General features: G+C 42.3%; 2 protein-coding genes across 2 annotated transcripts; one reads left to right on the top strand and one right to left on the bottom strand.

Annotated features, from left to right (window-relative positions):
• Positions 1-16,794: 16,794 nt before the first annotated feature.
• LOC126267993 (odorant receptor Or2-like) lies at positions 16,795-79,124 on the bottom strand. The gene is made up of 8 exons (XM_049973356.1): positions 79,074-79,124; positions 72,538-72,857; positions 69,280-69,513; positions 56,645-56,871; positions 38,202-38,304; positions 28,741-28,842; positions 26,580-26,735; positions 16,795-17,084 (listed from the first exon to the last, which is right to left on the bottom strand). The coding sequence occupies exons 1-8, from the start codon at positions 79,093-79,095 to the stop codon at positions 17,028-17,030; spliced, it is 1,221 nt and encodes a 406-aa protein (XP_049829313.1). The 5' UTR covers positions 79,096-79,124; the 3' UTR covers positions 16,795-17,027.
• A 560-nt stretch (positions 79,125-79,684) lies between these two features.
• Positions 79,685-98,535, top strand: LOC126267130 (uncharacterized). The gene is made up of 2 exons (XM_049972053.1): positions 79,685-79,718; positions 97,330-98,535. Exons 1-2 carry the CDS (start codon positions 79,707-79,709, stop codon positions 97,825-97,827), a joined length of 510 nt encoding a protein of 169 aa, XP_049828010.1. The 5' UTR covers positions 79,685-79,706; the 3' UTR covers positions 97,828-98,535.
• Positions 98,536-113,539: the final 15,004 nt, after the last annotated feature.

Genomic DNA, 113,539 nt, shown 5'->3' with positions numbered 1-113,539 from the left:
TACATTTCAGCAGGATAATGCACGACCGCATGTTGCAGGTCGTATACGGGTCTCTCTGGATACAGAAAATGTTCGACTGCTGCCCTAACCAGCACATTCTCCAGAACTCTCACCAACTGAAAACGTCTAGTCAATGGTGGCCGAGCAACTGGTTCGTCACAATACGCCAGTCACCTCGCTTGATGAACTGTGGTATCGTGTTGAAGCTGCATGGGCAACTGTACCTGTACACGTCATCGAAGCTCTGATTGACTCAATGCTCAGGCGTATCAAGGTCGTTATTGCGGCCAGAGGTAGTTGTTCTGGGTATTGATTGCTCATGATCCAGGCATCCAAACTGCGTGAAAATGTAATCACATGTCAGTTCTAGTATAATATATTTGTCCAATGAATAACCGTTTATCATCTGCATTTCTTCTTGGTGTAGCAATTTTAATGGCCAGTAGTGTAGAAGGATACTAAGGTTTGAATACAGTAAGGAATTTCAAACGGATGTAGGTTGAAGTAGTTATTCGGAGATGAAAAGGCTTGCACAGGAACGATTAGTGAAGTGAACTGCATCAAATCACTGTTCACACTGAATACCACAAAAACAACAACAACAATAACAAAAACACAAGAGAATCTCCACCTCAGTTTTTTGGTTTCATCTCTTGACTTCAGTTCTTGTTGCTCTTGCACTTCAAGCAAATGCACTTTCTCGTCGAGGAATAAACTAAACTAAAAGTAATTCCAAACAGGTTTCGAAGACCCAACGATTCTGACCGAGCGCGGTGTTATCCGCAGCCTTCAGGTGTCCCTGGATGCAGATATGGAAGGGTGTGTGGCCAGTACACCGCTCTCCCGGCCATTGTCAGTTTTCGTGTCCGGAGCCGCTGCTTGTCAATCAAGTGGTTCGTCAATTTTCCTTACAAGGGTTGAGTGCACCCTACTTGTCAACAGCGCTCGGCAGACTGCATGGTCGCCCATTCAACGTCTAGGAATAAAGTTTTCTAAATGTACGAGACACGCGACTTAAATAAAATTTTCTGTTTCGAACATGGCATCATAGATCAATCAGCAACATATCGAGTTACCGATACGTTGCCGACAACAGCAGAAAATTTCAACTACAGTAAATTTTGTAATTATTTACTTATTGCTTGTGTGCTGTAAAATACATTCAACACAACAAAAGTTCTTTATTTTTAGTAGCTTTGTGAAAATCTCAACTCTTTTACGCAATGCTAAACTGGTGTTAATACAATTTAGAGTAACAGGTAAGTTTCAGCTTGCACCTGGCTTTGTGTGTCTCGAGTTTTGCCTTACCTTAGTGTGACACATATCCATTTTCTACAAATTTTATCCCCAAATCACTATTTGTATTCTTCTAGTGTGAATAGCCGTTCAGGCGGTGCGTAACTCGTCAAGTCTCTAGCCAGCACGACTCTGTATGGGTTTCATACTTCATCTATTTGACATTGCTTTTCTGAGTGATGTCGATATTGTGTTTATAACTAATACAGAAGTTTTATTCTTATTAACACGGAGAGTGAAGAGAATTATTTTATGTGGTCCAGGAAATTCACATCATTTGGATTGCTATAACAATGATAAACTTTACAGTCTCTTTCTCAATTAGGCATGATAGGCTGAGACATTTTTCTCATTTCACGGTGCTAATGCCATTTTAGGTGCCACTAAGGGTCAGTGTGGATATTCCAACTTCTACAGTATATCCGTAGGATAAGTGGAAGAAACCCATCGTTTTTCACTCATTTCGTGATGGATCTCCACTACAGACATGGGGAGATGTACTAACAACTTGGTCGACACTGTTACAAGTTAACAATACGTTATTGCGAGAGAGAAACGTACAGCACATCTACTCGATAAAAAGCTCTGGACGGAACTGTCTTTGACTTACACACCGGGGCTGCTGGTCTCTGGTCTGCGATATCAGTAGCGCTGTCGTCCACGCAGTATCATTCTGCATGTACGAAGCGCTGAAATGGTGGGTGGGGAGGTTGGGGGGGGGGGAGGAGGAGAAAGTAAGATTGCCTATTAGTTACTGTTACATTTGGTTTCAAATTATTTTGATTTGGAGTGGTATGTTATGGTCTCTCCATCAATCTACAAAATTTTAAAATGTATTGGAATCATTGCTTCCCTCCTTCTTGTGGCGCAAAAGATGTCATCGGACTGGTACTGGTGGAACGTACTGCATTTGACCATATAGCTATCATTTCACCATTTACTGTAAGGAAATTTAAATGAATTTTTGGGGAGTCTCCTTAAACGTAAACTCTGCAATGCCATACTGTACATGGAAATAAGAAAACAGGTAGTTTTACGTATGGTGTGAATCAATGAGGAAATAAACTGGGTTCACGAAGACACCCACTTAATGGTCCAACTCCATCTCAATAAAATTAATGACTCCTATATCTTCAACGATGAAAAAGATCCAAATATGGACAGTGTTGTACCCACTGAAATCATATATTTAACATATGCTTCTTGTTAATTTGGGGAATACACATAAAGATGACCTCAAAATTTATAGCTTTACAATGTACACTCCTGGAAATTGAAAAAAGAACACCGTGAATTCATTGTCCCAGGAAGGGGAAACTTTATTGACACATTGCTGGGGTCAGATACATCACATGATCACACTGACAGAACCACAGGCACATAGACACAGGCAACAGAGCATGCACAATGTCGGCACTAGTACAGTGTATATCCAACTTTCGCAGTAATGCAGGCTGCTATTCTCCCACGGAGACGATCGTAGAGATGCTGGATGTAGTCCTGTGGAACGGCTTGCCATGCCATTTCCACCTCGCGCCTCAGTTGGACCAGCGTTCGTGCTGGACGTGCAGACCGCGTGAGACGACGCTTCATCCAGTCCCAAACATGCTCAATGCGGGACAGATCCGGAGATGTTGCTGGCCAGGGTAGTTGAGTTACACCTTCTAGAGCACGTTGGGTGGCACGGGATACATGCACACGTGCATTGTCCTGTTGGAACAGCAAGTTCCCTTGCCGGTCTAGGAATGGTAGAACGATGGGTTCGATGACGGTTTGGATGTACCGTGCACTATTCAGTGTCCCCTCGACGATCACCAGAGGTGTACGGCCAGTGTAGGAGATCGCTCCCCACACCATGATGCCGGGTGTTGGCCCTGTGTGCCTCGGTCGTATGCAGTCCTGATTGTGGCGCTCACCTGCACGGCGCCAAACACGCATACGACCATCATTGGCACCAAGGCAGGAGCGACTCTCATCGCTGAAGACGACACGTCTCCATTCGTCCCTCCATTCAAGCCTCTCGCGACACCACTGGAGGCGGGGTGCACGATGTTGGGGCGTGAGCGGAAGACGGCCTAACGGTGTGCGGGACCGTAGCCCAGCTTCATGGAGACGGTTGCGAATGGTCCTCGCCGATACCCCAGGAGCAACAGTGTCCCTAATTTGCTTGGAAGTGGCGGTGCGGTCCCCTACGGCACTGCGTAGGATCCTACGGTCTTGGCGTGCATCCGTGCGTCGCTGCGGTCCGGTCCCAGGTCGACGGGCACGTGCACCTTCCGCCACCACTGGCGACAACATCGATGTACTGTGGAGACCTCACGCCCCACGTGTTGAGCAATTCGGCGGTACGTCCACCCGGCCTCCCGCATGCCCACTATACGCCCTCGCTCAAAGTCCGTCAACTGCACATACGGTTCACGTCCACGCTGTCGCGGCATGCTACCAGTGTTAAAGACTGCGATGGAGCTCCGTATGCCACGGCAAACTGGCTGACACTGACGGCGGCGGTGCACAAATGCTGCGCAGCTAGCGCCATTCGACGGCCAACACCGCGGTTCCTGGTGTGTCCGCTGTGCCGTGAGTGTGATCATTGCTTGTACAGCCCTCTCGCAGTGTCCGGAGCAAGTATGGTGGGTCTGACACACCGGTGTCAATGTGTTCTTTTTTCCATTTCCAGGAGTGTATTTAGTTATCAGGTAATTAACTACCTAAAACATCTGACGTCATACGACAGTATCGTTGTTTTTTCATCGTACAGCTACCATTTATATGAATACATGCGTTGTTAGTTTGAAGAAAAACTTGAAATAATAAGGATAAAATTAACTGATAATTATCGATCCTTCTTCCCAAATAATTCTGTTCTCAAGGCAAATACGACGTTGCAAGTATCGATGTCAACCGTCAAAGCAGTATCTTTAAAATTTTAGGCTTTGAGCCGTGCGTGGCTCATGTTCGTGCCATCTTATTTAACATCTTGTTTTTACCCCACGGCCGCCTCATCATTGTAATTTCAAATTCTGGTGTCACGGAATTGCTGTCTTTTGTGCCCATGAGTGGCAGCAGCAGCGCGTATTGATAAGTGCACCGTCGTACTATATCTGAGCGACTGATAGTATTTCCGGGTTGTTCTGTCTCTGTCAGTCAGTTGGAGACGGAATGGGAGTGTGGTCGGTCGTCCCATCGGCGAAGATTATTTGTGTCGGTTCCTTACTGTGCAGAGATGTCAGTTGCGTTCCCTCTGCATGTTTGGGTCTGAGCCAGTGCCTTCGGGACGTCGTCCAACCGAAGGAAGTCAGTTCAGATGGAGACGGATCAGGAGGGCCGTTGGTTGTCCCATCGGCGACGATTATTTGGATCGGTTTCTTCCTGTGCAGCCGGCCGCTGTGGCCGAGCGGTTCTAGGCGCTTCAGTCTGGAACCATGCGACCGCTACGGCATGTTGTGTGTGATGTCCTTAGGATAGTTAGGTTTAAGTAGTTCTAAGTTTAACTGATATTAAAGTGCTCAGAGCCATTTGAAACTTCATGTGCAGAGATGTCTGTTGTGTTCCCTCTGCATGGTTGGGTCCAAGCCAGTGTCTCCGGGACGTCGTCAGACTGAACGATGTCAGTTCAGTTGGAGACGGACCAGCAGTGAAGTTGGAGAAGGACCAGGAGGGCGGTCGGGATGCAGCAGCGGTGCAGTCGGGCACGGAGTCCCAGTGAGGACCGCACAGCCAGTACCAGCGGGGACGACCGTCGGTTGGTCGTTCGTCAGTCGTATCATCGACGAGGTGTATTTGGGTCTGTTCCTTCCTGTGTAGAGATGTCGGTGGTGTTCCCTCTGCATGGTTGGGTTGGAGCCAGTGTCTCCAGGACGTCGCCTGGCTGAAGGAAGAAAGTGAGTGGGAGACGCACCAGCAGTACAGTCGCGACGGAGCAGCAGTCATGGGTGGACCAGCAGTCCAGTCGGTCGCTTGGTGCGGAGCAGCAAGCAAGCCCCCATGGTGCGTAGTCGGGCTGGAGCCGCTTGCGGCGTGCACGCGCGGTTGGAGTGTGAGGTGCTGCTTGCGAGTGCTACGAAGTTCGTTGCCCACCGGTACTGGACATGAAAGTTGAGTCCTCACTTAACTTACTGTCCAGCCTCTACTGTTTACATTTCTTCGTTTGATCCTGGTTGTCGCCTTCGGGACATATTCGCGAGTGACAACGTGTGTGTATTTGACTAAATTTATTCCCTGTTGTTTAAGGTCACCAGCGGTATCTCCTGCCTTGTGGCCGTTGACTTTCTGGTTACCTGCCCTGGTCGTTGACGTAATTTTCGGCGGTGTATTTTCCTCGTCGTGTTGTTGCTGTCCAGCGACTGCTTAGGTGTTGTTGGTCGTTGTGGGCTCCAATATTCTGTGTGTTGTTTTATCGAAATCTTGTGGTCGTTTTGCTGATTGCGTCGAGCGGAACTGATTTGGTTGATTAGTCGGTCAGCTGTCTGTCGGTTGGGTTGCCTTCCGATTAAGAGATTGTTGGTCAGGCTGCCTGCCTCGCCTAAACAGGTGTTAGTGTTACAATTCCAGGCCGACCCTTGGGACTTCCGTGCCGTCTTCAGTGTCTGTTACATAGTAACTTCCTTGTTTGAGTTTTAGTTATTTGGTTGATGTGTGGTCTTCAGTCGAGTTTTATGTATCCTGAATTAATGTTCTTGTCTTGCCCTTAAGGCATGAGATTGTTGTACATATAGGGGTCCTCAGCCAAATTTTACATCAAATCTTTTAAGACCTTAAGCCATTAAGTTATTTTGTTGATGTGTGGCCTTCAGCCGAGTTTTAATATTTCTTGAATTAATGTTCTTGTCTTGCCCTTAAGGCATGAGATGGTCGTTCTTATTGGGGCCTTCAGGCGAATTTTACATCAAATCGTTCAAGGCCTTAAGCCGTAAAATTATTATGCTGATGTGTGGCCTTCAGCCGTTCTTTAATATCTCTTAAATCATGTTCTTGTCTTGTCTTTAAGGCATACGGTTTGATGTTTTTGTATGGGACCTTCAGCCGAATTTGCTTCAACTGTTTTAAAATTGGACCTCCTGCCATTGGAGTAAAATACTTCTTATTGCTTAATATGGGGCCTCCAGTCGAGTTCCCTTAAAATTAAGGTGCTAAGGCCTTCAGCCTGTTTTGATTTAAGATTTAGAAAATATTTTTGGATGACACCTCCAAAAGAACCTTCTATGTCAATTTCTTGCTTAGGTCTTGCGTCTTGGATTTTGAGTGTGGCCTTCAGCCGATCTAAAGTTTATCAAAGAAAATCCATTACAACTCTGAGTGTTTTGCATTTTGTGTAATACTGTGTGTAGACAAATAAAGTTTATATGTTGGCTGCAATTGACAGCAACCTCATTTTGGCCCCTTTCCACAACCTAACCCGCTCTGGCGTGCTAGCCCAGGCAGGCATTTCAGGCGTATTCGTTACAGTTAATCAGTTTCATTGTATGAATATTGTGTATGCCTCCAATCAATGGCTTGAATTATGAGATAGGAGGGATTGGTGTAGTTCGCAACAAAAAAGGAGAGTGCACTGGATGAAAATTGATTTTAAAACACTATCATCGCTGAGAAACTTTCTCGTCTGTTTCTACAGTAAAAGGATGCGGGAAGTTTGTAATTGGTTCAAAACCACTCATCAACGCTTTCAGTCAATTTTGCAGTCTTCTGTTTCTCCAGGGCTACAGCCTCCACTGCATTACTCATCTTCTACACTGTGTCGTTGCAAAGTAACTGCTAATGTTCGAAAGGCTGTGGAAATCCTGCTAGGGTAGGTCAGCAAGTGTTTGCTTTTTTCTTGGGAAGCTTAGATCAATCTCCGTCCGCTTGACGGCATCTTCCCCTTCGTCAGTGATACAATTCTGCGTTACCACGTCAGTACGTTTTATGTTGTTTGTGGTGTGTACGCACACCAGGAACGGAAACCGTGTCCAATTAGCGGAGAGCACATTTACAATTGACTAAGAATCTGTGATAACCTACGGCAACGGAGAGACAACCCACACGAAATTTATTGAAGCATCTCGTCATTGGAGTTGAAATGTTCCCTACTGTAAACTGAAGAGCAAAAACCGAAGTTAAAATTACCTATAAAAGTGCTCAATAATTCTGAGCTTCCTCAACAGAATGTGTATATTGTAAGTTTAGCGCTCACCTGAGTCAGGGCGGAGAGCACTTGTTTCCGCCGTTGGTTCTCTTTGAAGTGCGACGCTCCTGGTGCCGCCGACAGGCAGTGAGTCAGTGTTTACTGTGTAGTCTGTCGAGTCTGGAGTCAGAGACTCGTGGTCACGTTGAAGGCGCGAAGGAGATGTAACACAGTTAATTAGCAGGGAAGGGACGAAGTGATGTCGCAAGTGATTTTCACACAACGTATTTTATATTGATTATTTAAAAAGAATGGAAGAATTATCGCTGGTAACGGACTTACGTATATGAAAGATTAGAACTGTGAATTCAACAGTGCGCGAGTAAGAGCTAGAAACCATAGTGACTGACATTTAATTATAAATCGAAAAGTGTCGGGAAACTTGAGCTACTATTATTATTTAATATTTTCCCAGCCACTAATAATATATTCTCATAATATAGACTTTAACTACAGTCATATTGCTTAGGGCATGCAGTCTTTTCTAGAAGGAAATATGATCAACAGGTATGAGATCTATCAATAATTAAATGGTCTGACTGCTGAAAATTGATTAAAGTGTAATGATCTACTGTACTACAGTAGAGAGCTTACAGTATATGATGAAGCTTAGGAGTGAAGTGATTTTATTCTGATTCTATACATTGATGCAGGCATTGCGTACAAAGGAGACAGGCAGTATGTAGAGAAAGAAGCTGGGGCACTGCGAAAAGTCTTACGGAAAACAGACCATTAGCTGTCAGTGAGCAGATGTCTTTGCAAACCTCTCTCAACTCTAGGCCATCTGAGTGGACACTGTCCTATGGAGACAGATAATAGTAGGGCGGAGCAGATGCACCAAAGGTGACACTGGAAAACAGTGAGTCGAAGCTTACTTGGCCATTCTAGAAAGAACTAGTCCAAGGTCAGAAGCGTAGGGCAGCTGAACACTTAACTTTATGATGGTAATATGTTTGGTGGTGCCTAGTTTGTGAATGAACGAAGGTGTTAAGAATAACAATAATGAGTTCTTAACACTCTGTTGGCGAAGAATGCACGACAGACAAAGAAATGCTAGTAAACTATGCGACAAAGAAGAGCAATGTCACAAGCAGAGATTGCCAAAGAGTTCTGTTGAAGTCTTGTAGAGTAGTTGCTGCTGCTTTGAGATGATAGCCTCAATAATTTCTGCTACTGCTGCCTTTTTCACACTCTGCTGTTGATGACGTCATGGGTTCTAGGTTCACCGAAGCCTGCAAAAGGTCGCGAGACACCTGGGCTTAACTGTTCGCCATTTCTGAGCTTTCTCTGGCCGTGTGATCTTGCCTTTAGCTATCTCTCCACAGTTCTCTATCGACGTATACTAGAGAAAGTAATCCAATGCATTTTCACAATCCTTGTCCGAATGTAGACTAACACTTGTAATCCTGTGTAACATGTGGCAGAAGTGGTACCGAGGCAACACATACTGCTCGAATTTTGCTCCTCTACCAACTGTTCAGTTTTTATTTGTTCCAAGTCAGTCGTTACTCATAGTTTTGACATGCTATTTAAGCTTGTTTCCAATTGTTCATGATGTGTATTTACCACTGTTTATGTTCAATTGTCTGATAGCCCCTGTTTCCTTATTACTTTTCTAACATGTTCTCTTTCAGCACTATATCCGCATCTCAGCATGTATTAATTGGCTTTTAGCAATCAGCCTGGTATGCAGAATTATTGAATCCCTTAAGCACAAATTAACCACTTACCTGTCTAATAAGGATTAAGAGGCCATCGACTTGCCTCTGATAAAGAAGTGATACAGGCCACGTGGTTATAGCTGAAGCGCAGGTACTCCGAGATGTCAGGTGTGGGCTGTAATTATCACACTGCAGTGAAGCTTCGTAGATATGCTGAGTCATTAATGTGCAACCAATCTACTCAGAAAAAAAATTACTTCCAAATTTGGCCACCAGCTGAAAAATCTGGTGCTGTACGCTGTTTATATGATGGGACGACATCCACGCCGTTATCTGACGAGCCATACTCTGAGAGAACAGTGTGTATATCAAGAAGAGAGAGAGTGCACTGTTAGTGAAACTGTTTTATGTGCTTGACAGCAATTACAGTGCTGCATTGAGAGAGTATTGCTGACTGAAAGATCTGAAGTAAGGCTCGATGTCGTTAAATAGTTTAATGAAGATAATAATAATAATACTCGAAAACACGAGTGAACTTGGTGTGGCACCCGGAAGAGGAAGGCGTCCTATCCAAGTGGAAGTTATTAACGAGGTTGTTGTTGCTGTAACCGACCATGCAGCACGTGAGGCATCTAGCGCTAGTGCTGGTGCAGTGTTATGATAATTGTCCATCCCATAGTCTGTTTTATGCTGGTACCCATACAAGATCCAGACAGGGCAGCAACAAAAATTCAAGATCCGTAGAAATGTGCTGTATTTGCACTTCTGCTCCTGACACGGATCGAAGTTGATGACATGCGGCCCGGCAGTATTTTGTGGAGTGGCGATGTACATTTTGACAGTGTAGTGTGCAGTGAGTTCCCAGAACTACCGAAAATGGGGTAGTGTTAAACCACACGCTGTTTCCGAAGAGCCATTGCTCTTGCCGTATGTGACCATGCGGTGAAAGTTCACAAGCATCTCTACTCTCGTCATGTTCTTCTTTGAAGAGAGTACAGCTTTTCAGGTGCACCGTCACGTCTGTGCGTTATCGAGACCTCCTTGTGTAGCACGTGCTTTTCTTCTTTAGAAGAGGACGACTGTGTGGAAACCACTGCTTTCGTGCACGTCGCTCGTCCAGTGAGAGATCTGCTTAAAGCAACCTCCCACAAACGTGTTATCTCCAGAGGTTTTCCAGATGCATGGCCTGAAAGTTCATCTGATCTGAATGCATGTGACTTTGGGCCCTAGGTGTTTCTAAAAGAACACATTTGGTCTCTACCTGATCTGAAGACCGGTATAAACGAAGAAATTGCTCCTACTACACAAGAACAGCTGCAAGCAAGTGATGATCAAATCGTTTGACGGATGGGGCATTTTGTCGACGCCTCTGGTGCTAGTATTGAACAAATTGTGTTAGCGCTGATTAACAATAAAATCAATATCATGCTTTTCTCACTTTTTTTTACCTTTTCTGCCAATCTCCCATTCCTAATCCCTATGTGACTGGCTGTACGTTAATTACAGCCACCCTTACATGTCCAGCAGGCACTTATGTGAAAGGAAGTCCGAGACTGCCTCCTGTAACGTCACAGTCTGAGTGTTACACACGAACAAAAGAGTGACGGAGCAGTTTAAAGGGCGAATTACAGTAAGAAATATGAGTCGAGCATGTAAACGGCCATATATTCTGCATTTCAAGCAGATTTCATCACGCTGAGGAGAAACTGAGAAGGAGAATAAAAACTAACAACGTTCTACAGTAACATTACCTAAAACCTAAAACAGAGCTTGCTTCCAAGGCAGTTACTTGCTTACCTTTCGGGCTTTTGTGGAATGTCAGCCGTCGTAAAAAAACCAAATATTCACGAAATTAGTAAGGAGCAGACTTTTTTCTTTGGCCATCAGTCTTCTGATTGGTCTGATGCGGCCCGCCACTAATACCTCTCCTGCGCCAACCTTTTCATCTCGGCCGGCCGCGGTGGCCGAGCTGTTCTAGGCCCTTCAGTCCGGAACCGCGCGACTGCTACGGTCGCAGGCTCGAATCCTGCTTCGGTCATGGATGTGTGTGATGTCCTTAGGTTAGTTAGGTTTAAGTAGCTCTAAGTTCTAGGGGCTGATGACCTCAGATGTTAAGTCCCATAGTGCTCACAGTCATTTGAACCATCTGAACCTTTTCATCTCAAAGTAGCAGTTCCAACCTACATTTTCAATTATTTGCCGGATGTACTCGTATTCCAATCTCTTGCTATCCTCTAAAGTTTTTGCTCTCAACCTCACCCTCTAGTGCCATGGAAGTCATTCCCTATATCTTAACAGATGTCCTGTTTCCTGTCCCTTCTCCTTGTCAGTGTTTCCACATATTCCTTTCCTCTTTAATTCTGCGCAGGACCTCCTTTTTCCTTACCTTATCAGTACACCTAATTTTCAACATTCGTCTGAAGCACCACATCTGAAACGCTTTTATTCTCTTCTGTTCCGGTTTTCCCACAGTGCATGACTGAACGAAGTGGCGCAGTGCTTAACACACTGGATTTGCATACGGGAGGACGACGGTTCAAACTCGCATCCTGTTTTAGGTTTTCCATGATTTCCCTAAATCGCTTTAGGAAAATGCCGGAATGCAAGGCCGACTTCCTTCCCTATCCTTGCCTAATCTGATAGCAACGTTGACCTCGCTTTTTGGTGTCCTGTGCTCCAAACGTACATTCTCAGAAATTTCTTGCTCAAATTAAGGCCTGTATTTGATACTAGAGACTTCTCTCGGCCACGAATGCCCTTTTTTCCTATGCTAGTCTGCTGTTGGTGTCCTTGTGTCCTTTTTGCGCAGCAAATAATAGTTAAGCAAGTACAAAGAAATTACATTCACTTTGAAAATTCAGGTAAGTATCGTCTGCTTTTGTTTACAAGGTGGTTGTTCCTTATTTTACAATAATTTTCTGTGAAAATATTTCTAAAACTTGACGTATTTCTGAAGTGAATTCTTTCATATCTTTACCACACTGTCTCAGAAAAGCGAAAATAGTTATCTGTCATTTCCAGAAACTTTTTACACACTTCTCTATGGCTTACACTGCTTAGGACGTCATCAAATATGTTTCAAAATTTGGGTATCCTTGTACTACAATTTGGAATATTCAACCATGTGGCTGCTTTAAAGCATTTCTGCACAAAGTTAGTAAATATGATTAAATGTCGCCGTTTTTTTACACTTGCAGTGAAGCCATCACCACTGGCAACAAGTATTTTACGCTTATAGCACTTATTCATGCATTTTAATAAACAATGTGACATGTAACTTCATATGCAGAACGGTATGTGTAAGTCATTCTAAGAGCTGTTCGTGAGGGTTCTCTAAACGCATAATACAGTTTTGTTCTACAGAGATCAACGTCAGTCCTTTCATATCTTATTTTTAACACACTCATTTCTTTTCAGAGTCTAACACTGCGAAATTGACACGTAGTAACATGAATCACACAACTGTCTATGGCAACCAAACCCACTGTCTAGAAGATCATTTTTGTCAAACTTACCCTGTAAGAAATATTTAGAACCTATAATACTACTAAAATATATACTGTTAAATGAGTAATTGTCGTTGTCGTACGCCACAAAGAAAAAAACAAATTGGGTATAAGTTTTCTAGTGTGTTTACAGGAATGTACAGGTGGTGGTAAACTTTTCCAGTGCTGTGGTAACATGTCAAAATTTTTCAAGTAAGGAATATTGGCATAATCTTCAGCACAGAGCTGAAAACCATGGGCTAAGCGATTAGAACTCTGCCGTTACCTGCGCCATTTCCAAGATTACAGTGGGATATCAGGTAGGACTCGTCATTTCGTGGCATAAACCATGTGACGTAACGCAGGCTACCTGTCAATTAAAACAGGCAACGGCGCTACATATCAATTAAAACAAGCTACCGTGCTCTCTGTCACGCAGTCTACGGTCCATTTGGCTCAACTGAAAGAGTCACAGAAAGTCAGAGAGCTTATGTTTGATTATCAAGGGTATTGAAAATCATTGTGACTATGACTATTGATGATATTTTGTGTTGTAATTGTGAGTTGAATGTGCTTAGTGATTTACCCTCATGTATTTCCTGTGTTGACAGTACGATGCACAGCAAGAGTTCTAATTATTGCAGTTTGATGGAGTCTGCTTTGTTGCTAAAATTGTGTGCTGAACCAGTAAATGAGCGAACTCTGAAGGCAGTCACAGTTATGCTGTTGAAAACAAGATGGTAACGAGTGTAATGGGCCTCAAACTGCTGTCACACCTCGCCACCTGGTTTCTGGACACAGAGACAAAATGGGTGACGTGCCGGTCCAAACGGTATCTTCAACGAAAGAAATCAGCTGAGTAGGAAATATTTCTTTTACAATTAATGCTTGCTGGAGATAAGTGTAGGCTGTAGCTGCATCGAGCTGAAAGCATACATTTCCCATTTAAGAGAGATATGACAGCAGTAAAAGCTCGGTCATTTGTCACACTATCGAGCCTACATGAGTTACTGACATACCTATTTCGAAAAGGCCGCACGGACATCTCGGGCTGCACGGCATATGCATGGAGACAGAAGTCATGGGGCGATATGCACATATACAGATGGCGGTAGTACCGCATACACAAGGTATGTAAGTGCAGTACGTTGGCGGAGCTGTCATTTCTAGTGAGGTGATACATGTGAAAAGGTTTGCGACGTGTTTACGACCGCACGAGGAATTAACAGACTTTGAAGGCGGAATGGTAATTAGAGCTAGACACGGAGGACAGTCCATTTCGTAAATAATTTGGAAATTCAGCATTCCGAGATCCACAGCGTTAAGTGTGTGCCGGGAATACCAAATTTCATACACTCCTGGAAATGGAAAAAAGAACACATTGACACCGGTGTGTCAGACCCACCATACTTGCTCCGGACACTGCGAGAGAGCTGTACAAGCAATGATCACACGCACGGCACAGCGGACACACCAGGAACCGCGGTGTTGGCCGTCGAATGGCGCTAGCTGCGCAGCATTTGTGCACAGCCGCCGTCAGTGTCAGCCAGTTTGCCGTGGCATACGGAGCTCCATCGCAGTCTTTAACACTGGTAGCATGCCGCGACAGCGTGGACGTGAACCGTATGTGCAGTTGACTGACTTTGAGCGAGGGCGTATAGTGGGCATGCGGGAGGCCGGGTGGACGTACCGCCGAATTGCTCAACACGTGGGGCGTGAGGTCTCCACAGTACATCGATGTTGTTGCCAGTGGTCGGCGGAAGGTGCATGTGCCCGTCGACCTGGGACCGGACCGCAGCGACGCACGGATGCACGCCAAGACCGTAGGATCCTACGCAGTGCCGTAGGGGACCGCACCGCCACTTCCCAGCAAATTAGGGACACTGTTGCTCCTGGGGTATCGGCGAGGACCATTCGCAACCGTCTCCATGAAGCTGGGCTACGGTCCCGCACACCGTTAGGCCGTCTTCCGCTCACGCCCCAACATCGTGCACCCCGCCTCCAGTGGTGTCGCGACAGGCGTGAATGGAGGGACGAATGGAGACGTGTCGTCTTCAGCGATGAGAGTCGCTTCTGCCTTGGTGCCAATGATGGTCGTATGCGTGTTTGGCGCCGTGCAGGTGAGCGCCACAATCAGGACTGCATACGACCGAGGCACACAGGGCCAACACCCGGCATCATGGTGTGGGGAGCGATCTCCTACACAGGCCGTACACCTCTGGTGATCGTCGAGGGGACACTGAATAGTGCACGGTACATCCAAACCGTCATCGAACCCATCGTTCTACCAATCAAGACCGGCAAGGGAACTTGCTGTTCCAACAGGACAATGCACGTCCGCATGTATCCCGTGCCACCCAACGTGCTCTAGAAGGTGTAAGTCAACTACCCTGGCCAGCAAGATCTCCGAATCTGTCCCCCATTGAGCATGTTTGGGACTGGATGAAGCGTCGTCTCACGCGGTCTGCACGTCCAGCACGAACGCTGGTCCAACTGAGGCGCCAGGTGGAAATGGCATGGCAAGCCGTTCCACAGGACTACATCCAGCATCTCTACGATCGTCTCCATGGGAGAATAGCAGCCTGCATTACTGCGAAAGGTGGATATACACTGTACTAGTGCCGACATTGTGCATGCTCTGTTGCCTGTGTCTATGTGCCTGTGGTTCTGTCAGTGTGATCATGTGATGTATCTGACCCCAGGAATGTGTCAATAAAGTTTCCCCTTCCTGGGCCAATGAATTCATGGTGTTCTTATTTCAATTTCCATGAGTGTATATTACCTCACACCATGGCAACGCAGTGGCCGACGCTCTGCATCTAACAACCAAAGCAGCGGCGTTTGTCAGTGCTAAAGCCAAGCAATACCGCTTAAAATAACCGCAGAAATCAATGTGGGACGTACGACGGACATATACGTTAGGACAGCACGCCGAAATTTGGCGTTTATGGGCTATGACAGCCGACGACCGACGCGAGTGTCTTTGCTACCTAGCATGACATCGCCTACAGCGTCTGTCCTGGGCTCGTTACTAGGTCAGTTGGATGCTAGATTAGTGTAAAACTTTGGCCTGGCCAGACAGTCCAGATTACAGTTGGTAAAACCTGATGGTAAAGTTCGAGTGTGGCGCAGACCCCACGAAGACAGGGGCCTAAGTTGTCAACAAGACACTGGGCAAGCTGGTGATGGCTCCATAATGGTGTGAGCTGTGCTTACATGGAATGGGATGAGTCCTCTTGTCCAGGTGGACCGATCATTGGCTGGAAATCATTGTGTTCGGCTACTTGGAGGCCTTTTGCACCCATTAGTGGACTTCACGTTCCCAGACAACGACGGAATATTTATGGCCGACGATGTGTCATGTTACCGGCCCACAATTGTTCGCCATTACTTTGAAGAACTTCCTGGACAGTACGAGCGAATGATCTGGCCACTCAGACCGCCTGATATGAACCACATCGAACAGTTATGGGATGTAATCGAGAGGTCAGTTCACATACCGGCTGCCAATTACGCACTTGTGGATTGCTATAGAGGCAGCAAGACTCAATACTCCTGCAGGGGGCATCCGATGACTTGGTGAGTCCATGCCACGTCGAGTTACTTCACAAGCCGGGCGAAAGGAGATCCGACACGATATTTGGAGGTATCCATGACTTTTCACATCTCAGTGTATTCTAATTGTTCCTAGCGATACCCAGACTGCCCAAATATTTTCAGGCGTTTTAATGCTCTAAGGTCGGGAATGTATTTTCCATTTTAAAATTCGCCCAGTAGCCAAAATCCGAAGTTCAAATCAGCATCGTTTGTCGATTAGGAACCGCTGCAAATCGTTGAATCCTCTAAAGTTCATACGAATAGATTGTTGACTTGCGGAAACAAAGCCATGTCTCAGCGATATGATGAGTTAACTGGAGGGTGCCACGGAGCTTAAACGATAAGATCCTCTGTATTTTTGGAAAATTTACGTTTTGTAGGATAATGGAAACAACTGTTTGTATGTCCATTCTGTTGTGGACAATTTATTGCCATAAAGAAAGGAAAACATAGAGAAGCACTTTCGCGGGAAATAAGCGTAATTTTAAAGATACCAGTGAACTCAGAGGGGTGCTGGCAAGCTGTAAAATGAGACCTGAAGCACAAGTGAATAATATTTTATGTTATATAGATAAGGAACGAAATGATCGAAACGTTTTTTGTATACATTGATACGTATCGTTATTCTGCATTGAAATTTCTAACGGAAAGACAAAACTAATTTATCATTTACGTTACAAACAGATTCTTGATCAGTTTTTGGGCTGCAGTATGCGTTATTCTGTGCCAGCAGTCACAGCAGGTACATAAAGGTGATGGTGGAGCCTCCGAGCGTCCCGTGCGTTGTCTGCTGCTGGTGTCGTCGTCCCAGGTCCGGCGCCCGCTTCATCAGTCTCCATTCAGCTGCCTCAGCACAGCGTAGTACGAAAAAGACGCGTTCATCAACTGCAACAGTCCACCGCAGCGGTGACTATTAGTCTGCAGTGCACGATAAACAGAGATTATCTTCTCTGAACGAGGTGTCGGAAACTTAAATCGATAACAAGAAGGACAAGAACCTAAAGGAATTTTGTGTGGGTTACTGTCTGCTTAAAATCTTCACTGCGCAAATTTACTTGCTCGTACGTGGATAACAAGAACGAAGCGTGGATAATGAAAGGTGGAAAGAAAGACCAGTTCAAGATTCGAGTGTTCATGACTTTTACAAACAAAAGAAAGGACAAGAACACAGATCATTTTACAGCTGCGATCTGAAACAAACTGATGTCCGGAAGTTTGCACTATAGGCACTGTAAAGATCGATTTATTATTTTTTCTGAACATCAACAGAACGTAGCGGTAGGCGACGTCAGTATAAAATAGTGCAGTCACTTTCCCTAGCACAGTACCGAACGCTAGAAGAGACCCTATTAGAATCCTTCAGGGATACAAAGTCCGAATATAGGTGTTACAAAAATCCATATTTTAAGATCAGAGCAAGGAAAAAATTTCCAGTAAACGTGGGGTCTGAAATGCATACCTCAAGAGCTATCAGGACGTATTCATCTTTACTACTGCGAAACATTTCTCCTACGAGTTCTTTGCTATTCATGCCACTTACAGAATGCAGTAAACAAATGACACATTCCTATGCCATTGTACATGCAGTAAACACCTGTTAGTGTTGTTACTGTAAACCATATTCACCTGCACTTGTCAAGAACTGTCATACAGTTTACAGTAACAACAGTAACAGACGTTTACTGCCTGCTGTGTCCAGTACAATACTAGAGCATTGTGTCCTTATTTATTTCATGGATTCTGTAGGTCGTTTGTAACAGCAAGTAGCTTCCAGTAGAAGATTTGTTTTTCACAGTAGTGATGTACTAGGTCTGCGCCTTAATGCCCATGTACACTGGAAATATTTTTTGTCTGTACTACCAACTCTTAAAATATCAAACAATTTTTTTTAACACCCAGCAGTATGGTAATTTAGGAACTAGGAATAATAAAGTTTATTAATGAGAAAAACACGCTCTTCATAAAGGCTTTCAAAAAATGGCTCTGAGCGCTATGGGACTTAACATCTGAGGTCATCAGTCCCCTAGAACGTAGAACTACTTAAACCTAACTAACCTATGGACATCACACACATCCATGCCCCAGTCAGGATTTGAACCTGCGATCGTAGCGGTCGCGCGGTTCCAGACTGAAGTGCCTAGAACCACTCGGCCACGCCGGCCGGCATAACGGCTTTATCACTGCCGTTCATAAACTATTGTGTGTTAAACTCCTGAGAACCGAAACAACAGGAAAAGTATCGTCCAGACTTTTTAAAACCTCCGCATTTATTTGATGGTGAAAATATACAGGGTGTGTCATATTCCAACGTGGTAGTGTTGCTCAAAACTAGAAGAAACAGTCCTGTACTCAGGTGGTCGGAAATCAATACCGGTGAGATGTGGATCAATCAGTTTTCTCGTCCCGATCTGTGTGTTAGGTAGAAGTAGACACAATATTATGCAGCGATGCTTGAGGTTACCATTCATTCTGATACATCCTCCATCCCTTTTTCGCAGTTAAGCACGTTCTATTTCAGATGTACCTGACTCCATTCGGATTGCGTGAAATGCTTAGGAGCGGAGTCTATGCCAACGCAGATCCTCGACAAATTCATACCCCACGAAACGTTGTGGTGAGGTGCTGTCGCACAATTCGTAGAAAACGGGGTGGTGTACCGTCATGCATAAACCATACTCGTAGTCTTTCTGCATGAGAATGCTCTCTAATAGCGCTGGTAATTCATCACGCAAAAAGCATTGATCCAAAGACCCTGTTAATCTATTTGGTAAAGTGTGTGACCTTAAGCGTCTCTCACTTGCCCCTACATTGATACCGTAGCGATCCTGGTGCCTCACTTCCACGTTTGCTCGAGGATCTGCATCTACCACCAAGTAACTATTGTGGTAATTTACTATGTCATCTCTTGTGAATCCTACGTCGTCCGTAAGTACTTCACATTACTCGTCGTAAAAAAAAGGTCCATAACTCAGCACGTATTGGTTCTCTGACATATAATTACGAAATTTCTGCAAGTTTTGTGCCTGTAGCAACATGTGACTTTTTTCTTGGACTCCGTGTGTACATACTAACACGTAGCTCCTGTTTACAATATCCACCGAGTTTTTTTCATAGTACCAAATAATCTGACAAACAAAAATTTTTTCTCCTTCAATAGAGCGCTCTGTTATGAAGAAGATTATTTAATGGAAACTGCTTCATCAGTTTACGTTCCTATTTGCAGCGTACAGTGTAGGCTTTTTCTCACTCCAAGTAATGTAAACCGAAAATCATATTTTGCTATCAGTTATACTGTAAGGTGACTAAATCTTAGGAAAAGTTCGATGTCACCTGACGTTATTTAAAAATAAAAACTTTTTTATAAGTAAGTGAATAGTTAAAGTTGTCCTCATATCAGTCTCAATTTTATATGGAACTCTGATAAGAAAAAAAAAAAAAAAAAAAAAACACCATTAAGGATCGGAAACTGTTTCGAAGAACTGTACTCTTCAGGTTACAATGTGAAGCCATGTGGTGCAGTTGGTGAAAAGCGTGGTGTGCGCTACAGATACACTGCGAGAGGACCCCAACGTAACATCACATCACAGACAGAGGAGCCTAGGATGTCAAGACAGATAGTAGTGAAATAGTGTGGTGTAATGGATTGCAATGATGTGCGATAACAGGGGACAGGTAAACAAATAGGATAAAACAAGTTGCAGCTCAAATGGAATATGGTAGGTCTATTATTTCATTTACTCACTTACCTACATCGACACTCAAGCAGAGCTCACATTCATCTTGAAGGTAAGAAAGAGCTGATTATACATATCTTTAGCATAATACTTCTTGAAAATATAAGGTACAGGAGAACACTGTGAAAGTACTCTGTTGTAATTTGCCAGCTTACATAAATTATTCTTTTACACTCGTGAACAATCTTTGCTGCCATATCTGCGCCCACTGATTTTCGGTAGTATCACTGCTACATTAGTTTGACTTGGCTAAAAACTTTGAGGTGAGAAGTGACTCAGCCATGAGGATTGAGGGCACTGTATCGGCCCACGTGGCTTACAAGTTAGAAGCGGAACACAACTCTTCACCTTCGTCTTACTCCCTTCGACTCTGTTCTGGAGTGAAGCTGTGCTTTTGCATGTGTGTGATATAGTGTGTTAATGAGTATGCTGAATTACTCTGAGAGAGATGGAGAGTGATGTATGAAAGCAACGTAGGTTATGTATTCATGAAGTTATGCTGAGAATTGTACATAAAACTTCTCCATCCGTCTACTTCCCAAGACAAGGTAATATTTTTCTGTAATTACTAACTTGGGTGGAATATTGGAAAAGTAATATTCCTTGGGTATGGAAGCAGAAAGAACAGCAAAGCGGTATTCATGCTTACGATTACTATAGAGCAGACTCGGTTTTTCTTTTTTTTTTTTACAGGCTGTGCTTGACCGCAATCTAGTTTAAACAAGTCGATACTTTATTCGCCAAAGGTTTATTGTATTTTGTATAAGTGATTTCACTGCTACGCTGAAGAGCAGGTCTTCGTCTGGAAGTAGCGTGTATACTATGTGATTTACGTTACATTGAACTTATTGTTCCATGTTAAACATTTGCATTATTTAGGATTTAATAACAACAAGTAAAAAGAGAATCTCTTCTCTTTCTTCACATTCCGTTCCCTCATCAGTTTAATTAAAAGAAATATTCTTTACCATGATGGTGACGGTTGAGAAACTATGAGTACTTACAGTATATAGCCTTGTACAGGAGTAATAAGAGAAATGATTTTGTTACTTCAGCTCAGTCATTAGTTTGATGAGAATTACTTCTCAATCCTTACGAACTGTACGGAAGGGCGAATTTGCGTCGAGAATTCCATATAAGTAGTACTGATGCAATATTTTGTAGGGTAGTAATATTACCAGATCATAACAGCAAAGTTTAATAAATTATAATTGAATCCACAATGACGTTTAGGTCTTACCTACAAAGGGGTGATCTAGGTTATGCTTGTGGGATCCAAGATTAGATTCAGTGATGATAAATTTGCTCAATTTACAACAGTAAAACATTTCAGATGCCAAAAATATCCGTCGTAATAAGTGTATATCGAATTGTACCTGAAGGGCAGTCAGACTGCGTAATAATATTATGTACTGGGGCTTTGGTCTCTTAGTAAAGGAAAGCATTGTCAGCCAGGGCAACTTTTTGTGGAAATAAGTTCTCACGACTACAAGCTACGTAATTTTTTACAGCCACCACACAACTGTTTCAAGATAAATAGAAATTAAAATTCATGTCTTCAGAGGGTATGTGACATTATTTCAGTGACTAAAAAATAGAGTCAAGTAACTTGGCACTATGAAGATGTTTGGTTTTTGGGGCGCTCAACTGCGCGGTCATCAGCGCCCTTACAATGTACCAATCTTCACACAGTCCAATTTTAGCCACGTTCACAAATGACGATGATGATATGATGAGGACAACATGGACACCTAGTACCCAGGCACAGAAAAGCCCCGACCCGGCCGGGATCCGAACCCGGGGCCTAGTGATCCTGAGGCAGCAACGCTAGCCACTAGACTGCGAGCTGCGGACCTTGGTACTTTGAGCTCGCACGTGAGTTTGACGTTCCATCCGCTCTGGCGTGGATGCGCGCACTAATGCGGCTGGAAAAGGTATCGTAAGTCTGCTGTAGCCTCTCCTGAGGAAAGCTGACTCACAACTGTTGCAACTGGTCCGTGATATCCCGGATATTGGCGCTGGGACACAGTTGACGTCCGGGCTGGTCACGCCTATCTTCTATCGGGGACCTTGTTGGCCACAGGAGTACCTAAACATCAGGCTGACAGTTCATAGACACAGTTGACGTTCGGGCTGGTGACGCCTATCTTCTATCGGGGACCTTGTTGGCCACAGGAGTACCTAAACATTAGGCTGACAGTTCATAGACACACTTGCTATACAGGGTGGTCGGAAATTCCCGTTACAAACTTCTAGGACATTTAGAGGGTAGTGAGTACAGAACATTTTGAATAGGAACCCATGTCCAGAATCGTATCGTTTCCGTTCTACAACAGACGATATGGTGAAAAATGAATAGGCCGTGGTGGTCCAACCGCATGGCCGCCACGATCGCCGGATTTAAGCCCTATGGACTAGTTCTTGTGGGGTCGTATGAAGAGCCTAATTTATGAGACTCCTGTAGAGACAGAGGAAGATGTGCTAGAACGAATTCTGGCCGCTGCACAAGACATTGAAGAGACACCATGTGGGATGGAGAGAGTGTACCAGAACATGCTTCGGAGGTACAATGTGTGTAACAGCGTTGGAGGTCGCCACATAGAGCCGCTGTTGTAATGCATCGGTAAGTTGCGGATGGTGCCGTAGATTCTGGGTCTTTGTTGTTGTCGACTAATGTAAACTATAAGGTGTAAGTTGTAATGCAAATGCATAAGTAATAACGTAACGAGTCAGTATTCTTTTCAAATGGATTGCAACATTTGTACTGGATCACGTGGATGTGGATGAAATAACCATCTGCATTGAAACTGTCGTAGAACGGAAACGATAGTTTCCGGACATGGGTTCCTCTTCAAAATGTTGTGTACTCACTACCCTCTACAAGTCCTAGAAGTTTGTAACGGGAATTTCCGACCACACTGAATGTGCACGAGCTGTTTCCTGTCAAAATTGGGGCCAGAATACTGTCATAAGAGAGGTAACACACGAGGACCAATATGTCTGTGACATACCATTGCGCTGTCAGATTTCTCTAATTCACTACCGGCCATGACCTGAAGTTATACTCTATGGCTCTCAAAACCACGACGCCAAGAGTAACGCCGCTGTGCATCTCTCAAACACTGGAAGGTTAGGACTTCTCTAAACGTCACCGGCTTACTCGCTGATGATGGTCATTCATAATACAGAACCACAAATCATCGGGATGCGATGCCATGCATCAGAATCTATGCTTCCTAGTCACGCACTACTTCAGATGCAGATCTTCATGTTGTGGTATTAATGGCAGCCTACACGTAGGGCAGCAATTCCCTAGTCGGGCTGCTGCTAGTCTCTGACGAATGGTAGGGGACGGGATAAAGTGTTGTATGGAGATGGCAAGTGGAGACCTGAAGGGATTCTCCTTTAACGCCGAGTTTGCCTGTCGATACGTCCCCCTGCAGTCCGACACACCTAAATGCCTCACAAATCTGGATATCGCACGATTCGATCAGCTGTCCACATAAAGACCGGCAATGAGCCCTTTTTCAAACAGTGTCAGTTGCTCACACGAGAACGCCAATATCTTCGTGTCCTTCACTGTGATCGCTCAGCATCTGACGTTTTTCATGCCCCTTGTAACAAAAATGTACGTAAAAAATCCCTCACATGTAAACTACGAAATTACGTTATGTGATATGGGTATGGAAACGATTCGTTTCCATGTTACAACCCAGCTCCGCCGACGAGTTTCAACGAGAACAGATTGTAAATTTGGACAGTCAGCATGTATGCCCAGACGTCAATCCTCAAGCAACTGTTGAAGCAAGTCATCAAACAAAATTTAATGTGAGTGTTGGTGACTGTTTAACAGGATTTCACTTTCTTCCACCCACGCTCAACGGACAAAGGTATCATAATGTCGTAGAGAATGTGTTACCTGACCTGTTAGCAGACGTGCTTTAGCTGTGCGACAAAACATGTACTTCATGCACGATGGAGCATCTCTTCATTTTTGTGTTAATATCCGTCGGCTTCTAATTAAGAGATTCAGTGACAGATGGATAGGTAGATATGGGCAAATTGCATATCCTCCACGCTCTCCGGAGCTAAACCCAATGGACATTTATTTGTGGGACATTTGAAAGCTCTTGTGCATGGAACCGCAGCACTACATGTCCGGAGTCTCCGTGGCCATATTATGGAAAGCTGCGAAACCGTACGCAATACTATAGGGATATATCAGCGCATCCGAGATTCACCACGACGGCGCGTTGATACATGCATCTATGCTCACGGAGGACATGTTTAACATCTCCTGTTAGCGAGAATTGCTTGTGTTATGCTGCTGCGTTCTGTTCTTGTGTGTTTCCCATGATCAATGAGTTAGAAAACATTGGTTGTAACATGGAAAAAAAGCGTTTCGAGACTCATGTCCATATAGGAACGTATCCTGCAATTTATACCATACATTTTTAATACACCCTGTATATCCCTAGCAGACCTGGTGAGAAAACTAGATAAGAAATAAGAATAATACACTCCAGCGGCTGTTCTACGTGTCACAGGGAATTGAAACTGTAACCATTTACATAACTGTCGAAATTATGCACGTGTGTGAAGTTACACTGACATGCTATCATGTCTTCTCAGAGGTAATTTTTTGTCAGGCAGTGAAGTATGGCCCCTTTTGTGGAAGAACACTCGGTGGAAAAACCATCCAAGTCGTCATGGAACATCTGCATTGTCGCGATTGTCGACAAACCAAATAATAAAGACTAGAGGATATGGGATAGCACTACAGTAACATGTGTGACTGTGGGGATACTATGTCCAGTTGCAGTGCTCACCACCAACGCCACCGTGCTTTCTTCCTGAGGTATCTTCACGCTGACATCGTGTACTACCCAGTCCCATCCCACTTATAGCCTGTGTGAATACCGTCATTTGAAACGCATTGGGGAATGTCGACACTTTTGAGCCATCAAGTGTGAATCCATCTTAAGTGGAGGTTTACTACCTTTTTGTGCATAAAATCGTTTTTTTATTTGCATTTTTGGATCCATAAAAGTGTTTACATTCCACCTCTGAAACGGTTTTTCCGAATACGGAACGGAAATGTTTGTTATTCGCAGTTGAACAAAAAAATGCACCTGCCTGAAATCGACCTTTTTCACGTGCCAGTTTTTTCGCGAATTTCGACTTCGTAGCCGCGGAAAATTATTCTATGTTCTTGCCCATGACTAAAACTGATAAAGTGATCAAGCAGCTTACGATGTACTACGGCTTGGCAATCCGACGGCATTCCAATTCGGTGGAACAAATAAAGAAGGAAATTTGGGCAACGTATTTCCAAAAGTGTTCGCCGGATGACCACCCACAACACCATATGACTAAAACTGATAAAGTGATCAAGCAGCTTACGACGTACTATGTCTTGGCAATCCTACGGCATTCCAGTTCGGTGGAATAAATAAAGAAGGAAATTTGGGCAACGTATTTCCACAAGTGTTCGACGGATGACCACCCACAACACCAAAATTATCTGGCTGGGGAAACTAGTTGATGCAAGTGGCACATTGTAGAAGCTACCGGACATCTAGACGAATATCAACAAGACCAGGCGCTCTCCAAAGAAGTTAAAAAAGTGATTCATCCGATCTACGAGGCTCTTTCGGAGGACGAGTTATTGCACCGGTGCTTGGGAGTAAACATACAAGATTCAAATGAAAGTTTGAACGGGTGTGTTTGGAAGTTTGCCCCCAAGCATTTGCATTCTCGTGCGAAGACTGTTGAGATTGCGACTTTCCTGGAAGTGAGCCTCTTTAATGAGGGGTATTCAGCAATTCTCAATACGATGACAGCGATGGACGTCATCTTGGGACTCTATTCAACGCAGTTCGCCAAAGATTCGGACGACCACCGGATTCAAGCGGCCGAAAACCGCTTGTCACCTGCCGTGACCAGCTCTGGAGCAGCGCAGGATCGCCCAGATCGAGCAGAACGCCCTCTATGGGAAAGAGGAAGATCTAGTTTATGGACACGGAATAGCAGATTGAACATAAGTTGCATAATATTGCATTTAATGCAGTCAAAACTTCAAAGGCGTTTTTCTCGAAAGACTTTTTTGTTTATTACGCGGTATGGTAACTTCAAATCTACTGAACCGATTGGCATGATTCGTGGTTTCCGACGAAGCTAACTAAATTTTCTACGAGTTTACCACTTTTATTGCGATCCATCAACTATAAATATTTTTACTTGGCCGAGGAAGGCAAAAAATCGATGAAAAAAAACCATTTTTTTCAAATGGCCGCCATTTTGTTTGCTATGGTCCAAATAACTTAAGTGAGGAGCAACTCCTAAAGAATCTTATATACTTCGCTAACGTAGACTCAATGTTGATTTCAGACGAGCCGGCTGACCTGTGACATACCGCGCGTGGAGGCCTACATCGAAATTTTGTTTCGTCCCGACTTCACTTCCGCCTTTGCTCTTCGACTTTGTAGAGGAAATATCAATAAACATATTGACCAAATTTGACATTGGAATCTATAACACACCCAGAGAAATAAATTCTGAAGAAACGTGCTGTTTTCGGGCCAAAGATAGTAAACCTCCCCTTAAGTGAGAGGTAGCGGACGAGCGGAAGAGGCGCACCACGCACCAGCAGAAAGGTGTCCCTGGAGATGGTGTAGAACTTGCTGGCGGTGAGCCGCAGCGGGCGGTGGGCGCGGCAGAGGAAGACGCGCAGCTGAGCGCGCAGGCGGCGCGGGGCGGCCGTCCAGTCGCTGCTGTACGCAGACATCTGCAGGCGCTCGCTCTGCAACACAGCACAGCACAGCACGGCCGCTGCTCAGTCCACACGTCACGCGCAGAGCACGCCACTGAGTAGCCTGCTTGCGTCACAAACGCAGGCTACCTAAGCTAATAAAGAACAATACACTACTGGCCATTAAAATTGCTACACCACGAAGATGACGTGCTACAGACGCGAAATTTAACCGACAGGAAGGAGATGCTGTGATATGCAAATGATTACCTTGTCAGAGCATTCACACAAGGTTGGCGCAGGTGGCAACACCTACAACGTGCTGACGTGAGGAAAGTTTCCAACCGATTTCTCATACACAAACAGCAGTTCACCGGTGTTGCCTGGTGAAACGTTGTTGTGAAGGCTCGTGTAAGGAGGAGAAATGCGTACCAACACGTCTGCGACTTTCATAAAGGTCGGTTTGTAGCCTATCACGATTGTGGTTTATCGTATCGCGACATTGCTGCTCGCATTGGTCGAGGTCCAATGACTGTTAGCAGAATATGGGATCGGTGGGTTGAGAAGGATAATACGGAACGCCGTGCTGGATCCCAACGGCTGTAACGGATCGTGCAGCCACGTCTCGATCCCTGAGTCAACAGATGGGGACGTTTACAAGATAACAATAATCTGCACGAACAGTTCGACGACGTTTGCGGCAGCATGGACTATCAGCTCGGAGACCGTGGCTGCGGTTACCCTTGACGCTGCATCACAGACGGGAGCGCCTGCGATGGAGTACTCAATGACGAATCTGGGTGCACGAATGGCAAAACGTCATTTCTTCGGATGAATCCAGGTTCTGTTTAAAGCATCATGATGGTCGCATCCCTGTTTGGCGACATCGCGGTGAACGCGAATTGGAAGCGTGTATTCGTCATCGCCATACTCTAATTTTTTGCAGGATAATGCACGACCGCATGTTGAAGGTCCTGTACGGGCCTTTCTGCATACAAAAAATGTTCGACTGCTGCCCTCGCCAGCACATTGTCTAGCTCTCTTACCAATTTAAAACGTCTGGTCAATGGTGGCCGAGCAACTGGCTCGTCACTTTACGCCAGTCACTACCCTTGATGAACTGTGGTATCGTGTTGAAGCTGCATGGGCAGCTGTACCTGTACACGCCATCCAAGCTCTAATTGACTCAATTCCCAGGCGTATCAAGGCCGTTATTAGGGCCAGAGGTGGTTGTTCTGTACTGATTTCTCAGGAGCTATTCACCCAAATTTGCGTGAAAATGTAATCACATGTCAGTTCTAGTATAATATATTTGCCCAGTGTATTACCTGTTCATCGTCTGTTCTTGGTGTAGCAATTTTAATGGCCAGTAGTGTACGTCATGGCTCAGAAGTTGCAATACGACTTTACCTTCGATTATACCATCGTGTTATTTTAGGCTTAAGTTGGTCAACCTGGGTTGCTGGAGGGAGCCACTGTCGTGTTATATCGAGAAGCATTAAGAATATATTACTGGACAAAACGAACTGCAGGCCCTCCAGAAGTGCTAGCTAATTATTTTTTTAAGGAATTGGAGCTTGCCATCACGAACCATAATGCACAGAGTGCAATAACTTGAAATGTGAGGTTATACAAACTAATACTTAGAACAAATTGTATAGGAGTTACATGTCACGTCAAGGCAACATGCCGACACTCTATAGGGCATGTTGGGTTATAAAAGCGGTATGTGAGCGAGCGTTATCCTGTTGGAAAATACGCCCTGAAATGCTGCTCATGAGAGGCACATGGAATCACTAGACTGGCGTACAATTTTAGAATAAAGGGTGCGTGGTATAGACACGAGAGTGCCGTCATACAAAATGTCACCCCTGCCCATAACTCGCAGATGCAGGTTCAGCGTGGCTAGCATGCAGACAGGTTAGGTGCAGGGCTCCACTGGTATAAGTTCCCAGAGAGATTTGTTACCTATGTTTACGATGAGTAGAGAGGCTTCTTTTTAAAAATGTGGTATTAGTAAAATTATAAAGCACTGTGGAGCAGTGTGCAGACTCACCTCTGTGAGGATATCGTGGCCCAGCCAGCAGTAGAGTAGCAGCTGCTCCGATATTGCGGACAGGTACGACCCGTACTTGAACAGCCACTCCGAATCCGTCTTCTGTGTACACAACAGTTTCCATTACACAGTGTTACAGAACAGCCACTATAATATTGCTCAACCTTTTGCTATATTAAGAGGCAATGTACTAGACATACCTCAGAAAATCCTTTTACTAAACCGCTGAAATGATGCCCGGCCATTAATCTCCGTTGCAGTTTGCCTATACAGCGACTTCCAGACACAGCAAAAATTTGTCAGTACTTCATATAATGACTGACTGAATTTAAAAATTTAAAATACTATCATGCTATACTCTTTAACAGGTATAATCTTAGGTTAATGATTTAACACAGTAAGTCAAGTATTAAATTAGAAACTGTTGCACCTATCTTGAAGCTGCTTAACTCACCGCGCGCAAATTACCCACATAATTTTCACCAAGTATTTTAGAATGAGATCATCTGGTGATTCACAAGAAATTTTGTATTTAATTGCAAACGTTTTGGGAACATTTTCTCGCTGACACCAACAAATGAAAGGAAAAAAAATTAATTTGCTACTAAATTCCTCTGTTCGTGCAGCAATAAGCACCGGGCTTGACGTTTGCATTTATTACTTCTTTACTACTAATTCTACTCGCAACCTATTTTGTAGATAGTATCCACAAACGTCCGTGAACGTACCTGCAAAATCATGTGACTGCAAGACACCATAGGTCAGGACATATGATGTCATGAACATTGAGATGCATGAAATACTAGACTTTTGCGTCTTCAGCCAAGAAGGTTTTATTGCTTAACGTCAGCTGTTTAAGACATTAACTCATCTGTAAACTAATCACATATCCATACAGTGGATATCGATTCTTTAAATAATCGAGGTTGTTGGTTAGTGGTACGTTATAAACGTAAACAATGTGTACTGATTATTTTGTCCAAATTTTTCTGTGACTTAGAGCATCGGCAGCTGGCATTCCGTGCTGGTTGCCTCATAGCTGGTGTACTTTGCTCGTCGTCATCGTGACATATAATAAAGATCATGTATAGTTTTAACGTGTTGACTTCCTACTTTCACGCCAATGTTATTTTCAAACACACTCGCTCTTATTGTATCATCATTTCGTTTTATGACATAGTATTTAGGATTTATTTGTATCTACCTGCTGTTTAGTCTGATTTCTCCGCTCTATGCTGGCTGCAACTCTTATTCCCCTTGTTCCTTATATTTATAACAGCGTTTTTTGCAGCGCCAGTGTGTCCTGAGCACTCCAACTGACAACAGGATTCCTTTGAGTAGGCTTTGTATGTATGTCGGCATACATTACACTTATGCCTAGTTGTTGTGTAAGATTATTCACGATTGCACTACACATAGCTGCCAGTTATTTATTTAAATCTATTTGGTGTCTGTCTTTCATACTCAGTTGTGAAACATTTATGGTAGCCAAAAGAGCGAAACTGATCGTGTGAAAAATATTTGTTGCAACTGACGCTGTCACTCAATAAAAATGTATGTTGACATGAATTTTATTTGGAATATGATCAGAATTGAATTTTATACATTCATTCGTTATCTAATTTTCCTTGCAAAAGTGTGCCCATAAAGCTCTTACGTACAGCTAAACTGGTTTACTTCATATTTTTCGTTACGATATGCCACTTGGTGATATGAAAATATTAAAGTTCTAAGTGACACATATTTTGACACTTGCAGATTCAGTCGTTGAAAGCTGTAGGGCACTTCCCCTTGACGTAGAATCATGAAATTTGGCAAGAAGGAAGGTTTTACATTATACGTTACGAGCAAAAACAGAAAATGTTTAGTTTATAATTGTTGTTGTTGTTGTTGCCTTCAGTCCTGAGACTGGTTTGATGCAGCTCTCCATGCTACTCTATCCTGTGCAAGCTTCTTCATCTCCCAGTACCTACTGCAACCTACATCCTTCTGAATCTGCTTAGTGTACTCATCTCTCGGTCTCCCTCTACGATTTTTACCCTCCACGCTGCCCTTCAATGCTAAATTTGTGATCCCTTGATGCCTCAAAACATGTCCTACCAACCGATCCCTTCTTCTAGTCAAGTTGTGCCACAAACTTCTCTTCTCCCCAATCCTATTCAGTACCTCCTCATTAGTTACGTGATCTATCCACCTTCAGTATTCTTCTGTAGCACCACATTTCGAAAGCTTCTATTCTCTTCTTGTCCAAACTAGTTATCGTCCATGTTTCACTTCCATACATGGCTACACTCCACACAAATACTTTCAGAAACGACTTCCTGATACATAAATCTATATTCGATGTAAACAAATTTCTCTTCTTCAGAAACGCTTTCCTTGCCATTGCCAGTCTACATTTTATATCCTCTCTACTTCGACCATCATCAGTTATTTTACTTCCTAAATAGCAAAACTCCATTACTACTTTAAGTGTCTCATATCCTAATCTAATTCCCTCAGCATCACCCGATTTAATTTGACTACATTCCATTATTCTCGTTTTGCTTTTGTTGATGTTCATCTGATATCCTCCTTTCAAGACACTGTCCATTCCGTTCAACTGCTCTTCCAAGTCCTTTGCCGTCTCTGACAGAATTACAATGTCATCGGCGAACCTCAAAGTTTTTACTTCTTCTCCACGAATTTTAATACCTACTCCAAATTTTTCTTTTGTTTCCTTTACTGCTTGCTCAATATACAGATTGAATAACATCGGGGAGAGGCTACAACCCTGTCTCACTCCTTTCCCAACCACTGCTTCCCTTTCATGCCCCTCGACTCTTATGACCGCCATCTAGTTTCTGTACAAATTGTAAATAGCCTTTCGCTCCCTGTGTTTTACCCCTGACACCTTTAGAATTTGAAAAAGAGTATTCCAGTCAACATTGTCAAAAACTTTCTCTAAGTCTACAAATGCTAGAAACGTAGGTTTGCCTTTTCTTAATAATTCTTCTAAGATAAGTCGTAAGGTCAGTATTGCCTCACGTTTTCCAACATTTGTACGGAATCCAAACTGATCCTCCCCGAGCTGCGCATCTACCAGTTTTTCCATTCGTCTGTAAGGAATTCGCGTTAGTATCTTGCAGCTGTGACTTATTAAACTGATAGTTCGGTAATTTTCACATCTGTCAGCACCTGCTTTCTTTGGGATTGGAATTATTATATTCTTGTTGAAGTCTGGGGGTATTTCGCCTGTCTCATACATCTTTCTCATCAGCTGGTAGAGTTTTGTCATGACTGGCTCTGCCAAGGCCATCAGTAGTTCTAATGGAATGTTGTCTACTCCAGGGGCCTTGTTTCGACTCAGGTCTTTCAGTGCTCTGTCAAACTCTTCACGCAGTATCGTACAGGTATCTCCCATTTCGTCTTCATCTACATCCTCTTCCATTTCCATAATATTCTCCTCAAGTACATCGCCCTTGTATAAACCTTCTATTAACTCCTTCCACCTTTCTGCCTTCCCTTCTTTGCTTAGAACTGGGTTGCCATCTGAGCTCTTGATATTCATACAAGTGGTTCTCTTCTCTCCAAAGGTCTCTTTAATTTTCCTGTGATCAGTATCTACACTCCTGGAAATTGAAATAAGAACACCGTGAATTCATTGTCCCAGGAAGGGGAAACTTTATTGACACATTCCTGGGGTCAGATACATCATATGATCACACTGACAGAACCACAGGCACATAGACACAGGCAACAGAGCATGCACAATGTCGGCACTAGTACAGTGTATATCCACCTTTCGCAGTAATGCAGGCTGCTATTCTCCCATGGAGACGATCGTAGAGATGCTGGATGTAGTCCTGTGGAACGGCTTGCCATGCCATTTCCACCTGGCGCCTCAGTTGGACCAGCGTTCGTGCTGGACGTGCAGACCGCGTGAGACGACGCTTCATCCAGTCCCAAACATGCTCAATGGGGGACAGATCCGGAGATCTTGCTGGCCAGGGTAGTTGACTTACACCTTCTAGAGCACATTGGGTGGCACGGGATACATGCGGACGTGCATTATCCTGTTGGAACAGCAAGTTCCCTTGCCGGTCTGGGAATGGTAGAAATATGAGTTCGATGACGGTTTGGATGTACCGTGCACTATTCAGTGTCCCCTCGACGATCACCAGATGTGTACGGCCAGTGTAGGAGATCGCTCCCCACACCATGATGCCGGCCGGGTGTTGGCCCTGTGTGCCTCGGTCGTATGCAGTCCTGATTGTGGCGCTCACCTGCACGGCGCCAAACACGCATACGACCATCATTGGCACCAAGGCAGAAGCGACTCTCATCGCTGAAGACGACACGTCTCCATTCGTCCCTCCATTCACGCCTGTCGCGACACCACTGGAGGCGGGCTGCACGATGTTGGGGCGTGAGCAGAAGACGGCCTAACGGTGTCCGGGACCGTAGCCCAGCTTCATGGAGACGGTTGCGAATGGTCCTCGCCGATACCCCAGGAGCAACAGTGTCCCTAATTTGCTGGGAAGTGGCGGTGCGGTCCCCTACGGCACTGTGTAAGATCCTACGGTCTTGGCGTGCATCCGTGCGTCGCTGCGGTCCGGTCCCAGGTCGACGGGCACGTGCACCTTCCGCCGACCACTGGCGACAACATCGATGTACTGTGGAGACCTCACGCCCCACGTGTTGAGCAATTCGGCGGTACGTCCACCCGGCCTCCCGCATGCCCACTATACGCCCTCGCTCAAAGTCCGTCAACTGCACATACGGTTCACGTCCACGCTGTCGCGGCATGCTACCAGTGTTAAAGACTGCGATGGAGCTCCGTATGCCACGGCAAACTGGCTGACACTGACGGCGGCGGTGCACAAATGCTGCGCAGCTAGCGCCATTAGACGGCCAACACCGCGGTTCCTGGTGTGTCCGCTGTGCCGTGCGTGTGATCATTGCTTGTACAGCCCTCTCGAAGTGTCCGGAGCAAGTATGGTGAGTCTGACACACCGGTGTCAATGTGTTCTTTTTTCCATTTCCAGGAGTGTATCTTACCCCTAGTGAGATAAGCTTCTACATCCTTACATTTGTCCTCTAGCCATCCCTGTTTAGCCATATTGCACTTCCTGTCGATCTCATTTTTGAGACTTTTGTATTCCTTTTTTCATTTACTGCATTTTTATATTTTCTCCTTTCATCAATTAAATTCAATATTTCTTCTGTTACCCAAGGATTTCTAGCAGCCCTCGTCTTTTTACCTACTGTATCCTCTGCTGCCTTCACTACTTCATCCCTCAGAGCTACCCATTCTTCTTCTACTGTATTTCTTTCCCCTATTCCTGTCAATTGTTCCATTATGACCTCCCTGAAACTCTGTACAACCTCCGGTTCTTTCAGTTTATAAAGGTCCCATCTACTTAATTTCCCACATTTTTGCAGTTTCTTCAGTTTTAATCTACAGGTCATAACCAATAGATTGTGGTCAGAGTGCACATCTGCCCCTGGAAATGTCTTACAACTTAAAACTTGGTTCCTAAATCTCTGTCTTTCCATTATATAATCTATCTGATCCCTTTTAGTATCTCTAGGGTTCTTCCATGTACACAACCTTCTTTCATGATTCTTAAATTATAATTATATCACACGAAAAGAGTATTTCTTTTGTCGATTGGTATCCGACTACAGACATGAAACTAAAACATTCACCTAAGTGTATGAAATCTATTCCCAGCTGCGAATACGATCAACTGTCAGCTGTATAAGGGAATGACGACAATGGAAATTTGTGCCGGACGAGGGGTCGAACTCGGTTTCCCGCTTAACAGCTTCGGCTATCAGTGCATGATTCACGACCAGACACGAACTTCCATGTTTCGTCGTTCCTGCGTCACAACCTGCACTCCCACACACATTATGTAATTCCCGTACAGAGGAGTGCATTTTAATTGAAAGTCGCTGCCTGGTATCGGCGGATAAATAGTCTTGGAATTTCTGGAACCGATGTCTTGTGAAAATCAGTGTCAATATCAGGCAAAAATCGCTGAAATCCTCGACTGCCTGAATTGATAAACTGTCTGCATACATATTTAGGTTCGTACGGATCCCTCAGTCCTCGAGTCCTGCGTGGAGGTCTCCTTTTTTCACATAACGCTGCCAGGTGTTTAGCTCTGGTAATATCGTAAGTAAAATATTTTACACAGATTGTCAGTTTCTTGAGCTGTTCTTGTGGGTTAAATTTGTCGAGACACTTGTTATGAACAGTATTACTTTTTTAACTACTACAAACACATTTCATATTATTCCACTGACGATAGAAGCTTGACGTTCACGTAGCTTTCGTGGGAAGAAAACCACCTTTCTTCAAAAGATTCTCCGAACTGTTTAGTTCAATCTCGAATGGGGTACATGAACCTCTTACGATTCTAGCAATGCGTCCTGGATTCATTCGATGTTTGCTGTTACGTGCACTCGCTAAGGACTCCAGATACTTTAGCATTGGTTGAGCGTTTAGCATGTGGTTTTGCTTGCAGACGATTTGCACTTTTCAGAATACTCCTAAAAAGCAGCTGTCTTTCATTCACCTTCGTCCCATTTTGCATCACTTTCTGATGTTACTTCTATATGTGTAAACAACGCAGCTTGCCACTGAGCCTATAATTACATAATAATGGTTTTCTGTCTTCTTATAAATATTATCTTGCAGTTTTTTTACATTTAAAGAGAGCTGGCATTCATCGCAGCAAGTCCGAAGTCATTCTGAATCTCTTTATGACCAAACAGTTACAATAAATGTAAAAGGAAGGAAGATCAGGCTTTAGCGTCTCGTTGATTTCAAAATCATAAGAGACCGAGGACTAACTCGGATTGCTTCAAGGATGGGGAAGGAAATAGGCCGTACCCTTTGAAAGGGATTTTCCTGGCATTTGACTGGAGTGATATAGGAAAGTCACTGAAAACCTAAATCAGGATGGCCAGACGCGGATTTCAACCGTCGTCCTCCGGAATGCGAGTTCAGTGTGCTAATCACTGCAGAGCCTCGTTCGGTACAGCAAATATAGACAACAGAACAAAAAAATGGTCAAACAGCTCTCAGCACTATGGGACTTCACTTCTGAGGTCATTAGTCCCCTAGAACGTAGAACTACTTAAACTTAAATAACCTAAGGTCATCACACACATCCATGCCCGAGGCAGGATTCGAACCTGCGACCTTAGCGGTCGCGCAGTTCCAGACTGTAGCGCCTAGAACCGCTAGGCCACCACGGCCGGCGACAACAGAACATTCGACGAGCAATCATCACGTGCTGTTGGCCGTATATGATAAATCGAGTGTGCTGTGAACATGGCTTCCATCTCTGCTGAAGATGTGGCATCCAGTATAATGTACTGGGTCTTGATGTTCCAGAAATCATCAGCTTAAACACATATTTGCGTTTGTAATCCATAACATCGTATCTTAGTTATCAGTTGAACCTCTTCCAGACAGGTCTACTGGTTCACAGTAGAAAGTCTGAATTTCGCTTTTCATCGACTTCTGCTGATTCCTGTCATACCTTTCTACGCCCGCGTCTCTTCATTGATCCAAAACTGGACCAAGCGTCCTTAAAGCTTTTGTTCACTAGATTTGTTTTCTGTTCGTACTTTCGTCCCCTGTTGTGACGGTCGACTGTACGGCTGCTCAGTTCGCCTACCTTTTTCTCACAAAGGAAGTGCATAATCTCGAACACACAGACCCACACGAAAATGTGCTTAGAATACATATCACTGGTCCCAAAGACAGTGGTATTAGCCACTCACATGTAAAACTACGCGTCTTACACGCGAGAGACATCACCTACCAAAGGTGTAAGAGGGTAACTTTGGTAACGTGAAGAAAAAAAAATACGGATAGAACATAACCTCTTCTTTTGCTAGTGACACAAATAGTGGAAGGTACCTATTTGTTCCAAAGAGCCACAAGCGAAAATCCAATGTTTCAGAGAGTCATATCTCGGGTTCTACTGATCGCAGACATGAGGGTTCAAGTGTTCTGGACAGTCCTTGCCCTAGTGACCATTTGTATAACTATACAAGGGACATTACACACTTCCTTGAGCGCATGCAAACTGAGCAAACCAGTTGGTTCTTTTGCATTAGGTGTGATCTAGAGTGGACCTTAGGCGCTTATAAGAGCGCCGGGAGTTTCTGAGGAAAAGCAGAAAAACCTTTATTTTCGGAACGAAAAGCACCAAATGTGGATACGGCCATTTCTACAATTTGTATACATGTCAAATCGTCGAAATTTTTACCGTATGGCCTTAATATAATACTCTCGGGGATGTTCGAAACATTTTTCGATTTCATTATTATTCACACAGCCAGGGTAACTACTTGTCACAGTGGACTCGCATTCGGGAGGACGACGGTTCAATCCCGCGTCCGGCCATCCTGATTTAGGTTTTTCGTGATTTCCCTAAATCACTCCAGGCAAATGCCGGGATGACTCCTTCCCCATCCTTCCCTACTCCGATGAGACCGATGACCTCGCTGTCTGGTCTTCTCCCCCAAAACAACCCAACCCAACCAACTACTCGCCAGTGAAAGTGCAACATGCCACCGTCTGAAGACACTAGCCGACAACAGCTGCGTTTTAAATGCGAATGTTTTTGGGGTGAGCCAATTGTATTTTAGACACAATTTCGTCCGGTTCTGAGTGTTGGAAGTCACGCACTTCGCCTTTGAGATATGGGCTAGAAGATTTTACCGAAATATCTGGGTAATGTTTGTCTCTCTGAACATGCCTCACGAAAGGTTTGCCACTATTGTTCTAGGGTGGCCCCATTGTGTAGCGATGCTTTCAGTTAATATTGTATGACATTATTGGTAGACAGATCCAATAGGGGTTGATTCCGCCATCTAATTAGAAAGATTTTATTCGAGCCCAATGACGTCATTTCTTGTCAAAGTAAGACATTTGTGAATACGATGTATCTCTTGAATGTGGTTGTTCGTAGCGAGAGAGCTTTTATAGTTTCGCTTCCTGTTTGCGTTGTTGACGACGAAGAGAGAGGGAAGGGAGTGGGTGGTACCTCGTGCTGGCATGTAGCATCCTCCCTTCGCATGACATCACGGGATTCGCCGAGATTAATGTACCCATACGGTGAACGGATCACCACGAATAGAGTCATATGCCATAACTCCTAAAGGAATTCACGAGAAGTCTGCGATTTAGGCATTAATTCGGGATATGGATGAGAGGTCTGATAATAAGGAACTGTGCGCCATCATCTATCCTCGCTGCTGGCCAAATACTCACGATCAAAATTTATTTCGTCTCTAGTATTCGAACCTGCTACCTCCATATCGAGGGTCATCACTCAAGTGTGCTTTAGAGAACTAGGATACTGCTTTTGTGAACGGGATTTGAAGGGGGGGGGGGGAGAGAGGTGTACAGAGTCACGTGTGCTGTGGACTGGTTGTAAATGAGTGCTACTAACCGCAGCTGTAACAACGAACGCGGTGATGCTGACTGTCAGGATGTCTGAAAGGAACTGCCCCAGCAGGATGGGACCGAGCAGGGTGCTCAGGCGCTGCACACACCTGGAACACACCAGCAGCTGACGTAAGTTACTGATGTGTAGCAGCTAACTCACGCACAATAGTGTTAGTAGTAAATTCATCCGTTCCAGCATAGCTTACACTTCAATGACTGCAAAAAGTGCAAATGTTAGTGCAGGTTGCCCACATGCATGGTCAGGTTCAATTTCATTGAGCATATGGTGTCAGGAAGACAAGCACCACACCACCCTCCCAACCCCTCTGCTATCTCCATCCAAATGAAATGGAAAATGGGAGAACCACCCCAACTGCATTACTGGGATAATTAAAAAACACAGAATGGTGGAAGTAGCACAGTTGTGGTTTGTAGCCCCATACGCAGTTCCATTCCTCTACAGCCAAGCAGAGCATAGTATTAAAATGATGAGTAAAATGGTGCAATGCTCAAAGATCTGCATTATTTCCACAACATTTAGTTACAATTTCACACACACACACATACCTCTGGTATCATATTAAAATTATGGATAGAAATGGTGCCAGGCTGCATTATTTGAGTTGAAAGTCAAGGATAATCACAAACACTTACTTACCTCTGCTGAAATATTAAAATTATACCTAAAATGGCGTCAAGTTGCATTATTTCTCCGAAACTCCCTTATAATTAACAGACTTCGATTGCACAATTGTAGTTGGAGCTAGACGCAAGAGACATTTAATTTCGGAAATCGTTACAGAATTCAATATTCAGAGATCCACAGTATCAAGAATGCCGAGAATATCAAATTTCAGGTATTATCTCTCACCATGGACAACGCTGTGGTCAACAGTCTTTACTTAATGACCAACAGCGGCAGTGTTTGCGTAGCGTTGTCAGTGAAAACAAACAAGCAACACTGTGTGAAATAACCACAGAAACATAGTAGGACGTACGAAAAACGTATCGGTTAGGACAGTATTAAGAAATTTGGCGTTAATGGGTTGTGGCAACAGACTACCGACGCCAGTGCCTTTGCTAACAGCACAACATCTCCTGCAACACCTCTCCAGGACTCGTGTCCCTATCGGTTGAACCCTGGACGTCTGGAAAACGGTGCAGTGGCTTGGCCAGGTAAGTCTCCATTTCAATTGGTAAGAGCCGATCGTAGGGTTCGCATGTGGCGCAGACCCCACGAAGCCATGGACTCGAGCTATCAATGAGGCACTGTACAAGCTGTTGGTGGTTCCATAATGGTGTGGATTGTATCTACACTGAATGGATTGGGCCCTCTAGTCCAACTAAACCGATCATTGAACAGAAATAGTTATGTTCGGATACCTTGAGAAGATTTGCAACCATTCATGGATTTCATGTTCCTAAACAACGATGACAAATGTACCATGCAACAGTTGTTCGCGACTGGTTTGAGGAACATTCTAGACAGTTAGAGCGAATGATTTGGCCACTCAGCTCGCCCGACATGACTTACATCTAACATTTATGGGACATAATCATAAGATCATGTCTCCATATCGATATGATTATTACCTTCATCATCATCATCACACATACATACAATCGTACACACTCACAAAGACACACACTCTCTCTCACTCACTCTCTCTCTCTCTCTCTCTCTCTCTCTCTCTCTCTCTCTCTCTCACACACACACACACACACACAAACACACACACACACTCACATACATTCGAACATACACACGAACACAAAATGGTAAACAGAAATGTTAAAGCGTAGATGGTGAATGTTAAAGGCTAAACGATAAGTGGCAAACGGTTAAACGGCAAAGAGTAAACTGAAACTTGCTGGCAGATTAAAACTGTGTGCCGGACAGACACTCGAGCTCGGGACCTTTGCCTTTCCCGGGCAAGTGATCGACCGTCTGAGCTACCCAAGCCCGACTCACGCCCGTCCTTACGGCATTACTTCTGCCAGTGCCTCGTCTTCTACTTTCCAAACTTTACAGAAGCTCTCCTGCTCTCCTTCTCCCCTCTCTCTGTCAATCTCTTCTTTACTGTTTTCTATGTCTGTTTCCCCCCACCCGTCTGTCCATCTCCTCTTCACCAGGTTCTCTGACCTTGAGCCTTGTTTATTGCTATTGGAAATTAAGATTCTGCAGTATACTGAAGCACCAAAGAAAGTGGTATAGGCACGCGTATTCAAATAGAGAAATATGTTATTCAAATACAGATATATGTAAACAGGCAAAATATGGCGCTGCAGTTGGCAACGCCTGTATAAGGCAACAAGTATCTGGCGCAGTTGTTAAATCGGTTACTGTCTGTAAAATGGGAGGTTATCAAGGTTTATGTGAGTTTGAACATGGTGTTATAGTTGTCGCACGAGCGATGGGACACAGCATCTCCGAGGTAGCGATGAAGTGGGGATTTTGCCGTATGACCATTTCACGAGTGTATTGTGAATATGAGAAATCTGGTAAAACATCAAATCTCCGACATTGCTGCGGCCGGAAAAAGATTCTGCAAGAACGACACCAAATACTAGTGTAGAGCATCGTCCAACCTAACAGAAGTGCAATCCTTCCACAAATTGTTGCAAATTTCAGTGCTGGGGCATCAACAAGTGTCAGCGTGTGAACCATTCAACGAAACATCATCGATACAAGATTTCACAGTTGAATGCCTACTCGTATACTCTAGATGACTGCACGACACTGGGCCTGTCAACACCAACATTGGACTGTTGATGACTGGAAACATGTTGCTTGATCGGACGAGTCTCGCTTCAAATTGTATCGAGCAGATGAACGTGTACGGGTATGGAGACAACCTCATGAAGCCATGGACCCTGCATGTCAGCAGGGGACTGTTCAAGTTGGTGGAGGCTCTGTAGTTGTGTGGGGCGTGTGCAGTTGGAGTATTATGGGACCCCTGATACTTCCAGATACATCTCTGACAGGACACACGTACGTAAGCATCCTGTCTGATCACCTGCATCCATTCATTTCCATTGTGGGTTCCGACGGACTCGGACAATTCCAGCAGGACAATGCGACACTCTACACATCCAAAGTGACCACAGAGTTGCTCCAGGAACACTCTTCTGAGTTTAAACACTTCCGCTAACCACAAGACTCCTCAGACATTAACATTATTGAACCTATCTGGGCTGCTTTAGAACGTGCTGTTCAGAAGAGATCTCCACCCCCTTCATACTCTTCCGTATTTACGGATAGCCCTGCAGGATTCATGGTGTCAGTTCCCTCCAGCACTACCTCAGACATTAGTCGAGTCCATGCCACGTCGTGTTGCGGCACTTCTGTGTGCTCGCGTGGACCCTACAGGACATTAGGTGGGTGTACCAGTTTCTTTGGCTCTTCAGTGTAGTATTCTAATCATAAAGTAATAAGTTATTAATACAATTTTCCTGTTTAGTAACAACGTTTCACTATTGTATATTTATATATATTAAAAAGTATATAATCCATTTGTGTGTAAACGTTAATTACAGAAACGTGTAAGAATTTGCAGTAAATCAGAAAGGTACATTTTAAGATTTTTGGTAACAACGTTTTCTAAGTTGTGTCAAAATCTCAAAGAAACTGGCCAAGAATTTTCGGAGATTAACGATTGTGAGCAAATCAACATTTACATTTTTATAACGTTTCCTCTTTTATTACATATATACCAGATGGCGTTCCAGTACGTATACAAGAACACTAGAGTATTCTAATGCAATGTTTATCAAACTTTCAAAGCAATCTATTAAGAACTTCCGTAGAGCTGAGATTCTGAAGTAACAAACATCTATGTTTGTACTAATATAGAAAATATAGATGTTCCTAATGCCAAATCTCAGAAAGTTTTTGACTGTTTGCGTTGAAATTTTAAAGCAAGTCGAGAACTCTTCTCTCAATCGCTGCACACCAGCTATTACTCCTATAGAAAAAAATGGACAGGACCTTTTTCTATGAATTTCAATGTAGTTAAATTTTTTACTGGTATGCATTTTCGCTAGGGGCCGTAGTTTCCGAACTATTCACGAGAAACGTACAAAAGTGGCCTCCAAACGCGTTATTCTTGAATAACTCTAAAACCATGGCCTCCACCGGAAATGACACAGCGCAGAATGTAACTACATTAAATTTCTTTCATTCTTTCTGTAAGATCAACAGTTTACACGTAGTGAGCGAGAGAATATGAAAATCTCGTGAATAGTTTTTGAAGGAGTTGTGCATTCATGAAACCCATAGCTAGGGGCAGCTGTGTATATACACTTAAAAAAAAGGGTTAGGATGCGCCATGAAGGAATTATCCGAATGGGACAAATTGGATGGTTTACTCTAGAGAAAGAGTTTCACAAACCGAGCAAGTCAATAACGCGGTTGTCAACCTCTGTCCGTTAAACAAGCAAATAATCGGCTTGGCATTGATTGGTAGAGACGTTGGATGTTCTGCTGAGGGATATAGTGCAAGATCATGTCTAATTGACGTGTTAGATCGTCAAAGTCCCGAGATCATTGCAGAGCCCTGCCCACAATGCTCCAAACGTTCTCAATTGGGGAGATATCTGGCGACCTCGTTGGAAAGGGTATTGTGTGGCAAGCACGAAAGCAAGCAGTAGAACCTCTCGCATGCGGGGCATCATTTTACTGAAATGAAAGCCCGAGTTAGCTGGCCACGAAGGGCAACAAAATCGGACGTACTGCTATGCTGTAAGGGGCCAGCGGGTGATAACCAGAAGGATCCTTCTATGAAAAGAAATGGTACCCACTCCTGGTTGTTGTGCGTATGGCGGGTGACAGTCAGGTTGGTGTCCCAACACTTACCTGGGGAGACTCCAGACACGTCTTCGGCATAGAATCTCAATCGACTGGAGTAGAATTGTCTTCAGTGACGACTACAGCTACGAACTTAGGCCAGACGGCTAGCGAAGACCTGCCTGGAAACGTCCTCGATAGCGTTGGGATGCAAACATGACTATCGCCCACCATCGACCCGGCAGCCAGTACTGATGGTCTGCGGTGCCTTTTCTTTTCATAGCAGGACCAGTTTGGTTGTCACCTGCAGTGTATTTATACCGCAGGAGTACGTCGACGATATTCTACGCCCTGTTTTGTTGCCGTTCATAGCAAGCAATCCTGGGCTTACATTTCGACAAGAGAATGTCCGCCCGCACTAGGTGAGAGGTTCTGCTGCTTGCCTTTGTGTATGCCAAACACTGCCTTTTCCAACAAGGTCGCCGGATATGTACCCAAATGAGAACGTTTGGTGTACTATCAGTAGGTCTCTCCAACCATCTCGGGATTTTGACAATTTAACGCGACAATCGGACAGAATTTATTACGATATCCTCAGAAGTACATCCAACAAGTCTATTAATCAATGTCAAGCCGAGTAAGTGCATAAGGTCCAGAGGTGGTGCAACGCATTACTGGCTTGCTCAATTTGCGAAGCTCTTTCTCTTGAACAAATTTTCCAATTTCTCTGAAATTGTTATCAGTCTTCTGTACCTACGTACACATCATATCTACTGATTTCTTCCCCATTCGGATAATTCCTTCGAGCTGTGCCTTCTTCTTCTGCTTTTTTTTCTAGAGCTTATGTGATACATTAGAGCAAGTTCTTAAAGAAATAGGATCTGTCCAAATTCTTGACCAAATGTTTTAATACGAGGATTACTACAGCCTCACTCTCTCAGATATTCATATTGCTCATTGTGCAATGATAAAGGCATCTAGCCCCTTAAATAGTGGTTCTTCTTCAGATTCTACTGCGTACAGGCGCGCGAAAATTGGCACGTACTTCGATGCGAGATGCCTTTAATAGGTTCCACAACGAAACATTGTCTCGAAATTTGGCAGAAAATCCGAAGAAATTCTGGTCGTATGTAAAGTACACAAGCGGCAAGACGCAGTCAATATCTTCGCTGCGCAGTGCCGATGGTACTGTTATCGACGAATGTGCCGCTAAAGCGGAGTTATTGAACGCAGTTTTCCGAAATTCCTTCACCAGGGAAGACGAATGGAATATTCCAGAATTTGAAACACGAACATCTGCTAGCATGAGTTTCTTAGAAGTAGATACCTTAGGGGTTGCGAAGCAATTCAAATCTCTTGATACGGGCAAGTCTTCAGGTCCAGATTGTATACCGATTAGGTTCCTTTCAGATTACGCTGATACTATAGCTCCCTACTTAGTACTTATATACAACCGCTCGCTCACCGATAGATCTGTACCTACAGATTGGAAAATTGCGCAGGTCGCACCAGTGTTCAAGAAGGGTAGTAGGAGTAATCCATTTAACTATAGACCTATATCATTGACGTCGGTTTGCAGTAGGGTTTTGGAGCATATACTGTATTCAAACATTATGAATCACCTCGAAGGGAACGATCTATTGACACGTATTCAGCATGGCTTCAGAAAACATCGCTCTTGTGCAACGCAGCTAGCTCTTTATTCGCACGAAGTAATGGCCGCTATCGACAGGGGATCTCAAGTTGATTCCGTATTTCTAGATTTCCGGAAAGCTTTTGACATCGTTCCTCACAAGCGACTTCTAATCAAACTGCGGAGCTATGGGGTATCGTCTCAGTTGTGCGACTGGATTCGTGATTTCCTGTCAGGAAGGTCGCAGTTCGTAGTAATAGACGGCAAATCATCGAGTAAAACTGAAGTGGTATCAGATGTTCCCCAGGGAAGCGTCCTGGGACCTCGGCTGTTCCTGATCTATATAAATGACCTGGGTGACAATCTGAGCAGTTCTCTTAGATTGTTCGCAGATGATGCTGTAATTTACCGTCTAGTAAGGTCATCCGAAGACCAGTATCAGTTGCAAAGCGATTTAGAAAAGATTGCTGTATGGTGTGTCAGGTGGCAGTTGATGCTAAATAACGAAAAGTGTGAGATGATCCACATGAGTTCCAAAAGAAATCCGTTGGAATTCGATTAATCGATAAATAGTACAATTCTCAAGGCTGTCAATTCAACTAAGTACCTGGGTGTTAAAATTACGAACAACTTCAGTTGGAAGGACCACATAGATAATATTGTCGGGAAGGCGAGCCAAAGGTTGCGTTTCATTGGCAGGACACTTAGAAGATGCAACAAGTCCACTAAAGAGACAGCTTACACTACACTCGTTCGTCCTGTGTTAGAATATTGCTGCGCGGTGTGGGATCCTTACCAGGTGGGATTGACGGAGGACATCGAAAGGGTGCAAAAAAGGGCAGCTCGTTTTGTATTATCACGTTATAGGGGAGAGAGTGTGGCAGATATGATACACGAGTTGGGATGGAAATCATTACAGCATAGAAGTTTTTCGTCGCGGCGAGACCTTTTTACGAAATTTCAGTCACCAACTTTCTCTTCCGAATGCGAAAATATTTTATTGAGCCCAACCTACATAGGTAGGAATGATCATCAAAATAAAATAAGAGAAATCAGAGCTCGAACAGAAAGGTTTAGGTGTTCGTTTTTCCCGCTCGCTGTTCGGGAGTGGAATAGTAGAGAGATAGTATGATTGTGGTTCGATGAACCCTCTGCGAAGCACTTAAATGTGAATTGCAGAGTAGTCATGTAGATGTAGATGTAGATGTAGATGTAGATGTAGATGTATTCATAAGCCAAAGTCTTTACTTAAACTAAGCCGGCCACTGTGGCCGAGCGGTTCTAGGCTCTTCAGTCCGGAACCGCGCTGCTGCTACGGTCGCAGGTTCGAATCCTGCCTCGGTCATGGATGTGTGTGATGTCCGTAGGTTGGTTACGTTTAATTAGTTCTAAGTCTAGGGGACTAATGACCTCTGATGATAAGTCCCATAGTGCTTAGAGCCTCTTTAACTTCACGTAAACTAACGTAAAAATAACTGTAGCCACGAGAACGGTCGACTGCTATTAGTTTTCTATAGAAGCTGCAAAACCGCAAATGGTATGGGTAAGTACAAATCAGTAGTGTCGGGCCTATTTCGAAATTGTGCCTAGCCGCTTCGTCAAATGATTTCCACTATATAGAAGCTGTAAAAAGTACTTGACAGTGGCATGTGGTTAAATTTTTTCTGTTGCATTAGAAGTCATGAAAGCTCCACAGGTGTCATAGATAATCGTTGATAACACTGTGATCACCGAAAACTAGTTTTCTATAAGAGGTATGATGGAACCTAAATCGTGATTTACGAGCCTATGACGGATGTTTCACTACGAAGAGCTCAATCCCTGTATGTGTTTCTGTAGGAAGCATTGTTGCATCATAAAGGGAGTGTTTTGAGGCCACTAATTACCGAGACTTTTTATCCAAGAAACGTCTACAAATGATCATTCTCTATAAACTGCGACTGAGTTGCTTATTACGGAACCACATAGTTACGAAAATGCCTGAAGAGAAGTTTTCGAAGAGTCCTATATTGTTTCCTTCATTGTTTCAGCCACGGACAGATATACATGTACGGAACAGCTTCACAAATGTGTGAGTAGCTCTAGGAATGTGGAACAAATAGATTGCAGTACTTTATACTCAACTGTAAACGTTCAGCAAAAGCGAAATTAACAGTTGGAGTGGCCCAAGAAAGCCTAAACTAAACACTAATATTCTGCACATGTGAAAAGACTTTATCCGAAAGGGTCAGCGACATTATAAGGATATCCAGTGACGATATTGTTGTCGCTGTCACCGTTGACTCATTGCAGTAAATTGTACAAGGACTTGGATAGTATTTTCACTTGGTCTGCTAAATGACAGCTGTCTGTAATGTAGATAAAGGAAATGTAATGTCAATAACAAAGACAACAAATACAGTTCTGTCCTATTTCAAGATTATTAGTTAATGTCTGGAACCTATCACATCGATGAATAACTGTCGGCAGTGCTACGAAGTGTTATAAAGTTGAAGCAACACGAGTTCAAAAAAAAAAGTGTTCAAATGTGTGTGAAATCTTATGGTACTTAACAGCTAAGGTCATAAGTCCCTAAGCTTACACACTACTTAACCTAAATTATCCTAAGGACAAACACACACACCCATGCCCGATGGAAGATTTGAACCTCCGCCGGGACCAGAGCACAGTCCATGACTGCAGCGGCTTAGACCGTTCGACTAATCCGGCGCGTCGAAGGAACACGAGGGGCGAAGGACAATTTCTTAAAGGGGAAAAACACAGTACACTATAGCAAACTATTGTACATTTGTGCTATAATATTTTCAGTTTATGACTACTATTTTACTTGCTCTCATAAGGTAAAATACTGAGAAAAGTCTACTAAGCGAAGGCATTCCTCTTCCAATTAAACAGTAAGACCCTAGCGATAAAAGTTTCTTTTCACCACCAGGGCTTTAACCTTGTACCACTGGGTCGAGTGCATACGTACTAAACTATCTTCGCTACGGAGACGGGCTTGTAGAGTCTACGTTATGCCAAACTATTTCTTTACCACCTAAGTTTAAAATTATCAGCACTTCTTGACTTCTAGCATGTCAATGATACTCAATCAAACATGTCATTGCAACACTCCCAAGTTTCCTTACCTCTGCTGGATTGCACTGCAATACCATTTTAAATCTTCATCATAGCACTTGTAGCTTAGTCAGAGTACGACTAAACAAATGCGATTTATCTCTGGTTTGCTTCCAGAAGCACCTTAGTAGTCTTTAGATGTACAATTATTATACTAGATTATTGATTAATCACCTGGAAAACTGGGCTTATGGAAATAAAGGAATGCAATTTGATGACAGCATATGGATCTGTTTTACAGTGTGTTCCTGCTAGATGTTTCTGTACAGCAGTGGCATTTAGTGATTTATTATCAACGACTTCACAACAAATGATATTTTAAGTTTGACGATGTAAATAATCAAAAGTATTAAGTGGATGTCCACGTGTAATGGAGAAGACATTGTACACCGTGTGTAGATGGATACGTCATTGCGTTAGCTTCTGTGGACAGAGATGAATAGCTGAACACCGGCATGATACATATTCTGCGACACAGTGACATAATGCGACTATGAAAGCGCGGGAAGGAAAGAGTATAGATGAATTTCTAATGTCACAAGTGACCTGAATGTGTCGATCAATTTTAAGGCGTTTTCGTTGGCTCAGCTTTAATTCACTTTTACGATCAATAAAGGCGAACGTTAAAGCGTTATCCGTTGGTTAATTAGAACTTTCTGGTAAAGCAGCTGAAAGCGATTCTTCCTTGTATTTACCTCTTTGCTGCGAATTCTGTCACTGGAAGCGAAATGTAGCGGAAACTCTCACGCAGAGGAAACGGAAGGATCCGCGAAGCACTCGAAGTTTTTGCCTCAGTCTTAACTTGTGGAGTGGATTGTTCGCTTGCAGTCATACGGGAGCGGCAGTGTGCGGCCGTTTGCTGATAACGCTGTGGTGTGCGGGAATATGTCATCTTTGAGTGGCTGTAGGTGGATACAAGAGATCTTAGGCAAAATTTCTGGTTGGTGCTAAATGTAGGAAAACGTAAATGAATGCACATGAGAATGAAAAATAATCCAGTTATATTCGAGTACAGCATTAGCAGCGCGCTGCTTGACAGAATCACTTCGATTAAATATCTAGGCGTAACGTGGCAAATCGATATGGAATGGAACAAGCACGTAAGGGCGGTAGTAGGGTTGGCGAATGCTCGACTACGGGCTATTACGGGAATTTTAGGGAACTGCGGCTCATCTGGGAAAGAGACAGTGACCAGAACAATAGTGTGATACATTCTTAAGTACTGCTCTAGTGTTCGGGATCTCCACCACATCAGATTAAAGCAGGACATTGAAGCAATTCAGAGGCGGGCTACTAGATTTGTTACCGGTAGGTTCCAGTATTATGCAGGTATGACGAGATGCTTCGTGAACTCAAATGGGAGTCCATGGACGAAAGAATTCATTTCGCTCGTTAAATACTATTGAGAAAACATAAAGAACTGGAATTTGAAGCTGACTGCAGTGCGATTCTACTGTCACCAGCGTTAAGTTTCGCGCAAGGAACACGCAGATAAAGATAAGAGAAATTAGGGCTCTTGCGGGGGCATATAGACTGTCGGTTTTCCTTCGCTCTGTTTGTAGTGGAACAGGAAAGGAAACGACTTACATTGGTAGAACGTGCATTCCGCCATGCACCATACAATGGCTTGCGGTACATGTGTGTAGATGTAGATGTCGCACAGAATTTACATATTTCTCGCTGTTACCACAATATTGTGATGATTTGCGAAAAAGTTACGAAGTTTACAGAGATATTCGTGAAACAGATTGTAACAAATATTACGGATACACGGCGGGACGTGACCGCGTTGTCCCTTCGGCGAGTAGAATTAATAGAAAGTTCTCCGGCTGGAAGTTCGGAAACTTTACATCCTTGCAAAGCCATCGTCTGAAAATGTACAAGGTACACATTTTTCACTTATAATTGTCAGAAACAACGATGTGTTACTCGCAGAAGGAGTATACGATATTGTCTGAATGCATATAATGAGACAGCAGTAAGTTGACTACCATATCGAACGGGTAATCACAGAATTATGTTTAGCCTGTTCTCAAACCAGTGCTGTAAACTGAATTTTCTGATCAAGAGAATTATCAGTAACGTGTACTCACATCTTGTCAACTTCACGTTTTCATTAGTTGTTGCACGATTTCTGAATTCTAGCCACAAATTGCTAAAGCCGTTTCCCCTTGTTTTACGGTAACTGTGACACACTTAAATAATTTTCTGGTATGTCTTGAATTTTCAATTTTGTATTATTAATGCTACTTGATTTTATGATTTTTTTTTAAATTTCTTCAGCATGTTTTATTTTTAGTTATCTGGAGGCATATCCTCTTCAAGTGGCTGCTGAAGTAGCTTCGAGAGAATACGGTGTGTCTAGAAATTTCAATTCCTTTTCCTTGCAATATTTTACATAACTGTTCTACTTTACTATATAATGACATATTATTGTTCCACTTAAAAACCAGTACGTCAAGTGAGAGATTTTTTCACAGCTTATGCACTGGGTTGACAGGATCTCACTAGAAGTTTCTGCACGTCACTGTTGAGGAAGTACACCATTATTCACTAGACTGACATATTATGACACAAATGGCTCCTGAACAAGTTGATATGCTGCAAAGCTCTTCTAACAGACAATTAAGCAAACATCTTATTTCTGCATCTATCATAGGTACAGGCCATGTCATTCCACGTAATAACCACAAATAAATTTGCGACGTATTAAGAAGAACCACTGAATAGTGTCATATAAATCGGTAATCATGCGACAGCACGCTTTACCAGTGTGTTCAAAAACGTCGCGGCTAAAAGTGGGATTTTCCCGGGTCTGATACCTCGGGTTCTGTTGGTGATTAAAAGTGTTTCAGATAGCACTTGGGCTACGGACCATTTCTATACTCAACAGAAGACTCACCGTACTGTAGCTGTCCTACAGTAAAGGGTCAAACTCGAATTTAACAAACTTCCTCCTGATTAGGCAAATGGAGAAAATCGATTAGTTCTTTTTGCATTAGATGTGGTCCACTGTGCTCCATAAGGGGCTTATGTATGCTCCATTTAGTTCATGGGCGTTCCTGAGAGAACCCGGAAAACGCGTATTCTACCATTTTTCACCGTCAGCAGCGGATATTTAAATAGGTAACCATAACAAAGTGCTCAAATTTTGACAGAATACTCTCTAGGCATTTATCTAGAAATGCTACTTCTCGTTTTCGAAGATTCTTATCCGTTATCAAGAAACACCACAAAAACCTAATTTTTAGGTACCAAAACCGAGAAGCGGTTTGCAAGACGACTATGCACAACAAATAGCTGTAATTATTACAATATGTTCCTACGACATCGAACTTAGACGATCTTGAAACTTTTCTGGATATTTTTACCGGAGACACAGAAGTTCAAAATGGTTCAAATGGCTCTGAGTACTATGGGACTTAACATCTGAGGTCATCAGTCCCCGAGAACTTAGAACTACTCAAACCTAACTAACCTAAGGACATCACACACAGCCATGCCCGAGGCAGGATTCGAACCTGCGACCGGAGCCGTCGCGCGATTCCAGACTGAAGCGCCTACAACCGCTCGGCCACACCGGCCGGCACAGAAGTTCATAGTACACGTAAAATTCGATGTGAGGCGAAAATGTAGTTTACAAAGTGACGTAGCACGGAGAAATAGGGTGTAATGTCTTCGTTAGCGTTAGAAGAGTTCTGGAAACCCTGTATTGTAGTACTGAAGCACATGCTATATTTCTGTGCACCTAAAATCCGGTCTGAGCTGCAAAATAAGTTTTGCATCATTTCAGTTTCCCACAAGGAAACAATCGAAATTTTACTGACCCATAAGTGACATGCACTGCTGCAGCAAGGAGAGAAAGGGCAACAATGGAAAAATGCTCCTATCGAGGCACAAAAAGGCTCACATGTTCCTGTTCTAAAAGACTCTGACTGAAAAGTGAGGTACCAGCTGGCTCATTCTACCTTACTCAGCATCTTGAAAAATATGCCCAAAAACTGTTTGCGAATTGTTATGTTCGGAGAGAAGAAGACAGTGGCAGTGGCAAAGAGATAGAAGGTAATAAATATTGAAAGATACACTACTGTCCATCAAAACTGCTACACCACGAAGATGACATGCTACAGACGCGAAGTTTAACCGACTGGAATAAGATGCTGTGATATGCAGATGATTAGCTTTTCAGAGCATTCAAACAACGTTGGCACCGGTGACGACACCTACAACGTGCTGACATGAGGAAAGTATCCAACCGATTTCTCAGACACAAACAGCAGTTGACCGGCGTTGCCTGATGAAACGTTATTGTGACGCCTCGCGTAAGGAGGAGAAATGCGTACCATCACGTTTCCGACTTTGATAAAGGTCGGATTGTAACCTATCGTGATTGCGGTTTATTGTATCGCGACATTGTTGCTTGCGTTGGTCGAGATCCAATGACTGTTAGCAGAATATGGAATCGGTGGATTCGGGAGGATAATACGGAACGCCGTGCCGGATTCCAACGACCTCTTATCACTAACAGTCGAGATGACAGGCATCTTATCCGCATGGCTGTAACGGATCGTGCAGCCACGTCTCGATCTCTGAGTCAACAGAAGGGGACGTTTGCAAGACAACAACCATCTGCACGAACAATTCGACGACGTTTGCAGCATCACGGACTATCATCTCGGATACCATGGCTGCGGTTACCCTTGACGCTGCATCACAAACACGAGCGCCTGCGATGGTGTACTCAACGACGAACCTGGGTGCACGAATGGCAAAACGTCATTTTATCGGATGAATCCAGGTTCTGTTTACATCCTCATGATGGCCGCATCAGTGTTTGGCGACATCGCGGTGAACGCATATTGGAAGCGTGTATCTTTCATCGCCATACTGGCGTATCACCCTGCGTGATGGTATGGGGTGCCATTGGTCACACGTCTCGGTCACCTCTTGTTCGCATTGACGGCACTTTGAACAGAGGACGTTACATTCCAGATGTGTTACGACCCGTGGCTCTACCCTTCATTCGATTCCTGGGAAACCCTAAATTTCAGCAGGATAATGCACGACCGCATGTTGAAGGTCCTGTACGGGCCTTTTTGGATAAAAAAAAATGTTCGACTGCTGCCCTCGCCAGCACATTGTCCAGCTCTCTTACCAATTTAAAACGTCTGGTCAATGGTGGCCGAGCAACTGGCTCGTCACAATACGCCAGTCACTTCTCTTGATGAACTGTGGTATCGTGTAGAAGCTGCATAGGCAGATGTACCTGTACACGCCACCCAAGCTCTGTTTTACTCAATACCCAGAGGTATCAAGGCTGTTATTACGGCCAGAGGTGGTTGGTCTGGGTACTGATTTCTCAGAATCTATGCACCCAAATTGCGTGAAAATGTAATCACATGTCAGTTCTAGTATAATAGATTTGTCCCTTGAATACCCGCTTATCATCTGCATTTCTTTAAATGGCCAATAGTGCAGAAGACAGTGGTTGTGGTATAGAAAGAGCGAGGGAGACAATGGCAATGTAAGAGAAAATATGGAATACAGTGGCAGCGTAACATAGTTACAGTGAGAGAAGAGTGTCAGGAAAAGAGTGGAGGGGACAGTTAGAATGGAAGAAAAATACAGTAGAGAAGGTCGAAGTAAAAGTGAAAAATCCATGAAAGCCAGTGACAATGAGAGACAGAGTCTATGACAATGACAACGAGGAAGAGACAAACAGTGACGGTATGGAGCGATAGCAGCAGTGAGAAAGAAGAATGAGACAGTAGCAGTAAGAGAGACAAGAGGGAGACAGTAACAAGTGGGAGGAGACAAATGCAGTAGGACAGAATGAAGGAGAATGTGGCTATGCACCAGGAAACAGTGACAGAGAGACACAATGAGATAATAACAGTTAGTTCGGCTGAACGTGCGAGTTAGAACGGGTAGGTGTTAGTGGATGGTTATGGGCGAGTTTCAGCGATGGACTAGTGAGTGTAAGCGAGTTACATTTACCTTAGCGATCACTGTGGTACGAGTTGTTTTGGATCCATCCACTATATTGGAATCTGGCAGTTTTTAATATGTAATATACCGTCTCTTAGCGGTATTTTGTTTTGAGAAACAACGAATGTTGGGGTAAAAAGATTTCGAGCTTTTTCGCTCTAACGAATGGTTCAAATGGCTCCAAGCACTATGGGACTTAATATCCGAGGTTATCAGTCCCCTAGATTAGAACTACTTCAACCTAACTAACCTAAGGACATCACACAAATCCATGCCCGAGGCAGAATTCGAACCTGCGACCGTAGCAGCACCGCGGTTCCGAAGTGAAGCGCCTAGAACCGCTCGGCCACAGCGGCCGGCCCGCTCTAAGTTTGAATTGTATGTACATCTGAAGCTGTGGCTTTTAGTGCCACGAAACGGGTTGTGACTCAGTAATAAAGCTAAAGCGGTTATTAATACCCAAGACAGTTAGGGGAGCTTATGGGAGTGAGATGTGTGCTGCCTATTAAAATGAGCGCGAATATATTCGAATGCCAAAATATTTGGGAAAATAGAATGAAGCAGCTGATACCCCATTTTTCAGTCAGACTTCTTTAAGCAACAGCACCTACTGTCTTTTGTTCATATTTTCAGATATGGTTGCTGTTCGATACAGGATGTCAGATCAAATACATTTCAGCCGTCCAGTTCCCAAAATTATTTTATTTGGCCAACAGTTTCGGCGATATGCTACGCCAGCTTCAAGTCCCTGACTTCGGTTCTGTTCAAAACAGGGACCATCATTCGACTACTGGTATCTGTAGATTTTTGATTGCTACACCGACCACTTGAACCATCATCTGCCGACCGGCAGGTTCCCCTTAATAGACAGGCGTGCACTGCATACAGGAAGCGGCTACTACGGGAGCAGAGTACGTACTTGGGAGTTTCTTAGGTTAGAGAACCCTCCTCCCCCCTCGTCCCCCCTTTGGGATTAGAGATGAATTCCCTGACAAAGCCACAAACTCTGGTCCTCGCAGATCGGGTACAGAGAAGTTTAATATGATATTAGTAAACTGCTGGAGCATCCAAGATAAGGTTCCAGAATTAGTATCGCTCGTTGACTATTATAAAGCGGAAGTAATATTAGGAGTTGAAATTTTGTTGAAACAGGAAGTGAATTCAACAAAATTTTAAGTTCAGATTAGAATATTTATAGCAAGGATTGGTTAATCGCCAGTGGTGGTGGAGTATTTATTACAGGAACGAACTCAATGATACCTAGCGACGTTATCACGGATTCTGCATGTGAATTAATCTTGGCAAAGTTAAGCATCAAGGGTCGGTCAAAAATGGCAGTTTCATGCTTTTGTTGACCGCCTGGTTCAGGAGCTGTAGTGGGAGACGCTACATAGAGAACTTACAGAATATCGTTAGTAATTTTTTATGATTATGCAGTGATAATGGGGGATGACTTCAGCTCGCCAGTTATGGATTGGGAGAATCGTGCTATTAAAACTGGTTCCAGAGACAGGAATTTGTGTGAAATCATTCTGAATGTCTTGTTCGAACATTACCTTAACCAGATAGTTAAGAAACCAACTCGTAAAGCTAACGTCTTAGATCTCCTAGCCACAAACAGCGTTAAACTTATCGAATAAGTTTACGTAGAGGAAGATATCAGTAATCAGAAGGCTGTGGCTAGAGGTTTTGCAAGGATTGTGAAGAAAGTAGAAAAATATCTTCCTTTAGTAAGAGTGGGCGTATACAAATTGCAGAGCATCGGAGTAGTCAGAATCCACAGCTGTATGATCGTAGAACACGTCACAAGTCACTACATATATGTAGCTCACAATACTTAGTGAACTAAAATCATGGTAGGCAACTGACATCGATTATCTGATGAAGATTTCCTCTAATTATTCCATACATACACATTCATATTGCTGGAGCATGTTTTCTAATGTCATCTACCTACTTTCCATTAAGACGGTCTTTTCTTATGCCTGGGAATACAGTGAAGGTTCAAATGGTTCAAGTGGCTCTGAGCACTATGGGACTCAACTGCTGTGGTCATCAGTCCCCTAGAACTTAGAACTAATTAAATCTAACTAACCTAAGGACATCACACACATCCATGCCCGAGGCAGGAGTCGAACCTGCGACCGTAGCAGCAGCGCGGCTCCGGACTGGAGCGCCTAGAACCGCACGACCACCGCGGCTGGCAATCCAGTGAAGGATTTCTTTCCTATCTGAAGCACAGCACGGAGGCAAATGTCTGGATAGTCATTTCGACTATCGATTTTTAAATAATTTTACATAGATATACTACGAAATGCAGCAGAAAACGACTACTATGAAAATTATATGGATATTGGGGGGACATGTAGAGAGCCGAGTGGATGGAAAATGGCCCAAGGAACTTCTTCGCTGGATTCCGAGACATAAGAAAAGACCGTCTTAATGGAAAGTAGGTAGATACATTAGAAAACATGCTGCAGGAATAGAAATGTGTATGTGTGGAATAATCTAGAGGAAATGTGTATCAGATAACTGATGTCAATTGCCTATCATGATTTTAGATTACTAAGCATTGTGAGCTATGCACATGTGACGATTTGTAGTGACTTGTTCCATGGTCAGCTGTAGCTCAGATATTCTCTCTGTAGGTGGGAAATCAAATAAACTAAAATGCAGCATCTATGTCAATGCGTTGTCGGTGCTTTAGACTCCTTAGTCATGTGCTAAAGTGCTCATGCAGCAGTTCACTTGTGTTGCTGCTTGGTGCGGGGCTTACAACCCCTCAAAAGGTTGACAGTTGTGTAGAGTTCGTAAGTAGAACATTAATGAATAAAGCAACGTAACTGGTACACAACTATTTCAAGTGACTGCAAACGGCCAAACTCACTGCGAGGGCAGGACTCAAAGTTGAGGAGAGCGCTACCTGTCGATGTGTGTGTGGCACTGGACGACCTCTGCTATGCGCCACTGCAGCTGCTCGTCCAAGCAGACCTTGGAGCCTGGCTCAGGGTCGCACAAGCGGGTGGCCATCAGGTTGAGGACTCGCAGCTGGCCTGCAGTATAGATGATGAGCGTGAAGAAGAAGCCATCCAGCATCGTGGTCAGGATATAGCCGTAGAACAGCGCCAGCGACACTCCTACGTACACAGCCTGCAACAGTGGTCCCAGTCTTTTCCAGGAGTATTACCCCTGAATGAGATGAGAAATCAGAGAATGGCGTCAACAAAGATTAATATTTTTTATGTGTTAAAAGATGACGAAATTCCTCCATCTGTATTAAGGTGTTTGTTTAATTGGCAACTAGTTTCGATGCTGTTACAACATCATCTTCAGGCCCATACATGTTGACAGCAACAGTATGTGTCTAACACTAGTAGTCAGTGGTGAGATAGGTGTGTTCCATGCGGAAGGCAGGTAGTAACTGAACTTCATATCAGTTACTACCTGCCTTCCGCAAGGAACACACCTATCTCACCACTGACTACTAGTGTTAGACACATACTGTTGCTGTCAACAAGTATGGGCCTGAAGATGATGTTGTAACAGCATCGACACTAGTTGCCAATTAAACAAACACCTTAATACAGATGGAGGAATTTCGTCATTTTTTAAGATATATTATACCAGCTGACGTTCCAAGTCGTCCGTTACAATTATGGACATACAAAGATTAATATTTTTTATGTTTTCTGTCGTTTGTTTCGTAAAATATAGTTTCGGCAGCTGCTTAGGCTATATACTCCGTCTCTACGAGTAAATGAAAGAACGTTTATTTGGCTGACAGCAACGTTTTGCTTCTTTCAATTTCGAAGCATTTTGAGTGTGCTGCACTACACTTTTTTTTTCTTAATATACTTTATAATATGTGCGTGATGAAATGACGTTACATTTTTTCTCAGTTTCAGGTTTTTTGGCAATTTTCAGGTTAAAAAACTTTTGGTGCACAAGTTGCTTAATGCAGCTTTTCATCCAGCTTACAGTCACGTAACATGAGGTTTATTTCTTGGTATTTCCGTCCAAATTTCATTCATACTCTCCACGTTTTTCTTAAATATATCTTTATAAACTTGTATTTGGAATTTCGTTGCAGATTAAAACTGTGTAGGCTACCACATCTGGTTTTGAACCAGGGACCTTGGCCTTTTGACCGCAAGTGCTCTAGCGACTGGGACTATCTGAGCTTAATTCACGCGCCCCTCCGCCTCCCTCACATTTTCACTTCTGCCAATACCACCACATTTCCGGCATGGTATGCAAATCAACTTGTGTGAAGTTTTGAAGTTAGGATAAATCATAGTGATGGGGAATTGTAGCTGTGTGTTGTCGGCAGGGTGAGGGAGAGGGGGGGGGGGTGAGAGTCTTTCTTGGACAGCTCAGTCGACAGACCCCCCGCCCCACACACACACACAAAAGGCAGAGGTGCTACGTTAGGTTCTCGATCTGCCACACAGTTTTCATCTGTCGGGAAGTTTCAGATCAGCGCACACTCGCTGCAAAGTTAAAATTCTTTGATTATGGGAAAGTCATTGACTATGTTGTTCAATAAAGTTGTGGCAAGTGCTTTCTGTCCCACCAGACTTGATAGTACTGATCACCTCGCGCATGTGATGGGAGACAAGTGCTGGCACGTCTTATTTCTTTAAGTACCAAAAGGTTTCAGACAGCGTTTTGTCCTATTCCTATAAATGTATAACATCTATGCCAAATATGTCATTAGGAAAGCTCCTGACAGTTTGACTAAGGGCACCTCATTTGGTGGAAGAATTGTTAACAATCTCATTTTTGCTAATGATACCCAGCTTTTAGCCGGCAAAGAAGATAAACTTGCTGAGCTACTAAGAAAGGTAAATGACAGATTAGTAGACAGTTCCCACGGCTTCATTTGTTGCGATCAGACTTCGTTATTTTGTTAATTAAGCTATGGTTCCACTGCTCTATTCAATGACTTTCTTATATTGGCTCGTACTAAAGTCTCAAACAACATGTATCCCGTCAGTTTCCCTGACTGATTTACTCCTGTAGGGCTCGTTTTCCTACACATTTAAACCTGTACTGACATGGTGTAATCCTACTTTGGTTTTCCAGTTTTTTATGACACCACATAAAAGTTAAAGTGAAAATGCGCCTAGAATACAAATATAATCTGTTACTGGTTCTAAAGTACCACATAATGTACTTCTTACGTCACTGTTGTTCTATTTTATAGCTGGACTGGCAATCCTCATCAAAAGACGCGATATAAACTTTTGTAATTAGTACTTTGTAACGTAATTTCTAATATTACATGTGGTATGAGATCAAGTTTGAATCTTACACTTCCAATAATATAGCACACGTGAATGTTGCACCTGTAGTTTACTTAATGTTATCGACCATCGAAAGAAAGGATTCTAAACATCTTGTAGATGTTTTGGCTTCTGGCTTTTCTCTTTTAAAAGAACGAACTTGGCGATAAGGCGACAACGGTTGTAGAAATTAACATTGATGCGTGGTTTTCGATTCCTAATTAACATTTGACCTTACCCGTCAATCTTCTGCTGCCTTGACCGTGTCCAACATCGGACCTCATCTTTCCTAACAAGAGTTCCTCATTATTAATTAAAGGGTTGTACGAGGCAGCAGGGGAATTCTAAACATCAGAAGTCGGACAGGTATGATAAAATCTTGCACATATTTCCATGAACACACAGATGGAAATGCGAGGTTGACTGTTACAGTTTAAATTGTTGAACACTATACACACAGTAGTAGCACAAACCTGACACAGAAAACATCTTACTGTAGGACAAGAAAAATTAGTAGTATAAATTAAGCGTTCTGTTAACTCGTCCAGACCTTGATCAGAGAGAGAGAGAGAGAGAGAGAGAGAGAGAGAGAGAGAGAGAGAATATATGCTTTGAGAGTTAAGTTCTATTTGTTATTATCAAAGAGAAAGAATAGACGCTTTGTCGCATCTTCTAATCCATATGCTAACCATTGAATCTCTGATGGTTCATAAGCGAAATTATCGTCGTTTGATTCGAAACAGCACTAACTTGATTAATAAGTCCATGGCTAATGCTGAGAACAGTAAGCAAGCATAAAGACATACAAAGGACGGTAACTTGTCGTGGTACTGAAGTTCACGGACTTATCTAACAACTGTAAGCAAAGGAAGACGAGAGGGCTTCTCCCATCAAGTTATGTTACCGAGCGTGCGCTGGCAGAAAGGAGCGCTCGTAGCCGACATAAGCAGAGTGACGTGTAGGTTCTGTTTTGGCCTGCAAGGACTCTCAGCACCGTTCTTTTTTCAAAAGTCATAAGTATGCTGGCTGGTTTGATGCGGCCCGCCACGAATTCCTCTTCTCTGCCAACCATTTCATTTCATAGTAGAAATTGCAACTTACGTCGCCAGTTGTTTGCTGGATGTATTCCAACCTTTCTTCCTCTACCGCTTTTATCCTCTACAGCTCGCTCTAATACCAAGGAAGTTATTCCCTGAGGTCGTAACAAATGTCCCTTCTCTTCGTCAGTGTTTTTCGTAAAATCCTTTCCTCACCGATTCTGCGGAAAACCTCCTCATTCTTAATTTTTATCAATCTCCTAATTTTGAATAATCTTCTGTAGCATGACATCTCAAATGCTTTTATTCTCCTCTGTTCCGGTTTCCCCACAGTTTATGTTGCATTACCATATAATGCTGTGCTCCAAAAGGACATTCTCAGAAATTTCTTCCACAAATTAAGGCCGATGTTCGATACTAGTAGATTTCTCTTGGTCAGGAATGCCCTTTTTGTCAGTGCTAGTCTGCCTTTTATGTCCTCCTTGCGCCGTCCATCATGGGTTATCTTGTTACCTAGGTAGCAGAATTTCTTAACTTCGTTTACTTCGTGATTCCCAATTCTGACGTTAATTTTCTCGCTGTTCATATGTCTGCTACTTTTCGTTACTTTCGTCTTTCTTCGATTTACTCTCAATCCCTATTCTGTACTCATCAGATTGTTATTCCCTTCAACCGATCCTGTAATTATTCTTCACTTTGACTGAGGTTAGCAATGTCATCAGGGAATCTTCTCATTGGTATCCTTGACTTTTAATCACACTCTTGAATCTTTTTTTTTCTTTCTGTCAACGCTTTTTCTATGAATAGACTTGTAAACAGGGGGGATAGACTACATTCCTGTCTTACAGCCTTTTAATACGAGTGCTTTGTCCTTGGTCTTTCAGTTTTATTGTTCACTCTTGGTTCTTATACATCTTGCACATTACCCGTCTTTCCTTATACCTTACGCCTAATTTCGAACAGCTCGTACCATTTCACATTGTCGAATACTTTTTGCTGGTCTACAAATTACATGAAGGGGTCTTGAGTTTTCTTCAGTCTAGCTTCCATTATCAACCGTAACGTCAGAAATGCTTTCCTGGCGACTTTACTCTTCCTAAAGCCAAACTGATCGTCGTTAAACAGATCCTCAGTTTTATTTCCCATTCTTCTGTGTATTATTCTTGTCAGAAACTTGGATGCATCAACGATCAAACTTGTTTGTGCGCTAATTCTCGCACTTGTTAGCTCTTGGTGATTTTCGGAATACTGTGGAAGATTTTCTTCGAAAGTTTGAAGATACATCACCACTCTCATAAATTCTACACGTCAACGGGAATGGTCGCTTTGTGCCCACTTCCCCAAATGATCTTAGTGATTTCGTCAGATTGTAATCTATACCTTCTTCCTCATTTGACCTTGAGTCGTCCAAAGCTCTTTTAAATCCTGATTCTAATACTAGATCTCTTGTCTCTTTCTTGTCGACTCCTGTTTCTTCTTCCATCACGTCATCAGACAAGTCGCCCCGCTCAAGGAGGCATTTAGTATTCACTTTCCACCTATTCGCTCTCTCCTCTGCATTTAGTAGTGGAATTTCTAGTGCACTCTTAATGTTACCTCCGTTACTTTTAATTTCACCGCAGTCTGTTTTGACTTTTCTGTATGCTGCGTCAGTCCTTCTGACAATCATTTGTTTTCCGATTTCGTCACAATTTCGCCTTAGCTTCTCTCCACTTCGTATTTAATTTTTTCCTAACAGATTTCCTGAACTTCTATGCACGTTTTTGTACTTCTTTCTTTCGTCGACTAACTGAAGTATTTCTTCTGGTATCCACAGTTTCTTTACAGTTACAATCCTGGTACCTACGTTTTTCGTTCCAACTTCTGTGGTAGCCCTTCTTAGGGGTTTCATTCCTCTTCAACTTAACTGTCTGCTGAACTACTCATTACAACCGTGTGTATAGCCTCAGAGAACTTCAAGTGTACCTCTTCACTCCTTAGTACTTACCCCATTTCTGTGCGCATTGATTATTCCTGACTAAACTTCAGCCTACTCTCCATCATTACTAAATTGTGATCTAAGTCTATGACTGCCTCTAAGTATGCTTTAGAATGTAGTATGTGATTTCGGAGTCTCTGCCTGAACATGCTGTAATCTAACTGCAATCTTCCCATATCTCACGGCCTTTCCCAAGTTACCTCTTCATTTTACGATTCTTGAACAGTGAATTCACTGAGGTTTATTGCAGAACTCAGTCTTTCTCCTGTCTGGTTCCTACTACTAAGCCCATATTCTCCTGAAGCTCTTTCCTCTACTCCCAACCCAACATGACTGTTAGATTTTAATCTCCTTCTTACTGAATTACCCGTTCCTTGTTCTCATTTGCTCACTCTACCTCTGTTAGTGACATCGACATCTTTACCTGGACTATTTGACTATTTTTTTTGTGTTGGTTTGCTGTCGCTTCTGGTGACAGAAACCTATCAATGTTCACAGTAACAGTAACTCAGACACGGCCCTACCTACCTATTCACAACGAACCCTACTCCCGTCATACCATTTTCTGCTGGCGTTGATATTACTCTATATTTGTCTGATCAGATATCCTAATATTCTTTTCATTTACTTCACTGACCCCCGCTCTATTTAGATAGAGCCTTGGCATTCCACTTTTTAGATTTTCTATCTTCTTTACCACGTTTAAACTTAGGACATTCCACTCCCCGACTTGAAGAACTTTACCGTTTTGTTGGTTATTCAACCTTTTCTCATGGTCACCTCCTCCTTGGCAGTGCCCTCGCGGAGACTAGAGTGGAATCTTTTGCTATGGAGAGATCATCATAACACTTTTTTCAGTTACAGACCACTTGAACTGTGGATACACATAACTTATCTTCGCTACGGTTGTTTCCATTACCTTCTTCATACTCACGCCTTTGATCACTGCTGATTTTTCCGCCTTTTAGAGGCGGTGTCTTACCCCAAGAACAAGAGTGTCTTGAACCTCAGTCCGTTCCTATCCCGTGTTTGTCAAAGCCGTTGGCAGAGCGAGAGTGATTTCGTACACCATCTTATACCATCACACCCTGCCCTGACATAGCTTCTTACATATGAAACTGCTACTTCTGACTCTCAAAAATCACGCTGGGCGTACCTGCTAGAGTAGCAAAGTCGGAAAACCAGCGACTCCACAGTATGAGTCAAGAACTTACACTCTAAAACTCCAATTGGCTTTTTAACTACTACCGATGCTGAGAAAAAGACTAATGAGCGTAATGACGGCTCCGTCAACGGGCCACAGTAGAAGTGGACTCGTCCATGTGAAAGAATTATGGCTACAGTTGACGTCTGTTTACCTTTCATTGGATTGATGACTCTGCTATCGATACAGCGACGTCAGGCTGTGTCCTACTTGTTCCTGTCTTTCGCCTCAAGCAAAGTTCCACAACGAAGGTTTCAAGTTTAGAGCTAAGAGTATTTAAGATTTCAATGAAATAAAAGTAAGTAGTTCAAGAAACCAATTATGAACGCTGTGTTTCCCGTTAGTTGACAAAAAAGTTCCTCACTAATGCGTTACATAGTTACTGACCACGATCAGTTGATGTCTTTGAAGTTATTGCCCTTTCCTTCTTGACTGGGAGATATACTGCAATAAATTGCTACAGCTTCATGAATAGGACTCTTCCATGGACAAGCCGGTTTCCCTTGTGTTTCTGGCCGGAGTGTCCCAACGTGACAGCTGTAGTTTCGCCCATGGTGGTTGCTGATAATAACGTGTTGGACCAAGCTGTCGGTTGCCAAGACTTTGGCAGCCCTCTGATGCGTCAGCCATCGACCCGCTCGCCTCAGAAAGGGCAGCTACCTTTGTCAACAACTAGCTGCGTCTCTCCAACAGTCCTTTGAGTAACAGAGACGGAAATGTTGTTCCCTCCAACCCTTCCCACCCTACGGAACGCTCTCACTTGCTACTTTTTTCGGCCTCCTGTTTTTTAGTATGTTTTACGTTCGCTTGACTCCAAAAATAATTTGCATTTCGTATTTACAAATTTAGATTAGTCTCTTACCCTTCCTCTACGCGTCAGTATCAAATTTAACGTTATAGGTACTCCTTACTTTAGAAACATGCTATCTGAAACACCTTCACTACCTTTCCCTACCAATGACAGGTTTCTTGCTTGTTGAGAGACCACCCCTCCAACCTTTCCTGGTTCCTGTGAAATATGTCACAGCAACCAAGGCGTATTGTTTGGTCCCTTATTGCACAAATTTACTAAATTTTTGCAAATCATTAGTTTTTGACACAAAACATAACTGTTACAGTTAGGCATAATTGTCAGCAAGTCGAAAAAGTTGATCAAGGTGCACGGCTTGATTAAAGGAACTGAAAATTGTACATTCTTTCATGTACCTTGGGTCAGCCATCTACGACAATGGAAGTGAAGATGACTAAGAAGACAGACCACGGTAGGGCGAATGGCTGCGAAGAAGCTCACCAAGCTCTAGCAGAACACATTGATGGCGGACAGCACAATGTTCTGACGTGTTTAAGCACTCGTCTTTTCTATCTTTTTTACCCTTAAGGCCCGAGACAAGCAGCGTATTGATGCAGCTGAGCTTCGGCGCTAGCGCAGGTGTTCGCGCATTTAATGAAATGAAAGAAGAACTGAGTGTGTCAGCTATTAATTCATTACTTCCAGGTGGTTTTCTTTTCGTGATAACCAGAAAATTCTTCAGTTCTTTGTCCAAATAGTGAGAGCAGTTGGAGAAAATCTAGAGAAAATATTCATGGAAGGAAAGATAGAGAGCACTAGACTGAGGGGGCGAGCAGCGAGCACATGGATGGATCAAGTCAAGAAGATCTCCAAAGTATTTCTTCAGCAGGCTGTAAGAAGAGCTGGTAACTGTCTAGTGTGGACATACATACAATTAGCATATGACTGACGATGATTTATTATTTGTTGTGTTACCTGCCCTTCTGCATATTACCATTTTTCTGTTCTGATAATTTGCTCTAATTACTTTAATTAGTTCCGTACTTTACGGTTCATGGCCACGTTTTTTTAGAAGTTCAACAGAAGCTGAATAACTCTTTACACACACAAAAGCTGTAATGTGTGCAACAAAATAAGTAACTACCAAACCATCGTAAGTAACAATTTGCTCACGAAAAAGACAGTAACATATTCGTACGAGAGGCGTTCAATAATTAAAGCAACACGTTTTTTCTCTGTCAATATTGGTTGAAAAAATGCGGAACTTGTTGTGGGATACCGTGGAATATTCACACTCCGGCCCGTTTAGTTTCATGAAGTTCCTGTAGGTGGCGGTGTTATACGTATCCTTCAACACGGCGTCTGTAACGGAGATGCGTTGCAAGCAAAGAGCTGTCACTGAGTTTCTATTGGCGGAAAAACAAAGCATCGCAGTTATTCATAGGCGCTTGCAGGGTATCTACGGAGACCTGGCACGAACAAAAACACGGTAAGTCGTTGGGCGAGGCGTCTGTCATCATGGCAACAAAGACCCATAAATCTGTCACGTCTCCCGCGTGCCGGCCATCCGCTCACAGCTGACTCCTACAGTGTTGGCACGTGTGCACACTCTCATTCGAGGTATCACAATCAGACACCACATTGCTCAACTGGACGTTTCTGTTGGTGTTGCCCACATCCTCGTCCACCGGCTGAGGTACTCAAAGCTGTGTGGCCGCTGGGTTTCTCGTCGCCTACCAGAAGACCATAAACAGTAACGAGGGAAAATCTGTGCGGAATTGCACTCCGCCAGGAGCAGTATGTGAGTGATAAGAAGTTATTGATGCAGTAAGACGTTAGCTACATCATCGACCGGCGGAGTGGTACATTGCAGGCATAAAGGCCCTCCCAGTAAGGTGGCGTAAGACAGTCGCATTGAACGGAGATTGTGTTGAAAAATAAGGTTTTGTAGCCAAAAGAGTGGGGTAAAATATGGTGTATTGGGATCCTGAATAAAATCAACCTTTTTTTCAGCAAAAAAGGTTTGCTTTTCTTGTTGAAGGCCCTCGTAGTAAATCTGTAAGGAACTATAAATCACACACCCTCCCCGTCATTACAACCGGTTTCATAGTTTTATATAAAAATAAAACACTGATAACCATGAAATGCCGGCCGGGATGGCAGAGCGGTTCTAGGCACTACAGTTTGGAACCGCGCGACCGTTACGTTCGCAGGTTCGAATCCTGCCTCGGGCATGGATGTGTGTGATGTCCTTAGGTTAGTTAGGTTTAAGTAGTTCTAAGTTCTAGGGGACTGATGACCTCAGATGTTAAATCCCATAGTGCTCAGAGCCATTTTTGAACCATGAAACGCACACACCCATTCAACCATAACAAGAACAATGACATAACAACGGCACTAAAAAGAAAACGTAAGGTAGATGAAGCCACCACAACACAAACAAAATTGGATTCATCAAATAATGCACAAAGAGAATAAATACACGCTTTTAAAAACGCAATGGTGAAAAGAATGGAGTATAATTGTGGAATGTGATCGCAAGTCAATCAAGGATATGTCAACCGTACTTAGTTCCACCGCAGCGCGTAAGTGAAAAAAAAAAATCGTATATAGAACGTAAAATTGGGTAAAACTGGGAGTTATTTTTACACCGTTAAGTTGTTTTAACTTCAAGTTAGACAAAAAGTGTAAATCGTAAAGAAATTCAAAATAATTTTGTTGTTTATGAGGCATATTAGTACAGTAACAAACAAATAATATATTAAAGGCCACTGAAGAGCTTTGGAAACAAAAGACGCGAAATGCGTCTGGCAACTAAACAGCCAACCTTTAATTTAGTGTCGTTGGAAGAATTTATCCCGTAAGGAGGAAGCACTTTATTGAACTTTGGGAGAAAAAATATTTAACTATATTTTTAAATAAAGAATGTTTGACGGAATCTTGGGCACGCCGTAGTACGATAAATTAAGAATGAGTTTAATTTGGGCTGTAATTAAATAAATTTCAGTTTTATAGTAACATGATCGTTGCCACTAGTCTGATCTTCACATATACCTGATACCTCAAATCACTGGGTGGGGTGGTGATATTCTTAAGACTGTGTTTTGCTGTCGTCAATTGTCCAGTCAAACCAGAGCAGCATTCACGAAGTGTCATCCTCAGTAGCTTGCAGCAGAATATATTTACAGGAACTGACCTTCTGTCCTCACACTATCCGAAAGAACCTGACAGGTTATGTGTCAGGTACATCGGAAGATAAGGCTAGTAGTATCAAAATAGATCTTCTTAAAATAACATTGAAGATCATTTAACTGCAGCCTGAGACAAATTATTCCACGCTTTCTAAAGTAAATAACATTTACCTACCACCCAAACCCAATAAATTAGGTTTGTGCAGGTTTCTTATTAAATACGTAATAAATAAATTAGTCTGTTGATTACTGTTTAATTCTAACGTTTTTTTTAAATAACTGTTTTGGCCTAGGCCAACATACAACGTAAGTTCCGTAAATGAAACTTGAAATGAGGAAAAACTGGAAGAGACATCTGCAACACGGAGCTGTACAGAGAAGTTTAAAATATGAGTAAACCGACGAAATATGAAAGTAGGAAGAGAAGAAAGGTAAAAAGTATGTACAAGGTTCTGATCAGGAGAATCGACAGGCCATTTGGCCATTTGTTAAATCATCCACGATTAATGAATTTGGCTCTCAAAGATGCTATTTAGGACAAGTAATAATATAATCTATGAGAAGGAGGAGGCGATTTGTGTTTAACAACTCGTCGACAACGAGGTCATTAGAGATGGAGAACAAGATCGAAATAGGGAAGGGTGGGGAAAGAAATAGGCAGTGCCCTTCCAAAGGAACCATCCTGGCATTTGCCTGAAGCTATTTAAGGAAGTCACGGGGAACCTAAATCAGGATGATTAGACACAGGTTTGAACCGCCATCTTCCCGAATGAGAGTCTAGTTGATAACCACTGCGCCACCTAGCTCGGTATTGTGTGAGAGAAATGATCGATGGCAACATGCGTAATACAGACCAGAATGGTGTTTTCATTCTACCGAGGAATGTTCGCTGGTATGAAACTTCATATCAGATTGAAGCTGTGTGCCGGCCCGAGACTCGAACTCGGGACCTTTTCTTTTCGGGGTCAAGTGTTTTACCGACTTTTGTGTGGACGGACGTCATATGACACCCGTTCGGTTCATCGTTGATTCCTTTAATAAGTTTTTATTTACTTGTTTATTTATTTATTACAGAGGGAAGCCAGCCCTCTGACTGACTACGCTGAACTACTGTGCCGGTTCCAATTGAGTTACCCAAGCACGACCCACGACGTCCGCGGCTTGTGGTCTAGTGGCTAGCGTCGCTTCCCCTGGGTCATGGGTTCCCAAGTTCGATTCCCCGCCGGGTTGGGGATTTACTCTGCCATGGGGACTGGCTGTTTGTGTTGTCCTCATCATTTCATCGTCATAATAATCATCATTAGTGACAGTGGCTATATTGGATTGTGTAAGAAATTGGACTGCGAAAAAGTTGGGACTTCGTATGGGTGCTGATGGCCGCGCAGTTGAGCGACCCATGAACGAAACATCATCATGATCAACGACTCATGATCCAACTTCGTCGCTTTACTTCCGCCAGTACCTCGCCGCCCACCTTCCAAATTTTACAGAGGTTGTCCTGCGTATCTTGCTGGACTAGCACTTCTGGAAGGAAGTATACTGCGACTTAGCCACAGCCTTGGTGATGTTGCAGGAATGAAAATTCTTTGGTAGCTCGATCGGTAAAGCACTTGTCCATGAAGTTCCAGTCGCGATCCGGCACACAGTTTTAATCTGCCAGGAAGGTTTGTAAAATAGTTGACAAGACTCGCACAATATACGGCAAGGATCATGAATGATAAGTTAATCGGAAAAAAAAGTGGAAAGATTGTGGCGTACATTTTATTATCAGCACCATCTTTGATAGTGAAATGGGTTGCTGCTATACTTCACTTCAGACTCGAAAATGGAGAGCATGAGGCAGAATTACTGGTGACCTGTCCATTTTTTCGTTGCATAGAGATGGTAACCTCGAAGGCGCCCTCAGTGCTACAGCAGAGGAGTGGGCTGTACGCTAGCACCAAATTGCAACGGCACCTCCCTGCCGTCCAACAATCACCAACAGTCATCCATATTAAACAGCCACCGTACACACGGTAAGCAGTGTTAGCGGCCTCTTCCTGCTGATGACAACTGGCCCAGAGTCGGTCTTACCTCGTAGACGGGCGGCTCGGTGAAGGGGAAGGGGAACCAGACGGGCGCGGGCAGGCCCTCCTTGATGCGGCACTCGATGGTCTGGCAGGCGGCCACCTTGGTGGCGGGCATCGTCAGCCAGCACGCGTTCACCACCGCACCCATGCCCACGTGAACGCACGTCAGCAACACGCTCTGGCGCGCGCACGCCGCGTACACCGCTTCTTTCTCCTGTCTGTAGGCTTCTCCGAATTCCTGGAAAAATTCACAGCATGAAATAAATTGTGTCCCACTACGATATTTGGCATTCCTCAGGGCCCCATACTATGACCACTTTGTTCCTTTGTACATTATTCATATAGTGTAAAGTGTGCTTCACACATGGTTGGAAAGCATTTGGCAGTATCCGTCAATGAGAACAACAGATTGCACTGCTGATGGAGCTCCGCTCTACTGGCCTACACCGAGAGTGGCACTCCTGGCAACAGAAACAACCTATTTAGGATTACATGGAGCCAAATAGGCTAACATATGCATAATATATTCCGACAAAGGACTCTTCAATATGCCACTGACTATTTGTAAATTATTGAGTTATTGCTTGCCATTTGCCAGCAGTTAAGCCTGGACCTAACTCTATGTAACATACTGGTGTAATTGCTTTTATGTCTGTATTCAAATAAATGAGCCATAGCACTATGTCAAAATTCATGAGGCTGTATGAATCCATAGTCGAGCAAGATGGATGTGACCAACAAGGATGTCCAACAGCAACAAATGGCTCTGCTGCGACAGCAGATTACTACGCAGCAGAAGCGGCACCATGAACAAGTGGTCTTGCTACTTTAAGCCACAACTTCAACAGTTGGAAGCACTGGCAGCCACATTGTTCGTGCAGTTCCACCGTTCCAGTCATTTCAGATGAGATTAATAACTGGTCCGCATCGAGTACGATATCATTTCACTGCTTCCAAAGTAAACGACGCTGATCTTTAGAAATCATTCTTTTTATGTTGATCGTCTCAGCATGCTATGAGTCTCCCCACCACCCACCACCTCCAACTTTCCCTCATAGCCGAAACCTGTTCCCTCTTTTCGCTAGTGACTATTTGAGATGAGGCTTCACAAACAGGCTCAGATCGGCCTCCACACTGGCAGGTTCATACAGTTTCTCTAGGTCTGAACATGATGGTGAAGATGAAGGTTAGATACATCCCTTCTCAACGCTGGTATTTCAAGTATATATCGAAACGTTTCTTTTACGTGTGTTTGTGCGTGGTTTTTTTATGGGTATGATCTATTAAATTATTTTAACGTTTCATCTCGATGTCCCCTCTTATAGGTGATGACATGTCAGCCTTTTTAATTGAGTAAACACAGGCTCCAGAAGCTAGAAAGTGGACGGGGGCTACGGAACAAGCACCACTAACCAACAACGGTGCTCATAAATACCTGTCCTTATATATATATATATATATATATATATATATATATATATATATATATATATATGGTAGAAAGGCTCGGGATGTATGTCATGAATAACATTAAAAAAATGTAATTGATCATACCTATACAAACGATGCACAAATACACAGATAAAATTTTTTCGATGCTTACTTGAAATGAAGCCGGGATGCCAGAAGGTATGTATGTAATCTTCATCTTCATCACACACAAACACACACACACAAATATACACCACTAGCCATTAAAATTGCAACACCTCGAAGATGACTTGCTACAGATGCGAAATTTAACCGACAGGAAGAAGATGCTGTGATATGCAAATAATTAGCTTTTCAGAGCATTCACACAAGGTTGGCGCCGGTGGCGTCACCTACAACGTGTTGACATGAGGTAAGTTTCGGACCGATTTCTCATACACAAACAGCAGTTGACCGGCGTTGCCTGGTGAATGAGGTAAGTTTCAAACTGATTTCTCATACACAAACAGCAGTTGACCGGCGTTGCCTGGTGAAACGTTGTTGTGATGCCCCGTGTAAGGAGAAGAAATGCGTACCATCACGTTTCCGACTTTGGTAAAGGTCGGATTGTAGCCTATCATGATTGCGGTTTATCGTATCACGACATTGCTGCTCGCGTTGGTCGATATCCAATGACTGTTAGCAGAATATGGAATCGGTGGGTTCAGGAGGGTAATACGGAACGCCGTGCTGGATCCCAACGGCCTCATATCACTAGAATTCGAGATGACAGGCATCTTATCCGCATGGCTGTAACGGATCGTGCAGCCACGTCTCGATCACTGAGTCAACAGGTGGGGACGTTTGCAAGACAACAACCATCTGCACGAACAGTTAGACGACGTTTGCAGCAGCATGGACTATCAGCTCGGAGACCATGGCAGTGGGTACCCTTGACGCTGCATCACAGGCAGGAGCGCCTGCGAGGCTGTACACAACGACGAACCTGGGTGCACGAATGGCGAAACATCATTTTTTCGGATGAATCCCGGTTCTGTTTACAGCATCACGATGGTCGCATCAGTGTTTGGCGACATCGCTATGAACGCACATTGGAAGAGGGTATTCGTCATCGTCATACTGTCGTTTCACCCGGCGTGATGGTATGGGGTGCCATTGGTTACACATCTCGGTCACCTCTTGTTCGCATTGATGGCACTTTGAACAGTGGACGTTACATTTTAGATGGATCTACCCTTCATTCGATCCCTGCGGAATCCTATATTTCAGCAGGATAATGCACAATAGCATGTTGTAGGTCCTGTATCGTCGTTTCTGGATACAGAAAATGTTCCACTGCTGCCCTGGCCAGCACATTCTCCAGATCTCTCATCAACTGGAAACGTCTGGTTAATGGTGGCCGAGCAACTGGCTCGTCAGAATACGCCAGTCACTACTCTTGATGAACTGTGGTATCGCGTTGAAGCTACATGGGCAGCTGAAGCTACATGGACAGCTGTACCTGTACACGTCATCCAAGCTCTGTTAGACTCAATGCCCAGGCGTATCGAGGCCGTTATTACGGCCCGAGGTGGCTGTTCTGGGTACTGATTTCTCAGGATCTATGCACCCAAATTGCGTGAAAAGTAATCACATGTCAGTTCTAATATAATACATTTGTCCAATGAATACCCGTTTATCATCTGCATTTCTTCTCGGTGTGGCAGTTTTAATGGCCAGTAGTGTATGTGTTGCTGACATGATCAGGCTTGAGTTTAAAGTTTAGGCTAATTAATGTATAGACATTGCAAAGCGTTCGCTTCTGGTGCTGGATGAGTGAGGCATGCAGGACCTGCAGACCCCTGTTGATGTCGTGGACGAGTGTGTCTGCGAAGTGGCGCATGGTGACGAAGGCGACGGCCTTGAGGGCGGCCGCGAGGTAGGTGAAGATGACGCAGGCGTTCATGGTGACGCTGAGCATGTCCCCCCAGAAGTGGCGCGCCGCCATGCCCTGGGCCGCCACCAACGCCGCCAGCAGCGCCACCACGCCACCGGTGTAGGCGTGGTAGACGCGGCGCAGCGCCGGCCACCCGTCCGGCGCCCACGCGCTCACCGCCCGCAGCACGGCCAGCTGCAGGCGCAGCTCCACGCCCAGCTGCGGCCCCACTGCCTCTGCACACATCCCTCAATACACATTTCTATTGACAAGGAGACGGCACGACCTTGGGGTTAGGGATCTGTCCAAAATTTTGTGTGGTGGAAGAGGACCCCTGACTACTCAAATGGTTAAAATATTAGGACGCACTACCCGGAAAAGCCCGGGAAAAATCTATCCAAAGTTTCTTAGGTGCCTTACGAGTATACAGTGTTAATCTATTGCCGAGCCGCCATCCGGCGTAGATACTTAGGGCTCGGACTCTTACGCCATATATCTCGGGTTCGATTCCTCCTCTGGCACTTTTTTTTCTGTTTAGTTTTCTTTTGTTATTCCACCAATTATTCAGAAAGTTTCCCAAACCTACATTATCTTTATCATGTTAGTTACATTTCTGAATAAAAATTATTTTCTTTTTGGTCCAAAACACAATTCATGGCGGTGGGTTTTCCATGTTTCATTGTAAAGCATATGACTAGGAACGTATGGTTTTTAATCAGAATAACAAAGTCGATCGGGAAACATTCAATTTCTATAAATATAATAATTATAAACAAGAAAATAGCATCGCGAGAGATTTCTTCAGAAGATGTCGATGCAATTAAATTATTTTCCATCAACAGCTTTTCATAATATACCAGTGCGTCCTTCCATCATAATTTTGATAGATCACTATGAATGGATTCTTCAGGAATTTATTCTTCTATTCCAGACGAGCCAGAAACTTCTTCAGTCGACATGTTTAACCTCGGATCGGAATAACACGTTGAAATTGGAAACAGACACGTCTGTTCACGACGAAATCGAAAAACAAACTGCCATTTACTTCTCACGGCTCGCGCACGGTCCTACGCGCTGATGACCGTTATAATCCCAAGGGGACCCTTATACAAAGCCCCTTTAAACCTTGAAAGCCCATAAAACGAAATAGAACAACGAGCACTCATACTTTTCAGTGAATGAAAAACTATACGTTCTTGAGCTAAAATAATGTTTTAAAAATAATGGAGGTTTGAGAAAATTTTTGATTAATTGGTGGAATAACAAAAGAAAATGAAACAGAAGAAAAAGAAGTACCAGAGGAGGAATCGAACCCGAGACATATCGCGTAAGAGTCCGAGCCCTAACCATCTACGCCGGACTACTCATAAGGCAGCTAAGAAACTTTGGATCGATTTTTCTCGGAATTTTCCGGGTACATTCTAATTTTTTAACCACGTGAGGTGTTAGGGGTCCTCTTTCGCCACACAAAATTTCGAACAAATCCGCGACCCCACAGTCCCGCCGTCTCGTTGTGAGTCGTTTCCAACCACAACTGACAGTTTCTGTATCAGGCCATGAACAATATCTACAGGCTCATGGCTCCTATAACAAGACAGTACGGTGACTAAAATTCCAAGAAAGGACGGCGCCAGCAATGATCGGTAGACACAACAGGTTTCATAAAAGTGAGGTTTAGTACACTGACAATAAGTGTATGACTGATTCTTATCAATTCGCTGAATTTTATAAGAATGATGAGCAATTTTGAAGGGCTGTTGTGTTAAGATCAGTTTGGTATCTGAATAGGAAATGTACCACAGCATCAGTTCCAATGAGTAAAGAAAAATAAAGCTGCAAGAGTGTACAATAATTAGTCACGCCCAATCTGTTTATCGCTTCATATGGAATCGAATATGATAGGAACAATAAAGAATGGTATTAGTGGCCCAAAGCCTTCTACAGTCTGTAGGGGGTAGGCTACTGTCGACTATAGTAAGCAGTAATCAGTCGTACACATAACGCATCTCTCATTCTCTTGGAACATTTGGAGCTTTTTCTGGCAAGAGGCACTGTCAAGGCATAAAAGGTCTTAAAGACGTTAGTTGTCAGCGGGTACCAATTTACATCAATGAGGCAAGTTGAAAATTTGTGCCAGACTGGAATTCGAACCCAAGTCTTTAACTAACTATGCAGATGCACTAACCACTACGCCATCCACACACAGTGGTCACCACAACTGCACGGATTACTCTAACAAGCTTCCCATCACAACCAAATTCTCATCTTACACCACACACTACTGATGTAGTACACATGTTCATTAGCCTCAGAACTCCGATATCTGTAAGACTTAGAGCTTGCTGTTCACCAGCACTGAAGGCATCACTGGCTGTTACTGTCTTAATTATACATGTGGTGTCTCTTCTTTCGGCAGTCAATGATCCCTTCAGTGCAGGTGCACACCGATCTCCAACTATTACGGGAATCGGCGAGATGCCACGATTAATGAAGTTAATGAGCCAGGTTAATGAGCCGGGGCACTACATCAGTAGTGTATGGCATAAGTCGAGAATTTTGGTCTGAAAGGAGGCGGGCTAGGGTACTCTGTGCAGTTTAGTGATCACCGAGTCCACATAGCGTAGTGGTCTGCGCATCTGAGTGGTAAGCAGGCGCCATGGGTTCGAATCTCAACTTACCCTATTAATATAAATGAATAATCATTGGCAACTCATGTCTTTAATTCATTTGTGCCTTAATTCATACACACATCAAAAAACGTTTTGCATCATCCCAGTTCTTAGAACCCCTGAAGATAGACGTTGACTGTGGCTAATGTATCACAGACACAGTCCACTTGACTGTTCAGGAATATCACTAAATCCGCCCAAAGAAGTAAACAACCAAGCATGAGCAGCGTCTATTAAACGGAGGGGGTCCGACAGCTGATAGTTCCAGTAATTCCACCAGGAAGAAGGTACACGGCTCGTATTGTCTGTAGTTCAACCATGCCTAGACGGTCAATACCGCGGTTCGATCGCGTCCGCATTGTTACTTTGTGCCAGGAAGGACTCTCAACAAGGGAAGTGTCCAGCCGTCTCAGAGTGAACCAAAACTGTCGATGACATGCCTCGCTCAGGCCGCCCAAGGGCTAATACTTCAGTGGATGACCGCTACCTACGGATTATGGCTCGGAGGAACCCTGGCAGCAACGCCGCCATGTTGAATTATGCTTCACGTGCATCCACAGGACGTCGTGTTACGATTCAAACTGTGCTCAATAGGCTGCATGATACTCAACTTCACTCCAGACGACCAGGGCCAGATCAATCTTTGCAACCACTACTCCGTTGCAGCGCGGTACAGATGGGCCCAACAACATGCCGAATGGACCGTTCAGGACTGGCATCACGTTCTCTTCACCGATAAGTCTCGCACATGCCTTCAACCAGAAAATCGTCGGTGACGTGTTTGGAGGCAACCCGGTCAGGCTGAACGCCTTAGACACATTTCCAACGAGTGCAGCAAGGTGGAGGTTCCCTGCTGTTTTGGTATGCTATTACGTGGGACCGACGTACGCCGCTGCTGGTCATGGAAGGCGCCATAAACGGCTGTACGATACATGAATGCCATCCTCCGACTGATAGTGCAACCATGTCGGCATCATACTGGCGAGGCATTCGTCTTCATGGACGACAAATCGCACCCCCATCGCGCACATCTTGTGAATGACTTCCTTCAGGATAACGACATTCCTCGACTAGAGTGGTCAACATGGTCTAAGACATGGACCCAATTAAACATGCTTGGGATGGATTGAAAAGGACTGTTTATGGAAGACGTGATATACCAACCTCTCTGAGGGATCTACGCCGAGCGGCCGTTGAGGGTCAACCTGGGCCAACAGTGTCTCGATGATCCTGTGGATAGAAACCCACGACGACTACAGGCATGCATCAATGCAAGAGGACGTGCTGCTGGGTATTAGAGGTATCGGTGTGCACAGCAATATGGGCCACCACCTCTAAAGGTCTCACTGTATAGTGGTACAATATGCATTGTGTGGTTTTCATGAGCAATAAAAAGGACGGAAATGATGTTTATGTTAATCTATATTCCAATTTTCTGTGCAGGTTCTGGAACTCCCGGAATCGAGGTGATGGAAAACTTTTTTTGAAGTCTGTAATAGCTGCAGGGCCAAAATGGCGTCTCTTCTTACGTGTGTGTGAGACTCCAGAAGAATTTTCTTGTTTCTTGCAGTAATACTAAGCGCTACCAACCATGCTCCTCTATGCGAGACAACAACTGTCGTTCAGGTGCACGTGGATCGGTCATAGGCAATCGTAACAAATATATGTGAAAACGCCACTTGGTATGTGAGGTAACCACAGGTGTAGTAATCCATTTTATCTGTGTCCAGACACTGTTAGGAGCTGTGCTACTCACGAACTCAATAAATGAAGTAAGTTCAAATGTTATCGTTTGAAAGCAACATATGTCAGACTGAGGAACTTTGCTAGTCGTAAAACCAGAGATATGTTATAGTTTTCAGCAATACGGTCAGGTTTCGTAGGAAGCACGTTCTCTGTGTTAACAATCCCTCACGCACGTGCGATCGCCTCTAAGAAAATTGATTCAGTTAGGGATCAGCAGTGAGGTTACAAGCCTAGTGTGAATCCTCTTAGAATTATTAGAAGTGTAGAAATAAATTACAGGGCCAGATGGAGAATCTTCATTCATGACATCAATGAACTGGAAATAAGAAAAGAAGACAACGGATAAAGCTTAATCTGAAAAAACTTTCGGTAAGTTAACAACTTTTACTGTCAACATTTATGAATGACATTTTTCATTCATTAATTGAGTAACTTTAATACTGGACAGTAAAAGAGACACATATTTGTATGAGTCACACGGTCAGGGTTATTTCCTAACGAAGCGTGCTCTCTATGTAACGCTCTTATACTTGAATTCGGTAGTCCGATAGCCGTAAAAATAGAGAAGAGTAGACTTCAGTAACAAGGGCAGTGGAGACACATTGCTAATTGTAGCCTAGATAATGACCTCAGTTCGGTGAGCAGGCAAGTCCACAAGTTCCTTAAAATTGGCTGTATCCTGCGGAAGCCATTTATTGATGATTGGATCCCGCATAGAGAGCAGATTGCTAGGTACTTTCACAAATTGCAAACATATTTACTTTAGAGGAAATGAAATTTTCTCATTATTATCATTTCACAGTCATTTTAGGAGAAATTTAACATTTTAGGAAGTTTTAATGTGAAAAACATTCAAAAACTTGCTATCGTTCAACAACCATTGGGGAGATGCATGGGGAAAATTACCAAGAGAGGTTGGAACACAAAGAAATGGACAGAGAAACAAACTGGCCTAAAGAAGTTTGCGTATGACTGTAATTTAAACAGAATGGATGGCATGTAGCCTTGGGAATGGATAGTAGACGGACCAAGGAAGTAGTTTCGTGGTTTCGAAAACGTATTGAAAGGCCGAGTAAATGAGATATTGCAAGGAATTGAACGAGGCGGTGTAAGTAGCATGGCATTGTGTCGCTAAAGACCAAACAGTAATAGGTGATAAAATCTACAATAGGTCAAATGGTTCGGTGACAGTCATTCTTTAATTTTTCTGCGGTTTCCGTAAATTAGGATAATCTCACAGAAACAGGAATAACCAGAAAAACGGAGAGCAAGCGGCAAAAAAGTTGAATATGTTTATAACACGGAAATGGTTCATTGTGTGAACACATCAAATTATTGGCTGCACAGTTCCGTATCATTTGACGATAACTGGCTATCAGACGTTTGACAGCAATTGGAACCATAAGAGAGCGAGAATATAGCTGAACTCATTTTGCTTTGTGTTTCAAAGCCGCTGTTGACTTGGTAATGATTGTAGACACACCGGCGCTGTAAACTTTTACGCGGCAGTCATAGACTGTGCGGCTGGTCCCGGCGGAGGTTCGAGTCCTCCCTCGGGCATGGCTGTGTGTGTTCGTCCTTAGGATAATTTAGGTTAAGTAGTGTGTAAGCTTATGGACTGATGACCTTAGCAGTTAAGTCCCATAAGATTTCACACAGATTTTTGTAAGCTTTCACAAACATTAAAATTCATTTAAACATCATGAGTAGCTATTGGAAACCATTGTAGAGAATTACTAAGAGACAGCCAAATACATCGGCTATGAAATTGTGTGCTCTGTTGTCAGTTGGACTAGCATTACAACGACATTTTTTCTCGCTTACAATATTAATGGCACAAACGTTTCTTTGGGATGTTATTTTCAGCATTTTTAAGGCTATAATACATGTTATCCACAGGTTTACATCTATCGTGTAAGATTTTGAACATTATTAATACTTTAGCGGATTTTAATTGATTTACGGAAACCAGTTTTTCTTCGGTAATTACATCAAACCACATAAGTTGGCAGCGGATGGTCAATTTTATGTTCTAACCTGTTGCAGGAATCTTCTCCATGCTGCAGCAACTACAGTAGCGTCGGAAGATGATCTGAGAAATCTGGGAGAAGCTGCGCAGTCACAAACAATTAATTGCCAAGTCTCTTTGCTCGCTCGATTTCTCGCTGATGCGGGAGTGTTCAAGAGAGCTGAATCTCTTTTTCTTGTGGACAAAGCATGCAATAAAACATTGATGTTGATGAGTGGTTAGTCTGTCTGAGAATCTGTGGTCAAGCGCAAATAAATTATTGAACGTTGACGCCTCCCGTTGTTTGCTATTCACTTTGGGCGAAAAGATGATATGCGTAGAGAACGAAGACAGGAATTTCAATTGCTCTCACCATTCTTGGCTGATTGGAAACTTGGCACAGCTAATTGGTGAAAGACGTAGACTGATTTAGGATTAGAGGAAAGTTTCATAGAAATTGGTACCTTGTGGAAACACATTGCTTCTTAATTGACAGCATTAGAAATATTCCATGATAATTAGAGACTGTTACTTAAGAAGAGGGATCTAAAGAACGGTGTATGAATTTCAAGAAGCGGCACGCACACGCAACGTAGACGCACGCAAAGAGACATAAAAGCTCTTAAGGAAACGTTTTGGGAATGAGTTGACCGTACAGACAGATGGTCCGGCGGGTATGTTTAGAGTTCATAATACCTTTTAGGTTGCTTAATTTGGTAAGATGACTTCGCAAGTGATAAACAGAATCGAGAGAATAGTTTGTTTGTCACTAACGGCAAATTTTCTTGCATTTGCGCGACACTGTTCATCATTCGGCACTGTGTATCGCCCTTCATATATCTGCTAACGTTTCAGCTAATACGCGTGCACTAGACAGAACTCGCTGTTCACATATCTCCAACTAAAATATCTTAAGGAACCGTAAGCTGTGTCTAGATATGTAAGGAAATATGATTTACTTGAGTTTTAACAATTTTCAAAGTTACATCAGGATCTCGCGCCTTGACAACTGGCCGTTCGCTACGAACGCTGGTAATATTTAAATCACTTGCAGTACAATAGTGGCCTTTGTTTTATCATTCAGCAGTGCAAATATATTTAGCCTGATGTGCTCAGGTGTGCTGAAAGGTAACGCCTCCGAATTTTTTATATGCAAACTTTTAAGAATTTAAAAATAAGATGACCGTTATTAACATTCTACATCTTTGGTCTTTATGTCTATAGTTTTGCACCCCTCTGTCGCTAGAGGGCTCCACATTGTAGCGTGTGACATGGTGGTGTGAAACGTATGTACACTATGTGATCAAAAGTATCCGGACACCTGGCTGAAAATGCCTTACAAGTTCGTGGCGTTCTCCGTCTGTAATGTTGGAATTCAATATGGTGTTGGCCCACCCTTAGCCTTGGTGACAGCTTCCACTCTCGCAGGCATATGTTCAATCAGGTGCTGGAGCATTTCTTGGGGAATGGCAGCCCATTCTTCACGGAGAGCTGCCCCGAGGAGGGGTATCGATGTATGTCGGTGAGGCCTGGCACGTAGTCGGCGTTCCAAAACATCCCGAAGGTGCTTTATAGGATTCAGATTAGGACTCTGTGCAGGCCAGTGCATTATAGGGATATTATTGTCATGTAACCACTTCACCACAGGCTGTGCATTAAGAACAGGTGCTCGATCGTGTTGAAAGATGCACATGCCATCCCCGAATTGCTCTTCAACAGTGAGAAGTAAGAGGGTGCTTGAAATATCAATGTAGGCCTGTGCTGTGATAGTGCCACGCAAAACAACAAGGGGTGCAAGCCCCCTTCATGAAAAACACGACCACACCATAACACCACCGTTTCCGAATTTTATTGTTGGCACTACACTAGCTGGAAGATGACTACACCGAGAATTCGCCATACCCATATCCTACCATCGGATCGCCACATTGTTCACCGTGATTCGTCCCTCAACACAACGTTTTTCCACTGTTAAATCGGGCTAGGCGTCGTTTGGTAATTACCGGCGTGATGTGTGGCTTATGAGCAGCCGCTCGACCATGAAATCGAAGCTTCTCACCTCCCACCTAACTGTCATAGTACTTGCAGTGGATACTGATAAGGTTTGGAATTTCTGTATGACATCTGGATGGATGTCTTCCTATTACACATTACGACCCTCTTCAACTGTCGGCTGTCTCTGTCAGTCAACAGACGAGGTCGGCCTGTACGCTTTTGTGCTGTACGTGTCCCTTCACGTTTCCATTCCACTATCACATCGGAAACAGTGGACATAGGAATGCTAAGGAGTGTGGAAATCTCGCGTACAGACGTGTGACACAAGTGGGGCCCCATTCTGCTCTCTCACTATGCCTAATGACTACTGAGGTCGCTGATATGGAGTACCTGGCAGTAGATGGCAGCAGTCAACACATTGCACCTAATATGAAAAACGTAAGGTTTTCGGTGTATCCGGATACTTTTGATCACATAGTGTATGTCGTTGCGTTAGAAACAGATTATGTGATCGATTTTCGGATCCAAAGAGTTCATCCACACACTGAACATCCTCTCTTTCAGCATAACACCAGACAACACACGAGCCCTGAGTTCATTGTCATCGATCATCCTCCGTACAATCCCGATTTGGCCCCATCCGATTTTCATCCGTTTTCGAAACTGAAAGAACACCTTCGAGGACTTCACTTTGATAGAGATCAAGTGGTGCAAGCGGAGGTGAGGTTGTTGCTCCGTATGAACAAATTGGTCTCTCGTTGGGATATATGTGTTCGTCCCCAGGTTGACTATGTTGAGAAATTATGTGTTCGTCCCCGGGTTGACTATGTTGAGAAATAAATGTTTGGACATGAAGAATAAAGACGTAGAATGTTATTAAAGTTCATTCAATTTAAAAAGCATTAATAGTTTTCATATAAAAATTCGGAGGCATCACCATGCCCTCGTAATATGTGAAATAAAATCAGATCAGTACTAGCCTTCGCCAGCTAACGAACGAACACTTAACTTCATCTACTTATTACACATTTATTTTTATTCTAGCTCTGTGGCTGTCTCGGATTCACATAAGCCTTGTCAGTTCCTCGTAGTGCCTCGTACACTACGTTATTTTCTCTAATCAACTCGATTTCCTCAATGTATTATGTATCTCGGCGCTATTGAAATCTTCTCAAAGCCGTGCAGGTTGTTGCTATTCTAATTGTAAATACGACACACCAATAACGTACCGGCAAGAAACGCAAAAACTTAACATTTACGTTAATTTTACAGCATATCCTCCGTTACCATCTGAAGATTTTACTGGAAAAAAAGTCATCCATTTAAGATTTACGACTCACCTGTAATTCCGTGCCGAGGGCGATGGTTCAATGATTAAATCACTTGACTCTCCTTTCTGAAGGAAAGAAATTTAAACCTATCCAGAGCTAGGTTTCCTACAATTTCTCAAAATTACTCAAGGCAGATACTGGGAGAGTGACCATTCTCCTTCCCCATCACTGTAAATTGAGGTTGTGTTCTCTGTAATGACCTAGTTGTCCACGGAACATAAAAATCCTTATCTGACTTCCTTCCTTTTTCCTTCCTTGAAGATGCGCGGTGTAACCGAGCGGTCTACGGCGCCTTGTCGCGGTCCGTGCGACTCTCAGTGTCGGAGGTGAGTCCTCCCTCGGGTATGAGTGTGTGTGTTGTTCTTAGCGTAAGTCAGTTTAAGTTAGATTAAGTAGCGTCTAAGCATTGGGGCCGATGACCTCAGCTGTTTGATCCCATAAGATCTTACCACAAATTTTCAATTTCCTTCTTTGAGGTTAAGTGGACTTCGAATTGTTATTGTGGTCTTCAGTCCTGAGACTGGTTTGATGCAGCTCTCCATGCAACTCATCCTGTGCAAGGTTCTTCATCTCCCAGTACCTACTGTAATCTACATCCTTCTGAATCAGTTTAGTGTATTCACCTCTTGGCCTCCCTCTACGATTTTTACCATCCACGCCGCCCTCCAATACTAAATTGGTGATCACTTGATGCCTCAGAATATGTCCTACCAACCGATCCCTTCTTCTAGTCAAGTTGTGCCACAAATATCTCTTCTCTCCAGTTGTATTCAATACCTCCTCATTAGTTATGTGATCTACCCATCTAATCTTCAGCATACTTCTGTAGCAACACATTTCAAAAGCTATTATTCTCTTCTTGTCTAAACTATTTATCGTCCACGTTTCATTTCCATACATGGCTACACTCCATACAAATACTTTCAGAAACGACTTCTTGAAACTTACATTTATACCCGATGTTAAAAAATTTCTCTTCTTCAGCAATGCTTACCTTGTCATTGCAGCCTACATTTTATATCCTCTCTACTTCGACCATCATCAGTTATTTTGCTCTCCAAATAGCAAAACTCATTTACTACTTTAAGCGTCTCAGTTCCTAATCTAATTCCCACAGCATCACCCGATTTAATTGGACAACATTCCATTATCCTCGTTTTACTTTTGTTGATGTTCATCTTATATCCTCCTTTCAAGACACTGTCCATTCCGTTCAGTTGCTATTCCAGGTCCTTTGCTGCCTCTGACAGAATTACAATGTCATCTTCGAACCTCGTTGTTGTTGTCTTCAGTCCTGAGACTGGTTTGATGCAGCTCTCCATGCTACTCTATCCTGTGCAAGCTTCTTCATCTCCCAGTACCTACTGCAACCTACATCCTTCTGAATCTGCTTAGTGTATTCATCTCTTGGTCTCCATCTACGATTCTTCCCCCCCCCCCCCCCCCCCACGCTGCCCTCCAATGCTAAATTTGTGATCTCTTGATGCCTCAAAACATGTCCTATCAACCGATCCCTTCTTCTAGTCAAGTTGTGCCACAAACTTCTCTTCTCCCCAATCCTATTCAATACCTCCTCATTAGTTACGTGATCTATTCCCTTATCTTCAGCATTCTTCTGTAGCACCACATTTCGAAAGCTTCTATTTTCTTCTTGTCCAAACTAGTTATCGTCCATGTTTCACTTCCATGCATGGCTACATTCCAAACAAATACTTTCAGAAACGACTTCCTGATACATAAATCTATATTCGATGTTAACAAATTTCTCTTCTTCAGAAACGCTTTCCTTCCCATTGCCAGTATACATTTTATATCCTCTCTACTTCGACCATCATCAGTTATTTTACTTCCTAAATAGCAAAACTCCTTTACTACTTTAAGTGTCTCATTTCCTAATCTAATTCCTTCAGCATCACCCGACTTAATTCGACTACATTCCATTATCCTCGTTTTGCTTTTGTTGATGTTCATCTTATATCCTCCTTTGAAGAGACTGTCCCTTCCATTCAACTGCTCTTCCAAGTCCTTTGCCGTCTCTGACAGAATTACAATGTCATCGACGAACCTCAAAGTTTTTACTTCTTCTCCATGAATTTTGATACCTACTACGACTTTTTCTTTTGTTTCCTTTACTGCTTGCTCAATATACATATTGAATAACATCGGGGAGAGGCTACAACCCTGTCTCACTCCTTTCCCAACCACTGCATCCCTTTCATGCCCCCCGACTCTTATGACTGCCATCTGGTTTCTGTACAAATTGTAAATAGCCTTTCGCTACCTATATTTTACCCCTGCCACCTTCAGAATTTGAAAGAGAGTATTCCAGTCAAAATTGGCAAAAGCTTTCTCTAAGTCTACAAATGCTAGAAACGTAGGTTTGCCTTTTCTTAATCTTTCTTCTAAGATAAGTCGTACGGTCAGTATTGCCTCACGTGTTCCAACATTTCTACGGAATCCAAACTGATCCTCCCCGAGGTCCGCATCTACCAGTTTTTCCATTCGTCTGTAAAGAATTCATGTTAGTATTTTGCAGCTGTGACCTATTAAACTGATAGTTGGGTAATTTTCACATCTTTCAGCACCTGCTTTCTTTGGGATTGGAATTATTATATTCTTCTTGAAGTCAGAGGGTATTTCGCCTGTCTCATACATCTTGCTCACCAGCTGGTAGAATTTTGTCATGCCTGGCTCTCCCAAGGCCGTCAGTAGTTCTAATGGAATGTTATCTACTCCCGGGGCCTTGTTTCGAGTCCGGTCTTTCAGTGCTATGTCAAACTCTTCACGCAGTATCTTATCTCCCATTTCGTCTTCATCTACATCCTCTTCCATTTCCGTAATATTGTCCTCAAGTACATCGCCGTTGTATAAAAATTCTATATACTCCTTCCACCTTTCTGCCTACTTTGCTTAGAACTGGGTTGCCATCTGAGCTCTTGATATTCATACACCTGGTTCTCTTCTCTCCAATGGTCTCTTTAATTTTCCTGTAGGCAGTATCTATCTTACCCCTAGTGAGATAAGCTTCTACATCCTTACATTTGTCCTCTAGCCATCCCTGCTTAGCCATTTTGCACTTCCTGTCGATCTCATTATTGAGACGTCTGTATTCCTTTTTGCCTGCTTCATTTACTGCTTTTTTATATGTTCTCCTTTCATCAATGAAATTCAATATTTCTTCTGTTACCCAAGGATTTCCAGCAGCCCTCGTCTTTTTACCTACTTTATCCTCTGCTGCCTTCACTACTGCAACCCTCAGAGCTACCCACTCTTCTTCTACTGTGTTTCTTTCCCCCATGTCCTTAAATTCCCACCTTTTTGCAGTTTCTTCAGTTTTAATCTAAAGTTTTTATTTCTTCTCCATGGATTTTAATTCCTACTCCAAATTTTTCTTTTGTTTCCTTTCCTGGTTCAAATGGCTCTGAGCACTATGGGACTCAACTGCTGTGGTCATCAGTCCCCTAGAACTTACAACTACTTAAACCTAACTAACCTAAGGACATCACACACATCCATGCCCGAGACAGGATTCGAACCTGCGACCGTAGCTGTCGCACGGTTCCGGACTGCGCGCCTAGAACCGCGAGACCACCGCTGCCGGCCTTTTCCTGCTTGCTCAATATACAGATCGAATAACATTGAAGATGTTTCCGATAAAATTTCCGTGGGACATCGCGTTGCTCTCGTCGTTCTTATTTCTTCGTGTATAGCATTTGCATGCACTACGTAGTCTCTTTAATTTGTTATACTACTTGCTTACACATCAAATACAAGCGGCTGTGTGAGGAAGTTACGCTGTTTTCTACACTTATACCTATGCCATACAATCCACAACCCACCTACCAGTGTTTGGGGGAGCTGCCTTCGCTACAACTGTCTTTTGCTCCCTTTCCTGTTCCACTGGCGAATGGCGCGTGGGAAGAATAATTGAAGGGAAACCTACGTATTAGCTCTAATTTATCAGATTATATAGTTTTGATCATTTAGCGAGATGTAATTGAGTGGAATAACACGATGACTGACTCATCTTGGAACGCACACTCTAGAAATTTCATCATCAAACCTCTCCGTGATGTACAGCTCCTCTCTTGTAACGTTTGCTATTGGAGTTTCTTAAGTAAATAGTAATGCTCCTGCATCGAATAAACGATCCCCAGACCAAACGTTCCGTTTTTCATTTTAACTTCATTATATCTTGTATTAACCCCTTCTCATGAGAGTCCCAATGTGATGAACAATACTCAAGGATAGGTCGAACAAGTGTATTGTAAGCCACTTCTTCCGTGGGTGAATTGCAGTTCCTTAATGTTCTTCCAATGAATCTCAGCCTTGCATCTATTTTTCTGCAACTGATTTTTTGTTCATTCCATTTCGGATGGCTACTCTTTGAGTCCTAGGTATGTGTTTTGCGGTAATTACTGTTTCTAGAGACTTGTCGGAAATACTTGACTTTTCACATAGTTATGGGTACTATGTTCCGTTTATTTACCTTCACGGTAGCTGCCAGCTACTGCAATGATCATCGATGATTTGCAGGTCTTCCAGCAAGTCGCTAAAGTCTTCTGGCATTGCTACCTTCTCATCTGCGAAGAACCTGTTAGAGACTCCGACATAGTCCTGTATATCATGTTACAAACAATAACGATCTTATCATACTTCACTGACGCATTTCCAAAGTTACTTTTATATGTGTGGATTTTGATCCATTAAGAACGATGGTTTGAATTCTATCTGCAAAGAAGTCCCGTAGCTAATCACTGTCAGGTAAGCACTTGGCTCTGAGCACTATGGGACTTAACATCTGAGGTCATCAGTCCCCTAGAACTCAGAACTACTTAAACCTAACTAACCTAAGGACATCACACACACCCATGCCCGAGGCAGGATTCGAACCTGCGACCGTAGCGTTCGCGCGGTTCCAGACTGTAGCGCATAGGTAAGCGCTGTTCAGTCCAAAGACATAGCTCTGCACTATAGATTATTCTGTGCAAGTTTCTACATCTCTGTTTACGTACCGCAATCCACATCCATTTGTATGGTTCACCGTAGTCAAGTCACGGTTTATATCTACCATTTTTACCCCTCACACCTCAGTACCGCATTAGTTATTGCTTGAGGCTTCATGATATGTCATAAATGTCTTTTCTCATCAGTTAGATTCACTACTTCATTAGTTATCCGATCCTCGGACTTAATTTTCAAAATTCTTCTGTAGTGCCACGTAAATTTCTTAACAACTTTTTCTATTTTTCAGATACGCTCTTCTTACCGTTGCCAGTCTGCATTTTATATCCTCTCTACGAGTATTCGAGTTGTTGGCAGTTACCTTGCTACCTAACCGGCAAAATGCGTATACTACTTTCAGTGTCTCATTTCCTAATTTAATTTCCTCGGCATCACCTGAGTCAATTCGACTTCATTCCACTATCCATGTTTGTATTTGTTTATATAATCTTATAACATGATTCTTTCATTTCGCAGGAACCAAAACGGGTCTTCCCTTATGTAGCTTCTACCAGCTTTTCCATTCACCTGCAAAAACTGATTTCAGTTTTTGAACCATGATTTAAGAAACTGTTGTTTCTGTAACATTCACATCTGTGAGCACTTACATTTTTTTATTAAATTATTACGTGTAAAACATTTCGCTGCCCGCCTAGATATGCTCCTGGATGCTTGTAGACAAGCTTAATAGCAGCGAAGTTGATTACGTATGCATATTTTTCGTTGCATTGATTTCTAATTTGTTGCCCATCTATTACTGCTACCTCTGAACGACCACGGCATTTGTGTTCTCCTCGAGCTTCACTCTAGAGCCGGAAGACACTACGACATGGCTAACAATGGCACGAGCAATCACTCTGCCCTTGTGTTTTCTCAGGAAGGAATGTATCAGTGTATGCTTCTACTGGACCCTAACACAGGTTTTGCTGCGCTTACACAGTTGCAGTGAGCCGCTGAACTGTTTGACCTCTAGAATAGTGGAGCTAAGGCGGAGAAATTTAGGGAACCAGACTCGCGATTCTATGTGTTACAGTCAGAGGAAGAATTCAATAATTGTTACTTGAACAATATGAATAACGGCTTTACTGAAAAGAAAAATCTATAAATCCTTAATCTGCCTTGCTATAGTAACGTAATTTTCACGCAACATCAGATGTTGAAGACTGAACTGAAGAAAAATGTGTTGCAGGAACGCACATTGATTCTGTTTCACGTCAAGTCCTTCACCCATATTTTACTTCTACTCTCTTAAATATGCTTTAGTAGTGCGTTTTCAGATATTTCTTGCTTTTTGACACATCCTCTTTCCTATTACATTCTAGAATAACGTCACCTAGATTATTGGTCTATATTCTAACAACCCTCATGTTTAATTAAAGAACTCTCGGAAGTTTGCTCTCAGTTATATAGGTGACTCATGGATGATTATTGCAGTGTGTTTAATAAGTGGAGAAAGATGTGATACTTTGATTATATGAGGATTCTATAAATAGCTACTGATCAAAAAGGCTCTGAGCACTATGAGACTTAACTTCTGAGGTCATCAGACCCGTAGAACGTAGAACTACTTAAACCTAACCAACCTAAGGCCATCACACACATCCATGCCCGAGGCAGGATGCGAACCTGCGACCGTGGCTGTCGCGCGGTTCCAGACTGTAGCGACTGGAACCGCTCGGCCGGCAGCTACTGATCACTTAATTACTTTGTCATCCACGTACGTATTCGAAACAATCATTTTGTGAATATCTGTTTTCCTCCTGAAGCAGGAATAATTTATTATAAAGCAAAGAGTAAATTATTCCTCCTTCAGGAAGAAAACAGACGTTCACAAAATGGTTGTTTCAAATATATACATGCATAACAATGTAATTAAGTGATCAATAGCTAATCAGAAAATATCCATACAGTCAACTTATGACATGTTTCTCCCCTTATAAAACACACTGTAGTAATCATCCATTGTTATATAGGAAAGGTAATTGCGCCATAGCCGGTCCCAAGCCCGGTTGAGAAAGGAGCAGGGAGAGGAGTAAAACCTCTTTAAAAGACTTCGGTTCACCTGGCCTGGATGACAGGACCCCTTGCCAGGGAAATGGTGAAGACCCCAACGGCAGTCAAGACGGAGGTGATGACCGTCGGACGGCGGGACTGGCGGAAGAGGCGACCCCGCTTTCAGGGCTGATATAAAACCTACAGAATAAAATCCAAATACGACTGTTCTAGGCCTAGCGGTTCTAGGCGCTACAGTCTGGAACCACGCGACAGCCACGGTCGCAGGTTCGAATCCTGCCTCGGGCATGGATGTGTGTGTGAGATGTCCTTAGGTTAGTTAGGTTTAAGTAGATGTAAGTTCTAGGGGACTGATGGCCTCAGAAGTTAAGTCCCATAGTGCTCAGAGGAATTTGAACGATTTGACTGTTGCAGTATCAGGTGGCGTTCGGTCAGCGTCTGTATCCCGCGTGAGGGGCAACCGAAAAGAAAAAAAATCTGGGACTTTCTGTCTGAGGTTTAAATGTGAATTGGCACCCACCAGCTACCCAACAACTGTGTCAAGTAGCTTATGCATGATGGAAATTTCTCCAAATGGAACTAACCCACGGGGTAATCTTGGAAGGAAATCCTCCGTCGTAGAAAGCGGCGCAACTGGGCCACCGGATTTTGGGGAGCCCGGAATAGCACGCAAAGTGAAGGACTCACAATGCTCTGGAAGTCCCCCACGTAATTTAAGAACAGAAGGGAAGTGCTTCTTTGGCACTCCAATCATAAATTCACTTTTGAAAATATGGAAACAAAAGAAACAATTAAAATATTAGACAAACACCAAATAGAATTCTTGGTTCTTCAGGAAACTAGATTTGGTGATGAATACATCACAGAAGCAGAGGGACATAGGATTCTCAGAGGAACCAAAGGCTGGAATCCGATGGGCAAAGGCATTCCACATTTAGGAACAGGGCTCATTGTAAACAGAACAAAAGTAAATTCGGTCACCGATTTTTGTCCCCCGAGTGAATAGCACTCTATTCTTACTCTGCGACGTGCAAATAGGGTTTACATGTTAATAAATTGTCATGCTCTTATAAATGCGGACAATGAAAGCAATCAAGATAAAGTTTAAAGCTTCTGGAAGTCACTGGAAGTAGAACTATCAAAGGTTCCATTGAGGATCGTTAAAATTTTGTTAGGAGACTTCAAGAAAGGAAGTTCAGGAAAACTGTCAGAGACTATCCAGCACACAAAAGAACAAATAAAAATGGGGAAAAAGTAATATAACTATGTAGAGGTATCAACCTCAAATTAATGTCCATAAATTTTAAGAAACTGCCGAGAAACAGAAAACTTGGAAATCACCTAATACAAACCTGAGAGAATCTGAGATTGACCAAGTAGCTATATCTTTTAACAATCAAAAGGAAGTCATGAATCTAAAAGTTAGATAGCGTGTGAATATTGAAACAGATCACTACCTAACCACAAAAAAATGAAATTTAAACTACAAACAAAATTCCAAGACAAGGACGTACGATTCTTAAAATAGATACAGAAACTTTAAAAGTGAAGAAACAAAAATTTCAGGAAACGCTAAATATAAAGACTCAGAAGTCTAGGAGCAGATTAAAATAAAATTAGTCAAAGCAGCCCTTGAAATAGCACCACTCAAAAAGCACAGATGGTGGAATAAACGGCGCGAAAAGCATTAGTACTTAGAAAAGAAGCCTGGCAGAAATGGTATTCCACAAAAAGAAGAGAAGACCTTATCAACTTTAAGCAACAAAGGTCTCAAACATTAAGAACCATAAGAGCAGTCAAAAGGAAGTTTGAAAGAAACCAGCTATCACTAATTGAAGAAGACTTCCAAAAGAACAGTACTAGGAACTTGTAAAAAAGTTTTAAACAAATCCTCCAAACGTACCAAGACCTACCTTATTTTTCAAGGATGAAGCCCTAAACAACAAAGGAAACTGTGAAATTTTAGAAACTCATTTCAATAAGTTGTTAAACTGTGATGAACCAAGAGCAAACTTTCTAGAATAAAATCCAGGATAGAGTCACGCAAACTCAGAACCGCCCAGCAAGCATGAAATCCAGAGAATCGTTAAAGATCTGAAGAATGACAAGGCCAACAAGAAGGATTCAGTAACTTCTGAAATGTGAAAAATTGCAGGTATGGTCACAGTCAAGAAGCTATGTAGAGTGTTTCAAAAAATATGGGAAAAGTGAAGCTATATCAGAAGATTGGAAAACAGCATTAATTTATCCAATCCACTAAAAAGGACGTAAAGCTGACCCACAACTATATGGGAATGTGCCTCCTTCAAGTGACTTACAAAATTCTTTCAGAAACATTACAGGCTGTACAGCGAACTGGATCAGCAATTAGGAGAGTATCAAAGATGGTTTTTAAATTTGAAATTCCTAATCAGGTTAAGAGAAATGAGATCTAAAAGCATTTATACACTGAAGCGCCAAAGAAATAGGCATGCGTATTCAAATACAGAGATATCTAAACAGGCAGAATGCGACGCTAGGGCGGCAATGCCTACATAAGACAAGTATCTGCTGCAGTTGTTAGACCGGTAACTGCAGCTACAATGGCAGATTGTCAAGATTTAAGTGAGTTTGAACATGGCGTAATAGTCGGCGCACGAACAGGACCAACGACGACTGAAGAGAATTCGTCAACGTGATAGAACTGCAACCCTGCCGCAAATTGCTGAAGATTTCTGTACCGGGTCATCAGCAAGTGTCAGCGTGCGAACCATTCAACAAAACATCATCGATATGGGCTTTCGGAGCCAAAGGCCCACTCGTATACCCTTGATGACTGCACGACACAAAGCTTTACGCCTCGCCTGGGTCCGTCGACACCAACATTGGATTGTTGCCTGGTCGGACGCGTCTCGTTTGTAATTGCATCGAGAGGGTGGACGTGTACGCGTATGGGGCAAACTCATGAATCCATGGACGCTACATTCAACAGGCGACTGATCAGGCTGGTGAGGGCTCTGAAATGATGTGGCGTGCGTTTAGATGCGACTCTGACAGTTGACACGTACGTAAGCATCCTGTCTGATCACCTGCATCGATTCAAATCCAATGAGAATTCAGACGAACTTGGGGAATTCCAGCAGGTCAATGCGATATCCCACACATTCAGGATTGCTACAGTGTGGCTCCAGGAACACTCTTCTGAGTTTAAACACTTTCGCTGCCCACTAAACTCCCCAGACATGAACATTGTTGAGCATATATGGGATGGCTTGCGACGTGCTGTTCGGAAGAGGTCTCCACCTCTCGTACTTCGGATTTATAGACAGCCCTGTACTATTCGTGGTGTCATTGTGTTACGGCACTTCTGCGTTTTCGTGGGAGCGCTAAACGATATTAGGCACCTTCACCAGTTTCTTTGGCTCTTCAGTGTATAACATTTGTAGATTCCAAAAAAGCATATTATTCAATTGACAGGAAATTATTTAGCACCTTAAAAGGATATGGAGCTGACAGCAAACCAGTGGCAATCATAAAAGACACACTAACAAATAAAAAAAATGAGAAATTAAATGTTTGGGTTGAACATTTAAGGTTTTTCAGATCAAAACTGACGTAAGGCAGGTAAATAAACTGTTACCACTGCGGTTCAATTGTTTGCTAGAAAAGGTAATAACAGAAGAAGAAGGAATTAGAAGGCTCACAATTGGGAGATAATCTGATCCTAATTGTCTGGTTTTTGCAGATCACCTTGCGGTCTTTGTAGAATCTGTAGTAGATGCAGTAATGCAGGTAAATCTCTTACAAGTGCTAGCTTCAAAATCAGGCCTACATATATCTTTTGAAAAATCGGAGTACACAACAGGTGTGAAGGAGGCACTGAAATATATGGAAGCTGATTACAGAAGAATAAAAAATTTAAATATCTAGGTGAAGTAGTACAATGAAGTGCTTTAGACAAAGAAGCTAACCTAGCAAGGGCAAGGACAATGGAGACAGATTTTCAAGTAACAAGACCTGTACAACAAGAAATCTATTTCCATAAATGCCAAACTTCGGCACTACAGTATTGTCGTGAAACTAAATGCCTTTATGCATTACAAATGCCTTTATTTTAACAGCCAAACAACCAGGTAAAATAGAAAAGATGGTAAGGAAAATAATCAGGAAAATCTTGGGACCAAAGTATGAGAGTGGGAAATGGAAATTAAGAAGTAATAAAGAGGTTTGTGAAAAAAATGGAGCGAATATCAGATAGGATGAGGAAGAGAAGAGTTGCGTTCTATGCACACCTAAAAGGCTAGATGAGAACAAGTTAAGAGAAAGAATTTTTAACTTCTTTGACAGAAACCCCTAAACATGGACATGGACAAAAGAAGTTTAAGTAGACCTGAGAGAAATGGAATTAATGAAGGAAGAAACTGGAGAAAGGGGAAGGTTTAGAGTAAAAGTATCAGGTTTCAAGGGCTTCCATGAGAAAACAAAGAAAAAAAAGTTCAAATGTGTGTGAATTCCTAAGGGACCAAACTGCTGAGTTCGTCCGTCCCTAGACTTAAGCACTACTTAAACTAACCTATGCTAAGAACAACAAACACACCCATGCCCGAGGGAGGACTCGAACCTCCAGCAGGAGGGGCCGAGCAATCCGTGACATGGCGGCTCTAACCACGCGGCCACTCCACGCGGTTAAACAAAGAAAAGATAGGTGCAATGTAGACAGATGAAAGAAGAGAAAAACATAAGGAAGAATGAAAAGGTACTGGAAAGATATAAGAAAAAAAGAATACATAAGTTATTTCATGTATTACTTAGTAGGCCAAACAAATTTTCTAAAAGGAAGGAGAAAATTGCCATTCAACAACTGAAATAATGAAGCCATTACGGCTGTTAACTGCCAAGGTTTTCCGCTTGTCGTTTCCGTTTCTGAAACCCAGTTGCAGCATAGTTATGGAGATGAGTGGACAGCCTTGTCCCTTCCAGTTTTTGGTACGCATTTTCTTTGGTGGTGTGTGGCAGAAAGACTACTGATAGGAGAGTGGATAGCTAGTAGTGGTTGAATAAACCTTATGTAATGGTTTACTCTATAATATTTTGATGTTGTATGCAAATTTACGGAGGATGGCGATAATTAGCATTCTTCCAGTCATAAGTCGTCTCTTCTAAATTGTCGCTGTAAATGCAATATGGTGCCATGCTCCATTTGGTGCTGCAAGAACTGCACCATCATTACTTGAAAAAGGTTCCAAAAGATAGGCCATATGGAGTGGTTGCTCTACCTAAAAATATGAGGCATGAATATACTGTGACTGCACTGTGCACCACATTATGAACTGCACTACATCTGAGAAGTAAAACTGCTGATATTTTGTTTTGTAAGTTATTCTGTAAGAGGAAAAACTGACAACTTTGAAACGAAAGTTTGGTGATTGTTTTTGACCTTAATACAATAATAATAAATTGTGAAATGCGTTGCATGTTTTCTAGTCACCTTCAATTTGCATTTCTTAATTCCCGTCTGAAAGTCTTATATGTTATCTGTAAAGTTAATTGCACTTAAAGGTAAACTAGTGTGGTTCATGTAAGAAAGTGAACACATGCAAATTTGATGGATCGCATTGTAACAGTATTTCATTGAAATAATTCGCTTAGTTTCTCGTGTTGAAATTATAAAACTGCCTCACGTCCATGGCTTTGGATAAGGTTATTCTCACGGAATAAAGTCTTACCATTGGGCTGAAAGTTTCAGTATAGTCCATGACAATCTTCTATTGGGATCCTCTCGCAACGAGTCGAGCTTTAAATCTATCCACAGCTCACTGTCGGGTATTTCTTATTTTTTGGGGAGATACTCATGATATATGTTTCATTAAGATTAGTTGCATGCATTACTTCTTGCATCTACATCTACATACATATCCCCAAGCCAACCTACAGTGGGTGACAGAGCGTACCCTGTCCCACTAGTCGTTTTTACTTCTCCTGTTTATCTTATCTTCGTGGTTCTTACGCTAAATGTATGTTGTTGGCAGTAGAATCGTCCTGCATTTAACTTCAAAGGTCAGTTCTTCAAATTTTCTCAAAAGTGTTCCTCACACCTCTCCTATTTTTGAATTGACACGCACCATTGCATCTTGCTATAACATGAGTTCGTAAGAATGAGTCACATTTGCAAAATTTACATTTAAGTTCTCATATGTAACATGCTTTTTGATTTTTGCCCTGTTTCATAGGCTTCTTCCTATTTAATTCTCGGATTCTGGACCATCTTCATTGACATTCTGTTTAGTACAGTTAGTTTCAGAATTTAGTTCTTCTTCAGGTGACTTAATTTCCTCTTCTTCTGCCTGAATAAGGCTTTTTTTCTTGAATAGTCCGTCCACCTCCAATGTTCTCAGAGATTAGGAATGGTTCACATTATTTCTTGACATTTATCTCAGACTGACAGTCCTTTTATAATCTGCCAATGGAAAAAGATCATGATGTGTTTCAACTGGATGTTTATGGGGAAACCAAACACAATATCCTTTCACCTCTGTATAATATCAAACAGAAAACCTTTATACTTGTGTTTTAAGAAGTACACAGCTCGGCAGTGGAGCTAGTCACCCTGAAACAAAAGAAATTACTGCAGACCTCTACCTGAATTGACTTGCGTAGGGCCATACAAGTCACTTTGAGCCCAGGGAATTGTCTTAGTTGACTAGGAGTAGTCCTCTTCATTAAATTTGGAACAGTTTGAATAAAAGCACCTTTGGTTTATAGACACCTGAATGAAACTCAAAGTTAATTTACATTTATCTCTTACACAATCAGTTTTATGAAACGTTTCCAAATAGTAATGAAGCTGTTATCTTTATAATAACCAAAATGATATGTAAACTAAAAAATATATCTATGGACTCAAAATGCATCTACTGTATGGAATCGACGATACACCAGTAGGCTAAGGAAATTCGGCCTGATGACCAAAATTGACCATAGTGGACTCTTGAGGGTCCTAGCTATTCACTTCGATGATGGTCTGGTTGTATTCAAGTCTAGATAAATCATCAATTTGTTGCTGAAAGATTTAGAGCAGGGAATTTCATGTAACTATGAGCAATGCTAGTCATTATTTCGGTTTGCAAATAGAGCAGTTTCAAGATGGCTCTGTCTCCTTAAATCTAGAGACACACACGAGGACAAGGGCTGTGTTCAAATGGTGCAACGGGGAGAACGCCAATGCAATGAAAATGCCTGCTAGTTGTCGTAAAGCGTACTCTAAGCTACAATTCGTTTTAAAAATAATCAATGCTCCACACTGTCTATCAATGGAAACCAGACGTGACATCACTTTTGTACTGCCAAATTCTAGTCAGCAATTCAAAAAACCAGAAAAGACCATTTGGAATGCTGCGAAGTGGATCTTGAAGTAAATAAAGGGAACAGTCTCTTACAGCTTATATTATTCAAGGAGGGGGAATATTGTTTGTCCGCTTTTAGTGACTCAGACAATGAGTATATGTTCTTACTCGAAAATCAACCAAAAGTTTTTTTATAAACATACTGAAGCCCCATACTGTGGAACTCTCAGATCCAGTAAGTGGTAGCATTGTCAACAACGGAAGTAGAATATCTAGCTTCCTGTGAACCTATAAAAGAATGCATATGGATTCAATCAATTTTTCAGAATATTATATTGCTAAAACAAATAACAACCTCCTTGTATGTGGACTATCAAAGTGCCATCCAGTTAATTAAGAGCCCTGAACATCGTAAATGAGGAAAATGCGTAGATATGAAGCATCATTTTTGTAATGGCGACCTCTGCCAGCGAATGTGTCAGGATGACCAAATGTAGCAGGAAGACACCAAATGTAGTGGGTGATGTCAGGAGGTGCAATATTAAACTCGGCGAGAACTTTGCAAGTGATTTATTGTATTTTAGCTACAGTGTCCTTGTTCTTCTTGGTCTGCATCACAGGGCCCCACAATGCTGAGTAAGCACCCCAGCGGCCTGTGCAACACAATGCTGTGTTGTGCCAGCCCTGGCCAGCCTGCTGATTTTGATGATATCAGGATGGCTGGCTCGGCGGCCACTGTCCTCGATGTCTCCGCGCTGCTCCACTGGGAGCCGTTGTGTGGCCAGCTGACAACCACAAGATTCCCGTACCGCACGTCCTCACTAGCATGGTCCGAGTCGCGGTGCCAACAAGTGACTCTGATCCGGCGTCCGAATATGCTGACCTCACCTTGGGATGTCTCCAGTGTGTGTAAGGAGCCGAGACGATTGCCTGCAGTAGCAAGCCAAAGAGTGGCCAACTGTTGGCTGGTTGTGGACCTTACGTTGGCTTCAGGTGGTCGAACCAACGACCTGCCATGGACTGTTATGCTGGCACTCCGTCTGTCACTGCATGTAGCACGGTGGTGTGACACTCCCCACCATCCAGGAGAGCTGTCACACTTGAATGCATCTAATTAGAAAACGGCACCTATTTATACTCAACTGTGCTCCTCTGCTTTGCCAAATGCGCCACTTTGCGTCACGAATGCGTAACACTTAGGGTGCCAAGTGGCCCCCTTCTGCCTGTGACTTGGGCCATGAAAACAGCTGTGTGTGCCTTCTATGGCAGTTCTACCACTGTGGCCTCAATTTCTCTTCGCAACTGCTGGTATGCATCTCACTTCAATCTGGACTGCACCTGGCTGTAACTTGTGCTCAGGGTACCACACAAAACTAACTTTCCCTATCCTAACTGGTGGTGCCGCTACATTTTATACGAGCAAAATTCAACTTGAGCTTATTCAGCTCAGAGCATGTCAGTTAAGAATATCAGCAAACAGATATTTTCACTAACATACACATTAGAAGCAACTTTGATAAATTAAGGCACCTTCTCTTTGTTGCCACATACTTAATATCTTAGATGCAAAACACAATGAAACTTTTGAACACTTGTTAATTGAAATGAGAGTAATGTATTAATCAGATAAAATCGTTTTGTTTTGTTTGTTTCTCCAGTAAACGTAAATAGTGCTACACTTTTAAATTTACGTTTCAGTTGTTTACTGAAACTTACACAGAGAACTTATAATAGTAACACCGGGTTGTGTGGGTGATTTTGTGCTTTATGTATTATATTTTTGTACTTGTTTTGTAAATAAAACTTTGTCATTACGCTACAGTAAATATCAGTGCTATTTACAAATAACTGTAACTCCCTTGTCACATATGTAAACAATTTTTCGAAAATATCAGACTAGCTCTTTGTTCACTGCACGTATCCATGTGCCTGATTGCCAAGGACATTTATGAGAGACATGTGCTTTAACTCAAATACTGATGCAATACTTTACCTGTCCATATCTTCTTAGTTAAAAGGTAAGAATAGACTTGAAATAGGTTTTGTTTCATTTTATTCCATTTGCCCATACTTCCTTTTGAAAAGTGAACAGCTAGTTAAAATAAATGCATACACCTACCCATTGCACAGCAGCATTATCGTTTTATTATATAAGCCGTTGCCCAATAGTGTGATTTAATTATAAAAATTCACACACACACACACACACACACACACACACACACACACACACACACACACACACTGTGCTGGAGTGTGAATTATTTCAGATGGCAATGTAGCAATGTGATTTACTTCAGGCGTCGTTGCAGAGCAGAAAAGTCTTCCAATGTGCAGATAACATTTCTAGTTGCAGGGCCACGATGAAGAATTATTCGTTGTTGAAACATAGGACATGTGTCTAATCCCATATAGTTCCACAGTAGAATCAAGAACTGTGAAGGCAGTAGTATATGGCATTTCACACTACAAAGTCTTAAATGTAGGAAGGCGAGTTGTTGAGTAATGTGTTTAACAGACGATAAATTATCGTTATTGAATTGTTGATTATTAAATGTAAGGACCAAATGGAAAATTTAAGTTTTCAGTCTAACATCATAAAGTTTCACATAATAAGCATTCAGTCGTTTAGTTACACAGAATTAGTCTCAATATATGAATTCCATATGTTACAACAAAACATAGCAATTGTTAATAATATTTCACAAGCAACAAACTTCAGCCACTAAATTCTAGCTCACAGTTATTAGGTTATTTTTAGAAAGTATCACAGTCACATTTCACTATAGAAAGTTTCACATTATAGTAACAATGACATGCATAAAGATTATGCTGAACATTCGATTTAAAAGTTACACATAAATTAAATACGTGAAGGAAGCAGTAAAGAAAAACAAGAAGAAGTTAGGGGAGGCCTTTAAAGTTGAGCATTAAGAAAAGAAAAATTTAAGCCTTGCCCATGATATTATAAGTCTCAGAACGAGCTAGGGATACTGAAGATATACAAAAAGAGTAGCACGAATAGTGATTGGTTTGTTCAACTCATGGGAGAGTGCTGAATGCTGAATGCTGAAAAATCTAAACTGACAGGGTCCTGGAGAAACAAGCTAAGTTTCGAGCAATCGCCTGCATAGAAAATATCAAGCACCGTTGACTTCAGTGATTTTCAGAATATTGATATTAATATAGATGTAAAAAACAGGAGCACTTTTAGCTGTTGCTGGACACACCATTTCTTAACTGGCTAGAATCGTTCCCTGACATGCTCTACGACGTGCACTTCTTTATGTACACTGAATTCATATTAATTTTATACTGATACAATTATACTCAAATTTTTATTTGCACAGCTCATTGAAACGGAATTTCCTTTTGTGGTTCATCATGACAAGGATTACAATAAAAGGATTTGCTGAATCTATTTTCAAATGGTTATTAACCACTACAATAACCCGCATCCTTACGAAAATACACACTATTTATGTCAACATGCGAGAGAGAAGGTAGTATTTGTAACCTTCAGCTGTTTTCAGTACGAACCATTCTACAGGTTAATAATAATGAAAATCATCATTGGGGCAACCTGATTAGGTACATACTTTTGATACTGATACTGAAACATGTTTTTCAAGTTCGAAGCCTTCTGGTGTCTGATGATGGCAGCAGCCAGATAGGCGTAACGAACAAAGAAACTTATTGAGTGATATACAAAGTTTTAGTCAGAAAATAGTCTTCAGTTTGTATGGTATTCTGTAGTTGCGTGCAATCAATTGTTTCTTATTCATTTTTTGGACCCTTTTGATTGTTACAGTTAATTCTTGAATGAAATATGTAATTTTCATCTTTCAGGAAGATTCATGGTCAGTTCTTCCTGACAGTTGTTCATTCTTGTGAAGCTGTTCTGCATTGTCTGTATACATACACATTAACAAATGTCCTCATCAATTATAATGAAAAAAAAAATAACAGACACAATAATATTTAAGCATTATACACGCACAGGTATGTAGACAGTATTAGAAGCCTCATAGATGAACCATAAAAACATACAAATAGTTTACACAGAAAGATAAATAACATACACTTCAACATTCAGTTCACTATAGAAATAGAACTGAAAAAACAACAAATTACATCGTCCTCAAAACCACAAAATCTAACAAGAAACACAGCTCTAACTTTTTCAGGTAAGAAACAGCAACAGATGTGATGTTACACACGAAATCCAAAAATGTCAGTAGTCGTCCACAAAAAATAAGGTATATGTACTGTGCAAAATACCATGAAGCAAAAAGAATTATAAAAAAGAACTCAGCATGATTATCAACATAGCACAAAACAAGTATGCTCTAGTAGACAAAAGTAATACTGTAGTGATAATGAAAGGACTACATGGACAAAAAAAGAATTGTTATAAGAAAATAAATTTGAAGAACTAAAGTCTCACTCAACCAACAGATTCCAAATTACACTGAAAAACATACTAAAAATGTTCAAAAACTTACTCATACAAACACAGAAATGAAACTAAGTAAAAAATTGACCAGCACAAATGCTCAGAAGGTAGCAAAAAATACGTGTAGACAATTTTCCAATGAGAGCAGTTATTAATTTCAGGAGTTCTTCCACATAGTACATTCCAAAATTTGTGTTCAAACACGAGTACTTAACCAAACATTTCAAACTTGTGAATAACAGAAGTTTAAAAATATGCTAAGTATTCACCAAAAAAAGAGCATACACAAATCTCACCGACTGCATAATTAATATACTGTGTTGTGAAAGGCTTGTACACATTAGTCTCATTTGGTGACAATTAACATCATGGAAGAACAACTGACAGAATTGCAAGGAATCCCAAACACCACTATGCAAGAATTGATTCAAAAATCATTAATGCAGTCACTGAACAAAGCTACTTTCTGTTTAGCAGTTCCTTCTGCTGTATTTGCAAAAGGAGGGATTCTCAGTGAGAAGTGCAGTTAATACTGAATCACAATGAAAACAGAATTTAGCGAAAATAATAGAAACAAAAATTAAAGTCCATCCGATTGACGCCACAGAAAGTCTGTTATCATCGTACAGTACTGGTCTCCATTGACTGTCACAGATTTTCCTGTCTCATCTTTAAACATATAATGGCCAATGACGCCGCCTTATCTACGTCCACGTTAGACTGTCACTCGTTGTGGATGCGTTTCCCTTCCTTGCATCATGCAAGGATCTTCTGATCCCAGATACGGCCGTTCTGCTTATCCACAAATCATTTGAGTGGAAGTGCGCTTCATCACTGAAGGTGATTTTGTTCGTGAAGCTGTCGTTTTCCTGTCATCCTCTCAGAATCCAGTCAACAGGCTGACGTCTCTTCTGGTGATCCATCACTTTCAGCTGCTGCATCAACTGAATTTTATAGGGGGTGATAGTGGAGATCAACTGGAAAATTCTCCATACTGAACAACAGCTTAAGCCCAATTGTTGGGAACGGTAACGAACTGATTTCATTGGGCTAACACCCACTGTGTCATGAACCACTGCAATGTTGTGCTAACTTCGCCCAGAATAACGACAAGGACTTTTAAGGTTTACTGTCGAACCCCCATCTCAAAGAACTGCAAACTGTTGATCCATTCAGCGTCTCATTACTTCCCAGAATAGCGTGAAGTCGCCTGACAGTTGATACATAACTTCCTCCATTCTGATTAAACGTTTCCACATTTACCATGTGCTACAAGCAAGTAAACTGCTGCATTGTTAGACATCGAATTGGAGAAATTCAAACTAACTCGACAACTGGAATGGATATAAAAGCGAATTAAAACAGTGTCACTAACTCAGAAACAAAATGTTACCAGCCGTTGCAAAATTGGAGCTCTTCCTGAACCACACTATACACGGTGAGTCACCTAACATTACCGCTGGATATATTTCGTAAACCACATCAAATACTGACGAATCGATTCCACAGACCGAACGTGAGGAGAGGGGCTAGTGTAATTGGTTAATACAAAGCATAAAAAATGCACGGAAGTATGTTTTTTAACACAAACCTAGGTTTTTTAAAAAATGGAACCCCGTTAGTGTTGTTAGCACATCTGAACATATAAACAAATACGTAATCAGTGCTGTTTGTTGCATTGCAAAATGTTAATTACGTCCGGAGATATTGTAACCTAAAGTTGACGCTTGAGTACCACTCCTCCGCTGTTCGATCGTGTGTATCGGAGAGCACCGAATTACGTAGGGATCCAAAGGAAACGGTTATGGACTTTAGGTAGAGAAGAGACTGGAACAGCACATTAGTCCACATGCTAACACATTTTTATTGGCCTTTTTCACTGACGCACATGTGCATTACCATGAGGGCTGAGGTACAGTACACACGTGGTTTCCGCTTTCAATTACGGAGTGGAATAGAATGTGTCCCAACATGTCAGGCCAATAGATGTCCAATGTGATAGCCATCATTTGCTGCACACAATTGCAATCTCTGGCGTAATGAATGTCGTACAAGCCGCAGTACATCTGGTGTAATGTCGCCGCAGGCTGCGGCAATACGTTGTTTCATATCCTCTGGGGTTGTAGGCACATCACGGCACACATTCTCCTTCTCCAGAGGTGTAAGATCAGGAGAACGGGCTGGCCAATTTATGCGTCCTCCACGTCCTATGAAACGCCCGTCAAACACCCTGTCAAGGGTCAGCCTAGTGTTAATTGCCGAATGTGCAGGTGCACCATCATGCTGATACCACATACGTCGACGCGCTTCCAGTGGGACATGTCCCTGCAGTTGCTGCTTGCCGACCGTGGCTTGTGTTTGTTACATCACGAAACTGAACGTCGGAGGTTTCAAACGTCAACTTTAGGTTACAATATCTCCGGATGTAATTAACATTTTACAATGCAACAAACAGCACTGATTACGTATTTGTTTATATGTTCAGATGTGCTAACAAAACTAACGTGGTTCCATTTAAAAACACGTAGGTTTGTGTTAAAAAACATACTTCCGTGCATTTTTGTATGGTTTGTATTAAACAATTACACTAGCCCCTCTCCTCACGTTCAGTCTGCGCAATCGGTTCGTCAGTATTTGATGTGGTTTACGAAATATATCCAGCGGTAACGTTAGGTGGCTCACCCAATATATATATCATCAGATAAGTAAAATACACCACAACATAACAACGTTCAATCACAATAGAAGTGGAAACGGCAGACTCAGAATGCTTCCTCAAACTCAAATCACAAAATCTAACAAGAGGCCCACCTTCAAGTATGTCAGAAAAGAAACAACTGTAGACATGACAACATATCAAATATCAAATGCCCATCCTCTCAAAAATGGCAGCCAACATGCAATTGGTATAAAGATTATGTGGAACAGCTTTAAGCAAAAAGAGCTATCAAGGAGGCCTAAACCTTTTCACCAACATAGCACAAATCAAGAAATACAAGACCAAGTGAATACCCAATTTTGCACACCATCATTAGAATGAAAATACAAAAAGAAGATAACAAACCTAAAAACAATCCAAGTATCCCAACACATAATAGTAATACACAATGCAGAGACACACCACAAAACTCATCCTTCTACAAAAGAACAAAATGGCACACCATATATATAACAATCAAATCACACACAAAGGACTCAAAACTTCAATTGTATTACTACCAACTATCCAGGTCAGTTTTATTACATTTATGATACCATATGAGTAGATTACTGAACTACTCATGAGTTCAAACACCGAATCTATCATGTCAACACTATGAAGTCGCAAGCCATGCCCTTTTTTCAATGGTGTCATCAAACTGTTAATGGCAGTAAATTTAAAGAAAATTCAAAAATTAAAGAAAGTGGATGATGGTAAGTTTAAAAATGAAAATATTGCTGTTGGGGAAAATTGTTAGAACAAAGCACAGTGTGTATATGTTTGCCAAAGTCCACTCAACTCGATAAAAAATCCTGATGCATACTCACATACTCTCTCTCTCTCTCTCTCTCTCTCTCTCACTCACACACACCCACACTTACACACACACACACACACACACACACACACACACACACACACACACACACACACAGATTACATTTTTTTTCATATAGGTAAGAAAGAAGGATTACTATCCTTCAAACTATCTAGTTTTAGGGCTTTGCAAGGTTACCAAAATACTCATTTCCTCATCAAAAACGAAAGAAAATTGATATTTTGTACAAGAACATTTGTTTTGCTATTTGTTAACCCGCAAAAAACACTAAAAGAAACTTATCCTTGTGAGTCTTGTGGATGGAGAAAGTGGGTAGCTGGGTGAAACTGAAGGGTAGTCGAAAGCAGGCACTTGAAAGTATTGTAAATGTAGTATCTTATCTGTATGAAAAGAAATATTCAGTTCATTTTAGCACCAAGAGCACTGTGCAAGCATATGACCTACACTTCAGTTGTCATACAGGTAACAAACGAGGGGTACATCACTTTCAGGTAGCTAATTTCAACTACTTTCATATTGGTGAGAAACTAGTTTCAACTACCTAGTCTCAGCTAATTCTCATATGATAAGAAATGAATGTTGTTATACTTTCAGCTAACTAATTTCAAGTATGTTGCTGAGTTACCCAACTATCCACTTATCCCATCCGAAAGAACACTTGGAAACACGATTATTTTACAATTTTTGCCAAGGTAACGAATAAAAAAAGCTAATATTCTTGTAGAAAACCTTTATTAATTTTTGCATGTACCTTTAAAACAGAAAACAGATTTTCCTTTCGAAGGACGAGTAGTGATGTTATAACCTGTTATGGCAAGAAAAATTCTGCTTCACCAGCAACAATTCTGTATCGTCAGCAGTAACTGCCATTAGCTTAGGTCCTCAGAATGAATAAAAATCTTTGATGGCCACAAATGATCACTATTCTGAGGTAATGGAAAATGTCAAAATGGCTTCCTCCGAAGTGCTTAATATCCACCACCTGTTAGGGAGAAAGACGAGACCAGCTGAAATATGCTATGGTGTGTGATTTTATTGGAAAACCTGAACAAATTTCTTACTGACACAGGTAACATAAATTACATCGAAAATAGCATGATCCTCCTCAAGAAGAATTTAAATGCGTTTACACCTAATACAGAACCGTTTTATGACAATATTGTGATGGTTAAAATTTGCTGACGAATGCTAGTGGACTGCCAAGAACAGTTAGACAAGGACTGATCTGTAATGTCAATTAAGGAAATGTGTGGTGCATTTAATAATTATCTGTGTTAAGTTCTCCAAGTTTGTCTCTTGAGACAGAGCATCATGGTCAAACTGCCATTTGTCCTAAACAGGAACATAATGTGGCAACAAGAGGAATACAGGTGAAAATCAGCAACGAAACTCTGGAACCCATTTCGAAGGAGTATAAATATCTTGTAGCTTGGAATTGTCTGAAAACAAAATGGATGTTCTGTTGAATAAACTATCTGGAATATTGCACCATCTTTGTGTAGGGTACTATTACCTTACACAACAACTTGTTGGGATTTTTAACAAAATGGAGACGGTTAACTACGTAACTTCAACCCACGACTTCACTGTGCAAGAAGACTACCAAGGAAACAGCAATGTGTCATGAAAAATCAGATGATTGTCGGAAACCTTTGTTTAACATGGATATGCCACAACTGTAGAATAAACACATGTAACTGATTTATGTGTCAGATCAAAGGTCAGGAATACACAAAGGTATCAGCTGGATAAATCTGCAGAACACAAGATATGAGAATTTACTGTAAATGAAGATGGAAAGAGGCAACGCATTGGAGCTGTTACAGAAACCAGAGGACTTCAGTACATTCGATATATAAAGGGGTATGCGAAAAATTTGTTTAAAAGTATTCATTTCTATTTGTATCTGCTCAAAAATGATGGTGATAGCATACTTAGCAACAGGAAAACTTTTTGCAGGGATCAAAACCGATGGAATAACTACATCAAATGACAAGTCTGCTCCAATAAACTGTGAACTTGAAGTTTTTTCTGGAAATTCTGCAGGAATATGGTGAAGAAGTGGTAACAGTGTATAGCCAAGAAGATGAGGGATGTTGCAACAATAGTATGAAGTAGCACATAGAAATCAATATGAAAATATCTGGAAGCTCTTGGTTCAAAGAATTGCGAGGAGAGATACAGATAAAACTGTTAAGGCCATAAAAGAGACGGTTTGTAGGAGAAGGATGGAGATATACAAAAATTCGAGAACAAACTATCGGAGTATTTCTAAAATTACTGTCTCGAAAAAGAATAAGATGATTTGGATATAGAATTAAATTATAAGTTAAAAAATAAGCTAGATGTTGTTAAAACTGCACGAAACAAAAATAAATAATTATTTTATGTGTGTATTTGTATATATATAAAGTAATACCAATTATTTTTCAAGAATGTTTGTTTTCTTATTTGTTAACCTGTATGGGGAAAATGTGTAGTTGAGTGACCTTGAAAAGCAGTTTCAGGTAAGTAGTCGAAAGTATAGTAAATTTTGGTTTACCGATATGAATGTGTTTATTAGACGAAAGTGATTCTGTTTCAGTATAAGAAACTGACTGAATTTTACATTATGATGTATGATTCATAATGTATACAATTTACCTACAACATGCTGTCAAAGCCATTTCGAATTTCTTAAGGTTATAGGACTGTTAGAACTTACATAGGTGGTGGAGATTCCTCAAATATTTATTCAAATTGTAAGAACCTTCTGTTTACAATAGACAATGTTGTAAAAAGTGACAAAGATGAATTAGAATGTGTACAAATTGTGTATGTTTACACCGTATATGACAACTTAAAAAGTGATTCTGTTTCAGGATAGTGAACCAGCTGTAAGTCTGCTTGGGTATTTTTATAATGTGAAAAATGTGGAAAAACAGTGAAAAAGAATTGTGCAAAATAAATTATGAATGCCTCTTGTATGTAAATGTGCACAGGCAATCAAATCTTGCAAATTTTATATGTAGAGTATATTTTTGTTTGAATTTTTTCCTTGCCCATTATCCCTGTAATATATTACAGAGAACCGCGAAATTTACTGATGATTTCAGGCAGTGCCATATTTGACACACTCACACTCACACACACACACACACACACACACACACACACACACACACACACACAGAGAGAGAGAGAGAGAGAGAGAGAGAGAGAGAGATGGAGAGAAAAATATGTAATATACTGATGATGAGGCTGTGCAATATTTTGATATACACGTCAGTGAAGTGTAAAAAAGAGGGAGATGAAATTCGCTGTTGAGACAGATGTGAAATGAAATTTGATAGCAGTAGAGTATAGTATTTAATATAAAACTTAATTACGAGAACAGATATAACATTATGCAGTGTGAGATGATATTTAAATTACAGTTTTTAACATAAACTTTTCTGTGTGTGTGTGTGTGTGTGTGTGTAAATGAAAATACGCTAAACAACAATGAAAGCAATAGAAGAAGGACAATATTCACCTTAATCCATAACTTGCCATAAAAACAAGCAAACGTATACACACACATATACAGTGCTCCATTATCCATCTTGCCCCCATCCCTACCTAACCAACCCTCTTTACTCTCACCCTCTACACCTCCCATGGTCTCTCTGTATGCACTACGGTATGTCAACAAGAGTATGTGCAATGCACTACAGGATAAGATATGGGCAGTGAAATGTTTGAACGTGAACTAGCATTTAGAAACTTGTACTATTTGCATATAGTCAATACAGAAGAACACATGAGATATAAAAATAATTTTAAATGATTGCAAGTGTGAAAAACCTGCCATGTATTTTTAAATAGATAATTTAGAAGAGTTGTCGAGAATCAATATAGATTTTGAAAGTGGGACTGTACCAGTTCGACCTTATGTGAATAAACTGGCCACTTGCCCTAGCTCCCCTTATGTAAACAGCCCATTCACTTGAGCTTTTAGTTTTATTTATTTAGGACCCAATTAATGATCCATAACTGTCATATTACCACAGTTTATGACCCAAGACAGCCACCAAGCAGTTCACTAAAATTTTGGGCCTACAATTTTGCTGATTTTGTTCTACAGTTCAAGATGACAAATGTATATACGGAACTTCAGATGTTTAACAGTTACCACCACATGTATGGGCTGCATCCACACTAGTGTATGACAGTAGTTACTATTTTTTGGCTTTTCGTTTCAATTTTACAGATTTTATCCCGTATTATAAGAAGATATGCATAAATACAAGACTCTAACTGTTTAATAAATATACTGCTGTACAATATGGAAACAAATTACACCGATATCTAAATAGTTAATTGTTTATGAATTAACAGAATTCAATGAACACACTGCCACCACATTTTCTTGCTACGTGGAATTTCTCCCTGAAATATTAGTGCGAGACTTCACTAACAGGTCACCTAAAAGAGATTGGACACCATAAGATTACTGCGGAATTGTGGAATAATGGCGGGAATTCCGAGTAGACGTGTATGCATACACACAAAACAAATCACTAAAATAATACTGACAGCCTGTGCTTGCCTGATCTCACAATGATTGCATATGAGATTACAATGTACCACCCAATACCTAGTTGGAAGAAATGAGGGCAACAATAACTTCTTTGTTTAAAGGAAGCAGAAAGTAAATGAGGCAGGACCTCACCCACAATGTGTTTAAAATGCACCTGTCCACACCATGCTGTATGCAGCCTGTATAGAGAGACTGAATAAACTACCACCATTCGTTGCCACTGTTGACTGCACCTAGCTCGCCACTGCAATGTGTGTCAAAGCCTGGTGCTGCATATGTGGATGAACACATTAAGAGCATAGACCTAGCACTGTCTCGAATAGAGGCAGAGACTCCACCGCAAACCTCACTCACACAAAGCCCAAAAGCAGATAAACGACATGCCGAGCAACTATCTGGTCCTGCCGGTAAATTTCTATGAGATCCTTTCATTGATATCATGATTAAAAGAGTAATGAAGACGATCACCCATTCAATGTACAGTTCTTTTTAAAAAAATCATTTTTTTTGTCACCACACCTAATGTACAATACATATTAGACAAACAGATATAACAGTGCATCTACGATGGAAACTTGAGATGAACAGCAGTTCTACAACTTTATTAACTGGATTTTGCCTAAGAGTCGTCAACACAAATTTAGTCTTCCTATTAACATGTTATTCCATCCATTTATAGAAAAAAACTCATGGAAGAACTTTGTATCAAGAAACACGACGTTTCAAACTCGAGAGATCATCAGCTCAATAGAACTGGCCTTAGACAACTTTTAACCAGAAGCAGCTGAGGAAATGCACAGATCAACATGCTACATCATAACTACCGCTACCTGCACATCAAACATCTCACTTTCAGAAATGGCAACTCTAAAGAAGCTAGGCCAGGACGTTAACATAATCGTGCTTCTAGCTGACAAGGGAAACCCCACCCTGCTTCTCCGCAAAGCCAACAACACTGAGAACCTTTATCAGCAGCCAGAAACACTGCTCCAGGACCTGATGAGATCCATTATACCATGCTTCGTCATCTGTGTCCTGAAGCAAAAGGTCAGCTCCTCCCTGCAGTTTTAAACGATCCAACTTGCAGAAATATGGACAGACATCCAACATCAGCTGTCACAATGAAAACAACCACAATCCTGGACGCCTCGGTTTTATCGCGAAATAACCTGAAGCAGCTGAAGCTACAAGCACTGGTTCAACCTCAACTGATACCTTCGGACATCTCCTGTAATCCCGTCCCTTATCTTGTCAGTGTTTACTTTGTATTCCATTCCTCACTGATTCTGTGGAGAACTTCCTCATTCCTTATCATCTGGTTTTCCCACCGTCCATGATTCACTACCATACAAAGTAAGATCTATGTTTGTTGCACTAGAATTCTTCTGGTCCCGAAAGCCCTCTTGCCGTAGATAGTCTGCTTCTTACGCCCTTTTTACTTCCTCTCTCATGGACTATTTTGCATCCGAGTTAGGAGAGTTTTTCAGTTACGTCTATCTCATGTCCACCAATTTTGAAGTAAAGAATCTCGTTATTCTCTTTCCTGATGCTTCTCATTACTTTCTTCTTCTTCCCAGTTTTCTCTGTATTCATTAAACTGTTCATTCCATTGAACAAACCCTTATTTCTTATTCACTTTCGTTGAGAATTGCAGTGTCATCAGCGAGTACTATCATTCACATTCTTTCGTCCTGAAAATCAATCCCACCTTGAAACTTGCTTTCATTTCCGTCACTGCTTCTTCAGTGTGTAGAATAAACGGTAGGGGCGAAATCTTGCATCCCTCTCTTACACCATTTTAAATCTTAATATTTTTTTCTTGGTCTTCCGAACTTACTCTTCTCTCTCGGTTCTTGTACATATTGCATTTCACATGTCCTTCCCAATAGCGTACTCCAATTTTTCTCAGAACTTCGTACATGTTATACCATTTCACATTGTGGAACGCTTTTTTTTAGAGCAACAAATACTCTGAGAGTATCTTGAATTTTCTCCAGCCTTGCCTTCACCATGAAGCGTAACATCTGAACTCCCTCTCTGATGCCTTTACACTTCCGTAAGCACAACTGATCGTCATCTAACTTATCCTAAGTTTTCTTTCCCATTATTCTGCATATTAGTTTTTTAAGCAGCCTGACTGCAATTTAAGCTGATTGTGGGATAGTTTTCGCACCTATACGTCCTTCGCTATCTTCGGAATTGTGTGGTTGATATTTATCTGAACGTATGTTGGTAGTCCAAAGTCTCACAGATTCTACACACCAGCTTGGATAGTTTTTTTTTAAATCCATTTCCCACAGTGATTATAGAGATTCCATGGAGTGTTAGCTATCCCTTCTGCTTTACTTCATTTTGAGCAGCCAGAGTTCTTTTAAATTCTGACTCTAATAGTGGATTCCCTATGTCTCCCTTACCAAAGCTAATTTTTTCTTCTCTCTCTCTCCCCCCCCCCCCTCTCTCTCTCTCTCTCTGTCTCCCTCTCACACACACTGTCATCCAGGCCTTCAGTATACTCTTTTCATCCTTCCACTATATCCTCTGCGTTTAGAGCAGTGGAATTTCCGTTTCACTTTGTGTTACCATATTTGCTTTTAATTTGCCCGAAGGATATTTTGCCTTTTCTAAATACGAGTCAGTCTTCCCACCGATCATTTCTCCTTCGATTTCTTCACATTTTTTCTACAGCCATTTGACCTTTCGTGTCAGCACTTTCCACTTATTTCATCCCTAAGTGATTTATATTGCTCTATTATTGCCTTTCCCTGAATATTTTTTCGACGATTAATTGAAGTATTTATGGTCTTACCCAAGGTTTATTCGGAATTACCTTCCTCGTACCTATGTCTGGCTGTCCAACATATGTGACTGACTTGTTTGAAGATATTCACCCTTCTTCAACGGAGCTGCTTACTGTGATATTAATTACCGCAATATACACATTCTTTGCGAACTTCGGATACGTCTCAATATTGCGTAGTATTTCCCTCCACATTGATTCTTTCGTACGATTCTCTTAAAATTCAGTCTGCCCTTCACCAATAATAAATGTTTATCTGTGTGTACTCCTCGGAATGCCTTTCAGTCTAGTATCTGATTTTCGAATTTCTGTATGACTGTGATGTAATCCAGTTGGAATCTTCCCGTGTTCCCTGTTTCTGAAATTTATTGCAGGATTCAATTCGTTTTTCTGCTCTTTCATTCCTACTACCTATACCATATTCTCCGGCAACCCTTCCTTCTATTCCCTCCTTCGTCTACTCCCCTGGCCAGTATTATTGTCATCCTGTCTCCCATCGATCATATTTGTTGTTACTTGACGACAGTTTGCCTGGTGTAGAATGCATTCACACAAACCTCACATGACAAACTGCGGAAAGTAGTTATATTCCATGACAAGCGAAACTCCTACACGTGTTTGTTATCGTGGGACTCTTAACTGATATGTGAGTTTTGGGGAAAAATTATGATGTTATGCAAATCACACGCTAGTGGTTTTTTTTTTTATTGAGGCTGCACAACGTGTGTAATGCAGCCTGATAGTGGCTCTGATATGGAACCTACGTGAGATGACTAATCCCTCAATAATTTATTCATTAAATTAATTCATCAAAGTTCAACTTCCAAAAATGATGAGGGGAAAGAATACCGGTGAGTGTGACTGTTCAAGAGATAAATACGTTCCTACAAATATACAATTACATTAACTTACTTATAATGGAACAAAAATTTGATCAAGAATTTGTGCAAGGAACAATTATGTATATGAGCACAACTGAGACATGACAATAGTCGTAACTTGATAGAGGTGTTGGCAATGGCCTAGTACAAATGACGCTGCACGAAATATAGTGTGCCTCTCTACGACGAGGAGGGGGGAACAAAAAGAACAGGTGACATGTATAATATCGATAAACAAATGAGTAATCAGTTGCAGTACGACAGCGCCACCTAAGGAGGTAAAGTGGTTAGAGAAATGCAACCGTTCAGAAACCTCAATTCGAATGTTTCGCTGCTAAAAAATCAACTGCAACTCCACAGGCCGGAGCTGGCGCCAGGCTGGTACTCGTGATCGGTTTGGCTGCAAGCAGATTTGCTCCACGTTGGAGAACGACTGAAGCGCGAGGGCGAGAAACTACTAAGTATTTGTCTAGGTAGCGGAACAAGTGAAACTGCGAACGAAATTACTCTGCAGCAAGGGTGGCTAAGTACGCGACTGAATCCTGCGGCGGCGTGAAACCAACTCACCTCCAATTCTCTTCTGCGCCAAGCCTAGA

Source organism: Schistocerca gregaria, chromosome 4 (assembly GCF_023897955.1).
Source record: "Schistocerca gregaria isolate iqSchGreg1 chromosome 4, iqSchGreg1.2, whole genome shotgun sequence".
Classification (NCBI taxonomy): domain Eukaryota; kingdom Metazoa; phylum Arthropoda; class Insecta; order Orthoptera; family Acrididae; genus Schistocerca; species Schistocerca gregaria.
The sequence above is the reverse complement of the archived record's forward strand: the minus strand, read 5'-3'. Positions and strand labels throughout refer to the sequence as shown.

Bases quoted from the DNA above. Each gene is read 5' to 3' on its own strand.
- LOC126267993 (XM_049973356.1), bottom strand. From the start codon at position 79,095: ATGGAGAAGATTCCTGCAACAG. The intron at 38,305-56,644 runs GTAGCGCTCTCC...GGTGTGTTCCAG, and splicing joins TGCCACACACACATCGACAG to GTGTGTGCAGCGCCTGAGCA. The intron at 26,736-28,740 runs GTGAGTCTGCAC...GCTGTGTTGCAG, and splicing joins GCCACGATATCCTCACAGAG to AGCGAGCGCCTGCAGATGTC.